The 143785-nt window shown below is 47.6% G+C and overlaps 2 protein-coding genes across 6 annotated transcripts; both read right to left on the bottom strand.

Moving 5' to 3' along the window:
• Window positions 1-4076: 4076 nt before the first annotated feature.
• On the bottom strand, window positions 4077-34381 carry A4galt (alpha 1,4-galactosyltransferase (P blood group)). 5 transcript variants are annotated; one of them, XM_059247442.1, is made up of 4 exons: window positions 34301-34381; window positions 7950-8079; window positions 5864-5978; window positions 4077-5701 (listed from the first exon to the last, which is right to left on the bottom strand). In XM_059247442.1, exon 4 carries the CDS (start codon window positions 5653-5655, stop codon window positions 4606-4608), a length of 1050 nt encoding a protein of 349 aa, XP_059103425.1. In that variant the 5' UTR covers window positions 5656-5701; window positions 5864-5978; window positions 7950-8079; window positions 34301-34381; the 3' UTR covers window positions 4077-4605. The 5 variants fall into 5 exon arrangements, with proteins under 5 accessions (XP_059103425.1, XP_059103424.1, XP_059103423.1 ...); XM_059247441.1 differs by lacking the exon at window positions 34301-34381 and adding an exon at window positions 14967-15040 and having other exon boundaries at window positions 7692-8079; XM_059247440.1 differs by lacking the exon at window positions 34301-34381 and adding an exon at window positions 14967-15040.
• A 60099-nt stretch (window positions 34382-94480) lies between these two features.
• On the bottom strand, window positions 94481-142882 carry Arfgap3 (ADP ribosylation factor GTPase activating protein 3). The gene is made up of 16 exons (XM_059246962.1): window positions 142672-142882; window positions 135648-135766; window positions 130534-130606; window positions 128336-128467; window positions 126523-126606; window positions 120548-120635; window positions 117514-117573; window positions 113634-113680; window positions 112711-112850; window positions 107057-107185; window positions 106213-106335; window positions 102440-102571; window positions 101114-101237; window positions 100035-100125; window positions 97278-97399; window positions 94481-95427 (listed from the first exon to the last, which is right to left on the bottom strand). The coding sequence occupies exons 1-16, from the start codon at window positions 142738-142740 to the stop codon at window positions 95410-95412; spliced, it is 1551 nt and encodes a 516-aa protein (XP_059102945.1). The 5' UTR covers window positions 142741-142882; the 3' UTR covers window positions 94481-95409.
• Between the last annotated feature and the right edge of the window lie 903 nt (window positions 142883-143785).

The following is a 143785-nucleotide window of genomic DNA, read 5'->3' as shown; positions in this document are numbered from 1 at the left end:
GAGTCTGGTGGCAGCTCCACCTCAGCTCCTGGCACCCATATACCCAAAGAGTCTGGAATGTTCTGGTGGAAGTTTCATCTCAACTCCCCTCCCTCATCTCTCTCTCCCTAAACCCACCCCCTCAAGGCCCACCAAAAGTCAGCCCCTTCCCTGGGGCTGCTCAAGACCATGCCTACAGGTTACTTAAGGCCTGGTAGCCATATTTGCCATGTGACTCTTCCTCTGCCTTTCCAAGGGTCACCCAGGATTGCTTTGCTCTGTTCATTAAACCTGGGCTTATTAATTCAGTTTGGTTGGCTTATTACATTGGTGGCAGCGGATATCCAGCAACTGGGGATTTAAAACTTATCAGTAGGAAGGCCCAACAATATGGATAGTGCTACCCCTGGGCAGGTGGTCCTGGTTCTGTAAGAAAGCAGGCTGAGCAAGCCATGGAGAACAAGCCAGTAAGCAGCACTTGTCCAAGGCCTCTGCCTCAGCTCCTGCCTCCATGTTCCTGTCCTGTCTGAGTTCCTGTCCTGACTTCCCTGGATTCTGGACTAGAAGCTGAAAGATGAACTAAATCCTTTCCTTCCCAGGTTGCTTTTGGCTGTGGTGTTTATCACAGCAATAGAAACCCTAACGAGGACAGGCTTGCCCCGCCCCCCAGCATAGATCACATTTGAATCTTTGCCAAATCCAGTCCTCCAGCCCCACAGCAGCATTCCCAGCAGGCCTAGCGCCCAGCTGGCGCTAAGCAGAGGTCTGTAAGAAGCACAGCAGGAAAGCAGACTTCCAGGAACAGGGCCCACAGTGCTCACCCATCCTTGGCCTCTGCTCAGGCACTCAGATGGAAGGCGGTCCAATTTAATATTTAAACAAGAGGCTGAATGTTGATACAGCAGCCGGGGAGAAATTAGTCCCTTAGGCCTGGGCTGCTGGGAAAGACTACCCTGCTGGCCAGTGCTTGGCTGCCTAGCCTGGAAGATTCATTAGGTAATTGACAGAGAGCTTGCCTCCGGCCCCTATGGGTTCTCTCTTCCTGAGCCCTGGACAAAGGCATCTGTAAATAGACTAGTTAGTGAGAAACCATGGGGGCTTGAGGATCTGATTTCATGTCCCCAGGACATGTTCCACCCAAGGTACCCCTCCCTTTTCCTTTTTCAGAATCCAGCTGCACAGAGAATCTTCTGACTTCTCCATAAAGAGGCAGCCCAAGGTTGCCAGGGTATCCGCCCACTGTGGGGTTGGCCCAGGGCAGGGGAAATGCTTGCAGGGTATCTGGAATTAGGCCCAGGCAGAGGGTAAGGGACCCTGCAGGGAGTTGTGTGGGGTGGTGGTGGTGGTGGTGGTGGTGGGGTCCGGGGCTCTGTCCAGGTGCAATGAAGTGATGAGGATGTTCAGCTCCGGACCACACAAGCCCTGCCAGCCTGCCTCCATCTACCGCTCTCTAAATGCAGAAAGGGTCTAGACTGAACCTCCGCTCCCCAGTGTGGAAGGTGGGGTGTGATAATAAAGGGTTTGGGGGCACACAGTGTGTATGTGCCAGGTACCAACTAACTCCTTTGACAGCCCCATCCATGCTGGGAGGTGGCATCACTCAGCTCCTCTTTGCAAAAAAGGAACAAGCCACACCTGGCCACAACTCAGAGCTGGCAAAGGGGCTCTTTAGCCGGACATTAGGGAGCCTTTTTCCAGCCCAGGAAGTGCATGAACAAGGCATGTGATGGTGGATTGCTGGGATCCCCTCACTGGGTCTCAAAGCCTCTCAGTCTAGGAATGAGTCAGCTCTTGTTGGCCAGGCAGGCCCTGCCTCCCTATTCTCTGTCTATTCTCCAGGGTATGATGTTATTTCTGGTGTGCTGTATCTTGACTGGCAGTTTATGGCAACTGGATTAAAAGGCCCAGAGTGGAGTGGTTGGGCGAGACACAGGCTGTTGAATGAAGGTAGGTAGAGAATGCAGAGGAACCTCGGCTCAGTGCTACCCATTCTTAGAGCATCTTTCATCTCCCTGCTCTTGGATGCAGCCCAGCTAAGCATGACTCAAGGAAGATCTGGGGCCAAGGCTGCCGCCTGGATCCATCTGGAAAGCCAGCCCACAGGCCTTCAGAGAGGGCTGCGGCTGTGTGTCAAGGAGTCATGTGGCCATGTCTCAGATTGATGATGTGCACCAGGGAATGGTAGACCACGGCAGGCCCCTTCTGGACCCTTAGCTCTGCAGGGGATACAAACATTTTGAGACCCTCACCTGATTACACGGGATTCTGAGTCCAAGCCTGGGAATGACCCTGAGATGCATTTGGCAAGTTCTCACTCTCAAGACCTCTGCTAAGACACTAACCTAGGATGACCCCCAGGTGCTGCATGGCAGGGCGAGGCCCAGGCCCAGAAGGCTTCCTAAAAGGCAGTGTGCGTGCGTTGTGGGCAGCAATGAGAGCTGGTGATGGAGATGGCTGGAGAGGCTGCCGGCAGCAGGCCAGGAGCACCGTGCCTGTCAAGATTCGGCTGTGAGAGTGAGAAGGGGCCAAGCATAGGAGATTAGTGTGGGTGAAGGAGGAGGTGGGCCAAGCTATAGAGGGCCTTGAATGCTGGGCCTAAGTGTTAGGCTTTGTTTTGTAGGCAACAGGGTGCTATGGATGAGCTTACGGGGAGGGAGTGATGTATTTCGTTTGTGTGTTAGCATGTTAGGATCTCACCATAGGACGATCATGAGGTTAAATAAGGCCAACCTGAGAGAGCCTTTCACTTGTTCCAATATGTAGTCACATATAGTGTTTGTGTTGTTAAAGCCCGTAATTCAAAAACAGAAGAAATTTAAAAAGATTGGTGGAGCTGGGCACAGTGGCTCACGCCTAGAATCCTACCTCTCGGGAGACTGAACGGGAGAATTGCTATAAATTCCACACCAGCTGGCTGTGATTGTAGAGATTGTTGTTGTTGTTGTTGTTAACGTGCATGTGTGTATGTGCTCCTGTGAGTACAGGAGCTATTGGCGATTCCTTGGAGCTGGAGTTACAGGGGCTTGTGAACTGCTGCTCACCAGGGTGCTTGGTCTTCTGGAAGGGGAGCAAGTGCCTCTCATGCCTTATACTCCTAACAGATGAGCCGTCTCTCCAGCCCCTACAGCTGAACTGTCTTCAAGTGACATTCTGATTGACTGGAGAAAGACCTGGCTTACAGTTCACTGTCTTCACTGAAAACCTCATCCGCTCTTGAATACCTTTGGAGGCAGGGCAGCTCAGCCCCTTTCTGAGCTGTCCAAGCCTGTGTGCAGGCAGAGCCCGGAGGCTGATATGTCTCCTGGCTTGGCTGCTAGAGAGCAGCCCAGGGATCCTGGCAGCCCTCCTGCCCTCCCACCGCCCACAGGAATGGCCAGCCATCAGAGGAAAGAGTCAGCTGTGACCGCATAGATGCTCCTGTGGCCCAGCCCTGGGACTACATAGCAGGTCACTTCCAGGAGTTCCCAGAAGCTTGGCCGGGCTTCCAGGTGAGGCCAGAGTCCCCTCCCATGGCTGTGACTAGCCCCGAGTCCCCTCCCATGGCTGTGACTAGCCCCTAGCCTCACACTTTGCTGTTCACATTGAGCCCCATGTAGGCTAAAATAGATCTAGGCTTATTGAGAGGTAGGGGCTCCACTTCTGTGATTTGTGTGCCTTGAGAAGTGAGATAACACCACAGGCTCCTCTCATGCCATATTGGCCGGCCACCCAGTTCTAAGCCCAGCCTCTCCAAGTGAGTTTTGTGACCCATGAAATGGCCACCCTCCAGCTCCTTTCCTGTCTGTAGAACGGCGTGTGCTTGCCGAAATCCACGTTCACAAATGTGCTATGTGAGTATGAGGTACTAGACGTTGGTCAGTCACTTTTATTATAGCCTCCAGTGTCTACAACAGGAAGGGGATGTAAAACACTTTTCCCAGACAGGCAGTGGTGGTGCACTCCTTTAATCCCAGCACTCAGGAGGCAGAAGCAGGCAGACCTCTGTGAGTTCGAGGCCAGCCTGGTCTAGAATGAATTCCAAGACATCCAGAGCTACACAGAGAAACCCTGCCTTGAAAAACCAATAACCAAACCAAAACAAAAAGCAAACCAAACCAAACCAAACCAAAGAACACTTTTCCCAAGCCAAAACAATTTCCACATCCCCTGCACACTGAAATGGACTGTGGCAGCTCTTCAGAGCAGTGCCCCAAGGGAGGAAAGATGGAGTTCCCAGTGAGCTCTGCCCTGCCCCTTGGGCTCAGGAAGCTGGGAGAGCCCCACCCTTCTTGGCACTTCTACCCAGGCTTCTCTGAGCTCTGCCCCTGGCCCCATTTGACTTCCAGCTACCTTAGGATGCTTTCCCATGTTCCAGGCTTGCTGATGTAGCTCATTAAGGTCCCAGATGCTACTAAGTCTAGAATCACTTGCCAGGCCAGAACACTGGGCAAACTGTATCCACCAGTCTCACCCTGGCCTTCAGGGGCAGGTGCATAGAGGTGGCACATGCTCCCCGTGCCAGCTTTGATCTCCTCTGAAGTTGGCAGCAGCAGCTCGGGGCCATCTTTCCTGCCGGCTCGCTCATCTCGCCTCCCTGGGAAAGGCAGTCACAGTGCTGATATAACATGAAGGCAGCCCAGAGGGCCCTCACAAGTACGTCTTCATGGCTTCATGTGTCATGGGGCAGTAGCGGGCGTGTAGCTGGGCCAGCAGAGCCTTGGACGTGGAATCTAGGTGTGTACCCTGACTCTTCTTGTTCCACACGTGAACGGCGTAGGTGGCATTGAGCAGCCGGGCCAGCTCCTCAGGGCTGATGTCTTCAAAGTATTTCTTCCAGTCCTGCCAGGGGATGGGGTAGAAGGCCTCAGGGGGCAGGGCAGTGACCCCACGACAAGTGTGGCTCTCCTCCAGGCTGCGGGTGGAACACCACTTCTTGAAGACCCGGGTGAGCAGTTGGGGGCCCTGGTGGCCCCAAACCAAACCATTGTAGTGGTCCACAAAGTCACGCATGCACAGGGCCAAGAAGTCATGGTGTCGTTCGAAGGCTAGGAAGGCTCCATTGAGGACGTATCGGGATTGAAGGCCCAGCGTGTTGGTCAGGTTCCTCAGGTTCTTGAGGACGATGAAGTCTGTGTCCAGGTATATGCCACCGGCCTTCCAGAGGAGTGCGATCCTAGAGGCGTCAGACAGTACTGGCAGCCAGTAGGGTTCCCAGCTACGCTTCGTCTCCAAGTACCAGGCTGCTAATGGCGTGTCCCGAAACAGCTCCTTCAGGTCCAGAGGTTTTATCTGGACATTGGGGAAGCATCTCATAAGAGAGATGCCAAAATTCTGAGGCAGGTCTGCCTTGGTTCCGCGCAGTCCTTTCATAAGCACCACCACTTGGGACTCTGGGTGTGCCCTGGCAGCTGACTCCACAGAACACATAAACAGGAAGCTAGGGTTGGTCCTGTCTGAGGTCTCTAGGAAGAAGATGTTACCTGGGGCAAGGATGCTAGGAAAGACCAGCTGGGGGCAGGAGATGTCCACTGGCAGGCTATTCTGTTGTCCTTGGTCCTTGGGTGCACCCACAGTGTGCCAGTAGATCATGATGGAGACAATGAGTGTGATCTTGAAACAGATAATGAAGAGGGTGAAGACTCGTTGTCTGGGGGTGCCCCTGAGCATCCTCAGCAGGCAGTCGGGGGACTTGAACATGGTCTCCCCAGATCACAGCAGGAGATGCCCACGAGGATTGACTGGCCTGTAAGAAATGAGGACCAGCATTCAGGTTGGCTGGCTGCAGGGATCCCTGACTCTCAAGAAACGTGTTTCCTGCCAACATCAGGGAACTATTAGCTTCCAAAGCCTGGGATCTCTGGGACCCAAAAGGCATGAACTGCACCGTGGCCAGCTGGCTGCTCACCTGTAAAACAGGAGTTGTGGACTGGAGCCTGGGCAAGGTCCTTTTTGTCTGGTGTAGTAAACTTGTGAATGTCTGGGGACCAGAACCAGTGTCTTTCACAGTGTGCAGCCAGAGTCTAGCAGATACAAGGACAGTTAGAAGCAACAACTTTGCCTCATGGCACCCTAACCCTGACAAAATCTGCCTCTCTTGGCCTACTGGGGTGGTAGTGTGTCCTTTGACCCCACCCCAGCCCACCCCCGGCTCCATGAACAGGTCTTGGCTCACTCAAAGACAGGCTGCTCAATGTCTCAAACACATTGGCGTAAAGACCTGGGCTCAGGATTGCAGAGATACCCCAGAAGGTAAAACACACAAGCAGGAGGACCTGAGTTTGGATCCTGAGAACCCATGGAAGACAGGAACAACAGCACATGTATGTGACCCCAATGCTGGGGAGGTAGAGACAGTAATACTCAGAGCAAGTGGTCTTTCATCTAAGGATTTATTTATTGTATATTATTTATTTCATGTGCATGCGTGTTCTTCCTGTGTATATGTTTGTGTGCCCACATGCACAAAGTGCCCGCAGATACCAGAGGAGGCACTGGATTTCCTGGGGCTAGAAACAGGAGGTTGAGAGCTGGTATCATGTGGGTGTTTGGAATCAAACCTGGGTCTTCTGGAAGAGTCGGTGCTCATAACCACTGAGACAGCTCTCTAGCCTCAATTTATTTCATTTTTAATTAGTGTGTGTGTGTGTGTGTGTGTGTGTGTGTGTGTGTGTGTGTGGCACATTGTGTATAAGTGCAGATGTCTGCAGAGATCAAAAGAGGGTGTTGGATCACCTGGAGCTAGAGTTACAGGTGGTGGTGAGCCATCCAACATGGGTGCTGGGGACCAAACTCCGGTCCTCTATAAGAGCAGCAAGTGTTCTTAACTGTTGGGCCATCTTTCCATCCTCCTCAGACTTTTTTTTGGGGGGGTGGTCCTTGAGACAGGGTTTCTCTGTGTATCCCTGGCTGTCCTGGAACTCACTCTGTAGACCAGGCAGGCTGGCCTCGAACTCACAGAGATCCTCCTGCCTCTGCCTCCTGAGTGCTGGGATTAAAGGCAAGTCTGTTTATTTATTATTTATTTAAAGAGAGGGTCTCATTGTGTAGCCCTGGCTGTCTTAGAACTCACAGAGATCCTCCTGTCTCTGCCTCCCAGGCACTGGGAATAAAGGCGAGTTTGTTTGTTTATTTTTATTTATTTAAAGAGAGGGTCTCACTGTGTAGCCCTGGCTGTCTTAGAACTCACAGAGATCTGCCTGCCTCTGCCTCCCAGGCACTGGGATTAAAAGGGTGAAGGACTACTATACCTAGCAGACGTTTTAAGTTGGAAAGGGGGACCTTGAATTCACAACGTAAACAAGACTGGTTTTTCACTCGTGATCCTCCTGCCTCAGCCTTCCAAGTACTGGATTGTAGCTCTGCACCACCATGCCCTACTGCTTCATACGTTTGCTCCTTCAATAAATATTAACCATCTAACCAACAGAGCAGCATTTCATACATACAAACGCATCAAACCCTTACAAGCACCTGAAAGGGTTAATCCTCACCTTGGCCTTAAGGATAGGGAAGTGCACAGTCTATCTCCCTCATGCTGTCCCCAGGCAGAAAGTGGCAGGATGTGTATGGCGGGAGTGGGTAGGGTGGGGGTACAGGCCTGGGCTGTTACCACATTACTTCTTCTTGGGGAGAGAGTTGGTCTGGGAAGGGAGTGTCCAAAAGGGTGCCTGGTTCACTGGAGGAACTCAGTCTTATGCCCAGAAGATTAACAGCAACCCTGGGTCACACCATACCTGTTCTATGTTCCAGGTTGCATTCACACCCCTCAGGCCCTTAGCCACTCCAGAGGACAGTTGCATAATTCTGACATTAGGAAGTAGGAATAGAACCACTGAATGGAAAGAGGCCAAAGGACTAGGCACAGGCGGGTAGGTGCAACGGGAACCCGAGAGTTGAGTCCCTTCCGGGACTCTTCCAATGGCCATCCCACAGGGAAGAGCTGGAGTTGGAGCCACATGGACGGACACTCTCCAGGTTAAAGGGCTACTGACCAGCCTGGGCAGCCCATGGTGAGGTGGAGTCCTAGCCACCTGCAGGCATCCTGGGTACGCACACTGGGTTAGGAACCCATCTTCTATGCCAACATGGCCTGTCTTCTCGTGCTTAATGGTGCCAGCCCACCTGCAAAAGATGAAAGGCAGACAGCGAGAGAGAGCTGTAGGCCATGGGCAGCTCATTACTCCGGCTTTCAGAGCGCAGCCCTGTTGCCAAACTGAGCACATTAGCCCGTGCTCAGCCCCGTGGGAGCACTATCTGGAGGCAGGGGGACAATGCAATCGACTAGAACTCGATTCTAGGTTCAAGTGGCACTGGCTGAAATGGTACTTGGGCTGGGCTCCAGGGAGAGGAAGGAAGGGTCGGTCAAATGGAGGAGGTGTTGGCCAGTGGGAACCCTGGACCTTCCTCAGCACTACAGCCTGGAAGGGACTGTGGGATGCACTAGGGAACCTCGACCAGCTCCCTCTCAGCAAATGAGAGTCGAAGGCTGAATCCCAGCACCGGACAGGCAGAGGCAGGAGGGTCACTACAAGTTGCAGGCTAGCCTGAGCTACATAGTGAGACCTTGTCTCAAAAGCCAAGAACAATAACAATTATAAACTCAGAGCTAGACACAATGACTGGGTTGCAGGATTAGGGGGAGCGCTTGAATCCATTCACAAGTTTAGGACCAGTTTGAGCAACATAGCCAGATGCTATTTAAACACAATAAACAGTGGGGAGGGCGGTGGTGGCCCTCGCCTTTAATCCCAGTGCTCAGGAGGCAGAGGCAGGCCCATCTCTGAGCTGGAAGCCAGCCTGGTCTACAAAGTGATGAGTTGCAAGACAGCTAGGGATACACAGAGAAACCATGTCTTGAAAAACCAAACCAAACAACCAAAACCAAATAAACAAAAAAAATTTTCATCATTAGGGAGATGAGGCAAGAGGCTCAAGGGTATCCTTGACTACCTACCTATCTACCTATCTATCTACCTATCTATCTATCTATCTATCTATCTATCTATCTATCTATCTATCTATCTATAATATCTCCTTGGTTCAAAGCCAGCTTGAGCTACATGAGACCCTATCTATAACAACAGCAATAATAACAAAAACCCAAGCCAGATCACATCATAGTTTTGCACAGACCCTAAGTAATGTGAGAGACTCAGGTCTCCAAGGCCCTGTATCTGCCTTACACCCTTGACTTCACACCATTTTCCCCCTGGTTCCTGATCTAAACCGTATCTGCCTGACTCAGAACTCAAGACATTGCCTCAGGACCTGGACACCTGCCACTGTTTGTGTGGACAGCTCTTTCTCCATTCATAATTCACCCTCATGACTCAAACCTGTAGTAGAATATTATTTTCAGGTGTGTTCCTTTTGTTTATGTTGCATTTGTTTAACTCTGTGAAGCTGTGGTACTGTGCCTGTGTAAAACACCTGATGGTTTAATAAAGAACTGGTCAATAGCAAGGCAGGAGAAAGGATAGGCAGGGCAGACAGGCAGAGAGCATACATAGAAGGGGAAATCTGGGAAGAGGGATTGGCGAGCTAAGATCTAGCAGCCAGAGGGGGACGACGACGACTCCAGGGGCCAGCCCCCCAACACAGCAAGCCAGAGAAAAAGACTTACAGAAGTTAGAGAAAAGGAAAAGCCCAGAAGCAAAAGACAGGATAATTTAAGATAAGAAAAGCTGGCTAGAAACTAAGCCAAGCTAAGACCGGGCATTCATAAGTAATGATAAGCCTCCATGTGTGATTTATTTGGGAGCTGGGTGGAGGGCCTCTCAAAAAGAGAGTAAGAAAACACCACCACCACCACAACTCCCCAAGACTCCAGCGTTCCCTGCCTTCTACTCGTCTGTGTTCTCCCCAGCACTTATCCCAACATAGTGGGCTTTCTTCTCTAGGGAATTTATTTAGAAATAGCCCAGCAAGGACAGACGGTGTTTTATTGAGTGACACATGTAGAACAGGCTAGTCTCCAGCTTACTGTATAGCCCAAAGATGACCCTGAGCTTCCGATCCTCCTGCCTCCTTCCTCACAGTGCTGGGATTCTAGGTGAGTACTGCACCAGTTTATCCCTTGCAGGGGTGGAGCCCAGGGCTTCATGTAAGCAGGGCAAACACTACCAACTGAGCTACACCACAGCCTTGTGTTTCATTTTGTTTCTGAGCCAGGGTCTTAAGTAGCCCAGGCTAGCCTTGAACTCATGGTCCTGCTCCCAACCTCCCCTCTTGCTGGGATTAGAAGTGTGTGACACACATACACACACACACACACACACACACACACACACACACACACACACACAATTTGTTTTTTTGAGACAGGGTTTCTCTTTGTAGCCCCAGCTGTCCTGGAACTCACTCTGTAGACCAGGCTGGCTTCGAATTCACAGAGATTTTGCCTGCCTCTGCCTCCCGAGTGCTGGGATTAAAAGCACCCGCTCCCACCGCCTGGCTGGAAAAGTATATTTTGGGTTTGTATTTGTTCAGCATCTGGAACCCTGTCCAGCTCCTGATAGATGTAGTAAACAAATGAGCAGGTGAGGGAATTCAGTGAGCCAGCAGATCAGCGACTGAGCAGAGGGGCAGCTGCTGAATGACCCAGAGCATCTGTGAGTGAGCAAAGCTGGAGCCAAGGCCAGTGAGCTGCTTGGGACCCCAGCCAGGGCCATGCATGTGAGGGAGCTGAGACAGACCCCAAAATAGCACCAGCTCTGTCCTCCTATGGGGAGTGAGGCTATTTTGGTCATAAGCACTTTTTTGTTTTGTTTTGTTTTGTTTTGTTTTTTCGAAACAGAGTTTCTCTGTGTAGCCCTGGCTGTCCTGCAACTCGCTCTGTAGACCAGGCTGGCATTGAATTCAGAGATCCACCTGCCTCTGCCTCTCAGGTGCTAGGATTAAGGGTACCACCACCACCCTTCGGTCATAAGCATTTTTAACCCAGTGGGAGACAGACAGACATCCACCTGAATGTGGATCATCAGACATCAGTAGAGTGCACCTCTGAGTACTTGGGGGACCCCAAGTACTGGGATGCCCTGACTGTGCCATGGTATAGGGTAGAGCCCAGGCCCGAGGTGGGATAGAGTGTGCCTGACCACATTGAAAGTACTAGACTCAAGCCATACCATATTTGGTGTCAAAGCTGGAGACCCAAGAATAGAAGTTATATCCCAGGCCAAGTTGGCCACAGCTCAATACCCATGTGACCTCAGACCCAAAGCATGCTCCCAGCCCCCCCTGGGTGGGCCTTGTGGCTGCACCCTAAGCCCTGGCCCTTGTCAGAAGAGCTTGTCATGTCCCTGTTACCTGCCCCCCCCCCATCCCCAGGCTTCCTTCCCTAGGGCAGGAAGCTATTTCCAGGTAGTGTGTTAACTGGCCACTCTGCTGCTCCCATGGCTCCCTAGTATCAGGACCTTCCAGGATTCACGGCAGGCAAATGAGGCTGAGCAGAAATACCAGCTGGCAGAGAGGTGGAGCTTGGCACCAGTTCCAAGCACTGTTTTCCAACCTGAGTGCTGCACCCTTAATGGCTGTCCCTCCATCTGTTTCCCTGGCTGACCATGAGCCAGGACAGTGTCATGGGGATGGTCAGATGCAGCCCACGCTAAACTCCATCGATCCTACACCTGGGCTCAGTGCCAACAGAACGGCTCACAGAAAACCAGTGCTGAGCCAGCCGAGGGTCAGCTGTTCTGATGGTGACTCAGGCAAGGTCCCCACCCAGGCTTGCTACGTGTGGTCCCTCCCCAGGCCTCTGCAGACAGAACTTGCACCCTCTCCAGGGATCCTCATAAGATGCAAGGAATCACAAAAGATTCCATCGACAACCAAGTGGGGTCTCTTAGTGACATACCTAGGAGAACCAGGGACATACATGGAGCTTGAGGAGCTGAGTTGAGGCTGTGCAGTGGGAGACCTCATCAGCATCCAGGAACTAGTCTGCTGGGGTTTCCAGGCCACCAGACAAGTCAGGCTGGGATGGGGTGAAATCCCCCAACCTATGACGGTGTGTGGCCCCAGGAGTGGCAAGACAAAGCCCCAGGTTAGGTGAAGGCTTTAAGCCTTGCGGAACCTTCACGTCTCACTCTCTTTGTTTTGTTTTGCTTTATCGAGACAGAGTTTCTCTGTGGAGCTTTGCTGTTCTGGAACTTGCTCTGTAGACCAGGCTTAAAACAAAGCCCATCCGGCCTTGGAGAGCATGACGTATGTCTAGGGCCCTGCCTGAGAGTCAGGCCTCCACAGGCCACAGTGACAGGTGTGCTTTGTCAGGCATCTGGGAAGGGCCTGGGAAAGAAGGGACATTGGCATTAGGTCCCTAAGGCTGAGGTGCCTCGTTAACATTATCAAAGTGGACCTGGCTGCCAGGTTCTCCCAGCATCCCTCAGTTTCTACCTGGTACAGGGCCCTCCTGGCTGGTATACCTCAGCCCTACCCTCAACTTCTCCAGCCCAGGGTCTGGGTTACCTTTCCCCCACCCGCCCTTCTCTATATAATCCAGCCATTTTGGTAACCTGACTCTTTTTGGTCTACCCTTTACTCTCTTGGCCAGTCTTTTAGCCCAGGCTGCCCCTCTTGGTCAGCGGTTCCTCTCCCCTCCCACCTCTCCTCACATGGCCCAGTTTAGTCTGTCCATATCCACTCTGGACTCTCACAGAGGTCCCTGCCTCTGGCTACATTCTCCCTCATAGCTACAGTAAACCTTCTCCTCCCCCATACCTAGGAGCAGGCATGTCTGTCCTTGCTTATTTCTTCTTTTCATTTAATAAGGACAGTCTCTAAGGCCATGGAGGACACTGTGGCCCTCTCCCTCTCATCTCTAAGTTCAGCATTATGGCTGCATGTGGCCAGGAAGCAGCCTTTGACCAGGACTGGCCCTCTTTCTTATTATTGACCCACGGCTCTCAAGAGCGAACTGTCAGAGCACACAATCCTCATTCCGTGATCACACTTGCTTCTGGTACAGTCAACTCAGGTTCCTTTACCATCAGACAGTCAGGTATCCCAGAGTCCCCCAACCCACTCCAATGCCCCTTCCTAGCAGGGCTGGATACAGGACACATGCTACAGGACAAGTCACCTCCCTGAGCCTTGGGTCCCTTGTAGCACCCAGGCTCCGGGGGACCGTAGGTCTAGGGCAGAGGCTCACCCAGGGCAAAGGAAAGAAGACTCCACTGTGCTTCCTGGGCCATCAGGGACACTGGAGAGAGGGTAGGAAGTCCCACACAGGGGGCTGGGCTGTAGAAGTAGTTCAGTTGCCAGAGTGCTGGCTTAGCATCCACGAAATTCAGGATTTCATCCCTGGCACCACACAAACCAGGCATGGTGGCACATGCCCATAATTCTAGCACTTGGGAGTTAGTGGCAGGAAGATAAGAAATTCAGTGTCAACTTTGGCTGCTCTGGGATATGAGACCCTGTCTTTAAAAAAAAGAAAGAAAGAGAAAAGAAGGGAGGGAAGAAAGGAATGTGTCAGGCCCAAAGGATACTCCATTTCCTCCCCAAAGGGCCGGCCCTTTCAGATTGACTTGGTCTAAAATTGAGTCTAGGCTCAGCTCAAACTGGACTATAGAAAGTGGCTCTCAACCTATGGGTTTCGACCCCTTTGGGAGTCAAATGACTCACAGGGGTTGCCTAAGGGGTTGACCATCCTGCAAATCAGATATGTACATTACGATTCATAACAGTAGCAAAATTACACTTATAAAGTAGCAGTGAAAATAACTTTATGGCTGGGGGTTATTACACCGTGAAGAACTGTATTCAAGGGTGGCAGCATTAGGAAGGCTGAGAACCACTGATCTACAAGGATTTCTCACAGTTAGAAAAAGCCAGCATTCCTTAGGAACTTGTCCACCAAAAGACACCATTTCCCTTGCCTCTGGCAGAAGGGACATATGGCTCTCTATTGACACAGGCCTAGGCTGGCCCCTATTTACATGTACTTGCTAAATATCCCAAAGCTGGCGAGCATCCTGGCTCTTCTCACCTCCCTCAGCCTCCTCCACGATGCTAGCGCCTAGGCTGTCGCAGGTACCATTCTCGCAGGCCCGCCTTCACTCTCTCTATAATGACAAGGTTTTCCCCGCCCACTGCCCTTCTTGCTCTTCTCTCCCCTACTATTCTTGTTATTTTCTCTCTTGCTATTCTCTCTGCTATCCTTGCTTCTCTCACAGATAGTCCTGGCCATGTCCAGTCTCTCTGCTCCGGACTCTTCCAGATACCTCTGGATGTTCACTCTCTCTCTTTTATCTACAATGAAAGCCTCCCTGCTAATCATGGAGCATCCATTTCAGTGGTTTCTTCCTTTCTTCCTTTCTTTTTCTTCCTTTCTCTCTCTCTCTCTCTCTCTCTCTCTCTCTCTCTCTCTCTCTCTCTCTCTCTTTCTCTCTCTCCCTCCTTCCCTCCCTCCCTGCCTTCCTTCCTTTCTTTTCTTTTTTTCAAGACAGAGTTTCTCTGTGTAACAGTTCTGGCTGTCCTAGAACTCGCTTTGTAGACCAGGCTGGCCTTGAACTCACAGAGATCTGCCTGCCTCTGCCTCCCTGGGGCTGGTGTGCTGTGGGATGTATGGCAAATGTGTTGCTAATTAATCAATAAAACACTGATTGGCCGTTGGCTAGGCAGGAAGTATAGGCGGGGCAAGGAGGAGAATAAAGCTGGGAAGTGGAAGGCTGAGTCAGAGAGACACTGCCAGCCGCCATGATGAGAAACAGCTTGTGAAGATGCCGGTAAGCCACGAGCCATGTGGCAAGGTATAGATTAAAGGAAATGGATTAATTTAAGCTATAAGAACAGTTAGCAAGAAGCCTGCCACGGCCATACAGTTTGAAAGCAACATAAGTCTCTGTGTTTACTTGGTCGGGTCTGAGAGGCTGTGGGACTGGCAGGTGAAAGAGATATATCCTTACTGTGGGCCAGGCAGGAAAACTCCAGCTACACTGGTGTTAAAGGTGTGCGCCACCACCACCACCCATTGGTGTTTTTTTTTTTTTAACTGTACCCTCACTTACAGGAAAGCAGAGTTGAGGGGAGAAAGCTCCAGCCAATGGGAAGAAAAGGATGGCTTAGTCCTGACCCTTCTCCTGTGGAATCAAACACAGCACAGAAAAATAAGTTACAACTTTAGAGAATCTGGGGTAGGGAGAAAACTCAAACTTGCTCCCATATGTAAGTGTGGCCCAAAGCACCTGTAATTGGCACACACAGCAGTGAACTGGGGGACGGGGTGCAAAGATCTCAGAAAACCCCAGTGATTATGTTGGCCCCAAACCTCACTTCTAAGAGGAAATGGGAGAAAGTGGGAGCTGTGGCCTAAATGGACATGACATGGCTGCTCCACGATATGGTTAAGGGGAAGGTTTGGTTTTGGTTTTTTGAGACAGGGTTTCTCTGTGTAGCCCTGGATGTCCTGGAACTCACTCTGTAGACCAGGCTGGCCTCGAACTCACAGAGATCCACCTGCCTCTACCTCCCGAGTGCTGGGATTAAAGGTGTGCACCACCACCGCCAGGCCTAGAGGAAGGTTTCTGTGGTAGCTATGAGGGAGAGAACAGCCAGATGCATCTGGAAGAGTCTAGAGCAGAGAGAGAAAGTAGTAGACTGGACCTGGCCAGGCGAGAAGCAGGAGCAGAGCGATGGGGAAAAAGAGAGAGAAGGGGAGCGTGAGAAATGAAGACAGAGAGAAAGAGTATGATCAAGAAAGAGCAAAAGAGAGAACACAGCGGAAATAGCAGGGTTATAAGGAGAATGAGTAGCTCGGAGAGGGAAGCCCACAAGCTGGAGCGGTTTGGGGAAGGGTAGGAGAGTGGAGAAGTGTGCCAAGATGTCAGCAGGGACTTTGACATGTGTAATAGGTACCTGTGATGCTGAGGGAACCTGGAGGCCAGCTAACAGACACCACAAGTAGCCACATATTCCTCTTGCCAGCAATAAGGGAAATGGCTCCTTTTGGTAGAGGGGAACTGGACTTTCAAGTTCTGAGGAATGCTTTTGTCTAACAGCCGGAATTTGGAATAATGGAGTTTCCTTTGAACTTGACAAAGGGCTCCTGGCTAGAGGCAGCTCATTAGACTCCCCCATTTTTACTTTCATTGCTGATTTTAATGAGTTAAATAATTTACTTCATCGGCTATAAGATCACATCGCTCCAGTCCTCCCATTATTCAGCTCCCAGGCCTGTTCCCAGGACCTTGCTGTTTTATACGTGGTTTTCTTAGGTGAAAGAAGAGTCATGTTCCTGTTGAGTAGACTGTTTTTCAAACCAACAGACCACAAAGACCTTCGGAAAAACCAAGTTGACTTGACTTGGAAAAGAGGCTTTCTGAAGTTGGCCAATCACAGCAAGGTCAAAAGCTTTGACAATGTGTTTGTGCTAAATGCTAACAGCAAAAAAGTTCTGCTCTTGCTTAAGCTTGCTTACAAAGGTCATACAGGACCTGTAAAAGATGCAGCAGCTGAGTGTGGCTTACACTCTACTCCTGAGGAGGGGAACTCTAAATTTGCCCCGGCTGTGAATGAAGTTTACCTTGTAGTATCTCCGTTTTAGCTCCTGGTTTTCGACACCATAACACAGCTTGCCCACCCCAAACCAGGGTTCCCTCTGAAAGGGGGAACACAGCAACCATAGCAACAGAGGAGGAGGCAGCCCAGGCCTCTAATCCAATGTCAGGGCAGGCATGGTGGTGCGCACCTTTAATTTGGAAGCAGAGACAAGCAGATCTTTATGAGTTCAAAGCCAGCCTCGTCTACCCAGCAAGTTCCAGTCTGGGCAAGGCTTTATAGCAAGACCGTTTCTAAAAGAAACAAACAAACAAACAAACAAACCTGTTAAACCAGGAAAATTTTACTAAATTGAATATGGGGGTAAATTAGAAAATTAAAGGTTAAGGAAAAGCTCTCCTCTGCTTTGGAAGACATGAAGAAAATTCCGGGCAGTCGTACTAGCTGAGTAGTCATGAGGTTTGACTGGGTCAATCTGCTTTTCTGTGTCTTGGAACGATGGAACTACTTCTCTCTCTCTCTCAGGGGCTGGCCAGAAACTAAGTATGTTCTTTTTGGTACTCTGGGTAGCTGCTAAGATTTACACCTTGCTTGTCCTAGGTGTTTTTCTTTTAAACTCTAATAAAATTGTCCCCTCAAACTTAAAAAACTAAAAGGACTGACTAAAGGCCTGAGAGATGATTCAGGTAAAGGTGCTTACGACCAAGCCTGATGACCCGAACTCAGTCCCTAGAACCCACGTGGTGGAAGGAAAGACGGGAAGTTTGCCCTCTGACTTCCAGTAAATTAAGAAAAAAGAAAATTATCATGAAAATACAGCGATCCAGTTGTTAGGTCCTAGTCCCTCAGCTCAGGCTAAATTCTGAAGGGTTGCTGGCAGATAGAAGTCAGCATTCCTCGGGAGTCTGTGAAAGGAGTCACTTCCATTATTTTCCCTTGCCTCTGGCTCTCTACCAGCATATACCTGTGGTTCCACAGCAAAGCCCAGGATCCCAGAAACTCAGGAAGTAGGTGGATTTCTGAGTTCCAACTTAGTCAGGGCTACCTCATGAGACCCTATCTCAAACCACAATGAAACCAGCAGGGAGGGTCAGATGCCACTTACTGGTAAGAGCACTTGACTAGAGCATTTAAGGTGTAAGATTCAAACCCCAGTAAAGCCAAAACCAAACCAAACCAAACCACCCTGAAAACCTGGCAAGAGAGCCAGGAAGAGAGCAGAGAGTGGACCCCTTACATTGGCTGCACCGTCTTCCCCTGCAAGGGGAAAAAGCTAAGAACCAAACAGCGAGAGTTCAGCATGTTTATAAATTACAAAGATAACTGCAATGAAGCGTGATTCGGCTCTATTTTTATTGACATTGATCTAATATGCCCCGTTCAAAAGGTGTACAATTAATACCATGAGCCACCAAGAAATAAAACAGTACCAATTACAGCAGGCCACTTTGTTTTGTCATACAGAATGTTTGTCTTGAAAGAAGTGTCCCCTCCCTTTCTCTCTTTTTCTTCAGTGCTGGGTGCTGTGGAATAATCCTTCTGTATACTGTGAATATATATTACTCTCATTGGTTAATAAAGAACTGACTGGCTAGTAGCTAGGCAGGACAGCCAAAATGAGAATGTTGGAAGAAGGCAGAGTCAGTGGAGTCTCCAAGAGACAGAGGGAACAAGACATGCTGGAGGACAGGTAAAGGCACGAGCCACATGGCAATATATAGATTAATAAAAATGGGTTGATTTAAGTTGTAAGAGCGAGTTAGTAATAAGCCTGAGCTATCGGCCAAGCATTTGTAATTAATATTGGGTCTTCGAGTTGGTTATCTGGGAATTGGTGGGTGGGACAGAAATTTCTGCCTACTGCTGGGGACTGACCCTAGGTCTGGCTCCTGCTAAGCATAGGCTGTGCCACTCACTCATTCACAGCTGTCCAGCCTGACTCCTCAGTGTTTTGGCCCCTGTGTTCTCTACTATGGGAGGGGGCATGGCTTCACCATGGCCCCTAGAATTCTTCAAGCCACTGACACCTCTCCTGGTTTCCAAGTCATTGAAACAAGGTTATATATTCAGTAGCTTTGGTTAGGACTCTGGGGTGGCCAATTGGGGAAAGCTCTTTCTCTGGTCTGGAGATGGGGTGGGGGTAGCATTTCCAAGCTACCCAAAACATGAAAGAGTTAATCTGGTTGGACAGGCTAATCACCTGGCTAAAGGGTCACCTCTCAGGAAGGCAGGACCACCCCTACCAAAGTAGATCTATTCACCCTAAACCCCACTAAAGGGATAGGAGGAATAATTACCCCTTTATTGAGATACTGTACTCTTCCTTCCCAGAATTCCTGCCCCTAAGTATAGTCCTCCCCACCCACCATGAGGTTCTGTTGGGTCACTGGAAATTTTGGAGTCCTGACTCAGAATGGCTAACTTTCTCAGCACTGGTCAGAGCCTAAGCATGCTTTGCAGGCACTCTGGGCTTCTTACTCTGTCTCTAAAGCCTCTCTCCCCGACCCCATTGCCATGTGGCTGCTTAGATGGCTCAAGGCTGAGCTCCATTCCTAACTCAGAAGGAATGGCTCCCTCCCTCCCTCTTAAAATTCACCCTCTGTGGTCCATCAGTTTTATTCTTCAAGTTCCCCAAGACAAGAACTCAGAAGCTACTGGCTTGGGCCAGATCTGACAGTAATCAAGTTGCCAGGACCCTAGTTCCCTGGGAACTGAGCCCATGGTTCTCAAAGGTACACCAATATTCCCATATGGCTAGGAAGCTGCTTTTACCAAAAGCATAGGCTCCTTGCTTGGGATCATTGGGTTAGCTAACAAGCAAGATGAATGTCTAGCATCTCTGCCTTCATCTGGTGCCCATCTCCTTTACTGTGGTTGACGGCACAAAGACAGAAGTCAGGCTCTAACCCTGCCCAGAGTCAACTCGAAACTGCCCCTCTCCCGACCCCAAGAGCAGAGCAAGCCAGATAAGAGCTATTTCCAGTCATCTTACAGAACCAGAAGTGAAAACACCAGCCAGACCACACCTTGATCAGGACTGCCCCGACTCACCCGCCATTTAAAACTAAAGTACATGTCAGCACCTCATTTAAAACTAAAGTACATGTCAGCACCTCAGAGACGGACTTGGGGTGTCACTAAACCCCTTGCTTTGTTTTGCTCCCCTGTGTGGCTACACTGAGCCAGCCTCACCTCTGTAATTCACCGCCACTACCCTTAAATAGCAAGCTGGGATGGGTGTCCAGGCTTTTCACCCTAAATATACCAGGTGAAAGCCACCTTCCGGGGTCAGCCACTCAGAGCAGGCTAGCCCCGGAAAGAGAGGAAAGATCGGATGGTCCACAAAGCGGCTGGGATCTCTTTATTGCAGGAATTTTCTCCCTGTCTCTCACCTTGGCCTGTCTGCTGCTCCTACCACTAGCCAGAGCGGCAGAGGTGAGTGTTTGGATTCTGTGGGTCCTGAGCTCTGACACTAGGGGAGCATTTCCCTACCAGGTGCACATCAGGCCCTCCATTTTCCTTGTCAGTTTCCAGGCTGTTTGGAGCCAATCTGGAGCTCTACTGAATTAAGTGTTTCCCATCTGTCTTTGGGGTTCTTTCAAGCAGACGTATTTGAGCATGTGCTAGTGTGACAGGGGAGCTTGAATTCTCTAATTTTGTGACTTAACCCACACAGAAACAAGAGTGTTGGGGGACAGACATTTCTATTGTAACATATGGAACTATGGGAGATGCTAAGTCTGTGAGATCTTCATGGTCTTGTGGCGAATTCTAGGAAACTAGGAAGCCTTTTATAAGCTTATAGTTTATCTAGGCACATCCTCTGGTTTAATTGTGTGCACGTGTATGCATGCATGTGTACATGAATAATCCACAATATGTTGTATGGAGGTGAGAGGCAACATGTGAGAATTGATGGGGGAGAGGGTAGTTGCCTTTTTTTTTTTTTTTTTTTTTTGTATCAGGGTCTCTTGCAGCCCCATCTAGCTTTGAGCTCTATATATCTGAGGATGGCTTTGAACTCCTGATCCTTCTGCTTCCGCCTCTATACTTCTAAGTTATTATAGCACTGGGATTACAGCCACACGGCACCATGCCTGGTGTCTACGGTGCTGTGGATAGAACCCTGGGTTTCGTGTATGTGTGTGTGTGTGTGTGTGTGTGTGTGTGTGTGCGTGCGCACGCGCGAGACAAACAATGCACAACTGAGCTGCACCCTTGCCTGACTATGACCCTTAAGCAAAGAGAATTAGACCCGACCCCACACTGCACTCTGAGCAGTGCCTCTCTATAATAACTTAGAAATCAACCTTAGTCACTGTATTACTTTTAATTAGTCACCAAATACCTCATAAAAAGCAGCTCCTGGGCTTGTTTTGGTGTATGCTGTGAGAAAGTGGTGTCCATCATGGCAGGGAAGGCATGGTGGGGTTCTTGATGGCTCTTGTGGGCAGTGAATCCGAGAGAAGCCAGCCCACCACGGTTTTCTCCTGTCTTCCCTTTTTACTTAGGCTACTCTGCTGCTGCTCTTCTCCTCCCCCAGCCTAGGGGAATACTGCCTACCTCAGTGTTGATCTCCAGAAACCCCCTCAGAGACATGCCCAAGGTGTCTCAGCAATGCCCTAGTCTAGATGTTTCTCAACCCAGACAAGTTAAACCAAAATAAAAATGTACATGCATTTCTAAAAATACTATTAATGGGAGTTGGAGAGATGACTCCACGGTTAAGGGTGCTTGTTGTAGTTCCCGGGGACCCAAGGGTTCAGTCAGAACCTCCAGAACTTTCTGGCTTGTTCCGGAAAGTGCCATTCCTCCCTCTCTACATCCCACCCTCTCAGAGAATATCTAACAAAGAGAAGCCACCGAAAAACCCAGTTCCACATTCTTATTGGCTACTGCAGCTCCTCCCCTGAAGTTTCCAGCTACTGTGGGATAGCTTTCTGTATGCTGTGAATATATGTTGCTCTGATTGGTTGATAAACAAAGCTTCATTGGCCCATGGCAAGGCAGCTTAGAGGCAGGTGGGAAATCCAAGCAGATATACGGAGAGAGGAAAGGAGAGGAGGGGGAGATGCCTAGCCGCCGCCCAAGGAAAACAAGATGCCAGCAGAACGGTAACGCCATGACCACATGGCAAAACATAGATGAATAGAAATTGGTTAATTTAAGATGAAAGAGCTAGCTAGCAAAAAGCCTGCCATAGGTCATACAGTTTGTAAATAACACTAAGTTTCTGAATGATTATTTTATAAGCAGCTGAGGGACTGAGGGCCAGGTGGGACCAGAGAAACTTTCAACTACAGCCAGCAGCCCAAGTCCCTGCCCAAGCATTACAGATTTTGACCATACTTGGGCATAAACCCAGCTTGTGGCAGACACATCAGCAGCCCCTGCCTACAACCTATATAAGCTCCCTGCTTTAGTTCAGGTGTGTGACTTCTCCTGCCTCAATCTCTGGGGCTGGAGAATTCACCTGGGAGTTGCTTTGCTCAAATAAACCTGGTCTTTAACTTGTTTAATTCGGTTTGATCTGGCTTACTGCGTTGGCAGAGAAACCTATTATTGGGGTACAGAAAACCTATTACCAAGTTCAGTTCCCAGCACCCATGCGGGGCAGATCATAACTACCTGAAACTCCAGATTCAGGGGATCCAGCTCCCCCTTCTGGCCCTCACAAATGTGTCTTACATACATACACACACACACATACACACACACACACATACACACACACACACATACACACACACACACATACACACACACACACACACACAAACAAATAAGAAATAAAACTTCACCTGGTATGGTGCATACACCTTTAATCCCAGCACTCAGGAGGCAGACGGATCCCTGTGAGTTCAAGGCCAGCCTGGTCTACAGGGCAAGCTCCAGGACACCCAGGGCTACACAGAGAAACCCTGTCTCGGGGGGGAAAAAAAACCCAAAAAAACATCCAAACAAACAAAGAAGCAGGAAAAGAAAGGAAGGAAGGAAGGAAGGACGAAAGGAAGGAAGGACGGAAGTGGCCGTGGTCATAGTGACACATGTTTAAAGTCACAACACATGGGAAGCTGAAGCAGGACGGGTTGAGACCCTGTACACACACACACACACACACACACACACACACACACACACACACACACACGTACACATATACACATACACATACACATACACACACACACCCTACCTAGAGACCAATGTCCAGATGACAGCAATTAACTATGAAAAGGCGACTAGACCCTGGGGCAGAGGAGATCTTGGAGGAACAGCACTGATCCTCTCAAGTAACGACAGCAATGATTTCTGACCACACTGCTTAAACCGGAATATGGTCAATGACCAGCCAGACCACACCTTGACTAGGACTGTTTCACTAGGCATGCCCCTTGCCCCCTGTCCTAATTCTTCTACCATTTAAACCTGAAGTCCATGTCAGTAAGTGACCCAGGCCAGCACTGGGAGTTACCTCTTCATTCCTTTTTCCACGTGGTCACGTCAAGTAAACCTGGCTTTCACGGCTCTTCCTTTCAACGGTGTGCTGGCACGGGCGGCCTTGCCGAGTTTAATGGGACTGCTGTGACCAGAGCCTTGGCTTTTGCCCTAGAAACTATAGTTCCTGAGCCGAGAAGATGGCTCAGCAGATGCAAAGTGACTACTGGACAATCTGATGACCTGAGTTCGAACCCCAGAACCCACAGTGGAAGGAGTGGTGTCCTCTGATCTTCACAAGTGTGCTATGTGCGTCCACTGTCCTGAAAGATGGCAACACTTTGACAAGTCTCCCTAGAACTGCTCACAGTGCCAGCTAAACCGGGGCAGAGCTATGAGGAGCGTGAAGAGGGCAGACAAGTGACATCTGTCCTTGTCGGAAGGCAAGAAATGATAGCTGCTACTCGAAGAGGGGGCTAGAGTGTCTTAGATTTATATCCACACGTAAATCAGCCAGGGTTGGCTACATGCACCTGTGATCCCAGGACTTTGGAGATGGAGCAGGGGGATCTGGAGTTCAAGGTCAACCTGAGCTACAGGGAAAGACCCTATATAAAAATCAAACACAGGGCCTGGAGAGGTGGTTCAGTTTAGTTAAGAGCACTTGGCTGCTCTTGCAGAGGACCCGGGTTTGACTCCCAGCACCCACACAGTGGCTCAGAACCATCTAGAAACCCAGTCCTAGGATAACTGACGCCTACTTCTGATCTCCTCAGGAACAGGCATGCATGTGGTTGGTCCACGTATGTACTTCAGAGAAAATACATAATTTTTTAAAATTAAAAAAAATCAGATTAGACAAGAGAAAGAGAGAAGAACCACTAAGACAAAGAAGAAAAAAAAATCCTTCCTCAATATCAGGACCGTGAAACTTTAGTTATTTGTGCTGGCTAGTTGTATGTCAACTTGATACAAGCTAAAGTCATCTGAGAGGAGGGGGCCTCAATTAAGAAAATGCTTCTGTAAGAACAGGCTATAGGCAGCCCTATAGGGCATTTTCTTAACTAGTGATTGATGGGGGAGTGTCCAGCCCATTGTGGGTGGGGCCATCCCTGGGCAGGTGGTCCTCATTCTACAAGAAAGCGGGCTGTGCAAGCCTTTGGTACAAGGCAGTAAGCAACTCCTCTATGGCCTCTGCATCAGCTCCTGCCTCCAGGTTCCTGCCCTGACTTCCCTGGATGATGAACTACAAGCTCAAAGATGAAATAAACCCTCTCCTCCCAAGATGCTTTTGGTCATGGTGTTTCCCACAGCAGTAGAAACCCTTAATGAAGACGTTTGTTTTCATGTTGTGTGTGTGAGATGGAGTGAAGTGAGCATGCCTGTGTGGAGATCAGAGGACAACTTCACTTGGGTTTGGGGACCCTGAACTCAGGTTGTCAGTGAAGCTTGTGAAGGGTCCAGGAATAGGAGTATAAAAATATAAAAATAAAATGCTAAAGAAATAAGAGCCTGACAGTCTTCAGCTCTGTCAACAACTAAAGGTTAACTGCTAACAATGGTTCTCTGCTTCACGGCCAGCTCCTCTGTCAACAGCCAGGGTTAACTTTTATCGATAACCCTCTTGCCCCTTATAGCCAATACCCTGCTGTGGTCCAAAGTTAATTTTTTTTTCTTTTTGTTTTTGGTTTTTCAAGATAGGGTTTCTCTGTGTAGTTTTGGTGCCTGTCCTAGAACTCTCTCTGTAGACCAGGCTGGCCTCGAACTCTCAAAGATCCGCCTGGCTCTGCCTCCCAAGTGCTGGGATTAAAGGTGTGCGCCACGCCATCACCGCCCGGCTCCAAAGTTAAATTTTAATAGTTGTTTCTACGTGACTCCTAGTATGCACCCCATGCCTGATGCTTAATTTTTACTATAAAAAGGGGCTCAAAACCGACCCCATTGCCGCAGAAACAGAAGCCCGAACTCTGACTGTGGTCCCAGTCAACTGGAAGCTTCTTTTGGCCCCGTGGATTTTTTTTTTTTGTGTGTGTGTGTGTGTGTGTTTGTTTTTTTGGGTTTTTTTGGAATAAAGTTTGCTTCTGGTTTAATAGACTCTGTTGTGGTCTGTACCTTATTATTTGTGCTCCCTGCCACAACCCAAAAACTTGCATGTCAGGTACCTCTACCCACTAAGGCAGTGGTTCTCAACCTTCCTAATGCTGCAGCACTTTAGTACAGTTCCTCATGTTGGGGTGACCCCCAACCATAAAATTAATGTTACTACTTCAATATCTGATATGCTACTCCACATGGGGGTCATGACCCACAGCTTGAGAATCACTGCTCTAAGGCATCTTATGGCTCAGACCAGTTTGGTTTGGTTTGATTTTGTTCTTTTGAGTCAGGGTCTCACTAGGTATCTCCGGATAACTGGTGCTCACTGTGTAGACTAGGCTGGCCTGGAACTAAAAAGAGATCTGCCTGTTCCTACCTCCCTAGTGCGTATCACTAGGCTTGACAAGACCACAGCTTTGATATGTTTTTTAGATTTATTAATTTATTTTTTTTAATTTGTATTTTTTAAAATTTCTATTTCATGTGCATGAGTGTTTTGCCTGCATTTATGTCTGTGAAGGTGCTGGATCCTCTGGAACTGGAGTTAGAGACAGACAGAGCTGTATGTGAGCTGCCATGTGGGTGCTGGGAATTGAACCTGAGTCCTCTGGAAGAGCAACCAGTGCTCTTAACTGCTGAGCCACCTCTCTGGCCCCAGGTTTATTTTTATTGTATGTGTCCGAGTGTTTTGTCTGTATGTATGTATTTGCACCGTGTGTATGGCTCATGTCTGAAGAGGGCACCAGATCCCCGGGAACCGGAGTGACAGAGGTGCTAGGACCTGAACCCAATCCTCTGCAAGAGCAGCCAGTGCTCTTAATTGCTGAGCCATCTCTCCAGCCTCCAGGACCACAGTTTTTAAAAAGCAAAATCCCTCCTAGGATGGTTAAAGAATTTTTCCCACCCCATCACGTGGCAGGGAAGATTGGAGACATCTGTCTCATGAGTAAACAGGATGAACTTGCTTAGCTCTCATTTTTAAAACAGTTTGGCCCCAAATTCGTATTTGAACTCACATATCTTTAAGAAGGAAAGGATTTTAATTTAAAGTTACATTATTTCTTTACTTGTTTTAGTGTGTGTGTGTGTGTGTGTGTGTGTGTGTGATGGGGGCGGGGAATGTGTGCCATGGCGAGCATGTGGAGGTCATAGGACAACTCGTGGGAGTCAGTTTTCTCCTCTACCATGTGGGTCCCTGGGATTGAACTCAGGTCATCAGGCTTTGTGGCAAGTACCTTTACCCACTGAGTCATTTGACCTGCCTAGAAAAAGATTTTTTAGGTTATATCCCAGCAAACCCCAACCCTATCTTGTAGTCAAAAGACAAGCTGGCACACATCTGTTAATCCAGCACTAGGGAGGCAGAGGCAGGCAGATCTCTGAGTTAGCCAGGGCTACAAGGAGGAGGAAAAAGAGGAGGAAGAAGAGGAGGAGAGGAGGAAGAAGAAAGGGAATTCCAAGGACATCTATGATGATAAACACTTTATGGTCATAAAGCAATAATAAGTAGAAATTAATTTAGTAATTGAGAAGTTAGGGGCTGGAGAGATGACTCTGAGGTTAAGAGCCACAGTTGCTCCTGCAGAGGACCTGGGTTCAATCCCCAGCACCCACATGGAAACTCACAAACATCTGTAACTCCAGTTTGAGGGGATCTCTCTTCTGACCTCTGAAGGCACCAGGCACACACGTAACACATAACACACTAACATGCATGCAGGCAAAACACCTATACACGTTAAGATAAAAACAATCCATTTTAATTGAGAAATTAAATATAAAAAGAAACCCCAATCAGGTGTGGTGAGGCACACTTTCAATTCCAGTACTCAGGAGGCAAAGGCAGGAGGATCTCTGTAAATTCCAGGCTAGCCTGGTCTACATGATAAGTTCCAGGCTAGCCAGAGCTACACAGTGAGACTGTCTTTAAAAAGAAAAAGAAAAAAAAAAAAAAGACAAAATACCATGTGACCAAAACTACAGGATACAGTTACAAGAAAGACCAGAAGATCATCACTACTGGTAACAAAAAGTATAAGATCAAATAATTTAAGTGGTTGTAAAGAAAGTGTCAGAAAAAGTACAAAGAAAGCAGGCTGCGGGTGGTAGGTAGCTCAGACCTGTGATCCCAGCACTTGGGAGGCGGCAGCAGGAGGAGCGGGAAGTCAAGATCATCTGGAAGAATGGGGGTGCAGAGAGAGAGAGAGAACTCAAGAACAGATTAAAAGGATAAAATGGCCAATCTAAATGGAATTCGTTTGTGATTTGATATTAGGAACACATTAATATAATTAACCATATTAATAAATCCAAGGGTCCACAGTGATATTAAGAAACATTTAGGAAAAAACAACCCACATTTATTTTTAGTAAGGGAGAAATCAAGGGATATTTCCTTGAGTTTCATAGACTAACACAAAAGCCAGATTCATACCCAGGGGGATGTGGGATCTCGGGTCCATCCCCTGGGGCTGGGGCTTAACACATGCATTCAGCTGCCAGCCTGGCCGCTCACTATTGTACATACTGCACTCCTGAACACAGGGTGATAGGAGGAAGAAATTAGAGGAACAACACCAGAAAAGAGGTCTGGAGAGATGCTCGGCAGTTAGGAGACCTGTTGCTCCTGCAGAGAACCTGAGTTCAGTTCCCAGCGCGCAAGTCAGGAGGCTCACAATCATCTGTAACTCAGCTCCAGTGGCTTCAATGCCTCAGGCTGAGGAAGACCTTGAACTCCATACCCCCCCTCCTCCTGGGTGCTGAGAGCACCCGTGTTCACTACCACACCCAGGGCTTCAGGTACACCAGGTCAGCAATCAGCCAACTGGGCCAAATCCTCAGCCCCCAAGGCGACTTTTCTTTTCTTTCTTTCTTTTTTTTTTTTTTTTTAAGATTTATTTATTTACTATGTATACAGCATGTATGACTGCAGGCCAGAAGAGGGCACCAGATCTCATTACAGATGGTTGTGAGCCACCATGTGGTTGCTGGGAATTGAACTCAGGACCTCCGGAAGAGCAGTCAGTGCTCTTAACCTCTGAGCCATCTCTCCAGCCCCGCAAGGCGACTTTTCAATGGAGGAGAAAAGCAAATTGAAACATGCAGATAACATCTCACCTAATCAGACTAGCAAAACCCCAAACACTGGCTTGCAGAAAGGCTGTAGGCGAAGTAGACATTTTATATGGTACGCATCCCAAACAGTGCTTCTCAGCAGCAGACAGCATTCAGACAGGTATCAAAACTCCTAGATGACGGCTGGACTAAGAGCCCTGGCTGCTCTTCCAGAGGACCGGGGTTCAATTCCCAGCACCCACATGGCAGCCCACAACTGTCTGCAACTCCAGTTCCAGGGGATCTGGCACCCTCACACAGACATACATGCAAGCAAAACACCAATGCACATAAAGTAAAAATAAATCAATTAATTAGGAAAAAAAAAAAAAAAACACAACAACCAACCACCTCCAAGGCATGGGCTGGGGAGAAGGTTCAGGCAGTAAGTGCTTGCCCACGCACCAGGACCTGAGTTTGATCCTCAGAACCCACAGAAAAGGAGCTGAGTGTGGTAGAGTGTGCTTGTAATCCCAGAGCTGCGGAGACAGAGCCGAGGGAGGATCCCCGGGCTCCCTTGCCAACTAGTCTGGCCTCCCTGGTGCCTCCAGGTTGTGCTTGTCTCAACAACAAAAAACAAGGGGGATAACTCCTGAGGAGACACCGGAGGGTGACCTCTGTCACATACACAAATACACACAAATCTCTGTCGAGGCTAACCTGCTCCGGGGATTTGTCCTACAGAAAGGTGACATCTGTGCAAGGTCTTAGGTCACGGATTTGTTTACAATCAGAAAAGATTAGAAAAAGCCAAGGTCCTTCTTAAGGGGACCGACTCTAGACGGTCACTCCCTAAGGCAGCCCAGGACCACCGCAGGAAGCGTGTGTGCCTGTACAGACTCTGAATAATGAGTGAATTACTTGTCGTCTTTTCTTCAGGATCCAATGCAGTAACTAACTCCGGGGAGTGCTGCTTGTAAATTATTGACCCCCATCCAAAGACAAAAACCACACCTGCTCAAAACTCTTTTTGAGACAAGGTCTCACTGCACGTAGCCTTGGCTGGCCTGGAACTCACAGAGATCCCCCTACCTCTGCCTCCCCAGTGCTGGGATTTAAGGATTAAGTCACACCTGTAACTGCCATAATCCACCTCACCACCTGAGGGTGCAAATAAAGACACATATTTTGGACTTCCTAAGAACACCTTCCCTGTTCCTCCCAGGGTCATTCCTGTCCTGTCCTGGAATTGCAGTTGGCTTCCTTGGGAGAGGGTGAGGTCACTCTCTGATGTCCTGTGAAAGGCACAGTAAAGCCCCATGAACCTGGGGCTCCTGGACCTTCACAGAGCCCCACCCATCCAGGGTGGCTGTGTGTGTGTGTGTGTGTGTGTGTGTGTGTGTGTGTGTGTGTAACAAGAATTGCTAAACAGTCTTAATAAAAAACCCAGAGCCAGATATTGGGGCGAAAGCTGAAAGATCAGAGAAACAGAACAAGCCAGCCACATTCTTTTTTTTTTTTTTTTTGGTTTTTCGAGACAGGGTTTCTCTGTGTAGCTTTGCGCCTTTCCTGGAACTCACTTGGTAGTCCAGGCTGGCCTCGAACTCACAGAGATCCGCCTGGCTCTGCCTCCCGAGTGCTGGGATTAAAGGCGTGCGCCACCACCGCCTGGCCAGCCAGCCACATTCTTACCTGTACAAAATCCTTAGCCTCAAGAACAAGACTCCCTGTTTCCTCACGCCTTATATACCTTTCTGTGCACAGACATCACTTCCTGGGATTAAAGGTGTATGTGCTTCTCAAGCAAAGGCATGAGATCTCAAGTGCTGGGATTAAAGGCATGTGCCACCATCCCTGGCTCTGTTCCCAGTGTGGTCTTGAACTCACAGAGATCTGGATGGAGATGGCTCTCTTCTTCCTGAATGCTAGGATTAAAGGTGCGTGCCACCACTGCCTGACCTCTATGTTTAATATAGTAGCTGGCTTTGTCCTCTGATCCCCAGGCAAGCTTTATTGGGGTACACAATCTATCACCGTGTGTGTGTGTGTGTGTGTGTGTGTGTGTGTGTGTGTGTGTGTGTAAGGGTGGGTTATCTCGGTTGCAGAGTACATCCTTAGCACCCATGACTGAAAATGAGGACGTGACCGATCCTAGGTATGGTTGAGAAGGTTTTTATTGCAGATATGAGAAAGTAGAGCCAGAGGCATCTGGAAGAGTCGAGACAGAACCGGGCCATGAGAGAAGGGAGGCAAAGGAGAGGGGGGTGGGTAGAGAGGCCAAGGACCAAGAGAAGAACCAAGAGAAGGCATGGCCGGAATGGCAGGTTTATATAGGACCGAGGAGCTGGGCTAGAAGGTTTAGGGTAGCTGGTGGGGTGGGTCGAGATGTTTCAGCCTAAATTAGTAAAAGCACTGGTTTTGGTCCATTTGAAAGTTTCCACACTGGCTGGGCATGGTGGCCCAAGCTTCCTGTCTGCCAGCTTCCACCGGCAGGCGTAGCCTCAGAGGCTGTACAGTCAGAGCTCAGGGGAGAACCTGGGCCCAGGGGAGAGGTGCAGGCTCCAGGGTGTGCAGACTCTGGAACAGAAAGAAAGGCCATTCTCCCAGCTCTGCAGGTAGAGCTCTCTACCCAGATGGAAATGAAGGTCCCCAGGAAGAAAGCAGGGGACACTCACATTGGAGCTGCTGGGCTCCACTTGAAATCTACCAGACACAAAGCCCCATAAGGGAAACAGCCACCTGCGAGGATTTCTCCATCTCTGGAGTGTGTCAGTGGGGGACGTCAACAGCTGCTATCTCACATGAGGACTCTAGAGGTCCCAGACTCAAACAGCCAGTCCAACCCTAGGGAGCCCCAGATACCCTTCATCTGGGGTGCAGAAGGCTTACCCTCCCTGAGGAGTCTCATCTCCGCCCCCCCAAGGTTCTCAAAGCCAGTTCAAAGAGGGCTCTCCCAGCCCCTTTCTCCCAATTCTTGCCCTTACCTCCCTCCAGAGTAGGCTGCCTTCCTACTTCCTGGGTCCCCTGGGGCCTCAGTCTTCACCCCAGGCCTCTGCAGAGCTCTTTTCTAGCTATGTCCAATCAGTTTCTAAATGTAGCCAAGTCTCTCAGTGTGCGCGGGAATGAGCACACACACACAGACACACACACACACACACACAGCAAAATTGAAATTAAAAACCTGTTCCTCAGCCGGGCGGTGGTGGCGCACGCCTTTAATCCCAGCACTCGGGAGGCAGAGCCAGGAGGATCTCTGTGAGTTTGAGGCCAGCCTGGGCTACCAAGTGAGTCCCAGGAAAGGCACAAAGCTACACAGAGAAACCCTGTCTGGAAAAACCAAAAAAAAAACAAAAAACAAAAAACAAAACAAAACAAAAAAACCTGTTCCTCATGGGAGGAGGGGTGGAGCCCAGTTGCTAGACTGCTAAGTTTCATGAAGCCCTAGGTTTGATCTCCAACACCCCATAAAACTGGGCACCATGATCTATAGTCCCAACATTCGGGGAAGCAGGGGAATTGGAAGTTTAAGGGCAGCCTTAACCCTACATAGCATGTTAGGACCTGTATGTGCCACTTGAAATTCTACTCAAACCAAAAATCTAAACAAACAAAAACATAAAACTCAGCTCCTGGGACTGGGGTAGCTCAGCAGTTAAGAGGACTTGTTGCTCTTTCAGAGGACCCAGGTTTGATTCCCAGGAACCACATGGTAATGACTCTCTCAACTCCAGTTCCAGGGGGATCAGACACTCTTTTTGACCTCCAAAGACACCAGGTACCAGTGGGGTACATATACATACAAGCAAAATGCTCATACACAGAAAGTAAAATAAACAAATCTAAAACCAAAGCACCACCACCACCACAAACAAAAACCCACCCTAGCTCTTCAAACATTTACATATAGCAGCAGGAGGAGAGAGCTAAACTACAATAGAGGAGAAACTTTTGCGGAAGACAAGGAGCAAACAAACTCCTCACTGAAGAGCTCACACCCGCTGATAAACAGCGCACAGACTCTTAGCTGTTCCGTTTCTCCTGTTCGGCTCAGTGGTTTATTTCTAGGGAAAATGAGATACACCCACAGCCTAAGGAAGCATGCCGAGGCTCAGAGCTTCAGCAGAGCCTGCTGTGGCACATTCTCACACACTGACCAGTTAATTCTTTTCCAGGAAAATTCAGCAATGTCTACATGTATGTATTTATTAAAATGTATCAGTATCTGCCGGGCGGTGGTGGCGCACGCCTTTAATCCCAGCACTCAGGAGGCAGAGCCAGGCGGATCTCTGTGAGTTCGAGGCCAGCTTGGGCTACCAAGTGAGTTCCAGGAAAGGCGCAAAGCTAAACAGAGAAACCCTGTCTCGAAAAACCAAAAAAAAAAAAAAAAAAAAAAAAAAAAAAGTATCAGTATCTAAGTGGGAGGGGGTGGGGGTGGCAGAGGCCTTTAATTTCAGCACTTCCAAGACAGAGGCAGGCAGATCTCTGAGTTGGAGGTCATCCTGGTCTCCACAGAGTTCTGCAGCAGCCAGGCTACACAGTGAGACCCTGTCGTAAAACAAAACAAAAAGTAACAGTGGCTAAAAGAACCAAATGCATTACAAAACAAAAACACTTGAGGTGGCTCAGTCAATAACGGTGCTACTTTGGGTCGTTGACATCTGGACTGCCCGCTCTTCCACCAGGACCAAGACCAGGCTGATCTGGCCTGATGTGGTAAGGCACAGTCACCTCTAGAGTTTCAACCAACCCTGCCCACACCCTGGGACATTCATCACTCCTCCTCCCTGGGCACAATCTCATACTGGGACTAATTCCTTCAAACTAGCCAGCTGCAGGGCCCTCATTGATGGAAGAAAACGAAGCAAACTCTTTGCAGAATCTCCAAGTAGGTCCCCTCATACTGAGCGGTCCAGGCAGGGACCAGCATCTGAGGGTTGGAGAACCGTTTTCAAAAACAAACAAACAAACAAACAAACAAACAACACAAAACCAGGAGACCAGGACTCCCTCTCCTCCTCCCAGTTCCTGTAGATTTTGGTCTTTGATTTGAGGACTTTCCTTTGTGGGCTTTCCGTTTAAGTAGCGCATGATAAGTGGGTTTAGGGACCCGCGGGAGGTCAGAAGCTGGGGTGATTGTGGGTGCAGTTGTTGGCAGGGGGGCAGCCCTGCTCTATCAGATTCTTCATTCTTTGGGAGGAAAGAGCAGAAAGGTCAGAGCCGTGTTGAGGGAGAGGATGGGGGCCGGCACTTAGGAGGCGGGAGGGAGCCGGGAGGGAGCCGGGAGGGAGCCGGGAGGGAGCCGGGAGGGAGCCGGGAGGGAGCCGGGAGGGAGCCGGGAGGGAGCCGGGAGGGAGCCGGGAGGGAGCCGGGAGGGGTTGCAGCAGCTGGATGGCTGTGCTTCTGAGAGAGTAGAGGGTCCACAGAGGAGATTCTTATTAATCTCCAGCGGGCGAGAGGCTCAGTGGAAGCTGTCAAGGAGATGAGACCTTCTAGCCCCAGATGACATGCGAGGAAACTGAGGCAAGGGTGCTCGCCCTAACAGGGAAGAGGCGTGCACAGGATAAATCTCCCAGCCGCAGCCTCTTCCAAGCCCATCAGGCTTCCAATCCCACCTCAATTGTTCTCATCTGGAGAAGAGGAGAGGCGGGAGCGTGCTGATCCTGAGACCGAGCGCTGGGACCAGCGGCTCCACGCCGGCTTTCCTTGCTCTCCAGCTCTTTCCCAGGCTACCCCTCCCACCTGAAGACCCTTCCCCCTGCGGCGGGTCCGAAGCTGGAGCACCGGAAAGGCCAGCGCCAGCTCCCGGCCCGCAATCCTCCCAGCAGGGCACGGTGATCCAGTCCTCTCCTGGACGCGCCCCGCCGCGGCCTCCCAGGTCTCCTGCGCACCCAAGGTCGCCGAGCAGCGCTTTGGCATCTGGGCTTCGGATCCCCAGTTGTCCCCCTCCCCCGTGAACCTCACCCACCAAGGGCCATCGGGGCTGCGAGATGAACCTCGGAACCCTAGCCAGCCCAGACTAGCCCGCACGGCGCTTAACTTCGGGGGTGGGGGGGGCAGCTCGGGTACCGGCGGCGATCGAGAGACCACAGCGCGGAACTGGTGCGCGGACAATTGTCACCTGTGGAACAGGTGGCCAGGTGGGGACCCGGGCTTCTAGGGTCTCGAAGCTCACCCTCCCCCGCCAGGCCTAGACCAGGGGAGTCCTAGTTCCCAACGAGGACCCCCGCCCGCTGCCTTGCCCCCAAACCCCAAGTACCTCCGGCTCCCGCGGCGGCGGGCAGCTACTGCTGCCCTGGAGGGTGTCGGCGTGAGCCCAGCGGACAGGAGCGCCGCCCCTCCACCCTGGGCGGGGTCAGCCCGCCCTGCCCCGCGGGCCCCTCTCGGCCTGCGGGGTGTCCGCCCAACCCTTTGGCCTACCGGGAGCCGGGGAGGGAGGGAGGGAAGGAGGGAAGGGGAGACACAGACCACAACCAGAGTCATCGCTAGCCGGTAACCAACAGGTGTGAACCGCCTTCTCAGCCTCCGGGCCACCCACACTACGCGGGTTCTCTCTCCAGCTCACGCCGCCCCCGAACTTATAGCAATCCTTCTGCCTCATCCTTCCAAGCTCTGGGAAGACAGGAGTGAGTCCCCAACCAGTGGCTCCGTTTTCTTATTTTAACAGATGAAAAAAAAAAAAAAAAGGAAGGAAGGAAAGGACAGAGAGAGAGAGAGAGAGAGAGAGAGAAGAAAGAAAGAAAGAAAGAAAGAAAGAAAGAAAGAAAGAAAGAAAGAAAGAAAGAAAGAAAGAAAGACTTAGGCTCAAAGCGGTTTGGTTAGTTACTTGAATGTTCTGCAGTTGAGAAGGGTAGAGTCTGAACTTGAGTCAGCCAGACGCCACTCCCCTGGACCCCCACAGCCCTGCTATGATTCAGGAAGGGCCAGGCCCACGGGATGCAATTCCTTAGTGGCAGTTTCCCAGCCAGCTCCTTTCCAGCTGGAAGTCGATGCGGCCTCGCTTGCCCGCCCCTCTTCGTCACTCTCACCACACAAATCCGTGTCCAGGACGCTGAGATGGAAACACCCTACCCCAACCCTCAGAACACTCTGGATGAAGAGGTTTCAAATAAGCACTCTCGGCTATGCCCAGCCCTTCTTTTCCAGGAGATCAGCCTCCAGCTGACAGCCATCTGGCAAGCCTGCTGCCTCTCATTCCGGTTAGTGCTCATGACTCCCCGGTTTTATTTTGTTTTGGGTTTCTCAGACTAGGTCTCACTTTAACCCACGGCTTTCTTGGTAGTGGGTATATATGTATATGTAAACCATAGTGGCCTCAAACTTGTGACAAGCCTCTTGCCTCTGCCTCCCAAATGCTGGGATGGCAGGCTTCTCCCATCTGAAAACACAAATGACGTTGCACTGCACACTTTTTGTTTTTTTGAGACAGGGTTTCTCTGTGTAGCTTTGTGCCTTTCCTGGAACTCGCTTTGGAGACCAGGCTGGCCTCGAACTCACAGAAATCCTCCTGGCTCTGCCTCCCGAGTGCTGGGATTAAAGGCGTGCGCCACCACCGCCCGGCCAAAGTTGCACTGCACACTTTTAATCCCAGCACTTGGGAGGCAGAGACAGGCAGGTCTCGGTGAGTTTAAGGCTAGCCTGATCTACAGAGTGAGTTCCAAGACAGCCAGAGCTACATACTGAGACCCTTATCTCATAAACAACTACACACACAAACAACCCTCAGACAAGGGTCTGGAAAGATGGCTAGCCCCCTCTCAGCCTGCTAGGTGTCAGTGGAACCCTTTGGCCTACAGGTAGCCGGGGAGGGGGAGAGGAGGAGACACAGACCACGACCAGAGTCATCGCTAGCTGGTAACCAACAGGTGTGAACCACCTTCTCAGACAATCGTGAGATTGAGTGTGAGTCCTTCCATCCATGGAAAAAAAAAAAAAAGCCAATCCCAGCAGGGTGCATCTATAGTATCAGCATTTGGGAAGATCTTGGAACTTGCTGGCTAGTCATCTAACTCAGTGACATCTAACTCTATAAGTTCAGTGACATTCTGTCTCAAAAATTAACGTGGACAGCCCGTTATTTTAATCCCAGAACTCAGGAGGCAGGCAGAGGCAGAGGCAGACAGATGTCTGTGAGTTCGAGGCTAGCCTGGTCTACAGAGGGAGTTCCAGGACAGGCACCAAAACTGCACAGAGAAACCCTGTCTCGAAGAACCAAAGGGGAAAAATAACTATAATTATGAAGTGATGGTTGGGGGGGTCACCACAACATGAGGAACTGTATTAAAGGTTTGCAGCATTAGGAAGGTAGAGAACAGTTAAGCGTGAGTACTGGGGGGGAGGGCTGAAGAGATAGCTCAGTGGTTAAGATCACTGATTGCCCTTCCAGAGGACCTGGGTTCAATTCCCTACTCCCACATGGTGTCTCACAACTGTCTGTAACTCCAGTTCCAGAGGATCTGATACCCTTACATAGACATGCAGGTAAAAACACCAATGCACATAAAATAAATTATTTAAAAGGAATGAGCACTGCTCTTGCAGTCCAGAGTTTGGTTCTCTATTCCCAGCACATTCGCAACTCACAGCTTCTTGTAACTCCAGCTCTAGAGAATACTGTGCCCTCCACTGGCCTCCATGGGCACCTGCATCCATATGCACAGACACACATACATCAATTAAGAAGAAATTTTAATTTTTATTATTTTAAAGAGACGCAGTTATCCATGGCCCCTGCCCCAATCCATCTTCAGGCTCCTGAAGTGAAGTTGAGGTTTCAGTAAAAGCCAGAGTCACACCCATCTCAGCAGTTGTCGATCAAGGTGTGGTCCCACCTAGTACTGACTGACCATCCTTGTCTCTTCTGTGTGGTGAGTCATCATGCTAACAAGTGGTGACTTTTTCTGGGAGAAAAGTCTCCCCTATGGCTGACCCTGGTTTGAGACGTTCTCCTCTCCCAGCACAAGTTTTCCTGGAAGGAATTAGTTTCTTGGGGTTCACTGTTTCAATAGTCTGATTGCCAAAGTGTCCCTTTAGGAAGACTTCCTCCCTGCCACGCCTATTATAATGCCAGGAGTCACCAGGCAGGAAGGCACTAGATAAAGCCAGCTTATAATTCAAGATTGTCTTGGGCCTGGACTGAATGTGGGGAAGGGTTGGGAAGTAGACTGGGAGGCCAGAGTAGACTGACTTATCAATTCTCTCCTCCACCAGAGAGCTTCAGGAGGTGGGGGTGGGGTGGGGAGGGTGCACAGGTGGCGGAAGGGTCTGTAACCCAACACCCACAGGGTGCATGGTTAAAGTTTGCCAGAGCCCCTGCAGTGAGCGGCTTTGGGAGCCCTGGGAAGGCCCGGATGGAGATGATACTATCTCAGTAAGCCTGGAAGCATGCGGGGCTGAGGGCAGGTGTTGCCTCTACCTGGAGTAAATCACCCACCTGCCCAAGTTTCTGCAGGGTGAACAAGAGGACCAGAATGGACCATTTCTGAGGGACACTGGGGACTGAGAGGAGCCAGAAAAGAACGGGTGTAGAGGTGCTGGAACCTTGGTTGTGGAAACAGTCTAGAGTTCCTTTTGTACTCACGTGGGGGCCGGGGAAGGTTTCCCAAGGCAGAGAAAAAAGTGATCTAGTTTTGAAAAGATCCAGGGGCTGGGGGCGGAGCTTCCTGGTGGAGCTTGTCTAGCAGGAGCAAAGGTAAGGCCCTGAGTTCCAGTCCCAGCACTGCAAAAGAGAAAAGGAAGTCAGATAGGATCCCTAGCTCTTGGGGGCCTACATTCTCAGGAGTAAGATCCACAAGACCAAACGTTTCTCACCAAGAAGGAAGTGCTCCTGAGTATGAGGCGGAGGGAGGGAAAACAAGCCATTTGGAAACACTTCAAAAATGTTTTATCCTGCAATATCTCCAGCCCCATATGAAACAGGTATGGTGGTACACACCTTTTTTTCCCCCCAGCGACAGGGTTTCTCTGTGTAACAGCACTGGCCACTGGCTGTCCTGGAACTCACTTTGTAGACCAGGTTGGCCAACTCACAGAGACTCAACCTGCCTCTCCCTCCTGAGTGCTGGGATTAAAGGTGTGTACCATCACCGTCCAGCAGTGGTGCACACCTTTAAACTCAGCACTTGGGGAATGGAGGCAGGAGAATCAGAAGTTAAAGGTCATCCTAGGCTATGCAGTGGGTTCCAGTGCAGCCAGGGATATATAAGACCCGATCTCAGAAAACAGAGCTGGGGAGATGGCTGACCGGCTAAGAGCAATGGCTGCTCATTGCAAGCGAGGGGGTAGATATGTGTAGTTGGTACAACAAAAGTGATATTTTATTATGCCAAGGGTCATCACACAAGGTTCACACTCTAAATTCCTAACTAGGGTCCTAAGCCTATCTCTCCAAGGCTGCTCGCCTGTGCGACGTATCTTAGCTGAAGGTCAGGTCCAGTCTCTAACAGGAGTCTCTGATTTGGGAGTCAGGATCTTGAGGGAGACTCTCTAGCTGCAGGGCAGATCAAGATGGTGTCTTTCCAGATGTGCGGAGCAGAGCATTGCTCTTGGTCTCTACTTATGTATATTGTCCTGTGGGTGTCATGGGTTTCTAGTGCTGTGTCTGGTTATCTTGAGTGAGTGATGTCATCGGGTTCTGGTCATCAGGTGCAGCCTTGGGTGTACTGGGGACCCTAACTAAACTATTTTTACATGTCTAAAAGGCATTTTTTACTATGTTCATTATGGTCCTTGTGGCATACACAGTGCCAATGAGGACCACACATAAGAATTCTTTTTTGGGGAATTTCAAGACAGAGTTTCTCTGTGTAGCCCTGGCTGTCCTGGAACTCTGAAGACCAGACTGGCCTCGAACTCAGAAATTTGCCTGCATCTGCCTGTCAAGCAATGGGATTGAAGGTGTGTGCCACCACTGCCCGGCAAGAATTGTTAACATTGTAGTTGCACAGGAAATTGCTAATTTTGGCTGAGGAAAAGGAGGAGGCATACAGCGAACATCCTAATCATCAAGAGACAAATAAATGTAAGGAGATAACTCTCAGGCAATGAAACATGTGACTGTTGAGCAAAATGGTCAGAACACGGTGAAGCAAGTGTCTAGTGGCACATCCCAGGCCATTGCAGTGATCCCTATGGCATATGCGCATTTCCCCAAATTTGTACTTCCCCCAGGTTTGGTGTGTGCAAGCTGAAAAACACACTCAGAAGTAAAAGGAATGCAATCACTTTCAAAGAAAAATGTTGTGGAATAAAACGGGTGAATAGCAGGGTAGGAGTATAGGGCTCTGAGATGAGCTAATCCTAGTACAACATCATCCTAACTTGATCAGGGTCAAGCAGGAGCATGTGGGTCATGGCTGTGGGCCAGGTATTTCTTCTTTTATTAATGAAAAGAGCAACTAGGAGTCCAGTGAGCTTCATAACTAGCTTCCAGTGTAGTTTCTCAGTTTTTTTGTATGCCAGTATTACGGAAAAGCAAGTGGTGGGTATAGAGTACCAGAAGAGTGGTGAGTCTCCAGAGGCATCTATCTTGGGTCTAAGACCATTGTATGCAGACCGCCTCTTCTGGAAACAAATGGCATTTATTTGGTGGGGTAAAACCAAGAATCCGGAGTACAGCATTCCTGGTGTCACCATGGAGACGAAACATCTGCTGAAGAAGTTTCTCCAGTCACAGTTTGTACAGATGTATCTGCCGGAATCATACATACCTGGTTTGTTCCTTCTGGTGCGATAGTCTCTGGAGCTCGTTGTCATAGTTCTTCCTGAAATGAAGTTTATTAAACAAGCCCAAAATAATCATAAGGAATTTACATGACCAAAGGGCCAACACGATGTATACAAAAAGCCCAAAGCTCTCGTTTATCCAGCAGAATAAGTTCCACATGGGAAAGTAAGGAGAGTCACAGCGAGGCATCCTACCAGTCACATCGCATCAAATAAAGAGCGTTTCTTGAGCCTGCTAATTTTACAGGCATAGGTGATACTGTTGTGTGTAGCCCTGAAGCCTTTCTCAGTCCTGCCCAGCCTGCAGTTCCACAGCCGCTTATAAAGTAATCACTCAGAGGCTTAATATTAATTACAAACTGTTTGGTCTATGGCTCAAGCTTATTGCTAGCTAGCTCTTATATCTTAAATTAACCCATTTCTATTAATCTATGTTTTGCCACATAGCTGTGGTGTTACTGGTCTGCTGGCATCTTGTTCCTTGGGTAGCTGGATGGTGTCTGCCCTGATCTCCCTGTATCTCTTTTGGATTTCCCACCTGGCTCTTATCCTGCCTCATCATAGGCCAAAACAGCTTCTTTATTAACCAATAGTAGCAACACATATTTACAACATACAGAAAGACATCCCACAGCAGTTGTGTGATATTTTGATTGTGTTCTGACAAATAAAACTTGTTTGGAGTCAGAAGGCAGAGCTAGCCACTAGATGACCATAGAGGTTTGGAGGACTGTAGAGAGGGGAGACAGGAAGTGGTAATGTGGGGCTGAGAGAGAATCTTGGACCTTTTAGATGGAGGAATGGAAGAAGTAGGAAGCAACTGGCAGCTACTCCTGGTTGTCTGATCTTTCAGGTTCTTACCCCAATATTTGACTCCCTATTTTTTATTGATTAAGATTAATTAGATTAACAGTTCACAATCGTGTCTGCTTTGAGTGCAGCTGGTAATTGTTGGACTCTGTCTCTCTGTCCTCCCAGGGTCTCACTATCTCTAGTAATCTCAACTGACTGTAACTGTGGCATGTTAAAGATGAGAACAGTGGAAATGTCATTAAAGGCTTTCCTGGTCTTTCCTATCCAGTCACCTTTGTATTCATTGATATATATATATATATATATATATATATATATATATATATATATATATATATATATAGTTATATTGTTATATAGTTGTATTGTTATATAGTTGTATTGTTATATAGTTGTATTGTTATATAGTTATATTGTTATATAGAATACCTGAGTCAAAACCATGTCTCATTCAAAGATTAGGGTATATATCCTGGACATGTTTACCTGTCCCGAAAAATGTACTATAACTCTAATAGCTTTGTATATAGCCCTACAATCAGGTTCTACAGAATAAAAGTAGAGTCCAAGGTGTCCATGGTGATGTTACAGATGTCAACTGTGAGGCTGAAGGCTTTCATGGAGCATGTGGTGAGGACTCCATTGCCAAGGTCTCTGAGTTGGTCAGAAGCAGTCAGTTTTGATATTTGGACAGAGGGTGGGTGGTCACAAAGGTACTGGCCCTAAGTGAAATGGTATGTTCCTCTGGGTAGTAGAAATCTTCTGTATTTAGTCTACCTAGTCCATAGGAAAGAATTTGTGAATATAATAATCCATCCCCAAGTTTCCTAGGCAATGGGTGTGTGTGATAACCTGGGACCACATTGTCTGTATAGACTAAGAGTAAACGTATTTTGCAGAATGTGTGCTCACACCAAGAGGTTTGCCTTGGGTGTGGTAGAGTCTTGTAGACTGCCATTTCTGTTCCAAATCCTGTTGAAAACAGCTGAGACAGGTCTCTCTCTTGTCTGTGAAAAGCGAGTCTCACTTGGATACATTCTCCTCTTCGTCTGTTCCTCTGAGTGAGTTGTGGCAGGTAATTTTGAGAGATCGGGTTGGCTACAGCTAGTCTCTTCACATTTTCAGCTGTATGTTTGTTAGTATCTGCCAACGTTGGTTTAATAAATTTAGTTCCAGATGGAGGCCGGTAATCAGTTTGTGAGCAGGAACTAGTCCATCAGAAAAGGCATCAATAGCCAATGTTTGTTGCTCGGTAAGATTTCTGATGTCTGCTCTATCTGCATTGGTGTCCAAAAGAACAGAAGACCATATGCTAGTGCTAGCTCCGTGTAAGGAGCCAACCAACACAGCTCCAGCAACCGCCAACTGTAAGGGTTTTCTCGCAGCAAACCTGTTACCTGAGGAGTAGAAGACTGCTATTCTCCTAAACTCAGGCTCAGAGCAGAGCTCTTCAGGTGGGAGCCATGATTTGAGGTTGAAGGTAAGTGATCTTCTGGATCGCAGGTATATTTATAAGTCTTGCAGACAGGCTAAGGTCAGGCACCATTATGGGCTCACCATTAGTGGAAAGTAGGAGGGTTGACAAATGCTGCCTTGTAGTGGACTGTGAAGCATTTGTTATTCTCACCCAGTTCTCCCCTATCAATGATGCGTGATGTTAGGCTGCCTTCTTAGATTCCACGGGATTTCTACATTAGGGGAAGACATCTACCTCATCGAATTGAGGTCCCCTGTGCTGAGTTCCTGCATGTGATGTATTGAGTATGGGCTTATGAGCCACAAAAAAAATTTCCAATGCCTTATTCCTTGAGCTGTGGTAGTGGAAGAACCATGTAGAAATAATAGGGAAGTCCTGGGTGTGTGTGTCTCTGGAGTTCCAGTTTGGAAAGATCCATACCTGCAGTTTTCCACCAATGTAAATTTCTGTGGTCTGCCTTTTTTACGTGATACCTTGGCAGAAAGGAGTCATAGGATCTAGGGCCTCCTCTGGTTGCAAATTGTATCATATCCACTCTTGGGTTGATATAATCATATACATTTTCATTTTCAATCTCAGTAGTTTTATTGTATCGGTAGCCAAATGGGGTTCATCTGCCGTACATATGGGGCAAAGAATGCTGAGAGGAATTTGGGGTTAGCAGCTTTTTCACAGTCAAACATGGAGCCTTCCATCTCTGGCGTCTCTTGTCTTTTTCTCCCCTTGTTCTTCACAAGGGTGGAAGGATGACCTAAGAGGTATTTCTCTCCAGTTGAAACTGTAGATGACTGATGCTGCTGTGATATTTCTCTAAATCTGTGTTTCAATTTCAAAGGGTCTCTTTCCTAAAAACTGGTGTTTTCTGCTTCCTCTTGGCCGTTGCTGACTATGGCTCTCAAAACTGGTACACAGTGGGCGTTAGTCTTCCTCCACTCATCACAAGCTATACAAACTCTTGTATAATATTAGCAGGACCAGCCTTAATATTATACATCCCAGGGGCTCAGGAGAGAGAACTGTGAACGGCGAGGACTGTTTTCAGGAAATAGAATCTCAGCACCCCGAGCTCTATAGTCCACTTGCTTTAATTCCTCTGGTATAACATCCTATTTACACAGCTTCAGTTCTGTTCTCGTGCCTAGCTCCTTTCTTGGCTGATTTCTCTCTATATTTATCTACTGCTTCCTCTAAGTTCTATCTTAATTCTCTCGTCTTAATTCTGCCTCATCTAGGTCCTTTTCATCTCATTCTTACCCAGCTAGTACTTCCCCATCTAACTCTTCCTCATCTTCCATCTCGTCCACACGTACTCTCTGGTCAAAATCCTCCTTATGCCTCTCTGTTGTCCCTCTCTAAGTTCTCCACATTCCTCTTAAATCTCCCGGGAATCCAGTTATGAACCCAAGCAATAGCAATCCCCTGGTTGAGCAAGGTCACCAGGCTTGAATTCTTTGGGGTCGGAAAGGTAGTTAAGAGTTTTCCTCAGGCAGTGACCACCAGGCTTCCAGGGTCAAATGGAGGGGTGATAAGAATCACATAGAAGGGCAATAATTGTTAATTATCACTTGCAACCCAAAAGGGAAGTGACTAATGGATTAACTAAAGGTTAAATTTGGGTAATATCTAAGAAGAGGGATCTTATGTGCTCAACTATAACCTTAAATGTGATTGGTAGAAAATGTTAAGAGTCTATAAGTTGCTAGGTCAATGGCAGAAAATAAAACTGCCTTCTTTTTTTCCTGTGGCTCCTATCTGTCCAAGCTATCTGCCATTTTTCTGCAGGGTGGGGGAAAGTGTGCTTAGTCGCTAGGCAACCTGTGTACAGCTAGATGCCTCTGGTGATAGTTAGAAGGAGATCTGGAACCAGAGGTAAGATTTGGGAAAGGAGGAAGTTAAGCTTAATTGGCACATCTGCCACGCCTTCTCAAATGGGTAGTCTGGGCCCTTAAGTCTGTTCTTAAGAGAGTACAGAGGTACCTCTGTTAAGGTACTTTCCTCCATCTGGGAATGGACATGGCTGGATGCTGCCAATGTCGATAATTATAGGGAGGCTTGAACTGGTGGGGTTCTGGCTGTGCACAGCTGTCAGCACAGAAGGTTATCTAAATATTCCTTTAATAGAGGGGAAATGGTGCCCAATAAATGATGGAAAAGCTACAATACCACACAAGAAACCCATAGCAGGAAACGGCTGATAATCAAAAGCCAAATATCACCAAGGCTCCTTGAGCATCAACTTGACCTCTGGAAGACCCTTGGCTTCTTCCAGGTATTAGCTTTGTCATAATCAGCTGAAATCCTACTTTGTATATTTTTGCGGCTTGCAGCACCAAACCATATTTCCAATAGCTTCACAATGAGCATATTGAAGCATAGAATGCATTTCTGGTGTGTGTGAGGTTTAGGCTGAAGCATTCGTGATCCCAGTATGCCGGTAGGAATCCACCTAAGGTGTAGTAGGGTAAGTCACCAATATCATACTTGATTCTTGGTTTCCGTGTTTTTGTAGCTGTTGGTATGGTGGTCACCTCCACTGTAGCTTCATTTATTGTCCTTATTGCTGTAGATGTGGTTGCTGATGATGTCTCTGATTCTGACAAGCTCGCTCAGTGGTATTGGTGTTGGTGACGGTGAAGTGGACAATGGTGTTGTCCAAGAACCTGAGCTTGACTTGTTGGGTAAGGTTAAACTTACAGAATTCAACAGGAGGAGTCCCACGAGCAATGTCCTGGGTACCATGGCCCAGCATATCAATGCTATGGTGTTGCTCCATCGTGTGTTCTCTTCTATTTCCTATTAAAGTTTCTATGAGACACTTTCTATGAGGGTGTAATTTGTTATGGCCCTGCCTTGCTGTGTGCTATTCCCCTCTCTGTCCAGGCAGAAGGGATAACGCCCAGTTAGCACTAGTGTTGAGTAAATTAATCCTAAGACTATTACTGTCCTTGTGAAAGTGCAAGTCCAATGTACTCGGGTAGGTCCTAGGCACACTATGCGTGTATATCATCTAGTTCCCTAAGGTTCCGATTTCCCTTCTTGTCTGTGGTTCAGATTGCATTGCCTGTTCTGGGTGCCAGGACTTCTGTCTCCTTTAAGACTTGAGTATTTCTGTTCCTGTAAACACTTTTTTTAAAAAATTTCATTCACATTTTTTTTTTAAGATTTATTTATTATGTATACAGTGTTCTGCCCGGCAGGCCAGAAGAAGTCACCAGATCGAATTACAGATGGTTGTGAGTCACCATGTGGTTGCTAGGAATTGAACTCAGGACCTCTGGAAGGGCAGCCAGTGCTCTTAACCTCTGAGCCATCTCTCTAGCCCTCCTGTAAACACTTTTACAGGGAATTATTCTGTGTGGTCTAGAAATATCTGGTGGTTGTTCTAACTCTAAGTCTGATTTAATAGCTTCTTCTAATCATATATGATTAGAAATATCAGAGGCTCAATTAAATCTTTGTCTAGTATTTAACTCATAGCATGCAATTTCAGTAGCCTTCCATAATGGGTATACTTGAGTTGTAATAACTTGCTTTTGAGCAATCTATCCCATTATTCTCTATTGCCAGCTGCAGTTGGGTTATATGCTAGATGGAAGTCCCATTGTATGTCCAGAGTCTGGGACCACTTCTGGACTTCAGATCCAGTAAGGTTTGTTCCTTGATCTGATTCAATAATTATTGGGCAACTGTGTCGGGCTATCCCACACCAGAGGGTATATAATGTTGCCACCGGGTCTGGTCTATGACTGTCTTTGGCTAGTTCAAACCCTGTGCTTACATCTACAAGGGTGCAGTCATATAGGCCCCTGTGAGTATTCAAGAGTCCAATGAAGTCCATCTGTAGTTTATAATGAAATTGTTTAGGACACCATGTGACAGCTGGCACCCGATGTCTGGATCTGGTTTTTCAGTATTGGGCAATGGTGGCAATCTCTAATGGCCTGTTTCCAGGTCTGCCAGGATACACTGGGGCTCTTTTTTATCAAACCGTTGGAACAGAGTGTATGTGCCTGTATGTCCCAATGTCTTAATCCTAGGATTTCTTCCTCACTGGTTATGATAATGTTCTCAGGTTTCTTAGTTTCGCAGTCTGAGTTCCCTTTAGCAATTATTCTCACAGGGTTACCCTGATTGAATTGGATCTTCCATTTCCTCTTAGTTTTTCGTGTTAAACTTTCAAGTTAGTCAATTGTGTGATTTATCTTTCTTGCTGGCTTGTCCTGAGTATGTTTCCTAGCAAGTTGTAATATTCTAGTCTTACTTGAATATGATGGCAGTTTGTCCACCATTCCCTTACGTTTAGACGTCTTGTCTGTCTTGCTGGTAGGGGGACCTACACGGGCTACATAAATTTTGATGTCTTTGCTAAGTTTTGCCATTTTCATCCATGCCTTCCTTGACCAGACATCTTTGCCATTTATCTGCCAGTTATCATCATCATCATCATCATCATCATCATCATCATCATTATTTTGTTTTTTTTTGAGACAGGGTTTCTCTATGTAACAGCCCTGCTGTCCTGGAACTGACTCTGTAGACCAGGCTGGCCTCGAACTTCACAGAGATCCTTCTGCCTCTGCCTCCCAAGTGTTGGGATTAAAGGCGTGCGCCACCACTGCTGGCAGTGGTTTTCCATTTGAATGACCATATATAGCTATACCATTGCACACACACTGGGAATTGGAGAAGACATAGATTTGCCTTTTTTTTGCCTTCCTTAGATGTTTGTTTAACAGTCAGTGGTGATGCTATTACTTCAGTGTGTTGAGCTGTTTTTGTGGTTCCTTCCTCAGTAACAGCCATTCCACCCTCAATCCCCCCACCCCCTCACCCTCCACCCCACCCCCCACCCCTCCAGTCTACAGGCTGCCACCTTCCATTTAATTTGGTTCCATCATTTGTTGATGAGCCATCAGTGGACCATGCAGTAGCCACATGTTGTGACCATTCCATTGGTCCCCACAGTCCAATAGGTATCTCTTGTGGGAATTATTAGAGATAAGTTATAGACTAATAATTCTATGTATTCTGTTATTGCTTTGAATGGTTTTCCTGCTACTTCTTCAATAATTACCTAATTGTAGTGGTTTGGCAGGGGTGGGTTAGTTTTCACCTTACTCCTCACAGCTTTCAGACAGTTTATCTGTTGGACCATTTCCCGATCTTTGCTGAGATCTGTATGAAGGGTCTGGGGTCCTTCCTTGATTTTGGGGTTGTTGATTCTATACACTCTTTGGTCTGCCTAGGAATCTGTTTCTGAATCCTCCTTGGGGCTGTCTTATTGGTATCTGATCTCATCTTCCAAATGGTCTTATATCCCTGATTTTCTGAAAGAAGGGAGGGTTGGGTCTGGGCGGTCGGTGGTCTTACCTAGCCTCTGCCTGAAAAAGGGCACCTTTGAGGTGAGTTTTTCCACGGTGCTGGTTTGGTTCGATTCTGTACATTAGACTGGAAGGACACTATTCTATCTGTCTCCAGTTTTCCAGTCTGTTGGAAGAGGTTGATGGCTTCTCCAGTGGTTTGGCAATTGGCCAGTGATAGGGGTTTTTTTTGGCACCCTGTTGGTAGTTTCTCCGCCAACACAGTAAGCCAAATCAAGCTGGATTAGAAAGACCAGGTTTATTGGGCCAAGTGCTCTCGGGTGGCACTTCAGCCTCCTCCCCAGAGGTGAGATTAAACACTCTGCAGGTGTAGTCTTAAGCTTCAGGGGAGGAGCCTGGATTTTTGGCTCTTTCTGAGAGGGGTGGGGTTTGGAATGGGGAGAAATAGGGCAGAGGCAGAGGGTCCAGCCAGATAGCCTGACCTTCTTGGATATATGGACATTAGCTCAAGTCTGGCTACTTCCTGATGACGTGGGGAGGGGGAATCAGGAGTCAGTGGGCCCACACTCAGCGGGAGGTATGGGTGAAGAAGCATTTGGTTAACTCAACGACCTTAGGAATCTGTTTCTTGAGTAAGTGGAGAAGGCAAATTGCTAGGAGAGAAAATAGATTATTACCACCAGCCCTATGAACAGGGCTGGCCATGGGAATAATGGAGACCACCAGAAAGAATGGAATGGAGGTGTTTCCTGGTTGGATAGAAGAGGTAAGGGTGACAAAGGTGAATGAACAGGACAGAGGAACAGATTGGCCCTTCATTGGGACATTTTGAAAAACCGAGCTGGGCGGTGGTGGAGCTTGCCTTTAATTCCAGCACTCGGGAGGCAGAGGCAGGCAGATCTCTGTGAGTTCGAGGCCAGCCTGGGCTACAGAGTGAATTCCAGGAAAGGCTCCAAAGCTGCATAGAGAAACCCTATCTTGAAAAACAAAAAACAAACAAACAAACAAACAAACAAAAAGGAAGGAAGGGAGAGAGAGAGAGAGAGAGAGAGAGAGAGAGAGAGAGAGAGAGAGAAAACCGAAGGGTAGAAGGTCTCAGTTGCTGGACAGACCGTTCATCCTGGATAGGTGCCGGCTTGAGCCTAGAGAGGTGGTACCAGCACTGGTGTCCCAGGAGCTTAGGGAGATATGGAGTTTCTAAGAGTGAGTGCTTCAGACAGGAGCTCAATAACCCTGGAAGTGAAGGCTGGTCTACTGTCTGTTTGGATGGTCTGTGGCACGTCAAATCGAGGGATGCTGTGTTCCAGGAGTACCTGAGCCACCACATCTGCTATTTCCCTGGAGGTGGGGAGGGTTTCTATCCATCCTGTAAATGTGTCAACAGGAGTTAGAAGACAACTGAGCTTTTTATGAGTGGGCATGCGGGTGAAGTCAACCTGTCAGTCTTCGCCTGGTTGGTGTCCTTGGAGCTGGTGCATGGGCTGGCATATGTGGAGGGCCCCTGTGAGTTGGCCTTGGTGCATGTCTGGCAGGAGGAGTGGACCTGTAAAATATGGGCTCAAAGATGGGTGGGATCAGAGGGGGGCTCTAGAGACTGATCCTAGTTTCCACCAGGAACATGCAGGTGTCTGTAAAACAGCTGGAACAGATTTTAGACCTTGGTGTCACAGCAGAGGCTATGGCTTTGGGTTAAAAGGCATGAACATCTTTCCTGGGAAGGCATGATCATTTTTCCTAGGGCCTGGTATAAGTCCATATAAAACACACCTTCAAGTCTGTGCTTAGAAGACAACCAGAGGAAATTTACTGAACAAAAAAGGTTGAGCGAGGGAAGGATGAGGAGGGAGGGAGGCTGAGGAGCAAAGGAAGCAGAACAGAGTTGAACAGGCCTGCAGACTTCCAGACTACCTTCAATGCTAACCCGTTTGGGGGGGGGGGTGTCAGCGGGGATGAGCAGCCTCGGATTGTTGAACTGTTACCACACCGTGCTTTTCAGCAACACTTCAGCGGAGTTTTGCCATACGTGGCTGGAGACAATACAGTAACCCTGAAAAAGCCTCTGTGCAGTCCCGTTAGTGTCATAAAGAACCTAAAAACGGTGACCAGCAAAATCCATAGAAATTGAAGAACTCTTGAAAACTGTTTGTGGTCAGGGCTCTATCAGTTTATCGAAACTGCGTTTATCAGTGTTAAAACTCTGAAGCCTGGCCGGGCAGTGGTGGCACATGCCCTTAATCCCAGCACACAGGAGACAGAGGTGGGCGGATCTTTGTGAGTTCGAGGCCAGCCTGGTCTACAGAGTGAGATCCAGGAAAGGCGCAAAGCTACACAGAGAAACCCTGTCTCGAAAAAACAAAAAAAGAAACAAACAAAACTCTGAAGCCTGTTTATCCTTTACTATGAGGCCTGTGAACAAGGCAAACCTGTCTGTATTTTTAACAAGAAACTTAACTAATGAACTAATAAGCTACCAAGGTGGTTGTAGTCTTGGGGGTCAGGGTGAGGGAACTGTTAAACTGGTAAATATGTCAGGACCCTAGTTATCAAATACCATCAGATCTGAGAAGGATAAATTTTATCTGAGTAAGCAGAAGTGACAGGAGCTTACTGACTACTTAGGCAGTTACCCCAGGTTCCTCCATGGCCATTCAGGATAGGGGTCACAGGGAAGTATCAGCCTTCAGTTGGCAGGCCCAGAAGATCTGGCAGACTTTGCTATGGAGTAGGAATTTGGGGAGACTGGCTACCTTGTCTTGGCAAAGTGGGACAGTCAATTCCCCAATGCCCTGCTTGGCCACAGTCTGGACAGAGTCTCAGCAGCAGTTAAGGTGCAAGGCAGTTTTTCTACTCCATGGCTGGCTTTGCTACATTTAAAGCAAACTCCTGGTGGAAGTTCTTCTGTGGCCATCCATCCTCCTTGGAGGACATAGAGGGTGCTGCCAGGAGCTGGCATGTTTCTGTTATGGAAAGCTTTTTTTTTAAATGCCATATTCTCAGATCTCTGAAGCGTTTGAGGATTAGGGGATCATTATCTGTTAGGCACAAACAGTTTAGTATCTCTAGAAGGCAAAACCCAGTTTTAATAGTGCAAACAATTTAGTGTTTCTAAAATCAAGGGGATTACTCTTATGTGACAAAATCTGACTGCCAGAAAGATACATCCCTGTACACGAATGCATGGAAGTGCAGCTTTAATACTTCAGTAAACCAGCATTGTTTCAAACCCAGTTTTTATAAACTTAGTTTTCAGGACAGGACAGGAATTATCATATAGATATCCATCCTAACCCAAAATATCCTGGACCCCTGTTGTCTCCTTGGTGGGTCCACTCCATGTGGTTACCTTCATTAAAGATGGTGGTGGCTGGGTGGTGATGGTGCATGCCTTTAATCCCAGCACTCAGGAGGCAGAGGCATGTGGATCTCTGTGAGTTCAAGGCCAGCCTGGTCTACAGAGTTCCAGGACCGCCAGAGATACACAGAGAGACCCTGTCTTGAAAAAACAAACAAACAAACAAACAAAAAGATGGCGATGAAGATCTGACCTCCCTCTTCTCCAACCTTAGTCAAAATGGTGGCTGCCCACAAGGCTGTACTTAATTAAGATGGTGGCAGACCACATGTTGTTTTCCAGAGCAGTTCCAATTTGGAGGTACAAGGAAGTGATGTGGCTGGGCTTAGAGCCAATGAGAAGGCAGAACAGGAAGGCAATAAAGGCACAGGTTTAGACAGGAAGAAGTTCTCTTGGGAAGCTACAGCGAGGTGATAAGCTAAGGTTAGTTGGTGGCTATTCGCTATTTCTCTGATCTCTTTGGCTTTTTTTCTCTGATCTCTTCAACTTTTTTTTTTCTTTTTTTCTCCAGAGCTGAGGACTGAAACCCAGGGCCTTGTGCTTGCTAGGCAAGCGCTCTACCATTGAGCTAAATCCCCACCCCCACCCCCTTTTTTTTTGTTTTTTTCAAGACAGGGTTTCTCTGTGTAGCTTTAAACCTTTCTGGAACTCACTCTGTAGCCCAGGCTGGCCTTGAACTCATAGAGACCCTCCTGCCTCTGCCTCCAAGTGCTGGGATCAAAGGCGTGCGCCACCACTGCCCAGCTGGGAAATATCTTTATAATGGAAAGAAATTGAATCATTCACAAAAGTTGTACAAGGGCCCAAAAGAATCCTTCATGAATTTCTTACAAAGGCTGTTTTCAGCAGTAAATAGAATGATACCAGATTCAGAAGCTAGACAGATAATAATTGAATCTTTGGTTTTTGAGAACATGAATGCAGCATGCAAAAGAATAATCAGGTTATTAAAGGCAAGATCTGCACCCTTGGAGGATTGGATCAGGGACACAATTAATGTTGAGTCTTATGACCATGATGATATGTGGATAGGAGAAACAATTTCAAAAGGTTTGAAGAATGTCAGATGTTTTAGATGTGGAAAGCAAGGACGTTTGAAAAGGGAGTGTAAACAGGGTGTTCCTAGAAAGAATGTTTATTCCAGGAACAACAGGCAACAGAATGCCCCTTCCTTCTGGAGTATGCAGAAGGTGTGGTAAGGGTAAACATTGGACCAACAATGTAGATCAACAAGGGACAGACAAGGTAATCCTTTGCCTCTGTCCTCGGGAAACTCCCAGAGGGGCCTCACACAGGCCCCCACAGCAAATCCAGTTCAGACCTTTCCTGCCATCACAGAAGAAACCCCTACTCAGAGCAATTAAATAACCAAATACCTATTGGAATGAACGAGGCTGCTTGGGGTGATAGAACAGCTGAGACAGAGAGAACAGGAAATTCAGGAGAAGCCATAAAGTAAATTTTTGGCAAACTTCTATAAATGGACATTGACCAAAATTAAAAATACGAATAAATGACATTTTCTTGGATGGTTTTAGTAGACACAGGTGCAGACCTGACAATAATTGCACCAGAATTTTGGCATCCAAATTGGCCTCTTTAGGAGGTAAACATTCAGCTGTTAGGAATTATAACATTATCTCAAGTGAAACAGTGCAAGATGGCTCAAATGTATAGGTCCAGAAGGACAGAGGAAAATTAAAGCCATATGTGGCTAATATAGCTATGAACTTTTGGGGCAATGATCTATTACAACAATGGAATACTCAGATTAACATTCCTCCAACCTCAGAAACAAATCATAAACTCACACATGTTTCTGAGAGAAATATTAGAAGGTATTATTCTAACAAGTGGTCACCAGCCATCCAGATTGTACAAGAACAGGGCACAACAACTGATAATCTTCCAAAGACACCAACAGCTCTACCTTTAAAATGGTTAACAGACAAGCTTGTATGGGTTCAGCAATGGCCTTTAACAACAGAGAAACTCCAGGCTTTAGAAAAGCTGGTAGAAGAACAGTTAAATGCTCAGCATATTGAAGAATCAACCAGCCCTTGGAATTCTCCTGTATTTGTTATTAAAAAGAAATCTGGTAAATGGAGAATGGTAACAGACCTAAGAGCAATTAACAAAGTAATTCAGCGAATGGGCACTCTACAATCTGGAATCACTTTGCCTACTCTGTTACCTAAAGGATGGCCTCTTATAGTTATCAATTTAAAAGACTGTTTCTTTTCAATACTCTTACAAGAAGAAGACAGAGAAAGATTTGCCTTCACAGTACCTACTTACAATAATTCTCAACTGGTTAAGAGATATCAATGGAGAGTTCTCCTACAGGGAATGTTGAATAGTCCAACCCTGTGCCAATATTTTGTACAACAGCCATTTGAAGTGATACATAAAAAAATTCCTAAATCTATAATTTGTCATTATATGAATGATATTTTACTAGCTGACTCAAATGCAGATACATTAGAAAGAATGTTTGAAGAAGTAAAGAAAATTTTGCCTTGCTGGGGATTACAAATTGCTCCTGAAAAGATACAAAGAGGAGATTCTATTAATTATTTAGGATATAAAATAGGTCTACAAAAAATTAGACCCCACAAGGTGCAAATTAGGAGAGATTGATTATGGACTCTTAATGACTTTCAAAGATTATTCAGAGACATTTCCCATCTACGAACTATTGCTGGGGTAAAAAAAGATGAACTGAGTAATTTGTTCAAAACCTTAGAAGGTGACAAGGACTTAAATAGTCCAAGAGAATTATCACCTGAAGCTGAGAAAGAATTGGCCTTGGTAGAAAAGAAAGTACAAGAAGGACATGTGGATCATGTGGATTCAAAGCTTGATTGCATTTTGGTTATTTTACCCTGTAGGCATTCTTCTACAGGAATTTTAATGCAGAGGGAAGATATTATATTGGAATGGATATTTCTACCAAATAAACAGAGTAAAAAATTAAAAACTTATGTGGAAAAGATCTCTGACTTGATTTTAAAAGGAAAATTGAGACTTTGTCAATTAGCAGGAATAGACCCAGCAGAAATTGTCATACCTTTAACTAAGGAGGACATTAAAAAATTATGGGCAGAAAGTGAACCTTGGCAAAGAGCTTGCAGTAATTTTTTGGGAGAAATTAACAGCAAATATTCCAAAAGCAATAGATTTGAACTTATAAAGAGAGCTGATTGGATTTTGGCTCGAATTGTATGGGAAAAACCCATATCTGGAGCTCATATATTTTATACAGATGCAAACAAACAAGGAAAGGCAGGTTACAAATCAGAAAATTTAAGTAAAGTGGTTCAAAGTCCTTATAATTCAGTTCAAAAATCGGAATTGTATGCTATTCTGTTGGTATTAATGGATTTTTCAGAACCTCTCAACATAGTTACTGATTCTCAGTATGCTGAAAGAGTGGTATTACATATTGAGACTGCAGAATTTATCCCTGATGAGTCAGAATTAACTTCACTATTTATTCAGTTACAAGATATATTCAGGAAGAGGAAGCATCCCTTATATATAACTCACATCCAATCATATATGGGTCTGCCAGGCCCTCTAGCACAAAGTAATCATGAGAGTGATAAAATAGGAAGTGTGCTGGAGGCCTCAGAATTTCATAAAAAACATGTCAATAGTAAAGGTTTAAAAAAGTATTTTTCCATAACCTGGCAACAAGCCAAGGAAATTGTAAGGAAATGTCCTACTTGTTCTTTTTACAATCAGATTCCATGACCAGCAGGATGTAACCCAAAGGGTACTCAGAGGAATGAAATCTGGCAGATGGATGTGTTTCACTTTGCAGAAATTGGAAAACTGAAATATGCACACCATACCATTGATATTTATTCAGGATTTCAATGGGCAACTGCTTTGAGTTCTGAAAAAGCTGATTCTATAATTATGCATTTGCTAGAATTTATAGCCATCATGGGTATACCTGCACAAATTAAAACTGACAATGCTCCATCATATGTCTGTTAAGATGAAACAATTTTTTGCTTATTACAATATAAAGCATATTACAGGCATACCATATAATCCTATGGCCAAGCAGTTATAGAAAGATCAAATAGAACTCTAAAGGATATGCTAAATAAACAGAAAGGGGTAACAAAAAACCCAGAAATAGATTACATAATGCTCTATTAATTTTGAATTTTTTCACTGCTAATGAGAAAGGAACTACAGCTCCAGAGAGACATTGGATAATAGAAAAAAATTACAGAATTAAATCAGCCTATATACTTTAAGGATGTGCTGACCTCAGAATGGAAACCAGGATGAGGTTTTGCTTTTGTTTCTACAGGAGGAGATAAGCTGTGGATACCATCAAAATTGATAAAGGTTCCATTTGAACAAGAGAGACCTCTTAATTAGAAGAGGTGATAGTTCATCAACCAGCATGACCATCCAATTTAAATTAACTTATACCACTAACAAATGCTTTTCATTTAATCAGATATAACTTGCCAAAAGGGAACCTCCCCAAAGTTAGTCTTGGGGAAAGGTTTTTTTTTTTTTTTTGTCTTTCAGGAGAATGAAGGCTAAGGAATCTGAAGAACACTGAACAAATGAGACATCTGAAAGAAAAAGGACAAATCATCTAGAAAAAATGTCTCAAGAAAAAGAGTAAATTGTCATATTGGTATATCACCTATAAAATTTCATAAGTCTTCCTAAATGTTTGTTTCTGCTCTTCTCTACAGACACTTAACATAAATGGTCTTCTTGTAGTCCCAGTTCAATTAAAAATTAAAGCTGGCTTTGGAGTTGGAGAATGGCTCTCTCCTTCTTTAAACAAAAGAATGTTGTTAAAAGGAAAACGCAAAATCTCTGCAGAAGAAAGAGCCATCTTCTGATATGGAACAGAAGAAAACAAAAAAAAAAATTAAGGGACTATTCTACTGCTACTAATCTCAATTCTTTGATTCTATTTTGATTCTTTAAACTTTTCTTAAGGTAAGAATTTTATATCAAAATTTATAAGATTAATATATATATTAAGCTTTTGTTATGATATTAATGGTCATAGAGAGTACTAACTATTCTAGAAAAAAGGCTTCAATTAGCTGCCTATACATGTTTTTGTGTTTGAGTCTCTATCAGTTTTCTTCAGGGAATCACGACCAAGCCTAACATTGAATTTGAAGTCTCCAGAAAGATGATGAGGCCCCACAACGATGATTCCACGTGGACAATAATGATACCACTAAGCTGACAAACATCACCCACAGATCAGCTTTGGACTATAAACTGCTCAGAACAATTTCAAGATGGCTAGCTGAGATGATCTAGTTTCACAGACTACTTGAACAATGACTTGAGATAAGCCCTGAACTTTGGCATTATGTAGAGACTGGACAACAAATGATATAGCTACCTTTCCTAGAACTTGACAATTAACCCCAAATTTTTCTTCTCAGAATCCCCTAAAGATGCCTTCACCCACAACCAGCAGGAAGCAATTTTAAGAACACTACACTCACATTCCCAAAGAGGTGGGGTGGGGTGGGTGGTTTTTGGTCTTTCAATGGGTTTTGGGTTCAGGATAATTTTAATGGTTTAGGAAAGTTGGTTACAAGTTGTTGTTAATGGTTAGGAAAAGGGCTAAACAAAGGAGATTAGGTTTAAGACTCTTGTTTGGAAAAAAAAAAGATAAATAGAAATGATATAGATTAAAAAGGTAGATTATTGAATCTACTCTGAAAAGAAAAGAGAGCATATATGATATAGATTAAAAGGTAGATTATTGAATCTACTTTTAAAAGACAATTACTAGTTTTAAATACTTTACATTAGATTGGATTTTTATATATTGTATACAAATTATATATATTGAGATCAATATTGTTAGAAAATACTGTACATATATTTCTAATCTTGTTCAAGATATTGTACTTATATAGTTCTGTAGATGTAACCAACCATCTTATTAAATAAGAAACACAGAAACAATGCAAAGAAGAAAGCCAAGAGGTCAGAGCTAAGAGCTAAAACCTTACCCTTCCTCCTGCGGTGGTCCTACCTCTCCGAAAAAAAAACTAGTTCCTGTGTTAAAGTCTTTATAAAGACTTTAGGTTCTGCCTTCTCATTGGTTGTAAACCCAACCACATGACCGCCTCGTCACTGCCTGTCTGTACAGACCTCCAGGTCTTCTATGGTTAATACTGAGATTAAAGGCCTGTGTCTCCAATGCTGGCTGTATCCCTGAACACACAGAGATCTGCCTAGCTCTGCCTACCAAGTACTGGGATTAATGGCGTGCGCCACCACCGCCCAGCTTTCCTATGGCTTGCTAATAGCTCTGACCCCCGGGCAACTTTATTTATTAACATACAAATAACATTTTAGTACAAAATAAAATATCACCATATTTCCCCTTTTCTATTTTAATAAAAAGAAAAAGGAAAAAGCTTATAACTAACATAAGAAAAACTATATACAAAAGTACAATAACTATATACAATATATACAAGTAATAAATACCTAAACAATGTCTAGTCCATTTGACAAATTCAGAGAAAATAATTCCATTATCTATCCTATTTTGGTAAGTCCAAAATGTATCTAACTCACTTTCTATCCTAATTAATCTTCAACTATAACTAACTAATCTTCAACTCCTTCAGAGACCCAAGAAGGAAATAATATTAGCTAACAAAAAATAAAAACAAGAAGTACATGCAAGCAACTTCCAAAAAATTGTGAGTTGACAGAAGCGGCCAGCTGCCTGGACAGTCACCCGAGGTTTCTCCGTAGTGTTGGGGCATCATCTTCAACCTATAGGCTTAGCGTATCTGACAGACTCATTTGTGAAGTAGGATGTACACAAGGTCAACAGTTCAAACTCACATTGGGTGAGAGCAGTCCATGTACCAGAAACACCTGAATTCCACTAGTGTCATGTCATGATTCAGGATTTTAAATTCTGGAAATTGTTGATTTTTTTTTTTTAATTCAGCTGTCCATTCTTCTTGGCTATGTGTGTATGTGGCTTCATCTCAGCATCCTGTTCTTCTCCACATCTCTCTATCAAATGCCAGTCTACTATTGAGAGGCGTGAGCTTAGTTACTCTTCAAGAATAACTGTTTCAGCTGCTGTTCCATTGCACATCAGAAGCCATCGGCCCACTGCCTGTTCAGCTGCCTTTGAAGAAAAGGGCATTGTACCTTTTCCGAATTGCAAAGGCCACTTCAGGGATGGTGCCATATTGTCCTGGCCTCAGAAGATGCCTTTTGATAAAGCCATAACCACACTTGTTTTGGCAAGAATCAGTAGTCCTTTGTTTCGTGTCCTGTCTGTCCTGTTTGTCAGCAATTGATTTGAGGATACTTTGTTGTCCATTGGCTAACTTTTGCCACAATGAAAGTTAACTCCAACTGCAGTTTTTTCAATGTCCATACTTTCTCTGAAGTAGATTGGTACTGCCAGGAGCCAACATGTCTCATAGTCATAACAAAAAAGAAAAATTTTCTAAGTTATTAAAACATTTTAAATACCATATTCTGTCAATCACTGAAGGATTTGAAGATGACCTGTCTAAAATATATCTGCTCAATCTTGAAAACATACCTAATATGACTACAAGTTCTATTATAATGTCTAACTACTAACTTTTATTTCTTTATATCCTAATAGTTGGTAATAATAACATTCAAGGATCAGAAAATTGCATTACATTGTTAAATGAACAGTGTAAGTACAATTAGAAATATACATATAGCATTTTCTAACAATATCAATTTCAATATATATAATTTGTATACAATATAAAACAATCCAATCCAATGTAAAGTATTTACATTTTTTTAAACAAGAACTTTAAATCTAATCTCCTTTGCTTAGCCCTTTTCCTAACCCTTGATAACAACTTGTAACCAACCCCCCTAATCAATGAAAATTATCCCAGACCCAAAACCCATTAAAAGACCAAAAAAACCCCACCCACCCCGCACCACCTCTTTGGGAATGTGAGCGTCATATTCTTAAAATTGCTTCCTGCTGGGTATGGGCGAAGGTATCTTTATCCTGAAAAGAAAAATTTTAGGTTAATTGTCAAATTCTAGGAAAGATAACTATATCCTTTGTTATCCAGTCTGTGTATAATGCCAAAGTTCAGCGTTTATCTCAAATCCTTATTCAAGTAGTCTTTGAGACTGGATCATCTCAGCTAGCTCTCTCAAAATTGCTCTGAGCACTTTGTAGTTCAAAGCTGATCTGTAGATGATGTTTGTCAGCTTAGTGATGTTATTATTGTCCATGTGGAATTATTGTTGTTGTGGGGCCCCATCTTCTTCCTGGAGACTTGAGTTGATGTTAGGCCTGGCCCTGAATTCCTGCAGAAAACTGATAAGAGACTCGGACACAAAGACATATATATGCAGATAATTGAAGCCTTTTTTCTTTCTAGAATTAGTTAGTACTCTATATGACCATTCATATCTTAACAAAGTTTAAAATGTATATATATCTATATATATATATATTAATCTTGTAAATTTTGATATAAAATTTATACTTTAAGAAAAGTTTAAAGAATCAGAATAGAATCAAAGAGTTGAGATTAGTAATAGAATAGTCCCTTAATTAATTTGGCTTTTCTCCTGTCCCATAGCAGAAGATGGCTCTTTTCTTCTGGCATGATAGAGGGAGTTTGCATTTTCCTTTTAACAACATGCTTGAGTTTAAAGAAGGAGAGCGCCATTCTCCAACTCCAAAGTCAGCTTTAAATTTTTATTGAACTGGGACTATTGGAAGACCAATAGTGTTAAATCTTTAGAGAAAAGTAGAAACAATCATTTAGGAAGACAAAATTTTTTAGATAATGTACCCATACGCCATTTCACTCTGTTTCCTGGGATAGATGATTTGTCCCTTTTCTTCAGTTGTCTCATTTGTCCAGTGTTCTTCAGATTCCTTAACCTTCATTCTCCTAAAAGACAAAAACAAAAACCTTTCCCCAAGGTTTTTTTGGGGATGTTCCTTTTTGGCAAGTTATTATTTGATTAAATGAAAAGGCATGTGTTACTGGTATAAGTTAGTTTAAATTGGATGTTCATGCTACTTGATGAACTATCACCTCCTCAAATAGAAACTTTATCAATTTTGATGGTACCCACAGCTTATCTTCTCCTGTAGAAACAAAAGCAAAACCTCATCCCCAATGTAACACATATCCTGGTTTCCATTCTGAGGTCAGCACATCCTTAAAGTATATAGGCTGATTTAATTCTGTAGTTTTTTCTATTATCCAATGTCTCTCTGCAGCTGTTGTTCCTTTCTCATTGTCATTGAGAAAATTCAAAGTTAATAGAGCATTATGTAGTCTATTTCTGGGTTTTTTTGTTACCTCTTTCTGTTTATTTAGCATATCCTTTAGAGTTCTGTTTGACCTGTAGGATTATGTGGTATACCTGTAATATGCTTTATATTGTAATAAGCAAAAAACTGTTTCATTTTAACAGAAACATATGATGGAGCATTGTCAGTTTTGATTTGTGCAGGTATACCCATGATGGCCATAAATTCTAGCAAATGCATAATTATAGAATCAGCTTTTTCAGAACTCAAAGCAGCTGCCCATTGAAATCCTGAATAAGTATCGATGGTGTGGTGTGCATATTTCGATTTTCCAAATTTTGCAAAGTGAAACATATCCATCTGCCAGATTTCATTCCTCTGAGTACCCTTTGGGTTACATCCTGCTGGTAATGGCGTTTGATTGTAGAAGGAACAAGTAGAACATTTCTTTGGCTTGTTGCCAGGTTATGGAAAAATCCTTTTTTAAACCTTTACTATTGACATGATGTTTTTTATGAAATTCTGAGGCCTCCAGCACATTTCCTATCAATAATTTATCAATCTCATCATTGCCTTGTGCTAGAGGGCCTGGCAGACCAGTATGGGATCGGATGTGAATTATATATAAAGGATTTCCTGATTGTATCTTGTAATTGAATAAATAGTGAAGTTAATTCTGACTCATCAGGGATAAATTCTGCAGTCTCAATATGTAATACCACTCTTTCAGCATACTGAGAGTCAGTTACTATATTGAGAGGTTCTGAAAAATCCATTAATACCAACAGAATAGCATACAATTCTGATTTTTGAACCGAATTATAAGGACTTTGAACCACTTTACTTAAATTTTTGGATTTGTAACCTGCCTTTCCTTGTTTGTTGGCATCTGTATAAAAAGTACGAACTCCAGATATGGTTTTTCCCGTACAATTCGAGACAAGATCCAATCAGCTCTCTTTATAAGATTAATTCTATCGTTTTTGGGATATTTGCTGTTAATTTCTCCCAAAAAATTACTGCAAGCTCTTTGCCAAGGTTCACTTTCTGTCCATAATTTTTCAATGTCCTCCTTAGTTAAAGGTATGACAATTTCTGCTGGGTCTATTCCTGCTAATTGATGAAGTCTCAATTTTCCTTTCCAAACCAAGTCAGAGATTTTTTCCACATAAGTTTTTAATTTTTTTCAGCCGTCTTGCACTTTATTGCTTTCCATCACGCCTTGACCGCGTACTTGCGCAGCGGCTACAGCCTCTCCTTGTGCTGCTGCTTCTTGGTCTTCAGCTTCTCTTCACCATATAGTTCATTTAACAATGTAATGCAGTTTGCTAATCCTTTAATGTTGTTATTACCAACTATTAGGATATAAAGAAATGAAAGTTAGTAGTTAGACATTACAATCGAACTTGTAGTCATATTAGGTATGTTTTCAAGGCTAAGCAGAGATATGTTTTACATGGACAGGTCATCTTCAAACCCTTCAGAGATCTACAGAATATGGCATTTAAAATGTTTTAATAACTTAGAATTTTTTCTTTTTTCTTTTTTTCTTTTTTTTTTCTTTTTTTATGACTATGAGACATGTCGGCTCCTGACAGCACCAATCTACTTCAGAGAAGATATGGGCATTGAAGAAAACCGCATATGGAGTTAACTTTCATTGTGGCAAAAGTTAGCTATTGGGCAACGAAGTGACCTCATATTGACTGCTGATAGTATGCTATCCAAAATGGACAACAGGACATGAAACAAAGGACTACTGATTCTTGCCAAGACTAGTGTGGTTGTGGCTTTAGCAACAGGCATCCTCTGAGGCCAGGACAATATGGCACCATTGCTGAAGTGACCTTTGCAATCTGGAAAAGGTACAGTGCTCTTTTCTTCAAAGGTAACTGAACAGGCAATGGACTGATGGTTTCTGGTGTGCAGTGGAACAGTAGCTGAAACAGTTGTTCTTGAAAGAGTAACTAAGCTGACGGAGTCTAAGCTCTCAGTGGTAGACTGGCATTTAATAAAAGAGATGAAGCCACCCACAGGCCAAGAAAAATGGACAGCTGAATTCCGAAAACATCAACAATTTCCAGAATTTGAAATCCTGAATCATGACAGGACACTAGTGGAATTCAGATTTATCTGGTACATGGACTACTCGAACCGAATGTGAGGTCAAACTATAGGCCTTGTGTACGTCCTACTTCATAAACGAGTCTGTCAGATACACTAAGCCTATAGGCTGAAGATGATGCCCCAACACTGCGGAGAAACCTCGGGTGACTGTCCAGGCAGCTGGCTGTTTCTGTCAACTCACATTTTTTTGGAAGCCACTTGTTTGCACTTCCTGTTTTACTAGGTAATATTATTTCCTCCTTTGGTCTCTGAGGGAGTTGAAGATTAGATAGTTATAGTTAGTTGAAGATTAGATAGTTACAGTTATAGTTTTCCTTGTTAAGAATTTCAGAAAAGAAACACTAAAGAGGTGTAAAGTGTATAAATTTGAAAAACATTATAAGATAGTTCTCTGTTAGTAATATAAGTTAGGGTAGAAAGTGATTAAGGTACATTTTGGACTTACCAAAATAGGATAGATAATGGAATATTTTCTCTGAGTTTGTCAAATGCAAATGGACTAGACATTGTTGAGGTATTTATTGCTTGTATGTATTGTATATAGTTATTGTACTTATTGTATATAGTTTTTCTTATATTAGTTATAATTTTTTATTTTTTTTATTTTTATTAGAAAAAAAGGGGAAATGTGGTGATATTTTATTTGTGCTGAAATGTGGTATTTTATTTGTATGTTAATAAATAAAGTTTTCCTAGAGATCAGAGGTCATAGCAAGCCATAAACAGAAGTCAGGCTGTCGTGGCACACACCCTTAATCTGATCACATGGCAGGTAGAGTCTCTGTGTGTTCAAGGACACAGCCAAGCATGGTGACACATGCCTTTAATCCCAGTACCAATCATAGAGACCCAGAGGTCTGTATAGACAGGCAGTGATGAGGGAGTGATGTGGTTGGGCTTAGAGCCAATGAGAAGGCAGAACAGGAAGGTAATAAAGGTGCAGGTTAGACAGGAAGAAGTTCTCTTGGGAAGCTACAGCGAGGTAGTAAGCTAAGGTTAGTTGGTGGCTATTCGCTATTTCTCTGATCTCTTCGGCTATTACCCCTGTATTTGGCTCTGTGTTTCTAATTTAATAAGACTGTTTAGAAATTTGTCTACACATACATACAAAATAGACAGGACTTTTATACCAGTAAGATAAAAGTTTCCGCAGGAAACAGACTTTGTTACAAATTATATAGATTTTAAACCATGTAGCAACATGTAAGAAACCATAGGAATAAAAGATGCTTTCCTGGCCATGGTGGTGGTGGCAGCCGGGCTGAAAGTAGCTTCTATCAGGCCAGCCCCCCACAGGTGACTAGGCACTGCCACTCATGGTGCCCTCTCATGCAGCAGGGTCCGAGGCGGGTGGCGCAGGGCAGGCTCACAAGCAGCAGCGCCGCCACAGGCACCCCAGCCGGAGCAGAAGGCCATTGTGGAGGAAACTGAAAAACAGAATAGCAGCTCATTCTGCTTGAGATCCAAAGAAAGCCCTGTTGAGCACGCTGGAGCAGCAAGTGGTGGGTTTTTTTTTTTTTTTAGGAGTCAGGAATTAGCAGAGTGTACACAGTGTAGGGTAGGTAGGAGAGCAGAGGAGGAACAGGCAAAAAGAACAGATCTGTTGTGGGAAGAATCCCAGCGTGGCCAGACCAAATACAAGGCAAGCCTGGTGAGTAAAGGCAAAGTGGGTGCCCTTTGTTGGGCCCTGCCAAGGTGTGCCACTAAGAGAACACGTCAGGAACAGCAGAGTTAGTGTAAGAGAAGTTGATCAGGAAAGCAGGAGAGTGGAAGAGCAGAAGGTCATCTTGGAGTGAAGACATGGGAGGCAGGTAGACAGACAGAGCAGAGCAGGGATGGGGGGAGAAGGGGAGTGCAGACAAACAGTGAACAGGGAAGGGGCAGGAATGCAATGCTCAAAACCCTGGATGAGGGAGCTCAAACCTTTGTAAGATGAGAGACAGCCCCAATTTGAATACATTTTGTAACTGACTCCCCAGGGGTGAGTGAGGATCGGGCTTGGACCTGCAAGTACCCATTCATAAGCCTTTTACCTGAGACTGAAGGGTATAGAACTGCATCCAGGGCTATAGCCTATGGCCTAGAGCAGTGTGGGGACTGTCTCTGTGCCTGCATTCATTCTTACACAGACCTTCATGGGCACACATCCCAGTACTTAGGAGGCAGAGCCAGGAGGATTGCTGTGAGTTTGGGGCTAGCTTGCTCTACGCTGTGAGTTCCAGGCCAGGCAGAGCTACATAGTAGTGAGAGTTCCTCCCAATAAACAAACAAACAAATAAATAATAAACAAACAAATAAATAATAAAACTTAAGTACTCAAAATTATTTTTAAAAAAGGAAGAAGAATTCAAAGATGGAAGTCTTAGGGAAGGAGAAAACCTAGCCCCACTGTGGTTCGGGAAAGAAAGGTGTATTCTGTTTCCAGAGATCCAGAAACCTGTGGTCTCTACGGCCAGCCTGGTCTACAGAGCGAGTTCCAGGACAGCCAGGACTACACAGAGAAACCCTGTTTTGAAAACAAAGCAACAACAAAAAAAGTTCTGAAGGCTGAATCTGAGTGTGGAGGCTCATGCTTGTAATCCCAGCACTCAGGAAGCTGAGACAGGAGGACTGCCTTTAGTTAGAGACTAACCTGGATGAGAGAGCTGTGAACTCACAAGTACTGGACTGGCTTTGGGATTAGTCTCACCCCCCTGGCTTGTTCTCCCTCCCCCCCTCCCCCATCCATGCTGCCGCACACAGGTTCCCTGCTGAGACCGTTATCACAGGGAGGTCAGGAAAACCGATCTGCTTCCTGCTGCTCCGTTCCAAAGCCCCTGATTTACTACTCTACATCCTATCTAGAACCTTTGAAAGCTAGAAAGTAGTGGGCAGGGGCCCTCGGACATTTTCCTCAATTGCTGGCAAGCCTTATCTCTGCAGTCTGTGAAGACTCCCTCTAAAGTCCGTGAAAGGAAGGAAATTCCTTCAGGGTGAGCATTGCTGTTGGATCTACAGTCCAGTTCTCCTCTGTGGGTGGCCTGGGTAACTAAAGGGTATTTCACCTGAAATCCAGTCTCAGTGTTTGTCTATTGAACCTGAAAAGAATGTTCATTATTTAAAACAAGTGTGACTATCTCGAAACAGAAAAGCAAAAGTTCCAGGTCAGCTAAGACCACACAATCACATGGAGTTCCTTTCTCAATGAGGGAAAAAAATTCATGAATGACTGAGTGAATGGGTTTTCAAAAACAGCTCACAGATCCTTCCCCACTTGTAAGCAGTTTCCACTTCTATCTGGTTTCTAAGAGAAATGATGCTTGTCTAACTTTATCTGGGCTTCAGTTGGAAGTGACTGGATGAGATTGGTATGGGATGGTGTGTCCTGCTTAGGTGGGCCTAGTGTTAATCCCAAAGATGGGATCATCATGGCCAAATTAATTAAAGCAAGCAATTAATTAAAGCAACCTTCTTTTTTATTCGTGTACACCGGCTGCCTCCCCCTAAGGTGGGGTTCGAGAGGTCAGGATTGCATGTGAGGAATACATATTTTATAGCTCAGGGGTAGGGGGTTTCCAAATGGGGGGTTTAGCAAACAAAATAGGCAGGGTTACAGGAACAGGACCAACAAGTTTAGTCCTAATGACCTCCAGAAACAAAGACATGGTTGCAAGGTGGGCATAACAAAGTAGTCATAAAGGTAGGGTTGCAAGATGGTTATACACTTTTTGAAAGGAAGACATGGTTGCCGTTCCTGGGATAGGAACCATGGATACAGAACCAATTGTAGCTAAGGTCACAGGTGCGTCATAGGCCAGTCCTTGAGAAACGGATTTAATTGTAAACAACAATGAGCCTAGTTTGTCTTTTCAGCCTAAAATGGAGGCAGGCTGGTTCTGCACCTGGCTTCCTGCAGCAGCCCTCCTGCCTCGGCTTCTCCAGTTTGCATGACAGACCTTGCTAAGTTGGGCTGCTGCTGACCATGCTAACTGCTGGTTCACCACAGAGGAGTCTCCAGGCAGGAAAGGCAGATGGTTCTGCATGGCTTCTGGGTGGAAAGGAGCAACTGGAAGAGGAAGCTGCACCTCCTCAGATACAGCTCTCTAAGAGTACCCAGAGCCTCTCTGTCACTTACCAGGCACGAGAACAGACCACCAGACACAACAAAACCCACTTTAAGAGTTTTACTAAGGGGGGATCGGAAAGATGGGCAAGTGAGCAGGCCTGCCAGAGAGAAATGTGCGGAAGGGAAGGGGGAACAGGTGGAGTCTGATTTTAAGGATCACCTCGAGAATGCGTACAGGGGCTTAAGATGCCCCGCCACGCATGCATGTAGATTACGTGGCCATGCTGCACATGGTTTACATAGGATGTAAGGCCCTGGTATGACTAAGCAATGCTGACAGCACATGCCCGGCCATGGGACTCTGGAAGCAGCTAGGGTGTCGGGAATGATAACACTCTCTGTATAGCCCTGGCTGTCCTGGAACTCTACATGTAGACCAGATTGGCCTTGAACTCATGGAGACCCACCTGCTTCTGCTTCCTGAGTGCTGGGATCAAAGTCGTGCACCACCACGACCAGCTCTCTGTCTTTCTATCCTGCCTCCACTTGAGAGGCTGAGGCAGAAGGATCACAAATTCAAGACTATCCTAGGTTACACAGTGGGACCCTCTCTCAAAACACCTATTAGGGCTTCAGAGATGGCTCAGCGATTAAGAGCTCTCACTGCGGCCGGGCGGTGGTGGCGCACGCCTTTAATCCCAGCACTCGGGAGGCAGAGCCAGGTGGATCTCTGTGAGTTCGAGGCCAGCCTGGGCTACCAAGTGAGTTCCAGGAAAGGCGCAAAAGCTACACAGAGAAACCCTGTCTCAAAAAACCAAAAAAAAAAAAAAAAAAAAAAGAGCTCTCACTGCTATAGCAAAGGTTCCCAGACCGTATACTGTGCCTCACCTGTGACTCCAGTTCCAGGGTATCCGATGCTTTCTGCTGACCTCTGAGGGCACAGCATGCTCATATATACATGCAGACCAAACATTCATATACATAAAATAAAAGCAAGTAAATCTAAGAGGCAAAAGGGACGGATACTGTCTGTGAAAGGAACTCCACAGGTAGTATAGGAAAAACAGAACTGCTCTTTTTTTTTTTTTATTAGAACTGTGTGGTGATGTTTTATTTGTGCTGAAATGTGAGATTTTATTTGTATGTTAATAAAGTTTGCCTGGAGATCAGAGGTCATAGCGAGCCATAAACAGAAGTCAGGCGGTGGTGGTGGCACACGCCCTTAATCCGATCACAGGGCAGGCAGAGTCTCTGTGTGTTCAAGGACCACAACCAAGAGTGGTGACACACGCCTTTAACCCCAGTACCAACCATAGAGACCTGGAGGTCTGTATAGACAGGCAGTGATGAGGAAGTGATGTGGCTGGGCTTAGAGCCAATGAAAAGGCAGAACAGGAAGGCAATAAAGGTGCAGGTTAGACAGGAAAAGGCTCTCTTGGGAAGCTATGGCGAGGTGGTGAGCTAAGGTTAGTTGGCGGCTATTGCCCTGATCTCTACGGCTTGCACCTCTGTATTTGGCTCTGTGTTTCTTATTTAATAAGACTGTTTAGATATTTGTCTACAGAACTGCTCTTAAAAGGAGGTGGGAGGCACAAGAAAGAGCAGCAAGCAGATAAATTAATAGATATGTAATAAACTGGGTGTGGTGGTGCACACCTTTAAACCCAGCACTTGGGAGGCGGAGGTAGGCAGATCCTTGAGTTCGAAGTTAGCCTGGTCAACAGAGCAAGTTCCAGGACAGCCAGGGCTACACAGAGAAACCTTGTCTTGAAAAACTAAAATAAATAAATAAATAAATAAATAAATAAATAAATAAATAAATAAATAAATAAATATGTAATAGAAGCCATCACCATCTTGTTAAAACAATTTAAAAAAATGTTCAGTGTGTATGCCCGAGAGGAACTGGGAAGTGGTTCAGGGGTAGAGCATTTGCTTAGCATGCACAAGGAACTGAGAAGTGGTTCAGGGGTAGAGCATTTGCCTAGCACTCACAAGGTCCTGAGTCCCATCCCCGGCTCAGCCCTGGGAAGGAAAGAGGGAGGCGGGAGGAAGGAGAGAGAACACCCTGTGCTCATCCTTAGCACTGCAAACATAAGTCCATCAGTCTATCAAGAAGGGAAGAGAACAAAGGAGCTGGAGAGATGGCCCAGCAATTAAGAGCATGCACTGCTCTTGCATAGGACCTGAGTTCCATTCCTTGCATCCACATCCGGCAGCTCATAGCAGTCTGTAACTCCAATTCCTGGGCATCAGACAGCTTCTCCTGGATTCCCCAGGCCTTCACTTACATGTGCATTGTTAATCCCAAAGATGTGAGGAGAAAGACCACGGACCAAAATTAATAGGTTTTCTGTATCCTGATCAAGCCAGATCAAGCTGAATTAAAAAAGTAAAAGACCAGATCGATTTTAGGCAAAACAACTCCCAGGTGAGTCCTCCAGCCTCCAGAGATCGAGGAGGGAGAAGAGGCAGGAGAAATCACATGGCTGATCTTAGGCAGGGTACTTATGTACCCTGTAGGTGAGGGGTGATGACGCGTCCTCCGTAAACTGGATTTGTGCCTTTAGGTGGGGTCTTAGGCTGCGGGCAGCTTCAGGGGAGGTGCCTCCACAGTCGCTAAGAATTCAGAACTGGGCTTTTCGGTGGCTCTTCTCCACTGGAGGTTCTCTGAGAGGGCAGGGTTTGGAGAGAGAGAAATGGGATTTTTGAAGGAGCTAGCTGGAGGTTCCAGTCGTATATAAATCATCATGGCCAAATTAATTAAAGCAAGCAAGCTGTTTTATTCATGTACACAGGCAGTCTCCCCCTAAGGTGGGGTTTGAGAGGTCAGCATTGGAGGTGAAGAGGACAAGGTTGTATAGCTCAGGGGTAGAGGGTTTCCAAATGGGGGATTTGAGGGGCAAAATAGGTGGAGTTACAGGAGCAGAAAAACATAAGGAGTTAACTCATAGCTGGGCAGTGGTGCACGCCTTTAAGCCCAGCACTCAGGAGGCAGAGGCAGGTGGATCTGAGCGTTTGAGATCAGCCTGGTTTACATAGTGAGCTCCAGGACAGCCAGGGCTACACAGAGAAATCCTGTCTTGAAAAAAACGAAAACAAAAAGAAGTTAGTCATAACAAGGTCCTGAAACGAAGACATGGTTGCAAGGTGGTCATAACAAGATAGTTACAACAACGGGCAATCCTAACGAAGTAGTCAGAGGTGGTCAAGATAACCTTCTACAAGAAAGGTAGGGTCGCAAGATGGTTATTACACTTTCTGAAACAAAGACAGGGTTGCTGTGTCCTGGAACAGGCAGTACAGAAGCGTTTGTAGTTAAGGTTACAGGTGGGGCATAGCCCAGTCCTTAAAAAACAAGTTTAATCATAAAGAGGAACCTATTTAGTCTTTACGTTAAGATGACTTTTAAGCCCAAGATGGAGGCAGGCTGGTTCATCAGCACATGCATACACACACACACACACACACACACACACACACACACACACTTAAAAATAAAATTAAACAGATGAAAAGCTGGCTCAGCAGTTAAGAGGTTCTTTCCAGAGACCCAAGTTCAATTCCCAGCACCCATGTGGTGGCTCACAACCGTCTGTCCCAGGTGATCTGACGGATTCTTCTGGTTTCCACAGGCACTAGGTACACACACACACACACACACACATACACACACACACACACACACACACACACACACACACACACGGTACACAGACATCCACTCGGGCAAAACACCCATGCACATACAGTAAAATAACTTGAAAATGTTGAAATTAAACTAACAGAAGAGAACTAAGAACTAAGATTCTAGACAGAGAACATGAACACCGAAGGTGTGTCAGGGGAACTTCAGAGCTCAGTAAAACGTTCTAGATAACCACTAATAATAAATTATCCCAGCTAGTTGTGGAGGTGCACACCTTTAATACCAGCACTTCAGAGGCAAGGCAGGTGGATCTCTGAGTTCCTGGCCAGCCAGGGCTATATAACTCAACAATAATAATAAATTATTATTATTATTATTATTCCCTCAACCTATAGGCATTTTGTGGGGATCTTTTTAGGAACCCTGCGGGTTTCAAATCCCACGGGTGCTCAAATCTCTTACATAAGGTATAATGTCTGCCAGTGTGCTGTTATACTGTAATCCCAGCAGCACTTGAGAGGTCAAGACAGAAGGATCACAAGTTCAAGGCCAGCCTTGGCTATATGCAGGTTTATAATCAGCCTGGGCTATATGAGACCCTGTCTTTCTCAAAATGAAAAAAAAAAAAAAATGTAGCCGGGCGGTGGTGGCGCACGCCTTTAATGCCAGCACTCGGGAGGCAGAGCCAGGGGGATCTCTGTGAGTTCGAGGCCAGCCTGGGTTACCAAGTGAGTTCCAGGAAAGGCACAAAGCTACACAGAGAAACCCTGTCTCGAAAAAACCAAAAAAAAAAAAAAAATGTAACTCAGATTAGCCTCAAACTCTTGATCCTCCTGTCTCAGCCTCCCCAGAGCTTGGACTACAGGCCTGTATCATCACGCCCGGCTACCCACACACACACTTTCCATCATTTCTGGATTACTCATTACACCTGAAACAAGGCAAACAGATGTGACACTGTGTTGCCCAGGAGAATGCCCCAGGGGATGCTGTGGCTTGTTCAGAACAAGAGGAAGGAAGCCTTTTCTTCAAACACTGCCATTCCCCTGTTGTCTGGGTGCTTATGTTCAGACCATTCTGATTCTCGAGCTGACGACATAGCTTTCAAAGATGTGTACCCACAGAGGGAATTAGCTCACTGCTCACCCTCCTGCCTGCGTTAGGGCAGCTGCAGGGTGTGGCCCTGAAGATTCAGATTTCAATTTGTGAGCTTTCCCTTGGGGCTTGAAAGCCTCCTTCCTGCCCTGCTATGAGTGAGTAGGGCAGGGGATGAGGGACGTGGCCGAGGTCTCCTTCCCTTTTGCAGGCCTAGTCTCCAGTCGAGTGTGTGGGTTCCATCATGAGGAGGGGAGATGTGTCACCTGTTCCCTGACGTCTATAGTAGGCACCTGATAGTGCCATGCCTGACATGCTGAAGACATCCCTGGTATGAAAAACAAAGTGTTACTGTCCCTTTTCAGTTCGAGGTACACTTAGGGTTCCTCAGAGTTACAGGTGAGCAGGCGGCATCAGGTCCCTCTCCTCTAGCTGGAAGCTGGGACCTGTTTGTCTTAAAACCCCGAGACTTGAAAGTGACAGGTAATCTGTTATGTGACCTGAAGCCATGACCAGAATCGTCTCAGAACGGTCCTTAGCTAAGGCCTAAACGATAGAGTGGAGGATCTTCGAAGAGGGCTGTGGTAGACTGGGCATCCCTGAAGTCCTGCCCTATTGGAAAAGGAGGCTAGGGATTTCTCAGGGTTGGGGATTTAAAAGCCACTGCCTGGCACCGAATCAGCACGACAGCTGTTTTCACTGTCACCCCTTTCTGTAGAATGGCATATTGAACTCAGCTTTGTCTTCCCTAAGACTCTTGACTTCATCATTATAGAGTGAGGATTTTACTTATTTGTTTGTTTATTTCTTTATGTTTAAGACAAGGACTCACTATGGAGCCCTGGCTGTCCTGGAACTCACTCTGTAGACCAGGCTGACCTCGAACTCACAGAGACAGATCCACTTGCCTCTGCCTCCCGAGTGCTGGGATTGAAGGTGTGCGCCATCATGCTCGGCTGGAGGATCTCATTTCCCACACTGACAGCAGAAGGGTTCCCTGGGCATTCCCCACACTTGTCATTTCTGATGGTCCCATGTGGGAGGTGGCATCTACATGATGACAGCGACTCTCCTGTCTACGCAATCGATACTCCAGCTGTGTCTTCAGTGTCAATACTCCAGGGTCTCTTCAGCTGGATCTGTGGGAGGACAGTGAGTCTTGCTGGCTGACGCTGTAGGAATGAACCTGAGTCCAGGGAAAACCACTAAGATGTTCGGGTTCTCTAGTTCCATAACAAAGATTTGGACGGAGGCCGCATGGCTGGTGATTGAAACGGACGGTTTCCTCGTGGAGAAGGAACTCCTGAGAACAGGAGTGAGCTGGAGAGCTGGACCTGAGCCCGCACATGCCACTTACATATTCATGAGGCACCTGCCTCTCTCTCATTTGGAGAGCAAGGGTCTGTTTCTCATGCATGCTGTTTTGTGACATGTAGCTAGCAGTGTGTGTGTGTGTGTGTGTGTGTGTGTGTGTGTGTGTGTGTCTGTCTGTCTGTCTGTCTGTCTGTTGTCTGTCTGCTGTGTCCAGTCTTCCTTTATTATTGGCTTATTTTCTTTTAAAATCTTTTTATTTGGCCAGGCATGGTAGCTCATGCCTTTAATCCCAGCATTCAGGAGGCAGGTTCAGGCTGATCTCTGTGAGTTTGAGGCCAGCTTGATTTACAGGGTGAGATCCAGGACTGCCAGGGCTGTTATGCAGAGAAACCCTGTCTCAAACAACCACATACACACACACACACACACACACACACACACACACACACACACACACACATACAAAGCAAAACAAACAACAACAACAAAATTATTTATTATTATTATGGGGCAGGCGGTACATGTGGAGACCAGAGGATTTTTTTCATTGTTGTTTTGTGTTTCGAGACAGGGTTTCTCCTTGACCTAAAGCAAGTCCCCAGAAAGTGACCTGGCCAGATGTTTTCTAAGGAGGCCTACAAAGGAATCAAAGTGTATCCCTGGATGGGCAGGGGTGAGGGTATGCTTCCAGGTGCTGAAAGGGACCTGTGGGAAAGGGATTGGTCAGGGGCAGCCAGGACCATTCAATGGCAGTGCTAGTCAGGTTCACTTACCTCTAGGAGGCAGGAAATTGGGGATACCTGCACACCCAGTGTCTTAGCAGCTCACTCTCTATGGGACAAGGGACCATCCAGACTTCAGTGTTTGTTTGTTTTTGTTTTTATCTGCTAACTAGGAAGAATGAACAGCCTTCCCTCACATTTGGGGTAGCACGCTGTTAGCAGGAGCCTGGGTAGAGCCCCTTCAGTGACAAGCTGTCTTCTGGGAGCCAGTGAATTCTCTAATGGACATGGGTCAGGCTGTCCGTGTCTGCTCAGCTTCAGCCCTAACTGGATTATCTGGGCATCTGGCTCCAGTTCTGACAGGTTCCCTTGCTGCTGCCCTGCTCTCCAAATGGGCAAGGCCAGCTGATGGATGCTGATTATGTCCTCATGACGCATGGCTGGGTTTTCCTGGTCTGACACAGAATTTTTCTAAGGGAACCAAGCCGTGAGAGGCCAGCCCTGCCAGGGCCAATGTGCCTTTCTGCTCTCTACCACCCCGCCCCAGACCTGCAGAGGGCTGCAACTTCACTGCCTGGGAAGATGGAATGGCTCTCCTCTCCTATGGTAGGTTATGTCTTCCCTTTGAGGCTCTGGGCTTTTGTCCTCTGCCCCAGGGCCGTGAGAACCATAGGGTGGAAGTCACCAGCTTACTCTCTGAACCGGGTTGCTCAAGAGAATTGCAGAGCACACCAGAAGGCAGAGTTGGCGCCGCCGCCGCCGCCGCCGCCGCCGCCGCCACCCTCGTCACATCCTCACTACCATCCCCACTATCGGCCCGTCATCACTAGCCTCACCATCATCACCATTATCCTCGTTACCACTACTACCACCATTATCACCAACATCATCAGCACCACCATCATAATCCCTATCATCATCTGCCCTTGACCATCCTGTCTCAGCCTCCCGGGTGCTGGGATTACAGTTGTGTGAGGTCACACCTGGCCTTATTGATATTGCTGAGAGCCAGTGAGTCTGTGACGTGCTGTCATAGCACTGGGACAGGCTGGAGAGGGTCCTTCTGGGGATGCAGGCCATGTCTAGGCTCAGAAGCCTGTGACATTTTTTCAGCAGAAGTTGTGTGGTATGACCCTCAGTGTCATATCGATAGTACATGGTACTTGTGTCCCTGTGTCTGGGGATGTTTCTGGCAAGCCGAAGCTTCCATGTCTATGGTGGCATTGGCATCTGGCTTTGCTTCAAAAGGTTTTGGTGAATTCTGTCATGGCAGTCATTTTTTTTTTTCCCAGACAGGGTCTTTCTTTGTGGCCCTAGCTGTCCTAGAACTCTCTATATAGGCTGGCCTTGAACTCACAGAGATCCCCTGCCTCTGCCTCCCAAGCGCTGGGATTAAAGATGTGCGTCACTTAATCCCAGCACTCGGGAGGCAGAGGCAGGCTGATCTCTGTGAGTTTGAGGCCAGCCTGGTCTACAGAGCGAGATCCAGGACAGCCAGGGCTACACAGAGAAACCCTGTCTCGAAAAACAAAACAAAACAAAACAAACAAACAACAACAAAAAATATATGTGTACCACTACTTCTGGCTCATACATTTTTAATATATTTTGATCATATTCATCCACTGTTTCTCCTCTTCCTCCTCTCATTCCCACAAGTGTAGACCTGCCCCTGCCAGTGAGGCTACGTGTCCAAAAATAGAGGGATATGTCAGAAGATCTGCGCGGGGTAACCAAGGTACTCCAAGTGTTTGGGCTCAAGAGTAGGGCAAACAAAGCAATTCTCATTTTTATTATTAAAACACGAGGTGACGTTTACAGTTAGCTTAAGTAAATACAAGCACAGCGAGGTTATACCCCTGGTGTTATGTCTTATCATCTTTGATCATGTGAAAAGAGCCATGACTATTCCTCCCAGGCCTTTGTCTTTCCCACAGAGATAATGTAGACAAGCCAGGGAATTCCTTTTATGTCTTTGCTTTCATGTACATTTATTTTATTTTATTTGGTTTTTCGAGACAGGCTTTCTCTGTGTAGCCCTGGCTGTCCTGGAACTCGCTCTGTAGACCAGGCTGGCCTCGAACTCAGAGGTCCACCTGCTTCTGCCTTCCGAGTGCAAGTTCACAGCTTTCTTACACAGGCTCCCACATACAAGTATCTTATTTTGATTATAATTATCTGGTGTCAGCTGGGCCTGGTGGCACAGGTCTGTCACCCAGTTGGGAGCAGAGGCAAGGAGATTACAGTTTCTAGACCTGGGCCACAGGTTTGAGTTCAAGGCTAACCTGAGTAACCTAGAGGCTCTGCACTGGAAATTGCAAAGGGGTCCAGGGATGTGGCTCAGTGCTGAGGTCCTTGACTATCATTTGTGAGGCCCCTGGTTCAGTCCCCAGTGCCATGGACAGAGAAAGTGTGGGGGAGGGAAACCCCCAGCATGTGGACCATGTCCATAGGTGGCCTTCACATGGACTGTGCATTTGGATATAAAATGAGGTCATCTAAATAAAACCCTGCCTGTGGTTTGAATAATGTTTATCGACTCTAAAATTTCCTGTTTGAAAGCTCACCCTACCATCAGCTAGGCATTCACGCTCTTACCCCTTGCCCTGTGGTTCCATTTGGACCCGAGGCAGGTTGGAGAATGCCACTCACCATGGTCGTGAGTCCTGTGTGTGTGTGTGTGTGTGTGTGTGTGTGTGTGTGTGTGTGTCACACGTTTATCTTCTCTTCTCAGTTCATCTCTTCCAAAACACCCTCAGAAGCTCACCTGGAAATAGTGTTTTACCAGCAACTGGGCAACTCTTTTGTTTATTTTTTGCCATAAGGTCTCTCTACATAGCACTGGCTGGCCTGGAACTCAGAGAGATCCACCTGCCTCTGCCTCCCAAGTGCTGGGGTTAAAGGCGTGTGTCACCACACTGAGCATCTGGGTAGCTCTTAAGAAAATGAGCCACTGGAGCTAGAAGGTAGTTGAAGAGCAGAGGACCTCAGTTTGGTTCCCAGCATCTGCTGAATGGCCCACAACCATCCATTAACTCCAATTCCAAGGGATCCAATGCCATTCTGACCTCTGTGGGCACATATGGTGCACATATATACATTTAAGTAAAACACTTATAAAATAACAAGTCTAACACACACACACACACACACACAGAGAGAGAGAGAGAGAGAGAGAGAGAGAGAGAGAGAGAGAGAGAGAGAGAGAGAGAGAAGAAACTAAGGTGCCACACAGTATGAAAGCCATGGGCTGTTTTACCACATGGGCTGAAAGGATATGTCCTTCACCACAATGTAGCCAAGGTTGCTGCCTTTACGCTTTTTAAACCCCCAAGTCTAGGTGAGGGCTGTGTTACTGCCCGGGGGTCTCTGTGAAGGACAAAAAGAGAAAGGACCCCCTGCCACACATGGCCTCCAGCCACATGGAAGCTGGGCATATAGTTGTTCCCTCCAAGCTAAGGTGAGAAAAGAAAGTAGTGTCTTCCCGAGCTGGAGAGCATTTGCTGTTCTTGCAGATGGCCTGAGTCTGGATCCCAGCACGAAGTGTTGGGTGTTTCACCACTGACTGTAACTCCAGCCCCAGGGAATCCAATGCCCTCTCCTCTAACCTCAGCAGGTATTCGGACATACACACAGACGCATAAAAAGTAATACATTTTTTAAGTGTGTTTTTCTCTCTGCCTCCATAAAACACAACCAGACAGTTGAAGAACACAGCCAGAACCTGGACACATGCACTCTCCTGTCTCCTGAGTGAGTGTTCTCTGGGACAAACAGACGTCATCCGACTTCTAAACTGCAAGAATGAAACAAAGGCATGTGTGTGGATCCTTGGGAGTTGGGTTCAGACAGCTCTGAGCTGGTGTCCAAAGAAGGCAGCGAGTGCAGCTGAGACAGCCGGGCTGTGCCCAGCAATAACAGTCATTCCCATGGAACTCTGACAACTCTGAAAAAGAACAGGGCCACGTGACAGGGCCACGTGACAGGGCCACGTGATGACTGAAAGTGTCAGCATGAGTGAAACACATCAGGAGTTCCAGCGCTCCGGAGGTGGGGGCAGCAAGACCAGGACTTCACAGCCATGTTTGCCTACACGGACTTTGAGCCATCCTGGGCTGCACGAGACCCTGAATCAACAAACAAAGTAACAATAAAAGAAAAAAACAAATCAAAGGATGGGATGTCAGCTCAGTTACAAAGAACTTGTTACACAAGCATTAAGACCTGAGTTCGGTGGCGCACACCTTTAAACCCAGAACTGGAGAGGCAGAGGCAGGCGGATCTCTGTGAGTTTGAGGCCAGCCTGGGCTACAGAGTGAGTTCCAGGACAGCCAGGGCTACATAGTGAGACCCTGCTCAAAAAAAAAAAAAATACCTGAGTTCAGGGACTAGAGAGATGGCTTAGGGGGTTAAAAGCACCAGCTGCTCTTGCAGAGAACCTGGGTTCGGTTCCCAGCACCCACATGGTTGAACCAGTTAATAGGATCCAATTCCCTCTTCTGGTGTCTGTGGACACTAAGCACTCACGTAGTGCCCAGGCATACACGCAGGCAAAACACTCATATACATAAATAAAATATGAAACAAAATAAAGACCTGAGTTGGTGTCCCCAGCACTCAGGTAGAAAGCTGGGTGTGGCAACACTCCCTTGTAGTCCCAGGAGGTGGGGACAGGAGGATTGCTGGCTAGGCAGTCTAGGGGAATACAAAAGCTTCAGCTTTGGTGGGAGACCTAGTCTGGTAGTTTCCTGTTGAAGGACTACATTTCCCAGCTTCCCTTGCAGACTATGGAAGTTATTTCCCCTCCTATTAGGGGCCTGCATCCCATTTTCTTCTGCAGGCACTTTGGCCAATGGGTGATAAAATGCTCCTCCTGCCATGAATAAACACAATCCTGCCTAAGGTCAGATCAAGCCTCTTTCTGGCTACGGTATCTCATCGGCTGCATTTTAGTAATCTAACATTGCCAAACAACTTAAGTAAAGTGTAATCAGGGAAGACACCTGCTCCGGCACACACGCGTGTCCACACACGAAAGTAATAAACAAAAAACTAGGAACTGCTCTAAAGGCAATAATGAAACTGTGAGTCCAATGTGAGTGACACTGGCTCAGGAACGCAGCCAGCCTACTCTGGATGCCCTGTCCTACCATGGGAGAGGGTACATGAGCATGTATAGTCACAGAACAGTGGACCGTCAGTACATTTACCAGTTACGTTGGTGGGAGCATCAGGTAGGCAGCTCAGAGCCAAGTGGGACGTTTCTGGAGGCTCAGGATGTGGCAGTGGATGTCCTTAGAGCAAAGGCTGGTGGAAGCTGAAGGTCAGCTACACTGAGGGACACATTCTGTGATGCATATCAGCTAGTCAGGAGACAGACAGGTCAGGCACAAAGTTTAGCTAGATGACTACAGATAACTGACTTGGGACTGTGAGCGATCCTTCCCCCCCAGCCAAGACCAGGCAGTCTGCAGGGCTTTTAATCTGGATAGACACAGCTACTTCAGAGAATTGCAGCTCACAGAAGCTCTGACAGGAGTGTGACCTTGGTAAAGATGCCCCAGAGCCAGAGCCCCACAGTCTTTGAATCCACACCTGGAGAGCAGCAGTTTGGGGGACAGTGGGGAACATTTTCCTCACTGACTCCTTACTCCATTGACAGCAGCCCCCAACCCCATTACAGCGTTTCTCTGTGTGGCCCTGGCTGTCCTGTATATCAGGCTGACCTCAAACGCAGTGATCTGCCTGTGCCTGCCTCCCTGAGAACTGGGATTAAAGGTGTGTACCACCACTGCCTGGCATCTTATTATTTCTATCTTGGCAGTGCTGGGATTCAATCCAGAGCCTTACTTACACATGCCAGGCCAATGCTCTACCACTCTTTAAAAAAAATTAATAATTTAATTTTATGTGCATTGGTGTAAGGGTATCAGATCTCCTAGAAATGGAGTTATAAACAGTTGTGAGCTGCCATGTGGGTGCTGGGGATTGAACTTGGGTCCTCTGGAAGAGCAGCCAATGCTCTTAACTGCTGAGCCATCTCTGGAGCCACCCCGCCCCTGAAGTTTTTTTGTTGTTGTTTTTTTTTTTTTTTTTGGTATATTGAGACAGGGTTTTACTAAATTACAGGGGCTGGCCCTTCACTCAGTCTGTAGCCCGGGGAAACCTTGGACTTTTGACTGTCCTGCCCCAGCTTCCCTGGTTGCTGGGAAGGCCTGGCTATCAGGCCCAGCTCAGCTTAGACTTCTGATGAAGGGATTTTGCTGATGGCACATTTGCTGTGGGACGTTCTGTATGGCAAATGTGTTGCTAATTAGTCAATAAATAAAACACTGATTGGCCATTGGCTAGGCAGGAAGTGTAGGCGGGACAAGGAGGAGAATAAAGCTGGGAAGTGGAAGGCTGAGTCAGAGAGACACTGCCAGCCGCCAAGATGACAAACAGCATGTGAAGATGCCGGTAAGCCACGAGCCACGTGGCAAGGTATAGATTTATAGAAATCGATTAATTTAAGCTGTAAGAACAGTTAGCAAGAAGCCTGCCATGGCCATACAGTTTGTAAGCAATATAAGTCTCTGTGTTTACTTGGTCGGGTCTGAGTGGCTGTGGGACTGGCAGGTGATAGAGATTTGTCCTGACTGTGGGCCAGGCAGGAAAACTCTAGCTACACACATTGTATGTTCTGAACATAAAAATCTGATATTAACTCTGGGCCATTTTTGTCCAGCCCGTTGTGACACCCAAGCCTGAGCTCTCAAGTAAACGGAGGTTTTCTCACAGCTGTGGAGGTCAAAAGTCCAAGTTGAAAAGATCAACAAACAGGGTGGTGTCTTCTTGGCTTGTAGACATTGGCTTCTGGTGTGTCTTCATGTTGTCCATCCCGTGTGCCCCAGGGTCATAATCTTCTTTTCTGAGATCGCCTCTTGTCACATAGTCCAGTGCTGTGCAGGGCTATCCTCTGGTCCCGACATCTTCATCCGATCAGCTGTGCCTGCTTACTTGATCATCACAGCTAGGGGTTGCAGAATAGTTGTTTATACTGTAAAGATATGTCTCTAGGGGTTGGGGATTTAGCTCAGCGGTAGAGCGCTTGCCTAGCAAGTGCAAGGCCCTGGGTTTGGTCCTCAGCTCCAGGGGGGGGGGGGAAAATATGTCTCTGCCTAAGGCACCTTCTGATTGGTTTAATAAAGCATTAAATGGCCAATAGCTAAGCAGGAGAGATAGGTGGGACTTCCAGGCAGAGAGAGGAAACTCCAGTTGAATCTAGGTGCATGAGAGATGCCCGCCAGATGAGTCAGACACACAGAATGAGATAGAGGTTAAAAGCCACGTGGTAGAATATAGATTAATATGGGTTAATTAATTAATTAATTAATTATTTTTGTTTTTTCTTTATTAAGAAATTTTCTACTCCACATTCCATCCACAAATCCCCCCTCCTCCTTCCTCCCACCCCCAGCCCTCTTTCTCAAGCCACCCCGCATCCCCACATCCCCCAAATTGAGGTCTCCCATGGGGAGTCAGCAGAGCCCAGCACACTGAGCCTAGGCAGGTCCAAGCCCCTTCCCACTGCACCAAGGCTGTGCAAGGTGTCACACCACAGGCACGGGATTCCCAGAAGCCTGCCCATGGACCAGGGACAGATTCTGATCCCCCTGCCTGGGTGCCCCCCAAACAGTTCGAGCCAAACACCCGTCTTCCATATCCAGAGGGCCTGGTCCAGTCCCATGGGGGCTCCACAGCCACCAGTCCACAGTTCATGGGCTTCCACTAGTGTGGCCAGTCATCTCTGCACATCCTCCCATCATGATCTCGACGTCCCTCGCCTGCAGAATCTCTCCTCTCTCTCATCAATTGGATTCAATATGGGTTAATTTAAATTTTAAGAGATAGCTGAAAACAAGCCTCAGCTAAAGGCCAAGCTTTCATAATTAATAAGAAGTCTCTGTGTCAGGACGGGCAGTGGTGGAGCACGCCTTTAATCCCAGCACTTGGGAGACAGAGCCAGGCGGATCTCTGTGAGTTCAAGGCCAGCTCGGGCTATAGAGTGATTTCCAGGACAGGCATCAAAACTACACAGAGAAAGTCCCAGAAAACCAAAAAAAAAAAAAAAAAAAGTCTCTGTGTCATTATTTGGGAGCTGGCTGGCAGGTCAGAGAAAGACTTGTTACAGATGGGCTTGTTGAATGTCGGCTTTCCCTCACAGAAGGGGTGTGGAGAGGGTCATGGGACCCTTGCCTGAGTATCTCCCAATCAGCTGTAAGCAATTCTGCCCTAATTGTATGTGGCCTTGGGGAGGGGCTTGAGAATATAGGGGATATTGAGGATATGTCTTAGTTATTTTTTGTTGCTGTGATAAGACACCATGAATAAAGCATCTTCTAGAAGGAAGAGTTTATTTGGGTTTATGGTCCTGTAGAGTGTAGTCCATCCTGGTGGGGAGGCTTGGCAGCAGGCATTCAAGCATGGAGGTGGGAGCAGGAAGCCGGGGCTGACATCTCCAAATGCAAGAAGCAGAGAGAGAAAACAGGAGGAAAGGTCTGGTAGTGTGAGTGTAACTGGCCCCCATAAGCTCACAGGGAGTGGTACTATTAGGAGGTGTGGCTTTGTTGGAGTAGGTGTGGTCTTGCTGGAGGAAGTGTGTCACTGTGGAAGTGGGCTTTGAGGTCTCATATATGCTCAAGCCATGCCCAGTGTCTCAGCTCACTTCCTGTAGCCTTCAGATCATGATGTAGAATTCTCAGCTCCTTCACCCAGCACCATGTCTGCCTGTGTGCCACCATGTCCTGCTATGATGATAATGGACTGAACCTCTGAACTGTAACCCACCTCAATTAAATGGTTTTCTTCATAAGAGTTGCCGTGGTCATGGTGTCTCTTCATAGCAATGGAAACCTGGACTAAGACAAAGGGCAAAGTCCACCCCTACTGTACTTCCTCCAGCAAGGGCTTGCCTCCTCATAACCTTCCTCAAAGCACAGCCAACAGGGGACCATGTGCTCAAACGCCCGAGCCCAGGGCATGTGTTTACCGTTCAAACCACCAGAGTGGGGGGAAGACCAGGGGAACAGAGGCTCTATCTGCATGGCCAGGGAAAGGCCATCATCCATGCTGGCTGTGCAGACCTTCCAGGGTGAATGCTCTCAGGTCCTGTCTGCTCCTGTGCGGGACCCCTCACCTCTGTAAGTAATCCTAATAAACTCACAGGCCTCAGAGTGAACTTTGGTGGATTCTCACTCTGGTTTGTTTCTGGGACCTTAGGAGGAGGGATAGCCATTGGTTACATCTCCTCCGGGGAAGGAATTTTAGCAATACCAGTCTGGCCTTGAATTCTTGATCCTCCTGCCTCAGCCTTCCAAGTAGTGGAGCTCACAGGCTAATCCCTTATTGTAAGGACACCATTCACACCAGGCTGGGCTCAGCCACAGGACCTGATTTCCTTCAGCTGCTTCCTTATCCTGACCCAAATACAGCTGTATGCCTGAGGTACCTGGAGTCAGGACTTTGGGAAGAAAATAGTCCAGGCTGTAGGAAAACAGGCTTTTCTGCTTCTGTCGTGTGGCAAGACCTTCCCTGCCACAGTGTGGCTGCCACACTTCTGTTCTGGAGAGATGGGGCAGGGAATGGTGATATCTTTACAGTTTATCAGTGTTTTGTACCTGAAAGAATTACTGTTGTTATTGTTATTTGCTTGGTTGTTTTGAAGGGGAGGGGAAACTTGTATAGATTTTCTTGGTATCTCAGTCTGTTTCTGTTACTGTAATTTAGTATCGAAGATGGGGTGATTTATAAAAAGAAATGTACTTGGCTAGCAGTTCTGGAGGCTGGAAGTCCAGGGCCATGGTGCTGGCACTCATATGATCCTTTGTCAGGGGCCTCTCCATAGATTGGACATGGGGGGACATCATGTGGCAAGACAGTGTGTCCAACAAAGCTCATCTGTACTAGGAAGTCACTGCCTTGATAACCAAGTCCACTGCTCTGTGAGAAGAGTTATCGTCATCATATAACATTGATAAAAATATCAAATAATAACAATCATCAGCCACCTATCTCCAGACCCCAGAACAGAGGAACCTGGAGTTATGGGAAATGTGTACAATACATTAGATCCCGGAAAAGAGAGTTCCTCACCACACCCACACCTACAGACCACACGGAGCCAGGGTCACACTGCACTGGGAGCCAGGCCTGGGTTGACCCTGCAAGGTCAGTGTGGCCCTCACATCACACCCGCTTGGCTCCTCACTGGGTTGACTGGTCTGAACTCCTAGTTTGCCTTGAATTTGCATCGTCCTGCCTGTATTTGTGTTCACGGCATCGTTCAGAGCTGTGGAATTCACGTGACTCATCTGCAGCTGCCTGGGTGGCTCTGAGGCAGCTGTGCTCAAGCCAGGCTTGGGGCCATCATACAATACCAAAATAACAAGGAGCACGCAAATGCGACATGGGAACACGGACCATATGAAAATGCGTCCGCTGAGACTGTCGTTCCTTCTGGACTTCGGAAGTCACACAGGTCAGAAAGAGACGGGCGTCGGGCTGGGAGATGAGACTCAGTTGGTAGAAGGTTTGTTTAGTATGCAGGAGGCCTTGGTCTGATCTCTAGCATGGCTTAAACCAAGTGTGGTGGCACATCCTGGCAACAGAAGTCGGAAAGTGGAGGCAGGAGGATCAGGAGTTCAAAGTCATCCTCAGCTGCATGTGGAGCTTTAAGGCAGCCTGGGATATACAACATCGTGATTTAAAACAGAAGTGGAGAGAGACAGGCGTGGACCACTACCTGTAACCCCAGTTGCTCAGGAAGCTGAGGCAGGAGGATCTCAAATTCAAAGCCAGAATGAGCAATATAGCCTAACCTCAACTAGAAATGTATGTGAATCGTTGCTGGCTGGCTTATACTGAGGTGGTTGTTTTGTGAAAGGATCTCATTATGCAGCCCTGGCTAGCCTGAATTTCACGCTGTAGACCAGGTTGGCCTCAGACTCCCAGAGCTCCGTTTGCCTTTGCCTCCTGAGAGCTACATTGAATGTTTATGGAAATTTAGGTAACAGATGTGTTTTATTTTTAATTTCTTTAGATTTATTTATTTTTATTTTGTGTATTTGTGAGTACCTCAGGTATGTGCCTGGTTCTCTTGAAGGCCAGGCAAAGCTGTCAGGTCCTCTGGAACTTGAATTACAGACAGTTGTGAGCCACCATGTAGGTGGTAAAAGTTCTGGGAACAAAACCGGGCTGTGTGGTATGGCATAGTGGTTAGTTTTCTGTCAGCTTGACATAGCTAGAGACGCCTTTAATTGATAAACGCTTCCATGAGATTGGCCTGTAGGGAAGGAAGCCTGTAGGAGTATTTTTGTTTTGTTTTGTTTTGTTTTTATTTTTTGAGACAGGGTTTCTCTGTGTAACAGTCCTGGCTGTCCTGGAACTCGCTCTCATTTTGTAGACCAGGCTGGCCTCGAACTCACTGAGATTCACCTGCCTCTGCCTCCCAAGTGCTGGGATTAAAGGCGTGCACCACCGTGGCCCGGCAGGAGTATTTTTTTTTTTTTTTCTGATTAGTGATTGATGTGTCTCCCTAAGACACAAATGCCAGGCAGTACCCACGTTCCCTCCTCCTCAACAGAAACCACTTGATTTCTGCAGCAGGTACCTGGGACTCAACCCCCTGGACACCCAATCCTGGTGTAAGTCGGGGTGCCAGGTACAGTCGCATCGCAGTGTCTTTGGTGACCTTTTCATCTGCAGTCCAGCTGTGGCCACCAGAGTGAAGGTCATAGGTGGCCTGGTTGGGGAGGTTGTAGCTGGAGGTACCACCCTGACACTAGGTCTGAGAGACCCTTCAAGGACTGGGACCTTTGTTTCTACGGGGTTAACACAGTCGGGTCAGCCCTGCCCACTGTCTTTAGTCCCATGTATGGCTGCTTAATTCTGTCTCTGGTTCCTGAGAAGCCAAGGCTGGCTTCTCCTCCAAGGCTCTTGTTTCCCCATGGGGTGAAGTTGTCTAGGGTGACTCTGCCCTTCATCAGGAGTGGCGTAGGCACGTGTGTGCTTTTCTTAGCTTCTGGGGCCCATCTGTTCCTGTATTTGTCTCCCAAAGCCAGGGCCTGTGGAGACTCAGCAATTATCTACAGGTGATACCTGGTGACTGGATCGTACTCCTGGGACCAGGCACAGCTGTCTCAAACACTGGCCGTATTGCCTGAGCTGGCTAGGCTATCTGAGAGGTGGGGACAGTCTCTGGGCCTGAGTCAGCCTGCTACAGAGCCATTTGGAGTTCCTATCAGTCACACCGTGAAATGCACCTTTGTTCTGGAGGACGTCTTTGCTTCCTTTCTTCCTTCCCACTTCCCTTTCTTCCTTTCCACTTCCCTTTCTTCCTTTGCACTTCCTTTTCTTCCTTCCTCCCTCCTCCTCCTCTTCATCCTTCTCCTTCTCCTCCTCCTCCTCCTCCTCCTCCTCCTCCTCCTCCTCCTCCTCCTCCTCCTCCTTCTTCTTCTTCTTCTTCTTCTTCTTCTTCTTTCTTTTTTTTTTTTTGAGACAGGGTTTCTCTGTGTAGTCCTGGCTGTCCTGGATCTCACTCTGTAGACCAGGCTGGCCTCAGACTCAGAAATCTGCCTGCCTCTGCCCCCCATGTGCTGTCATTAAAGGTGTGCACCATCACCACCCAGCTCGCTTCCTTTTCTTAAACGTGTTTAATCTGCAAGAAGAGTTTTTCCCCAGGTGCCTCTGTCTGAACTGGCCCCATTTCCTACTCAGCTGGTTCCAGGCTCCATCCCCATCTTAGTTACTGTCCTATTGCTGTGAAGAGACACCACGGGCAAGACAACTCACAGAAGAAAGAGTTTACTGGAGCTTATCGTTCCAGAAGGTTAGAGTCTATGGTCATCTTGTCAGTGAGTATGGCAGCAGGCCGGCAGGACACTGCAGCAGGGCTGAGAGCTTACCACTTTATCTGCAAGCAGAAGATAGATAGATAGATAGATAGATAGATAGATAGATAGATAGAGAGATAGATAGAGAGATAGATGATAGATAAATAAAGATAAATGATAGATATAGATAGGTGACAGATAAATATAGATAAATAGATGATTGATAGATATAGATGATAGAATAGATAGATGATTGATGATAGGTAGATAGATGATAGATATAGATAGATGATAGATATAGATATAGATAGATAGATAGATAGATAGATAGATAGATAGATAGATAGATAGAGGAGATAGATAGATAGAGGAGATAGAGAGAGAGGAGACAGAGACAGACAGACACTGGGAATGGCATGGGCTTTTGAAACCTCAAAGCCAACCCCCAGTGACACACATACTTCAACAAGGCCACACCTCCTAATCCTTCCCAAACAGTTTCCTCAACTGGGGACCAAACATATGAGCCTATGGGGGGCCATCCTCACTCAGACCAACACAATCCCCTCCAGCTGTGCAGTGGGTCAGACAGATGTTGCTCCTATCTGAGGGATGTCACAAATCACAGTGACGTTCACATTGCTGTCTCTCTGGAGGGCCATTGGGCTTAGTCCCCACTGAGCGTCCATGTCCTAAGCCTCAGGGCAGCTTTGTCCTCTGTGCACACAGAGATGAGTCCTAAGAGGCAGCTCTGTGTCTACTCTGCCTGCCGTGTGTGTGTGTGTGTGTGTGTGTGTGTGTGTGTGTGTGTGTGTGTGTGTGTGTTCTCTCTCTCTCCCACTCTGCCGCACACCACGGTCTGTATCTGAGGCTTTGCCACAGGCTTAGAGCTCTTCCGCTCATGGTTCAGAATCACACAGGGCAGGCCTGAATCATGGGCCTGAGCACATCTCCTCTGACCTCCCTTCTCTTCAAGTCTAATCAACACTTTCCAGGCATAACCGCTGCCCACAGTTCCACAGGAAGGTTTTAGGACTTCCTGACCAAGTGCCGTGATACCACCACTGAGTGGGGGTGAGGGTAAGCTTGTAAAGTTCTCAGACTTGAATTTTGAAACATCAGAGGCATCAGCACTGTGTGTGTGTGCTCGCATGCACACATGTGGGATACCACACACCAGGCTTTTAAACTGTGCAGTTTGTTTCGATTTCATTTTTAGAATGTATTATTATTTTACATTTTCTTTGTGTGTTGGGGGGATACACATGGATCGCAGCCTGAGTGTGAAGGCCAGAGGACTTCTGGGAGTTGGTTCTTTTCCACCATGTAGGTCTTGGGGATTACATTCAGGCCATCAGGCTTGGGGGCAAGTGCCTTTCCCCCCCTGAATTCAGTGCTCTTGACAGTTCTGTTTGTATCCAATTTTATGGTTAGAGTTCTACTTTTTGTTTTTTCCTACAGTCTCAGAATGCCTTCCTGGGGAATGTCGGTACCAGTATCATCCACACCCAGGGTACTTTTCCCTTTGGGGTCAAGTGGGGTCTGACACCATCTGGAAAAAGTCACAGGAAGCCTTTGCTTTGACTGAACCCAGGTCCAGTGGGATGCTATCCAAAGACTGAAAATTGGCTTAGCCACGAACCCGAGTTAACCAGCCCTGGCAGCCTTGGCCTGGCAGCCCCACCTGGCTACAGACTCACTTCCTAGAACCAACGATGCTGGCTGTCCTTGCTTGCTGTCTGCTGCTGTATAAATGTCAGGACCAAAAGCAATCTGGGGAGGGAAGGGCTTATTTCAGCTTACAGCTTGAAGTCCATCATGAAGGGAAGTCAGGGCAGGAACTGAAGCAGAGGCTACGAAAAATGCTGCTTACTGGCATGATCCTTATGATGTACCCAGCTTGTTCTCTTTTTTCTATTTAAAGTCTTTGCTATCATCATCATTATTCTCTTATGCGTACGGTATTTTGCCTACATGAATGTCGGCATCATATGTGTGCAGTGTCTGTGGAGGCCAGAAAAGGGTGTCGGATCCCCTGGAACTGGAGTTACAGATGGTTGAGAGCTGCCGTGTGGGTGCTGGGAATTGAACCTGGGTCCTCTGGAAGAGCAGCCAGCGCTCTTACCTATTGAGCCATCGCTCCAGCCCTTGGTCAGCTTTCTTACACAACCCAGGACTACCTGTCAATGGCAGGCACTACCCACAATGGGCTGGGTCCTCCCACATCGATCATTAGTCAAGAAAATCCCGCCACAGACTTGCCAACACATTTTCTCACTTGAAGTTCCCTCTTCCCAGATGACTCTAGCTAGTGACATGTGGACAAAAATCTGGCTAGCACAGGGCCCCGGAGCTTACTGCTTGGTCAGGTTCCACTGTGGTCCAGCTGCTTGTCCTTGGGTGGATTGATGAGAAACTGACCCATCGATGCTCTGTAAAGCCGGAGGGGGACTTTCCAGCATGTTCTGCTGACAGCGAGGAAGGTCATTTTAGGAAATATATTTCCTGTTTATTGTAAGTCTAACACATGCATAGAATGTATTCCAATTTTATTCACCCCTTTAACTCCTTCTGCTCTTCCCACACAGCCTTTCCCAACTTCACGTCCTCTTAGGGAGATGGTATTATACGGAAGGCAGCCCCCGGCTCCTTCCGGCTCTCCCAGACCTCAGCACCCAGCTGTCTTTCACTGGCCTCTACCTCTCCATCCAGTCACCTCTCAGAATCCCTCTACCATCTGCCAATTTCTGACCCTTCTACTCCAGGGCCAGGGGGTCTGGGTTTTCGCACCCCCTACTGTGTGAGCTCCAGACCAGCTTACCCAGTCTGGGCTAGGAGAAGCCCAGGAAACAGACTTTGCTCCTGCAAAGCCTGCAGACCTGGCCCATTTGGGGCCGGGCCAAGCCCTTTCTTCTCCAAGGTCTGTTCCGGATCATGAGGTGGGGTAAGGCACAGAGACTGCCCAGTTCCAGGCCAAAAGGAAAGGGCCATCAAAGTTCCTGCAGATCAGAGCCCACCAGACTGGCCTTTGAGGCCCTGGGTACAATGGTTTGTGGCCGGGAGCCAATACATCTTGGCTCAAGTCCAGGAGATGGGGGAGGGGAACCAGGGAGGTCTGCGGCTTCTGGGTCTGTCAAAACTGATCTGGTCAGCTGGGTGACCACAAAGAAGCATCCTAGTAGCTGACTACCTCAGTTTCCTCAACCACAAGACACAGCTGTCTCCACTGTCTCCTCAGAACTGCTGCAGGCAGCGGGACTGCAGGAACCCATTCCTAATACCTGCTTGCCTGGTATGCATGTACATGTGCATGTGCCTGTGTGTGTGTGTGTGTGTGTGTGTGTGTGGGTGTGGTGTATGAAGCGTGTGAGGGGGTGTGTGCCTGTGCATTTGGGTGTGGAGGCCAGAAGGTGACATCAGGTGTCTTTCTCTATTGCTGTCCACCTTTTTTTCTTTTTTTCTTTTTTTTTTTTTTTGAGACAGGGTTTCTCTGTGTAGTTTTGGTACCTGTCCTGGAACTTGCTCTGTAGACCAGGCTGGCCTCGAACTCACAGAGATCTGCCTGGCTCTGCCTCCCGAGCACTGGGATTAAAGGCGTGCACCACCACCGTCCAGCTCCCACCATCTGGGTCCCAGGGACTGAACTTCTCAGGTCTGGTGGAAAAAGCCTTTACTCACTGAGCGATCTTCCTGGGCCCCTATTTATTTAAATTTATTTCTGTGTATGGGTGTTTTGCTTGCACGTGTGTCCATACACCATGTGTGTGCCTGGTGCCCTTGGAGGCCGGAAGAAGGTGTGAGATCCCCTGGAACTGGAGTTGGAGACCGTTGTGAGCCTCCATATGTGTGCTGGGACTCAAACCCAGGTCCTCTGCAAGAGTAGACGCTCTTATCCGCTGAGCCATCTCTCCAGCCACCACCTTATTTTTTTGAGGCTGCCTCTCGTTGAACCTGGAGCTCAGTGATTGGTCTAGACTGGCAGCTAGCGAGCCCCTGGGATCCATCTCGATGCCCTCGGACCTGGGGTTGCAGATGCCACGGCGCTCCCATCCTCCCCTGCGCTTGTCTGCTCTGGGCTGGGAGCTGAACTCAGGTGGTCACGTCTCTCAGTCGCCTGTTCCAGTGGAACTTTGTGTCTGCAGAGGGGCAAGGCAGGCAGCATTTTCTTCCCCCTTAGAAGCTCAAAGTGGCGAGTTGTGGCCACTGAGAGGCAAAGGTGAAGGCAGGACATCTCATACAGACTCTTTTCTCCCTTCTTCCTGCCCACACTTGCAAACTCCATGGCTGAAATTAGGGAAGCCATTTTGAGAGCATGTGAATCAAAGTCACACCATACTATTGGCTGAGATGGCGAGCCTGATTAGGGGCCTGATCAGGGGTCTGATCTCTGATACCATTGTGATATTGAGATGTTTGATATGAAATGGAACCCCAAGCATATCTATATCTTGATGGCTGCTTTGTGCTATTACAGCAATTGAACACAAAATTACTTTTTTTTTTTTTTTTTTTTTTTTTGAGACAGGGTCTCATGTAGCCCATGCCCTCAAATAGACTATGTAGTGGAGGGTGACCCTGATCTTCTGATCCTCCTGCCTCCACCTCCTGAGTGTTCGGATCATAGTATCTCAGGTGTGCACCACCAATGCCCAGTTTATGCTGTGCTGGGGATCAAACCCAGAGTGGTATGTGGGGGAGGAAGCAGCATGGATATGGCGAGCTGAGGGCCCATTTGGAGGGTAGTGTCTCTAACAGGAACATCCCAGTTTGGTGTCAATGGCTGGGTGCCCAAACAGGTAGGGACCCTGCAGATGTGGCTAAGTCTACAGAGGTGCAGGAAATGCCTGTCAGCTTCCAGTGGTGCAGACAAAGGCTGCTGGAGACAGAACCGGAGTCCTGTGGGTGCAGGGGTTCCTCAGCCGAAGTCTGTGTTCAGTGGCTAAGGATGTGGCTCAGTTGGGGGAAGGAAGTCATATTTGGTACAGGGCCAGGAAAGGCTCCAGAGCCCAGGCTCAGCCCCAGGCCTCAGTTCAACTAGGCCAGACCCATCCTTTCTGGACAGTGTCCCTAAGTCACCCCAGCTGCCTCAGTAGGACCAGCACAGATGCCTTGCACAGGGGACCAGAGAAGAGCCATTTGGATGTCCTCAACCATCTGCGCTGGGCCTGCAGCAGGTGTTACAGCCACTGAGTTCCCGCAGTGAGCAGAAATGAAGGACGGGGCAAAACACACGCACCTCATACGAATGGGACAAACTGGGGCGGAAGGGCAGACGGGCACACGGCCTGTGTCTCTATCACTGGACACAGTGTGAACACAGGCCTCAGGGTCCTGCCTGTCCTCAATGAAGGCTGTCACCTCGGCTCCCCAGAGCCTTTGGTCAGGAGTGGGGTTGGGGGGACAGGGAAAGGGTATTAGCACAGGTGAATGTGTGGGGTGAGGACATGGTGGCCTGGGAGCCACAGGAGACTTTTATTATTATTATTATTATTATTATTATTCTATTATCAGCTTGATACGGTACAAATTCTTATCCTAATAGTGAAATGTTTCCCTGAAGCTTGCCCAGTGATTGAGTAAAACCAAAACTTATAAGCCATAGTCATCCTAGGGTCCCCCCTGCTATGAAGCCTCCCTGGTTCTGTGGGTTTCAGTCTGATTGTTCTTTGCTTTAATATCTAGAATCCACTTATGAGTGAGTACATACCATGTTTGTCCTTCTGGGTCTGGGTTACCTCACTCAGGATGATATTTTCTAGTTCCATCCATTTGCCTGCAAATTTCATGCTGTCATTGTTTTTCTCTGCTGAGTAGTACTCCACTGTGTATATGTACCACATTTTCTTAATCCATTCTTCAGTTAACGGGCATCTAGGTTGTTTCCAGGTTCTGGCTATTACAAATAGTGCTGCTATGAACATAGTTGAGCATGTGTCCCTGTGGTATGATGGAGCAATTTCTGAGAAACCGCCAAAATGCTGCAGTTTGTGGTTGTACAAGTTTGCACTCCCACCAACAGTGGAGGAGTGTTCCCTTTGCTCTGCATCCTCTCCAACACTGACTGTTATTAGTGTTTTGATCATAGCCATTCTGACAGGTGTAAGGTGGTATCTCAGAGTCGTTTTGATTTACATTCCTCTGATGATTAAGGATGTTGAGCATTTCTTTAAATGTCTTTCAGCCATTTGTGATTCTTCTTTTGAGAATTCTGTTTAGCTCTTTAGCCTATTTTTTAATTGGATTGTTCAGTATTTTGATATCTAGTTTCTTGAGTTCTTTATATACTCTGGAGATCAATCCTCTGTCAGATATGGGGTTGGTGAAGGTCTTTTCCCATTCTGTAGGCTGTCTTTTTGTCTTATTGACCGTGTCTTGTTGCCCTACAAAAGCTTCTGTTTCAAGAGGTCCCATTTATTAACTGTTATTCTCAGTGTCTGTGCTACTGGTGTTATATTTAGGAAGTGATCACACAGGAGACTTTCTAACAGAGATGGTGGGAAGGGACACATCTGACTGCAGGTCGGCAGCCTGAGTATCTAGAAAAGTAGGTGTGCAGGGTGCTCCTATGGCCCAAGGGAGGGGCCTCAGATTCCCTGGAACTGGAGGTCTAGTCCCCTAGAGTTGCATCATGATTTCCCTCCTTCTGGGCCTTTTGTGTCTTGGTGGAGTCAAAGTTCACAGTGAGATCTCTTCCTGGCTCGCACTGACCTTTTGTGTTGTTTTGAGATAGGGTCTCGCTATGTGGCCCTGGCTGTCCTGGAACTCATGTAGACCAGGATGGCCTCGAACTCACAGAGACCCACCTGCTTTTGCCTCTGCCCTGTTGGAATTAAAGGCTTGTGCCACCACACCGAGCATACCCACCTTTATTTGTATCCATTTATACTCACACTCTCAGCAGAGTCCTGTGGGTTTATTCTTATTAGTGTGTGTGTGTGTCACATGCATGAGGGTGCCTGAGGTGGCCAGAAGGGGGCATTAGATGCTTTGGAGCTGGAGTTGCAGATGGTTGGGAGCCAATGGATGTGGGTGTTGGGAACAGAACTCAGATCCTCTCCAAGAGCAGTGAGCGCCCACACTGGCTGAATTGTCTCTCAGTCCTCCAGGGTTTACTTTAAAATGCTGCATTTTAACCCTGAATGGGTCTGGAGAAGGTGTTGCTCAGCAAAGGCCCTGTCCCCGGGCTTTATCTACCAGCTCCCTCTGCACAAAGGCTCCAAGCGGAGTCCCCAGACTTTCCTGGCTTCACACTCAGAAACACCTCCCACAGCCCCAGGCCCTACCTGTGTGCTCTGGCAGCTCCTGCCATGGGTTTCCTCTGTCTTTTCTAGGCTTTGTGTATCCCAGGCGAGTGCTCTGCTGCTGGGCTACACTCCCATTCTATTTTATTTTAACACCTTTGGGTGTTTTGCCTGGGTGTATGTCTGTGTACCACGTGCGTGCAATGCCCGAAGAAGACAGAAGAGGGTGTTGGATCCCTTGGAACTGCAGCTACCAGGTGGGTACTAGGAACTGAACCCAAGTCTTCTGAGTGCTCTTAACCCTTGAGCTATCTCTCCAGCCGCTCTGCCCCCTTTAAAAAGAAAAGACCCAAAATGTGTTTCATTCAGCCAACATGAACAGGTAGCTTTTGGTACTGGTGATGAGATCTAAGGGGGCATACCCCACAGCCACACCCTCTCATCCTCTCCCTCTTCCCCTTCCCACAGCAGAGACCTCAGACAGGGACTCTGGACAGGCAGTGCTGGCCACCAGCCGAGTGGACTGGTCCTGCACACATAGCACTCAGTTCTGTGTCCTCACTGAAATATCTGGAAACACTGACTAGGAGGTTCCAGAAGACACCAAGCAAGCCTGTTGCCCAGTAAGGAGGCCCTGTGGTCAGACAACAGATGAAAAGAGCAAGTTGGGACAGGGGTCCAGTTGCCTGGGGATAAAACAGGCACAGAACTCATGTGGCACATGGGGATGAGCACAGGGCTCACTGTGGGCTGGGGTGAGGACGGAGCTGTCCCCATGACTGAACTCCTTGTGGGCTGTTAGTTTGATGTTCCACATTAATGTTCAGAAGGTGACAGCTACAGTATTCCTCATGGACGGCTGGTCCTCAGACATTCCTGTCAAATGATGGACTGAGTTCTCAGTACTCAGTGTATTCAAGGCCCTGGTTCCCACCCCAAGACCAAAACAATCAATAGAAAAGAGGGTGACACACCATCAGCACCCCTTCCCTGCACGTCAGTAATCAAGGCCTCTGGGAAAACCCACCCTGAGGGTACCCCGATCCTGTCATTCACCCTACAGTACGATCCGTGTGCTGCAGCTGCAGGTGTGTGCTGTCACGCCACGCTCCCGTGTGTGGAAGCCCGTTCCCCTCCCAGAGGCACCCACCGGCCACTGTGCTGTGACACTGACATCCGTCAGCCCCAGCCATAACAGGGGCATGGCGGGTGCTGGAGTCATCCGATGCCCAGTTTACAATGAGTCATTGGAGCTCTGGTGAGGAGAGAGCACAGAACAGTCTGCTGTGCCGTCCGTTACATTTAGAAGTCTACAAATTGGATCTTTTAAGAAAGATTCACAAAATAGTCATCTGAATCACATTTTTGGTTCATCAAATTTCAAATATATTTTACTGTGCTGAACAATATATTCTGGTGCTGTCTAAAACACAGCCAAACAACTTTATCGATTTACATCTATCCTATGACTTTTGGAACATCAAGGTCAAGATAAAAAATATTAACAAAACCACCCAATTATAATCGCCATTTCCCCGAATCTGAGTTTCATCCAGAAGCCACATGGCCGCCCCACTCAGCTGGAGCTCCTGCACTCTGCTGATTTCTAGGTGCACTTGGGAGCCCTCAGCTGGCCCTGCAACACCTGTCACCAAATCGAAATGAACTCCCTTGGCACCATGGAAGCTCAGGTTTGTTAAAAGAACTGACTGGGGAACATTTTTAAGTGTAGAGAATGTACAAATTAATTTACAAAGTGACAGATGGCTTGAAGTGTTGTTTGAAATCTCCTCATTGTGTGGGGGCACCCAGGAAGCAATCTGTCAGGGAGAGGCCGGGCACTTCTGATCTTGTTTTGGTTGTTTGCTCCTTTGCAGAGAGAAGTGTGTGCTGTGGCTTTATTTCCCTGGCCCATCCAGCACCAGCTCGTTCTGGCAGCCCTGAGCCCACAGTCCATGGAGACTCTCCTGGCCGCAGGTGAAGGCTCCCAGGCCAGGGAGAGGTGGGAGGAGCTGGCAGCTCAGGTTTCCAGCTCTCAGAACTAAAGATTCCACAAAGATAAAGCAAGGGCATGCTGACTGACACAGGGCACTAATCAGAAACGAAAGCAAAGCTCCGCTACATAGAAATGGGAGGCCTCGAAGGAAATGTGAAGAATCAGAAGGGTGCAGGGGCCTTGCCAACTAGTAGAACCTGCCTGCACATCAGCCAAGGCTCCAGTGCAGCTGGATGTGGTCCCAGGTCCATCTGAAGTGGAGTTGTACCAGGTCGGACATAGCCCGGCACCAGGATTAAGAGCCATAGCGATCCTAGAGAGAAGCAGACCAACGTTTACTCCAATACACTCCATCTATCTCCTCCTGTGCCCATGCCGCGGTCGCTGGTGACGAGCATCCAGCTCTGGGCACGGGCTGCGTCTCTGCATGAGCAGATGGGCGCTGCCAGCACTGCTGCTGGGTCTCTGCTGCCAGGAGGGGACCGGGGTTTGGAGACCTGCCTGGGATTACACCTTATGTGAGGTGCGCAAGGCCTAGAGCTCCCAGGCTGTACTAAGAATTGCAAGGCAGGGGCCAGGGCCGTGTCCTGAGCTGTCCAGGGAGCGTGTGGGAAGCACTGAGGGATTGTCTGAAGTCGGAAACCTAGATTTTGGTCCCTGCTCATCTTACAGAGGCTTAGTCTCTGCCTCTGCTTCTTCACTTATAAGATGAGAGTATTCTAAAAACAAGAGGGCCACCCACAAAACAGGGATACTACCTGTCAGGAGGACCCGATGAAGGGCCCGTCTGAGGGAGGAGAGCCCCAAGCCTCTGCAGCCTTAGGCTTCCTTCATGGGGGGGGGCTTTACCACATTTCCATTGAGGCCACAGCAAGGTCTGTCTGCAGACTAAGAGCCTCCACGGATCCATACGGGGTAATGCCAACTTAGTCTACTCCTCAGGGCCTCATTTCACCCAATAAGATCCTTCTAAAATGACTTCACATAAGCGAGAAGATTCCAGAAGCAAGCCATTCCCATACTCTGGGAAGGCCTCACTGTCATAACAAACAGGTTCCACCTCTGCCTTAGTAAGTGAATTAAGTCCAACACAGAAAGACAAATATTTCTATAGATACAGAAAAGCATGTATGTGCACACAGTGTAAAGCCGAAGTAAAACTGTCTAGGGCCCATGAGGACCAACTTGAGGGGCAGGAGCGAAGGGTAGAGGTGTGGAGGAAATACGCATCCGGTCAATCCTATACATCATGAAAATGTTCTTCGGTAACCCAGAGCCAGAGCACACACTAATGAAAATAAGACTCAGAAAGAGATCAAAGTGCAGTGCAATCCCAGTGTGCGGAACAGGCAAATTAGATATGCGTGTTTTCACCCCGCAGAAGATGGCTTCTAGAGAATTCGTAGTTCCTCAGAATCCATGTAGCCGCTCAGAACATGTTACTGAGAGAAGGAGATACAGGCACACAGCAATAGGGTTCCCTATCATTCAAAAACATACACAGCCACCGGCGTGGCTGAGCATGCCTTTAATCCCAGTGCTCGGGAGGCAGAGGCAGGTGGATCTCTGAGTTCGAGGCCAGCCTGGTCTACATAGTCAGTGCCAGGATAGCCAGGACTACATAGTCTAGAACTAAAACAAAACACAGCAGAACGCTACAGGGGTTATCTCAGAACAGGGAGATGGTGGATAGTTTTCATCTTAAGAATTCTCTCTTCTGTGGGGCTGGGAGATGCTCAGCAGTTTATAGCACTTGTTGCTCATGCAGGAGACCTGGGTTCAATTTCCAGCACCCACATGGCAGCTCATAACCATCTGTAGGGCCAGGCATGCATACACATGTACAGACATGCAGGCAAAACATTCATACCTAAAAAATAAAATGATCTAAATAAAAAAAAAAGAGAATTCTCCATTCTTCTTACTGGGAATTATAAGACTCCCCAGTAAGAACTTAGAAAATGTTGTCTTGAGGCGGGGTCTCAGCCCAGGCAGGCCTTGAACCTTTCTGCCTCAGGCCCCAGTGGCTGAGATTACAGGCAATATTACAATACACTTCACAGCTCCAGGCTTTCATGATGTCTGGGCTATTCTGCGGCACAGCTCCCAGCTCCCAGCTCCAGCCCAGTAGTCCCCTGGGAGCTCTAGCAGAGCTTCACTCACCTGAATGGACGTCATGACCCCATTGGCAAAGACAGAGAGTTTTCCAGCAACGGATCGCACGCCTTGCTTGAACTGTGCCATGTCCGGGGCATTGGGCAGCACGTTCGAGAGGTTGTAGTTTCCTGCACACAGAGAGATGCCAGCTCGTCCATCTACCAAGGCCATGTGTAGCTCTGTGAACCCACTCCGCCTCTCCTGCCTCCTCCCATGCAACAGCTGTGTCCAGAGAGAGGATCACGCAGTGGGGCAGGGCTTGGTGGGATGTACTGGTCCCACCGCACAGTTCCTTCAGCCACCACAGCAAGGGGACATAGCACTCTGTACAATGGCTCTCAAGGCTCAAACTGGAATCAGAGGGTACTGGAGGCACTGGGAAAGGCTGTGGGTCCTGTGCCGGGCGGCAGGCAGGCTTGGAGGGTACCTTGTTCATTCATTCAACAAACCTTCGACAAGGGCTTTGTCGAGGGCCAGGGGCACAGAAAGAGAAGACAGGGCCTGCTGCGGTCAGCTCATCAGGTACCTCATTCCTGAGGTGGTTGACGCACAAGCATGTGAGGCCTGAGGTGTCCCCACAGGCCTAGGGCAGCTGGAGGGAGGGAGGGCTGGGGAGGCCGCAGGAGCTAGGCTGAAAGTCGGTGACCAGGCACGTAGCACATGAGCCTCAGGGCAAGGGCTCCAGGGCGTGTGCTGAGGCTGCTCCGGCAGAGAAGAGAGGGCACGGGGCAGCCGGACGAGGGGTGGACAGAACGCATGTAGACAGAAAGGCCTGCACCATGGACCTCCGCAGACAGAGGAACCTGGGGGTCACCCGGAACTCAGGGCTCTATCCCTCCCACCCTCCAGGGGAGCCATGGATCTTCTTTAATGAGATACTATGGACCAAATTCTCAGACACGGAGACAAATCGAGAGAAAAGTCCAGGATTTTCAGAACATCGAATCTAACAACTACGTCTCTGAGGCAGACACTGTAGCCACCGTGTTGACACCAGAGGCCACTAAGTGGAACCGGAATTCGGGTCTCAGGGTGGTGGGGTCCAGATGGGCAGCGACAACAGCCCCAACTACTTGGGCTCAGTAGCAGGGGCAAGCTCTGCTCACAGCAGACCACCAGCTCTAGTCAGGGGGTGGCTGACACCCTAGGGAGCGTCTCACAAAGGCCCCGAATTGCTATGGCCCCAGAATCAGAGTTCAATGGACCTTCATTTTGTGGTGGGGCAGGAGGCAAGCTGGAGCCAGTCAGAGCTCTATAAATGCGAAGGGCGTGTTCGCTTCAAAGAGCTTTCTTTTTTTTTTCTTTCTTTGTGTGTGTGTGTGTGTTTAACAAACAATAATGTTTCAGAGTAAATGTTCCAGGAAATTGAATTTAAAAGCATGCGGATATTTCAACAACCTGGGTCTTGGGACTGAGCTGCCCAATAGTCTTGGGACTGGCTCCAGCATGTCCAACATGCTGAGCCTGCACCCACCGCTGGGGAAGAAGCCCTGCTTGGAGACCTCAGGGGAGGCCGAGGGCCTTTGTGCCAGGGGTGTGGTACATCACAACAGGAAGCCAGCCTGACAGAAGGCCAGGGCATGAAGATCAGATGGGGAAAAGCAGCAGACTGCCTTGCTGGGCAGTGACTGACCACTAACAACAGCCTCTGTATCTGTGGGCAGGAAGGATGGGCACAGGAGCCATGGCCCTGCCCAGCCCTGTCAGGCCCCAGACGCGTCTCTCTGAACACGGCTGTCTACCCGACAGCCCTGTGCCAGCACATGCCAGCCTAGAACGGCTCTCCCCACTTAAGCCAGCAAGCTGGCAATGCCACTGTATCTCAGGGCCATAATGACCACATATGCCCGAATGCACCTCCACACAGAATGTTCCAGACAGCTGAGACTACCCTACACCTTCTCTGTTGGAGCTGCATCCACTCCATATGTCTACAAGGCAGTGTGGCCGCCAGGGTGGTCACCCCTCAGAAATGCTCAGGCCTTCTGTAGGCCAAAGCCAGTCCGGCTGTGAAGGAAACGCTGCAAACCGGTACAGAGCGCTCAGCCTGCACCACTGGCTCCTGAGACCTCTCTCTCCCCTTGGTTCTTTTCCTGAAATGACCTCTGCATTTGAGCTGCATTTCACACTCAACTGTGGCCTGCTGGAGGCCTGTGGGGTGCTCACACAGGCCTTCTGGGACAGGGAGCGCACAGGTAAAGGTACAGGCATAGTTCTGTGTGGGCAATGAAGGGCCTGCTCTGGGGCTTGTGTAGACTGCAGCCCTGGGATGAGCAGCCACTGTGTGTAGGGATGTACAAGGGGCAGCCGAGATGGACCCCTGACCATTTCCAAGCTGCACTGGATCTTCCCTAAAGAGTCACTCACTCCTTAGTGCCTCTGTGTGTCCTGAGGGCTGAGGGGTCTGGGAGGTGACTCCTGGGTGCAGGAACCTGACTGGTTGGTACCTTACACAATATCTCAGGTCCAGCTACTCCACAGGCAGGAGATGGAGGCTAACCATGCCATGACCCCAGCTAGTGAGTGGCTGGCACCTCCCAGGAGCCTCCTGCCTCCTGTGGGAACCATGTTCTGGATACTAAACTGCCAGGTGACGGGGCATACTCTTCATGACGTGGTGTCCTCTCACGGGACACCCGGGATGGCAGCTTCAGTCCTCACTGCTCACACAGGGACAGGGGTGTAGGGTGATGGGGCATGGGATCCTGGGAAGGGAAAGGTCCAGTGGAGACGCATGTGCTGGGGAGCCCCATGAGCCCTCACCTGCTGCCTGCTTCCTCTGCTCATCGAAAAGGTCTGCGGAGCTTATGGAGGAGCTGGTGGACAGCCTCTCTAACCGTGCCCGGGTCTCAAACTAGACAGAAAAAGGCAGAGTTAGACTCCAAGAACTGCTGAAGAGAGACTGGGATGGGTTTGCTCCCCTTGGCTCTCTACCTCCCATGTCGCCCCCAGCCAGGCCCTGGAGATGGAATAAAGGGCGTGTTCTGCAATGCTGTAGGTCACGGGTGGGAAGGGCAGTGTCCCACATCCCTGTCAGTGTGGTCAGTAGGAGGGGCAGCCAGAGCTCATGCACTGCCCTCAGCCGCTCTAGGAAAACCCCTCGGTGCTTGGCACACCACCTAGTCCATCAGCTTGAAGGCTTCAAATTTCTGTGTGTGTGCGTGTGTGTGTGTGTGTGTGTGTGTGTGTGTGTGTGTGTGTGTGTATGTGTGTGTGTGCGTGTGGCACTGGAAATAGAACCTAGGGCCTCCAGTATGCCAGGCAAGTGCTCTTCCAAGAGCTGCACTGCAGCCCATCATCAAATTTAAAGTAAAACCAAGTTGAAGGGCTGGGGCCCCTCTGGCAATGAGGCCTCAGCTATGAGACAAATCAGCACCCCGGGAACGACTCCTCGGATCTATCCCCACCAGCCCTCTGCACTGGAGCACTAGAGAGAAGTGAGCTCAGCCCCGGCTTAGCCCCTCCTGGACGAATGTGCTCATTTGTGAGGCAGGAGACCGCTGGCTAATAAAGCATCCGCCCACGCACATTTCCAGGCTTCATTTAACCATGTTAAACTGATCAAAGGCAATCGCTGCTACATACAAACCTGAATTTGCTCAAAAGCTACTGACTGATGGCCTCTCCCCAGAGGGGTGGGAGAGCAATGAGACTGGGTCCCTGACTCCACAGCTGCCCAGGGCGCTCAGGCAGGCCTGGGCTCTGGTCCCGCCTCCAGCGTTATTGTCTGGGCGCCTCTGGCCAGGTCCCTCCTCCCTCAGCAGCCCATCCTCTCACGGTCCCCACAGCTAAGCTTCCTTCCTGGTTCTCAGGGCTCCTGTAGGAGCCCTCGGCACCCTTACATCTGCCTGGGCTTGTCTTCCAAAGTACATGTCTGAAGAAATGGCCTTGACGTTGCCAAACTTCTTCTGGGCTTCATCCGTATTGTCAACGGGCTCATAATCCGGCTTCCGGCGAGCACTGGGTCTACAGGGAAAACCAGCCAGAGTTGGTCACACCACGGGTGGTGAAGCAGACTGGTTCACACCTCCACTTGTGTGGAGTCCCCCATCTCAGCCGGGTTAGACAACACCGCCCACACTGTCTGTCACACAGTGGATAAATTGCATGGGGTACAGGACATCCCAGTTACCGGGGCAACCTCGGGTTACACGTGAAAAGTTCCTTGGTGTGGACAAGAAATATGAGCTCCTCTTCCAACTGTAGAGGAAGTGCTTCAACAGGAGAGCTGTGGAGCGGAGACCACCTCAGCCTGAACCGCTATAGTCAGGCGACCATGGAGCTCAGAGTTCAGAGGCAAGGCCGGTTACAGGACGACCAGCCCACGCGGTACCTTCCCACAGGGGAAGATTAAAACAAAACAAAACAAAAAAAAACAGGATAGCAGGGGCCGGGGGCTGAGGACAGAGCAAGGGACTTGGGAGCAACAGAATGTCCCGAGCTTGTTCTTAGTGGTCATGACATGACTGTGTGTTAATCAAAATGTTGAGAACTGTACCAGGTGTGGTGGCATGAGCTGAAATCTGAGACAGAGGCAGGAGAATCTCGAGTCTGAGGCTAGCCTGGGTAACACAGTAAAACACTGCCTCAAAATAAAACAATAAAATTAAATCCAAAAGGGCATATGTGTAGTTCAGTGTAGTGTGCTTGCCAAACATGCTTCAGGTGCTGGGTTTAATCCCCAGCACCACACTCCCCACCCTATAGACAGCACCCACACACTCATACACATGTGCACACTCTCCCACATATCCCTAGCACCACACATACGTACACATGGATACACACCCACATACAGACAGCACTCCCCCATATACACATATACATAAACCCAGAAACATATCTTAGCATCACACGCGCACACACACACACACACACACACACAAATGAGACCAAATTGCAGAACTGTTTCCTAGGAAACAGGGACTCTTACAGTTGGCAAATAGTCTTCAAATGGGGGAAGGTGACTCATTCATGAGCCAGGTCACCCGACCCGTTGACTGAGAATCCCCAGGGAATCGCCGCACACCTGCTTTCTATCAGCCACAGATTTCTGGCATGCACCCCCCATGCACAGCCACTTCCTAAAGCAGCAGGACACTGGTGACCCAGCTCTCAGCCACTGGTCCTCTGACAGAGGACCTGGCTCCCCAGGCTGCAGCTCCCACCTGTCTGAAGAGCCTGTGCTTCTCATGGCAGGCTCAGGGTCTCTGCTGCTGTCCTTCTTCCAGTAGGAATCCGTACTGTCGTCCCAGCTAGAAAAGGAACTACCTCTTAACTCCATGGGGTCGTCAAAGTACCTGTTGGAACAGGAGGAAACGGTGACCAGGGAGTACTTACGACACTCACTCCTTTTGGGGTCTTTTGCTTCTGGGTATGGGGGACCTGACCTCCCTTCCCAGTCATATGTTCTGAGATGAGGGGCAGGCATGACACCAGCTGTGGCCAATGAACATGAGCTGACGTGAGGGTCTTCCCAGCAACTGTGTTCCAGCTGACCTTGCTCTCTGAGGGCTTTAGGGGAAGAGGTGGGCCCTTTCCTCTCTTGCCGCCTCAGCCTGCTGAGACTGCTACCCCCTTGGACAGCTGCGAGGTCATAGGGCAAAGCCCAGAGGCTGGTCGGCCCCTCAGAAGTACATGGGGGTGTGTGTCAGTACTAGATGGGGAGGGGCCGGGATTTTCAGGTTCTTCTCAATAATGGCGCTCAGTGTTCTGGAGATCACACTCATTGGACTCACACAGACATTCTTATCTGGCCTGGAGAGGCATTGGGGTGCCTTTAAATTGTAAAAGTAGATGCCACCTGCATAGGCGCCCTGAGCAGTCCACACGTGGAGTCTTCCCAATTCTTTACTCACTCACAAGAGCCTCTCTGTGCTCTGGCACCCTGTAGGGGATACCTAGTCACTCACAGGCAATACTATGCCAGCTAGCCTGCAGAGTCCCATGCCAGGACTCAGTAGCTCTCCTCATCACTGACCTTCACCTAGCGTGGGCTTTGATTTCTGGGTCCTATTTCTCCATGAGCTTTCCTTCATGCTGGCCCTCACACTGCACCATCCTCACCTCTGAACACATCCCTGCAGGTCCCTGGGGAAAGCCTTTAATAGCACACTGTCCTGTCGTCAGTCACACCCCCCACCGAAGGCCGTTTGGACTCCATGGGGCTCAGCAAACAGTCCAGTTTCATTATTCTGAATGCATTATTATAATAATGCATCATTTATAATTTGGAAATAATGGAATTCACTATAAAAAGCCATGCAAGGATATGTCCCCCTTGCTTAATAGAAACAACACTCTTCCATAATTCATAATATGCAAGTCCTAATGGCTGATGAATAATTTGGAAGCAGTAAAAGCACTCTGTGGCACTGACATGCTGGCTTCCAGAGTGTGTTCACTCACCTCTGGTGCCAAAGCACCTACCCTAATCCTGCTCTGTCACTGTGGTCATCAAGTGAACTAGAGGGATGTTTCTGTCCCCAGATAACCTGCGGGTCACCATCTACATGGCACCCAAACCTCACTGCTCTACATCTAAACACCACTTACCCCCAGGTTTCAAACTGAAATTGGTCCCCGCCACAGTGGCATTTGGGACCCAACCTTCTGATTCAGAGAGGTTCCTGGAGGCTCCAAGGCACATATAAAGGTTGATCCTGACCGTAGACAGTACCAGGCTATGAGGCCCTGTACAGGAAGTCAGCCCGGTGCCTATCCACTCCAGGTCACCATCCACATGGCATCAAAGTTTTCTCTGCTCTATGTCTAAACGCCATTTGCCCCCAGGTTTCAGACTAAGTGACTGGTCCCTGGCATAGAAGCCTTTGAGCCTTCAGAACTGACCTTCTGACTGAGCCAAGAAGAGCTGTTTCTGAAGTCTCTAAGGCACCCGTAAGCCCCACCTGAGTTCCTCCATGACCTGAGGCTGTGGGGATGGGAAGGGTCCTACTTAGCAGGCGACCTTACCCAGAAAGAACCCTTTCTCTCGCCAATACTGCTATCCAAGCACAAAACTGGTGCTCCATGAAAATAATTCTGCCGTTTCCTAAACCACCCTCCATGGGCATCACTAAGGAGCAGGGAAGTCCACAGCGGGTGGGGAGAATGCAAGGGTCCTCAGACCCTAGCCCAGCCCTCATCAAAATTGTATGTGAAATGACCTGAGGTGTGCTTTCCAGGGTCAGGCACAAACTTGAATTTCTCCTGTGTAACAAGTATTTTGGTTTTCTCAAATGGCACAGTATGGACAGACCCAAGTATGCTGCGGAAGCCTATGGAGGCTGGAGGGGGCAGGCAGGAAGGCAGGCAGTCTCTGCCTATGCCAGCAAGGAGCCATGAAGCAGCCAGCTCTTTCCAAAATACTGGGACTCAAGTAACTCAGAGCTGTGCTTAAAAATAAGGAAAGAGCTGTTTGCACAATTGCTTACCTAGGAGCTTGGATAGGAAAGTCAACAACTTCACAGTTGACTCTAGATAACATAACCTACGCCTGTTCTACCTATGACAGCCATGTCTTTGGCCACATGACACCAGGAAGCCTGTGTGACTGTGGCAGCACTGTCATTGACGGAAGTGTCCCATCCTCACCAACTCCAGATGTGAAAGGGTCTTTGGTGTGGTTAATGCAGCTGCCCAACTGGCCACTCGCTGAGCACATGTCTCTGGAGGAGTTCCTCGGCTACAGCAGAAACTAGTCACAGTAGAGCCATGCACTCTGTTGGTAGTGCCTCGGCTTTTCCTATGGACCCTGCAGGGCAGGCACCACCAGGATCCTTCCCTGACAAATGAGGAGGCTGCAGCATGGAGCATTTTAATAACCTGGCCATTTCTATGCAGTTCTTATGTGGCACAGCCAGCACTCAACCCAGGCTACTGGGTCTCTGAACTTACATGTTATGTCAAAGCCATGCCAAGTTCCTGTGAAGTCAGCTTCTGGGCAGCCCTATTCAAGATGACACTTGTCCTCACCACACTCAGCCTTATGACAGTTATATGTTTTACCCCAGCAGACAGCAGACACAAAAGAACAGAACCAGGCTGTCCTAGTACCATGGGATCCCTTCAGAGAACAGTCATGGCCTTCATGAATAAATACACACACAAATGCGATTTCACACTGGATTCTTCTGGCAGCTCTCAGAAGCCAGTGTTCCAACACAGAAGCTGCTCAAGGTCCGGGCATGCTCCAGTCTTTGCCTTCAAGACAGGACTCCGCCTCTCTCCACTCCTCAGCACAGAAACATCTCGCCTACCTCTGACTTTAATCCTTAGCTGCTGACTGTATCAACAAACACTTTCCTAGTCGTAAACACTGCCCCTTACACTGTTTCCCAGCCTTTGGTCCTACACATAGACTTGCATCAGCCAAAGCTTTCAAACAGTGCCAGGCACTGATCTGTACTGGCTCTTAAGTGTTGTAGAATATTATTTTAAGGTGTGTTACTTTTGTTTATGTTGCATTTGTTTAACTCTGTGAAGCTGTGTTACTGTGCCTGTCTAAAACACCTGATGGTCTAATAAAAAGCTGAATGGTCAATAGCAAGGCAGGAGAAAGGATAAGGTGGGGTTGGCAGACATAAATAATTGATAGAAGGAGCTATCTGGGAGGAGAGGAAGAAGTAGCCAGAGAAGGAGGAGGACATCAGGGACCAGCCATCCAGCTACACAGCTAGCCATGGAGTAAGATCACAGAAGAAAAGGAAAAAGCCCAGAGGCAAAAGGTAGAAGAGTAATTTAAAGTTAAGAAAAGCTGGCTAGAAACAAGCCAAACTAAGGCCTGGCATTTATAATTAAGAATAAGCCTCTGTGTGTGATTTATCTGGGAGATGGGTGGCGGACCCCCAAAAAGGAAAGGAAAACAAAACAAAACAAAACAACCAACAACTTTTAAGGCCAGCCCCTAATGCACTCATAGACACAGCTAGGCTCAGACCACCTGGAGCTGGAGGTGAAGTATGACTCCTCTGGGTCCTCTTGGTACTTCCTCCTTGGCTTTGCCAGTGTAGGTGACTCCTGCTCGATGGTCTGCATGTCTGAAGTCACAGAATGGGAGATGCCACTTGGGGACAGAACAAAAGAGGAAATATTACATCATTGGCCTCCTAAAGGCTTTTGTCTTATCAAACAAAAGAATGCTTTAAGCCGATCTGGAGGGCTGGGAAACCCAATGTGAACTAGAAGTCATTCTGAGGGTAGGACCAGGAAGAAGACAGCCACAATCATGGGGTGTGTCGGGGGTATCCACTCCAGTGCATACTTCATGGAAACTCAGACCCATTTCCTTCTCTCCAAGAACCATGTGCGCCATCACACACACACACACACACACACACACACATGCGCGTGCACGCACATGTCTCATTGTAGCCTAGGCTAGTCTTAAACTAGCTATATAGCCCGGGCTGGCCTTGATGTTGCTGCTCTTTCTGTCTTTAACTCCTGAGTGCTAGGATTAGAGGCACGCGCCACTGTACTCAGCTTTACCCCCAACTATTTTGTATTTGTTGTTTGTTTTGAGACAGACAGGGACTCTTGTAGCTCAGAATGACCTTGGGTGAACCCCCAATCTTGGTTTCTATGGTGCTGGGGATCCAACCCAGGGCTCTATGCACATCTACCCATGAAGCTCCAGCCCCAGCCATAATATACCAAATACCAAAGCAAAGCCAAACAACTAGGAGGGAAAGGCACCAAAGAAACGCCTCTGAGATTGAAAGGAGCCCCTGGACCCCTTCACTGTGAGCAAAGTGCGCCAGGCTGAACCGGCCAAGTGGACCTACCTCCGGCAGCTTCCAAAGCCCATGCCCAGCCTCTCGGCTTCCACCTTCTTCTGGCCACTCAGGTTCAGTTTTTCGTCTTTCTTCATGTGAATGTCAAGATCCTTGTAGGCCAATCGTAATGACGAGACACTGCTGGGAAAAGCACACGCTCACTAGTTCAGCTTTAAAAACCCACTCCTACATTAAAACCATAGGCAGGGAGGGTGGAGACATGAAATTCCTCCTCCAGCTTCAGGCGTCACTCTGTCCTCCTCTAGGCAGCACACTTGACAAATACAAGTTCAGTCTGCTCTTCTGATTGTCTGGTACCACACCGAGTGCCTCGGTTACTTCCCACCCAGGATCCTTCCTTTGACTGACATCTGATGACACGTCCCTGAGACATAACAGTGTGAGGTTAGTAAACTTGTCTACTGCACCACTTAAGATGAAAATATTGTCACTCCAGGCGATCTGTCGCTCTCTTCTGACCTCTACAGGCACCTATGCAAACATGCAAACTCTCACATTCAGAAAGACAGCACACATGCAATTAATTTTTTTAATTTAAAAAGATAAATATATATCTAAAATTGATTTCATAAATACATAAATCATTAGCTGCAGTTCAAATAATTTCCTGTACTGTCTCTATTTATCAGGCTATTGAGAACATTTGAAATGGACGGTCATTACCCACCCAGCCACTGTCTCTAGCTTTAAAACCATTTTATTGTTGTGTGTGGGATAGGGCACATGTATATGGCGTGTATGTGTGTGGAGGTCAGAGGACAACTTATGGAGTCAGTTCTCTTCTCCCACCAAGGGTTCCGGAGATTGAACTCAGGTCATTCCATGAGTCCTAGCCATACCCCGATTTCTATTAAAGACGGTACCACTGGGCCTGGAAGTTGTGAGCACATTGCCCTTGCTCCCAGGCTTCCACGAGCGCAAGCTGTACCTAAGCTCATATAGAAAGCTATGCCCCAGCAGCAGGACACTCGGTGCCGTGAGAAGTGACATGCCTACCACCTGCCTCCCAAGGCCCTGGACAGCGCCAGGGACCTGTCACCAGGGAGCCATCAGAACCCCGTGCGGAGGTGACTCCTGTGACAAGGGAGGCAGGAGACACACCAGGGAAACTCTACTCCTGTTTTTGCTCTTTCCTTCTTGTAACGAGACGTAGGGGTTTCTCGGGTCAGCTCTGATCTGGCAGGTGTCTCACTATCATCTTCCTTAGCAAACCAACAGGGGAACACCAGCTTTCTTTCAAGTCACAATCTCATAAACTGCAGCAGCAGCAGGGCCTGGAGATGAACGGAAGGACTAGAAGACCCCGGGAGGGGTTCTCTGAGGACTCCTGACAAGGGGCTCCCCTCGCTCCCGGGAGGGTCTCTCTGAGGACTCCTGACAAGGGGCTCTCCTCACTCACAAGCATGGGCTCTCGCTCTGCGAAGGCTGGGCTGTAGGATGCTCACAAGCAACCAGCGTAGCCAGCCAGGACGAGGTCAAAGGGCCTTAGCTTCACAGTGTGACTGTGCAGGACATGCTGACTCTCCACTGATTCTTGAACTGTAACTACTCACAATCACTGGAAACATCAGCTTCCAGGCTTCACCCTCTTTTCCCTGGTGAACACAGAGCTGGGACAGGGTGAGACAGGTCTGCACAGCAGTGACAGGCGGTCAGTCACATGATGTCCTGGAGAAGGGCAGCAAAGCTGCCAAACTGGGTCCCGAGTCAATCATTCTTCCCTCCCCACCATGCACCTCTGCGCAGAGGCTCTCTGCATGTCTGGCCAAGGCTCTACCCCTGTTGTGGGATAGCTGTACACTGTGTGAAGACGTGTTGCTGTGATTGGTGGAATAAAAAGCTGAATGGCCAATAGCTAGGCAGGAGGTATAGGCAGGACTTCTGGGCAGAGAGAGAACTCTGGGAAGAAGAAAAGGCAGATTCACCAGTGAGACACAGAGGAAGCAGGATGTGCAGTATGGAGATGAGGTAACGAGCCACGTGGAAGATCATAGATTAAAAACATATATATGGGTTAACTTAAGTTATAAGTGCTAGTTGGTAACAAGCCTAAGCTAAGGCTGAGCCTTCATAATTAACAGTAAGTCTCTGTGTTGTTATTGCAGGCTGGCAGGCCAACAAGAAAGTACTACTACACCCACAAGCTGCAAGCCAAGCCCTCATTAATGTGTTTTCAATGAATCCTAAGGACAGACACATGGAAGGTGGGTGTGGCCAGCATCCCATGCTAATCTCCCTGTGTCCTGCTTCTCCAGCCTCCTGAGCACACAAAGGAGGGTGTGGGTGTACCCCACAGCTCTTATCTCACCAGGCTTTTGAGTTTACTTCAAGCCCCAGCAGCACAAGCAGAGTCACTTCCAAACAGCTGAGCTAACCTGTTTCTGCCCTGGTCAGAAAGCAATGAAAAGAGAAATTCAAGTCTGACACTCCATACCTGTCACAGAGAAAGTCTGTCTACACAGGTCAGTGCTGTCCCTGGCGTTCTGAGAGCTCAACAGGGAAATAACAATCTCAAACCATCTGGGCTTAGCTGAGTTTCACTCAGCTAACCAACACCAGCACCAACAGGAACAAGTCGCGCTGGCCAAGCACCTACTGTGTGCCAGTTGACTGAATGAACGCCTCCTGTGCTCCAGGTACTGTGGTCAGGATTTCAATCAATGTCATCTGTCATCTAAAGTGTACCCTGAAAGAACCTCACAAAACAGGGTCATTTATTTTGCTCATTATACAATGGACGGCAATTCCAGCTAAACAGATAAAAAACACAGGAAGACAAGAGACCCCACAGAAGACAGTCCACATAGAAATAAGACTCCATGGAAGACAGTCCATACAGAAACAAGACTCCACAGGAGGTAGTCAACACAGAAACAGGACACCACAGAAGACAGTCCACACAGAAATAAAACACCACAGGAGACAGTCCACACAGAAACAAGCACCACAGAAGACAGTCCACACAGAAATAGGACATCACAGAAGATGGTCTACACAGAAATAAAACAGAACAGGAGACAGTCCACACAGAAACAAGCACCACAGAAGACAGTCCACACAGAAATAAAACACCACAGAAGACAGTCCACACAGTAATAAAACACCACAGAAGACAGTCCACACAGAAATAGGACATCACAGAAGATGGTCTACACAGAAATAAAACAGAACAGGAAACAGTCTACACAGAAACAAGCACCACAGAAGACTGCTCACTCAGAAACAGAACACCACAGGAAATGGTCCACACAAAACCAGGATATCTCAGGAGACAGTCCAAACAGAAGCAAGCACCACAGAAGAGAGTCCACACAGAAAAAAGATTCCACAGAAGACAGTCCACACAGAAAGAAGACTCCACAGAATACATTCCACACAGAAACAATCACCACAGAAGACAGTCCACATAAAACCAGGACATCATATGAGACAGTCCACACAGAATCAATAACCACAGAAGACAGTCCACACAGAAAAGAGACTCCACAGAAGATACCACACACAGAAACAAGACTTCAGAGAATATATTCCACACAGAAACAATCACCACAAAAGACAGCCCACTCAGAAACAGAACACCACAGGAAATGGTCCACACAAAACCAGGATATCACAGGAGACAGTCCACACAGAAACAAGCACCACAGAAGAGAGTCCACACAGAAAAAAGATTCCACAGAAGACAGTCCACACAGAAAGAAGACTCCAGAGAATATATTCCACACAGAAAAAGTCACCACAGAAGACAGTCCACACAAAACCAGGACATCAAAGAAGATGGTCCCCACAGAAACAATCACTGCAGAAGACAGTCCACACAAAACCAAGACTCCACAGAAGACAGTCCACACAGAAAAGAGACTCCACAGAAGACACTCCACACAGAAACAAGACTTCAGAGAATATATTCCACACAGAAACAAGACATCACAGGAAACAGTCCACACAGAAACAAGATTCCACAGAAGACACTTCACACAGAGACAAAACATCACAGCAGACAGTCCACACAGAAACAAAACATCACAGGAGACAGTCCATAAAGAAACAACCACCAAAGAAGACAATACACACAAAAACAGGATATCACAAGAGACAGTCTACACAGAAACAAGTACCACAGAAGACATTCCACACAGAAACAAGATTCCACAGAACAGAGTCCAATCAAAAACAAGACTCCACAGAAGACACTCCACACAGAACAAATCACCACAGAAGACAGTCCACACAGAAACAAGCACCAAAGAAGACAGTCCATACAAAAACAGGATATCACAGGAGACAGTCTACACAGAAACAAGTACCACAGAAGACAGTCCACACAGAAACAAGACTCCACAGAAGACACTTCACACAGAGACAAAACATCACAGGACACAGTCCACACAAAAACAAGACATCACAGAAGACAGTCCACACAGAAACAAGACTCTTCAGAAGACAGTCTACAAATAAATGAGACTCCACAGGAGACAGTCCACACAGAAACCAGCATCACAGAAGATGGTCCACATAGCTCCCCAGCCAGTGGGGGAAGGGATTGCCTGGTGTGACAGCCTGAGTTGATCCCTGAACCCCACATGGTAGAACTAGAGAACCTACTCCTGCCATGTTGTCCTCTGACCTCCACACATGTAGTGACTCTGTATGTGTGCATACACACATAGATAGATACATTAAAAGAAACAAAACAAACGAACATAAAACCCAGGGCCCTGCTGCCTTTCCCTCTGCCCTGGTAGCATGTGCTCTCCCTCCGCGACCTCTACCTGTGATCTGCTTGTTGGACATCTCCTATGGGGAGAATCACACTCTGTGTAGTTTTGCGTGTGTCTTCTTTTTTTGCTTAAACTTTCAATGTACATCCGTGTATTCATTCTTTTCACAGCTCAATCAAATCGCACTGTGAGAACACACCACATCCCTTATTCACAGGAGACACATTCAGGTTCCTTCTACTCTGCTATGAGGACGCATCATGCCATGTGAATGCTCTCATGTACTGTAGGCAAGTGCTCCACAACTGAGCTACAGCCCAAGCCTCAGCTGCTTTCCCATTGCTACCAACAACACGACAACTGCTGGTGTCCTACCCACATTCCTGACAGTCCTTCTATGCTAGGCAAAGACTGCAGACCCTCATGCATGCCAAGTGGGTCCTGTGCCACTGGCCCGGTGGTTATCAACCTTCCTAACACTGCAGCCTTTTAATATGGTTCCTCATGTTGTGGTGACCCCCAACCATAAAATTATTTTCATTGCTACATCATAACTGTAATCTTCCTACCATTATGGATTATAAAGTAAATAGCTGTGTTTTCCGATGGTCTTAGGCAACTCCTGTGAAAGGGAGAACCTCTGCTCTAGCCTGTCTTTTCTGTTGCCTTCCTGGATAAGAAGTGGCATCTCCCGACACTCTGCCACACCTGCCCTTCCTGCCCATGGCTCTCCAGGGCCCACTGCTGCTCCCCAGAGCCACCAGTCCTGTCCCTTCTGACTCACATGCCCGTGTGACACAAACTCAGGAAACTACACCCTGCGTGGCACGCTCACCCAAAATACAAGGTGTTTGGAAAACACCCCAAGTCAACCACAGACAACTCCCTCCCTACAGAGTCAAGGGAGCAAAGAAGGCTCACAGGGACTCCTCCTTGGGTGCGGCCCTGGCCAGGCCTTCCTGCTCCTTCCTCTTGTCCACAGCCTGGGCTTGCTTTTCGATCTCAGTGAAGGACGCGTTCGTCAGCTTCTGGGCTCCCAAGCTTCCTTTTTTGGCTCCAAGCTGGAACATATGTAAGATTTTATTCTACCCAGAGTTAAAACCTGTAACTGCAGCTGTATACTCGGAGATCCCTGGCCTGCTGGGCCTGTGACAAGCATTGCCTTAGTTCCCTCTGTGAGGCCGGCAGTCTGAAGGAAGTGCATAGAATTCATGGGATTCAAGGCAGTAGCCAGGACTGCCTAGTGAGGGGAGCAGGGGAGGTGGGGGTGCTCCCACCCCAACCCCTGCCTGCAGGGGTGACACTGTGGCATTGGTGGAATGGAGAATTCTTCATAAAACCACCCTCTGGTCCTCACAGGACAGAGATGTCCCTCAGAATCACCAGCAGGAGAGAACTCTCAGGGCATCTCAGCTGCAAGTTTTTCCATTTGGTCACAGGCAGAAAACAAGGTTTTCTCAAAATACCAAGTATAATACTCATTGAACAGAAAAGCCACATTTATTATATTATGGCTCAAAATAAGTAAGAATACTCTCTGATTAGGGTGAGATAGGATCCCAACATAGCTTTTTTATTTTTCTTTCTTTTTTTCTTTTTTAAGACATAGTCTCACTATGTAGCCCTGGCTGTCCTGGAACACACTCTGTAAACCAAGCTGGACTCCAACTCACAGAGATCCACCTGCCTCTGTCTCCTGAGTGCTGGGATTAAAGACATGTACCACCATACTGGTTTATGAAAGCCAGTACCATGTGCAATGAGTATATTCCAGTTAAAAACAGAGCACAGGATCTCTAGTTTTAGAGCCCGCTCCTGTATTTTTTACATAATATAATACTCACTCCTTTTTTTGCTTGATTTGGTTTCTTTTTTATAATAGATGAAACTTCTGTCAAAAATAAATAAATAATAAAGAGTCAGAAGGTAGAAATCATACATCATTTTCCTAGTCTAGTGTGTCTTATAAATAAGATGCCTTGTCTACGGTCTAGAAAACTCGGGTCTCGGCATGTTCTCAGGTTACCAGCACTTCATCAGTATGGAGTCAGGGTACAACTGTACACCACCCCAACTCAGAGCTCTGAGTTCCACACTAGAGAAACAGAGTCGGAGCTTGTCCCAGGACCTACTTTTCCACAAGCATTTAAAAACACTCTTCTGGGGCTGGAGAGATGGCTCAGTGGTTAAGAGCACTGCCTGCTCTTCAGGAGGTCCTGAGTTCAACTCCCAGCAACCACATGGTGGCTCACCACCATCTCTAGTGGGATCTGATGCCCTCTTCTGGTATAAAGTTGTACATGCAGATAAAGCACTCATATACATAAATAAATAATAAAACCTTAAAAAAAAAGAAAAAAAAAGAATTAAAAAACACTCTTCTGTGAGATGGTTCAGTGAGTAAAGGTGTTTGCTGCTAAGTTTGATGACCTGAGTTCGAATCCAGGACCCATATGGTGGACTCCTGCAAGTTGTCCTCTGATCTCCATACACATGCCATAACATGTACCCCACTCCGCAGATAAATAAAATGTAATAAAAATAATTTTAAAAGGAAAAAACTCTCCTATTGAATTATATGCATCAAGAACTCTAAAGCACAGCTGTCACCCAGGTGAGAAGAGGCCTGGGCTTGGGGTCCTTTCTCTGTGTGACATAGCTTGATGTCAACCCTTCAACACTTACTGTCCTGCTCCCCCATATCTGCAAGGTCCCTGGACCCCTTTCTTGGGGGAACCATTTTTATCACACTTCCTTATCAGACCTAAAGCGCTGTGACACTCAAAGACTACATGGTTATGTTATGTTCCAAAGCACCTGAGAATCCAAAAGTCCCTCTCTTAAACAGGTGAGAACATGTGACCTCTCGATGTCTGACATAGAAATCCAACACCCTTAAGTAAACAGTCTGCACAGATACAGATTGTACGTGCCTATTTTGTTTTGTTTTGTTTTCAGAGTCCCTCTCCAGGAGGGTCCACTGCCCCCGCCTGACCGCAGCAGGACAGTGCTGTACATTTCAAGCTGACACTGACCAAGGTGCCTTTGCTCTGAGGCTCTCCCCAGGGCCACCACCCTGCCTTCTCATTTACTCACTCTCCGGGAGGCAGCTGAGCGTTCCTTTATCTTTCTCAGCCGAGAAGCCAGCCTGCTCCTGTGGTTCCTTTTTCCATTTCATGTGTGGGTGTGGCCTGCATGTATACCTGTGTACCATCTGTGTGCCTGGTGCTCACAGGGGCCAGAAGAAGGCATCCGATCGTCCGAGATTAGGGTGACAGACTGGAACTGAACCCAGGTCTTCTGCAAGAGTAGCCAGTGATCTCACCACTGGGTCACCTCTCCCGCCCCTGTTCCCTGCATGCCTTCTCGGCCTCCTGACGCCTGTTGCTACCTTGGGCCTTGTTTGCTATCTGTGGCCCCTGGAAGCGCTGCCCCACCCTGTGCCATCTAAGCTCTGTCCAGCCTTGGGCTTCAGCGACATTCTGTGATGGGTTTTGGCCACCTCTGTCATTTGCTCCCAGGTGACGCTGCCAGGGATGGCAGTGAGAGCCTGGCATCCCTCCAACTTCAACCTTCAGATCACTCCTATGTGATTAAAAACCATGGCTCTCTGGCCCCAGCTCCGGCAGACTTTGTTCTTTCTGTGGAGCCTCATCCGATTAAGGAGAGGACTGCATTGTCTGGGGTAGGGGAGCCCCAGAGCTGGGCTAGTGTGCCAGGTCATGACCTCAGGCAATGAGCTCCCACTCCCGTCAAGATCCTTTCCTCTACTCCAGTGCCCCGACAACCAGGCAGTGACTGTGCCCGTCTTTGGTTTTCTTTTCTTTTTTTCTAAAGTTTGGTGCTGGGGAGTGAACCAGGGCTGCGGCAGTACTAAGCAAGCACCCTACTCCTGAGCACATCCCTGCTCCTTTCTCTGTGTGTTATTTATTATTAGTCCATTTATGGTTTTGTTACTAGAGTTAGAACACAAGGCCTTATCTATGCTAGGTAAGTGCCCTGTCACCAAGTTATAAAAACACATTCTTGCCAGGCAGGGGTGGCACACATCTTTAATCCCAGCACTTGGGAGGCAGAGGCAGGCGGATCTCTGTGAGTTCGAGGCCAGTGTGGTCTACAGAGAGAGTTCTAGGATGGCCAGAACTACACAGAGAATCTCTGTTTTGAAAAACAAAAAACAAAATGAAACAAAAACCCAAAACATATTCTTACTATCATCTTCATTACCACCATCACCACCATCACCACCATCACCACCACCATCACCACTGCTTGGTGCTGCTGGCAATCACTCCTAGGGCTTCGACAGCAGGCAAGTGCTCTACCACTGAGATAGCATCAGCTTCTTAAAAACAGGAAAGTGGGGCTGGAGAGATGGCTCAGTGGTTAATAGCACTAGCTGCTCTTGCAGAGGACCTGGGTTTGAATCCCTGCACCTACATAGCGGCTCACACTCATCTGTAACTCTAGTTCCAGAGGATCTGACCCTTCTTCTGGCCTCTGTAGGCTTCTGCGTGCACACAGTGCACAGACACACATGCAGGCCAAATACCCAGACACATAAAATTAAATACATAGATACTAAAACAAAATAAAGTCAAAACCAGGAAATGGCCCAGCTCTGTGCTGTAACTAAAGCCTGGGCTGGGCTTTTCCTACTGACTTATACACAGATCTTATCATCCAGCCACTGAGACACAAGAAGTATCCTGTGATTTATAAATTTCACAAAAATACATGCTTTATAGTGTTTCTTTAAAATACTACTTCTGAGGTTTTGTTTTTGTTGTTGTTTTGTTTTGTTTTGTTTTTTTTGGGGGGGGACATGGTTTCTCTGTGTAGACCTGGCTACCCTGGAACTCACTCTGTAGACCAGGCTAGCTTTGAACTCACAGGGATCCACCTGCCTCTGCCTCCCGAGTGCTGAGATTAAACGTGTGCACCACCATTGCCCGGCTTTTCTGAGTCATTTTCAATACACAGTTATATATTCTGGTTTTAGAATTATGTTTTGGTGACCCAGGGAGAATAAAGCCTTGGGCTCGGGGTACAGCTTGGTGGTAAGAGCCCTTGCCTAGTATACATGAAGCCCTGGTTCCACTCCAACACACACACACACACACACACACACACACACACACACACACACACACACGCACACGCACGCACGGCACACTTCTATGGTGGGAATAAAAAAGCATGCAAATCCCCTAGTGCAGCAGACTGCAATCTTCGGCCCTAAGAAGAGAAGAGTGATAGACATGTAGTGTGAAAGGATACCCGCGCGGGGAACTCTCTTCTTCCATTGCTCTGCTTTAAACTCCTACTGCACCTGTCTTAGAACCTGTTCCTGCCTCTGAGGAGTTTGAGAGATAATGAAAAGGTCCAGAAGGTTTAGTTATTTTCCATCAGTGTGGCTACTTTCCAATACATAAAAATGCAATACACATCAATATCAGATTATAATCCCTTAAAAATGAGACACTGCTTTGAAGTTCAGAACACCGAGAAAACGCTGAGTGTCTGATGGAGGATGGTGCCCGGGCTCTGAGCTCGGCTAGCGTGGGCATGTTTGTGAACCAGCCTTTGCAAGGTGCACAGCCACAAGGGCTACATGAAATTGCAGCAGCTTTGCCTGGTAAAACTCAGTTTTGGGTTCAGTCACAATGTTACAACTGAGGCTGGCAGAATTCAAAGATGGATCCCGGGCCCTCAGCATATTACCTACAGCAGCCTTCCCTGGGGCGTTCAGACCTTCCACACTTGGCCCTTGTTCTGGTCCACCTGAAAATGGAAAACACCGACGTTAAAGCAGAAAACACACCTGGCAAATTTGCCTTTGAGTGTGAGATATTCCACGTTGCTCAGTCCTGGGTTTCTCACCTGGGGATGGCAATCACCTTGCTTTTTAGCTCAATGATCTAGTTCGTCATTCCATTTTTACTGTGCTCATGGCCAAGCTCTACCACTGAGCTACATCCCCACCCCTTTCATTTTCATTTAAAGACAGGGTTTCACTATGTAAATCAGACTGGCCTCGAACTCACAGAGACCCGTCTGCCTCTGCCTCCAGAGTGCTGAGATTAAAGATGTGTGCCACCTTGTGGATCTTCATTTTTTTAAATATATTTTTTTTCTTTCCAGTTGACATATAATAATATTTATGAGACACACTGTGACATTTCAACAATGTGTACAGTGTGTAGTGGTCATGTGTCATATCAAACACTACCACCTCTCTGTGTTAGACACATGTGAAACCTCTCTACTATAGGACAATGTGAACAGCTGTAGTTAAGATGCTGTAAAGCAGGACAGTCATTCCCCTATCCAACTAGACCCCTGGATCCATTACCAGTCTCCCTACAACCCGCTCCCTGCCACAAGCAATTCGATTGAAACCTGCTGTTCCAGCCGGGCATGTTGGTGTCCTCCAGCACACAGGAGGTGGAGGCAGAACAACCAGAAGTACAAAGTCATCCTCAGCTACACAGCAAATGTGAGGTAACCTGGGCTACTCAGGTAGGTCCCTGTCTTAAAAAAAAAAAAAGAAAAGAAAAGAAAAGAAAAGAAAAAGACATTGGGCGGTGGTGGCACACACCTTTAATCCCAGCACTCGGGAGGCAGAGCCAGGCGAATCTCTGTGAGTTCGAGGTCAGCCTGGTCTACAGAGTGAGTTCTAGGACAGGTACCAAAACTACACAGAGAAACCATGTCTCAAAAAAAATAAATAAATAAATAAAATAAAATAAATAAATAAAAGACAAGAAAAGTCCATTAAAATGCAAATGCCAGCACTCGGGAGGCAGAGGCAGGCGGATCTTTGTGAGTTCGAGGCCAGCCTGGTCTACAAAGCGAGTTCCAGGAAAGGCGCAAAACTACACAGAGAAACCCTGTCTCGAAAAACCAAAAAAAAAAAAAAAAAAAAAAAAAATGCAAATGCATGTTTAAAACAATGGTTTTTGTTTTGGTTTGTTTTGGTTTGGTTTTTTGAGACAGGGTTTCTCTGTGTAGCTTTGAGCCTTTCCTGGATCTCGCTCTGTAGACCAGGATGGCCTCGAAATCACAGGGATCCACCTGCCTCTGCCTCCCGAGTGATGGGATTAAAGGCGTGTGCCACCACTGCCTGGTAAAACAATGTTTTTTTAAAATGAAAATTAATGGTCTTTTCAACTGCTACCATTTAGAATTCTACTTTGTAATTTTTTTTGGACAGGGTTTCATATAGCTCAGGTTGGCCTTGAACTCCCTAAGTAGTCAAGGATGACATTGAATCCTGACCTTCCTGACTTTGCCTCTCAGTGTGTGTAAGGTACTGAGTTACCTATACTGCACATGGCAGGCACATGTACTATACAGCTCTCTCCCACTGGACACATGTCACATGCAACCCAACGGGACACAGCAATCTCTAAAACAGGGTGTACCTGCTAACAGGGAGACAAAGTACAGAAGGCAGTGTGTTGGGCGTGGCCAATGGCTGCACCCGGAGCTGCACCCCCAGGAGAGAAGGGAGGGCAGGAATGGGGGAGGATGCCAAGCTGGACTCCGTCTTTCTCCAAGGCTTCTCAACCACAGGACACAAAAAAGCAGTCCACATAGCCGAGCAGTGGTTGAGCACATCTTTAATCCCAGAACTTGGGAGGCAAAGGCAGGTGGATCTCTGTGAGTTCAAGGCTGGCCTGGTCTACAGGGTGAGTGAGTTCCAGGATAGCCAGGGCTGTTACACAGAGAAACCTTGTCTCAAAATACCAAAAAGGAAAAAGAAAAGAAAAGAAAAGAAAAAGGAATCCACTGGTTGTAAACCATAGACAGATGAAAAGCAGCCATGCTGGGGTTACCTTAGAGCCATGACCCACGGCTTCTGGAGTTGCTCTCTCCTACCACCCTTCCCATGACAGACAGTGCCATCCATTTTCAAAATTGCCTTATTGCACCCCAACCCAAAGGCTGGTGCTGAGCCTCCACAAGCCAGCACGTCTTTCCTGGGTCCCACATCCCAAGTTCTCTGCTTGACTGTCAGAGGTACATTTTATTGTTAATTTACTGCAACATTCAGGCCGATGAAAGATGCTCAGTTTTAGAACAGAGGTGCGGCACCTAGGTCATTTCTAATGCATAAGTGATTGATATCATACTTACAATAAGTACACAGCGGGTATGGTGGAGCACACCTGTGATCCCAGCACTCGGGAAATAGAGGCAGGAGGATCAGAAGTTCAGTGAATTTTCGGACAGCCTAGGCTACATGAGACTACCTCAAAAAACCATCAAATAAATAAAGTTCTACAATATAATCACCAAGGGTGTGTGACTTATTAACTGTGAAATACTTATTTAACAGTTTTAAAACTGAAATCTTAGCCAGGCACTGTGGCACATACTTTTAATCACAGTACTCCAGAGGCGGAGACAGATGGATATCTGAGAATTTGAGGCCAGCCTGGTCTACACAGAGAGTTCCAGGACAGCCAGGACTACAAAGTGAGACCTTGCCTTAAAATTTCTTTAAACTAAATTTAAAAAAGAACCCTGAAATCTTGTTTTCTACTTTAAAAGTCCACATTTCAATACTGTATCCAAGCAGAAACTAATGATCCAGTTATCCTATTCTCTAGTTAACATCTTGATGGGAACCTTTTAGAATGTCTTTTGAGTCCATCGGCTAACACAAAAGGGTTTCCATTTTAACTTTAGTAGTTTCATCCTGGCCACTAGACCACAGAACAGCATTCTCTGTTGACTTCATGAACCCCACCTTCATCTTTTTCGGGAGTCGTTTCCATGGCCCACGGTGTTACAGCAGCTGGTTCTGGTTGTGCCGACGGCTGCATGGTCCCAGGGACCTGCACGGGGTGAGAGAGGTCTTTAGCAGGAAAGCAAGGACTCATCACTAACAGCAAACCGGCCTGGGGGGCGGCAGCGCAGGAGCCCCTTCTGAGCATGGGCTTGTGGCGAGACTCAGCCACGCCTCAATGTTCAAATGTCTCACTTTACCCACCATTTTTTTTGGAGACAGAGTCTCATGAGTTCCAGACTGACCTAGAACTTGGTACTGTGGCAGAAGATGATCCTAAACTTCTGATGTTTCTCCTTTCACCTTCCAGTGCTGGGATTACAGATGTGCAAGACAGCATCTAGATTATGAGGTCGGGATAGAACCCAGGGCTTTGTGTATGCTCTAGCAAACACTCTACCAACTGAGCTACATTCCTAGCCTCTTCCCTAGGGTGTAAATTTTGGAATTTTTGTTTTTGTGAGACAGGGTCTCATTATGTAGCCCAGGCTGGCCTCAAACTCAAGGAGATCTGTCTGCCTTTGCTTCTTGAGTGCTGGGATCAAAGGCGTGAGCCACCACACCCAGCTGGAATGATTTCAGATTTATGCAAAACTGATCCAGATCATACAGAACACTCTATGTACCCAGGCTCCTCTGCACACCTGTCAAAGTAGGAAATGATCAGACAGGACAGGCTCTTTAGGGGCACTGCATCCATGACAATTTCCTCCTCCCCTGGGGCCGCTCAGGGACCCAACAATGGGCTCTCAAGCCTCTGCAGCTTGTGATCGTTTCTGCTGGCCTGGAAGCTTTGGAAGGATGCTGTCTAGTGCTTCGTAGCTGCTTGGTTTTCCCCTTGCTTGTGTCAACACGACTCAACACTGGAGACAGCCCCCTGAGTTGGTAAGGTGATGGGGGCCGGTTTCCTTCCATCTGCACTTGAGGAAAGGCCAGCAGAGCTCCATGTCCTGGAGACTCCACACACAGCTTAGAATCCCAGAGGAAGACCTGGCCCTCCCCCACCCATGCTGTACTCCCTGAAGTCACATGGACTCCTGATGACAGACACTCTTAGGGTGGTAACCAAACACTGACTTCGTGGTTCCGACTGCTGCACCGGGGGCTCTTTCAGCCTGCCTATGAGTCCTTCAGACAAAGCCCCATCCGTTCTCCCCAGCGCACCTCACTTTCTAGCTCTAGCTCTACAAGATGGTCTGCACATCTGGCTCAGAAAACCTCAGTGGCCATTTTCTACAGGTAGTCCTGGCTCCTCTGCTGGAAGATGAAATCAGAAAGCAGGATCTGAGGGGCTGGAGAGACGACTCAGTGGTTAACAGCACTGACTGCTCCTGTAGAGACTCAGGTTCAGTTCCCAGCACACACATCAGGCTGCTTACAACTATCCGGAATTCCAGCTCCAAGGGATGGGATGTTCTCTTCTGACTTCTGCAGGCACCAGGCTCACACATGCTGCACACTATACATGCAGACACTCACACATACACATAAATAAGTCTTTAGAAACCGAGGTCAGATGCTGAGGGTGTTTGCTGAGCTAGGTTGTCACTGTCTAGACATTCTTTGTGTGGGGGGGAAGCTAGGCGACATGTGTGCACATCTATCCAGAGTCTCCATCTGCACATCTATCCAGTCTCCATCTGCACATCTATCCAGTCTCCATCTGAACATCTATCCAGAGTCTCCATCTGCACATCTATCCAGAGTCTCCATCTGCACATCTATCCAGAGTCTCCATCTGCACATCTATCCAGTCTCCATCTGAACATCTATCCAGTCTCCATCTGCACATCTATCCAGAGTCTCCATCTGCACATCTATCCAGTCTCCATCTGCACATGCACAGACACACGCTACAGAGATGACACAGATACAGGAGTTCATCTTAGACTATCCAACCCGGGACACACCGCACTGCTCTTGGCTCTCTCTTCCCAGCCTATCTTTTTACTGATTCCATCTCTCAGCTACTAGGCATAGATATTCAGAGTCTACTCTGTATCTAGTGTTATGTTAAACAACAGCAACATTCACCACCCAGGCTGGCCTCAACTCACTCTGTAGCTCCTGTTGGCCTCAAACTTTCGATCTTCCCCCTAGCCTCCTGCATGCTGGATTACATATCTGTGTCACCCATCCCCAGCTTCTGGTAACTACTTATTATGTTGTCAATGACAACATATACATACAAATTATGATAGCAAAAAAGAAAAAAAATCAAGATTTATCGTGTGTGTGTAGTATAGTGTGCATACATGTTTGCAGGTGTGTGAGTGCAGGTGTGTGCAGAGTTTGGATGTCTTCCTTGATCCCTCTCCCTTTATTTACTGGGACAGTGTTTCTTGCTGAGCCTGGAGCTTGCTGACTCAGCTAGTCTAGACAGGCAGCTTGCTTCAGGGATCCCACCTCTGCTGTGGGATGTATGGCAAATGTGTTGCTAATTAATCAATAAAACACTGATTGGCCGTTGGCTAGGCAGGAAGTATAGGCGGGGCAAGGAGGAGAATAAAGCTGGGAAGTGGAAGGCTGAGTCAGAGAGACACTGCCAGCCACCACGATGAGAAACAGCTTGTGAAGATGCCGGTAAGCCACGAGCCATGTGGCAAGGTATAGATTAAAGGAAATGGATTAATTTAAGCTATAAGAACAGTTAGCAAGAAGCCTGCCACGGCCATACAGTTTGAAAGCAACATAAGTCTCTGTGTTTACTTGGTCAGGTCTGAGAGGCTGTGGGACTGGCAGGTGAAAGAGATATATCCTGACTGTGGGCCAGGCAGGAAAACTCGAGCAACAAATGGCGTCCAACGTGGTGGCAAGAGTTTCCACCTAAAACCTGAAAAAAGATTCTAAAACGGAGCTAAAAACAGCTTCCTAATTGTCTCTCTCAAATGAGCGGCAGCTGCTGGTTTGAGCTATTGGCGGGTTCCTAGCGCGTGTGCTTGATCTGCAGTAGGGCGGAAATGAGGCCTCTGCAAGTGGCACATTAAGCTGCATGGTGGATTTAGACATTGCTAGTATAAAACAAAGAAGTTTCTGGACTACATGCTGCTTGGATAAAAGCATAGACCCATGATAGCTCCCAGAGCTGGTGGCAAACGTAGCCATGTTGAGAAGCTGTGGGCGGAGCCAGCAGCCACAGCTGCTGCAGCTTAAAGCAATAGATTCACAATAAGACAGATTCAGATGTAATAGTTTACAATGTGTGTAAAAGATACGTAGGCTTGAAAAAGACAAAAAAGGTGATATATACAGTTATAGAAAAAAATACATAGTTTTTAAAAATAAAGTCTTTAAAGAGATAATAAAATTAATATAAAAAATAAGCCACGTGAAGATGAATATTACACAGAGAATCTGGATTGTGTTGTCTTTGGGACTTTTAACTGCAGAAAAACATTTGATTGTGAAAGCTGTTGAGTTATGGCAAAATGTATATTTTAAAGGTACCTTGACTTCAAAATTTGGATATAAGGATATGTTACTTTGGAAAAGAGTCTCTTTTGTTTCCACAGAAAGCCAGAGGCTATGGATTTGTTCAAGATTAAGATACATCAGGTTTGACCAGCCAAGACCCCCTGAAAGGTCTCCGATGACACCATGGCCCAGATGATCCAACATCCAGAATGGTTTGAAGGCATCTGGCTCAGACGATACAGCCTCATGGACTATTTCATAATCCTAAAGTTTTCTTTGAATCCCCATAAGATACAGCGCCCCCCTCCAGCAGGAAGTAGTAAGAGAAGCTACGCCCAAATTCCCAAATTATATGTAATTTTACTTTGTTAAGGTTAAAACCTTCCTTTTTGAGAAAAAAAAAAGGGGGAAGCGCTGTGGGATGTATGGCAAATGTGTTGCTAATTAATCAATAAAACACTGATTGGCCATTGGCTAGGCAGGAAGTATAGGCGGGGCAAGGAGGAGAATAAAGCTGGGAAGTGGAAGGCTGAGTCAGAGAGACACTGCCAGCCGCCACGATGAGAAACAGCTTGTGAAGATGCCGGTAAGCCACGAGCCATGTGGCAAGGTATAGATTAATGGAAATGGATTAATTGAAGCTGTAAGAACAGTTAGCAAGAAGCCTGCCATGGCCATACAGTTTGCAACCAATATAAGTCTCTGTGTTTACTTGGTCGGGTCTGAGGCTGTGGGACTGGCAGGTGATAGAGATTTGTCCTGATTGTGGGTCAGGCAGGAAAACTTTAGCTACACACCTCTGTCTCCTGAGCACTGGGATTACAGGAAGGCTGATACACCGGTCCAGCTTTTACATCATTCCTGTATCTAAACTCCAGTCCTCATGCACAGTAAGTGTTTTATCTACTGAGCCATTTCCCCAGTGGGTTTTTTTTTTTTCTTTTTAAATTTTGGTGTTTTCAAGACTGAGCCTCACACTATGGCCCACTACGGCTGTTCTGGAACTCACTGCACAGCCAAAGCAGACCTCTAACTTGCAGCGGTGGGCCGGCCATCTCAGCCTCGGCAGCGCAGGACCACATACGGACAGTACTTGCACCTTGCTTTGGCTTTTAAATGTCCTCCAAAAGCTTAAGTGTCACTCACTTGGTCTCCAGCCTGCAGCAGGTAGGTTCTAAAGGGGGGGTCTTAGGGCCCTTAAAGGGAAAAAAAGGGACAGGGACCCCAGTTTCTCTGGCCACGAGGTTCCTCTGGCCACGAGGTGAGCAATCTTGCTTCTCTGTATGCTCACCACCAGTGTCCTAATATTGCGCAGGCCCAGGAGCTACAGGACCAGCTACCCCAGACTGTACCCTCCAAACCCACATCACCATAAACCTTTCTTCATCATCATAGGCATGTGTCACCATGACAGGTATGAACATGTAACTTAATTTTAAAACTAAGCAAGTCCCAGCCCCTCCTCAAAGGGATTGGGAAGACCAGGGGAGAATCCAGAACACGGGGCCTCAAGCCAGAGGTCTGCAGGTGTTGCTTCCCAGGACCTGTCAGGGTTTTGGGTTTTGTAGGCTCTACCTTCCTTAGCAAACGGACTTGAGAAGAGTCCAGTGAAGCACTGTGGACAGCTGTTACTGTTGCTGTGGACTATGCACGCCATCTCCTGAGCACGACTGCCCTGGCTTCTAAGTATTTCTACTTGTGTCATTTAATTCTCACGGTAAGCCTGGACATACACAGTATGCGCCCCAAATCAGCGCACTGAGATTTACCCCCGTGACAACTGTCTTTCTTCTTCAGTCACCAAGCCCTGAGCTGGATAAGAGCAAGCACCCGCCGGGCGGTGGTGGCGCACGCCTTTAATCCCAGCACTCGGGAGGCAGAGCCAGGCGGATCTCTGTGAGTTCGAGGCCAGCCTGGGCTACCAAGTGAGCTCCAGGAAAGGCGCAAAGCTACACAGAGAAACCCTGTCTCAAAAAAACCAAAAAAAAAAAAAAAAAAAAAAAAAAAAAGAGCAAGCACCCAGTTCCCCCAGAGCTAGGTACAGAGGTGACCACATTCCAGCCAGCAAGACAGGAGCAGCGATGAGGATGCCACTTCCAGACTCTGAAACAGGACAGGGCCCTGCTCCCCTGACATGCACCCCTCTCCTATGAACTGTGAAGGGGGTACTTCTGGGCCCCAGGTGAGACCCTGAGCCAGAAGCCGTGAATGGAGGACAGCAGAGGAAACTCATCAGGCACCCCGTCTCTTACTGAAACATCTCAAAAGCATTGCTCTGACTTTCAGAATAAGCACATTTTAAAATTATGTGAAGCGTGGCCAGAGAGACTGCTCAGTGGTTAAGAGTTTGCAATGCTCTCAATCCCAGTACCCATTAGGGCATCTCACAACTACCTGTAACTCCAGCTCCAGGAGTTCGATGCCCTCTTCTGGACTCCATGGGCATTGCATTCACATGCACATACTCCCATACATATACACATGATCTAAAATAAACCTTGAGAACAAAGCAGCAATCTTACCTCCTGAGAGACGTGAGCAGCAAAAAAATCCTCCTCCTTTGGGGGAGGGGACACAGGTGGAGCTGCACAGCTGTCGAGCCACAGCTGGGAAGGAAAAACAAAGCAGAGCTTAGTAGGGAGTTTACCTCAGCTCTCCTCTCCCCTCTGGAGTTTGCAGCAAACTCTGTGTCTATCTAGTCCCCCACCCACAACACCAGAGTGTCCATACAGGGCCCTGAGCACACTGTGGAGAAAGCTGTCACTCCAACAAGTTCCACACCCCGAGGAGGTTAAGGACCCCAGCTCCTGAAACTTCGATGTAAGTCCAGGTTCTAAACCACGGTGACCAGGCCCAGCCTGGATTCCACACCCAGAATTTCCATCCTCACTGAAGCTGCTGGCGACCTCAACACTCCTGATGTCTTCAATCCATCTCCAGACACGCAGCAAAGATGAGCTGTGGGAAAAGCATGCTCCTGGCTGACGCTGAGGCAGGCATACTGCCCTGTGCATGAGTCCTTAGACTCACAAGTGAACGGCTCTCCTGTGCTCCCTCAGGGGATGCCTTCCTCACTGCCATGCTTTTTATTCTGCTAATGGTTTCCATGTCAAACATGGCCCCCAGGGTAGGGCTGAGCAGCTCTCTATAGAGGCTGGGATGTGCCTTCCCGAGAAGCCTGATCAGCCCTGAGCTATGGCCCCCGTGTGTGTGGTCAATGCTCACACGTCACCAATATACATCCAACAAAGCTGGCCATTAATTAATTAACTCTTTTGAAGCATGAAGCAGAAGCCCAGGGCCTTTCACATACTAGGCAACAAGCACTCTGTCACTGAGCTTAAGTCCATTAAATGAAGTTATCCTTTTATCTATGATCGACTGATTTTCATTTCCAAGACCCTGACTGGCTAGAACTTACTATGTAGATCAGACAGGCCACATAATTGAAGTGATCCTCCTGCCTCTTCCTTCTGAGTACTAGGATCCTAGGTGTGAGCCACCCTATTGTTTACTTTTGTTTTCTGAGATGGGGGTCTCACAGCCCAGACTGGGCTTGAACTTGGATTCCTCCTGCTTTTGCCTCCTAAGTGCTGAGATTATATGTGTAAACCAGCACACCTAGTATTAAAATGAGGAGTCTTTAACTGGAAACATACATTAAGCGAAGTTATGCATTGATTAGTCAATGGAAACATGACCTGTGTGCCCCAGGCTGGAAGGAACCTAAAGTCTCCAGCAGTGATCCTCGGTGCCCATGTGCGCCCATGTGTGCTGAGAGCTGGGCTGATCTGGAGAAGGCATGTGGCTCCTTGTCTAAGACCTGGATTAACAGCATGGGGCCAGGGGCTTGGAGGAATTGTGACTTTAACCTGAGGATCAACTCTTGTCCCCTAAAGGACTGTGGTTATCAGTCCCAAGGCCGTCATGTGCTCTGTCTGTGACACACTTGAGATACTATGTTCCCTTTGGATTGCTTGATTAGCGTCCTGCTGACTTTGGACCATTACATGCTGGCATCCTGCTGATCCTCTCGCATTTTCCCCTTGCAAACTGTATGTAAGATGCTGGACTTCTTAAGAAACTGGCTTGTATGAGCCTTCAGCTTGGGTAAGACCTCCTGAGCCCAGCTTCCTATACTCTGTAGTCTCTCATCTCCCGGTCCCCCGCTTTGGACCCCGGCACTGAAGAATGACCTGTGGATCGACAGAACAGATTCCTTCTAATAACGAGGGTCCACCATACCCTGGCTCTCCACAGGAGACTTCGGACAGAGTTTTACCGCTTGGGACTGAAGACGCTTTTTACAGAATGAACTCCATCTAAGGGACTCACGTCAGTGCCATGCTTCCGGGTGGCCTGCGTGGCCAGAGACTTGACTTTCTCCCTGTAGAGCTGAGCCGCACGGCTGTTGTACTTGGCGTTGGTGTCATTGGTGGCACACCCGTGTTGGTGGAAGAAGGAAGACTACAGAGGAAAGCAGGCAAATGAACAGAAATATCACAAGACTCTGACCTCATGACCAAAATGCTACTGAATGAGGGACTTAAAAAGTACAAGGGAAAATGAAAATAATTAGACATCGTGAAAGGTCTAAAATAAATTTTCCTTACAAAAGGGAATCCTTTGGGCCAACAAGATGGCTCAGCAGTTAAAAGGCATTTGCTGCAAAGTGTGACAACCTAAGTTCAATCCCCAAGACCATTGTGGTGGGAAAAGATTCATCTCCTGCCACTGTCCGCTGACCTCTACATGTGCACCACGGTATGTGAGCACAAGCATGTGCACACACACACAAAGACACTAAATGTAATAAAAAGTTTAGAAAGAAAATCTCTTCAAATACACTGACAATATTTATTTTTATGGCACGATGTTTTGCCTGTGTGAGGGTGTCGGGTCCCCTGGAACTGGAGTTACAGACAGTTGTGAACTGCCATGTGGGTGCTGGGAATTGGACCTAGGTCCTCTGGAAGAACAGCCAATGGTCTTAACCACTGAGCCATCTCTCCAGTCCCCAATATTTTCATTTTTAACATTTATTGATTGATGGATGGATGGATTGTTGGGGGAGGTACATGTGTGCATGGGAAGGTCATATGACATCTTGGGGGCCACTGTTGACTTCTTCCAGAAAGTGGGTTCCAGGTATGAAGTCAGGTCACCTGGTTTGACAGCAGGCTGAACCATCTCAGGTCCTAATGTTAATATTTTGATAAAAATAGAATGAGTTAATTGGCCTTTGTATCTCCACCAACCACCTGTGACAACTTGAAGGTTACTCTGAGGAGGGTCTCCTTGGTGAGAGGCAGGACCTCACTATGTATCTTTGTGACTTCAGACCAGCCTGGTCTACACAGCAAGTTCCAGGACAGCCAGGGCTGCATAGTCTCAAAAGAAAAACCAGGCGGGACAAGCCCGTCTTAGAGAGTGAACGACAACTCTTCATTACAGGGTCTCACGATAGAGCCCTGGCTGGCCTGAAATTCCCTGTGTAGACCAGGCTGGCCTCAAACTCACAGAGATATGCCTGATGCCTGCCCCTGCCTGCTGGGTGCCAGGGTTACAGACATGGCCACCACATGTGACCACATGGGATTTCTTACTTCTGGCTGAACAGGAGTAAGAAAGTGCTCCAGTCCCCAGTCGGTACCATTTGGAAAGGAAGGGGGTGTCAGTGTCTCAAAAGATCTTTTGGGCTACAATTTCCTCTTTGGCAACCTCATACATGTGTATAATGTGTTGGGGTCATCTTCACCTTCTATTGCACTTTCTCGTCACCACTGCTTACTCCCAACAAGTCCTCCTTCCATCATGCCTGCTGTAGGGCTTGCTTCTTTGTGTGACCCAGAGGTCAGTTAGGGGTGCCTGCACCAGCATGGGTGGAGGCTACTTACTGGAGCCTGTACAACTACCCCATGGCTACGCCACTGAAGAAAATGACCCCCCAACACACACACACTAGCTACTTTGAAAGGGTTTCTGGTCAACCACTTGAGAGACCTGATTCTCTCTAATGAATGTAAAAACACACACTCCAGTGTACGGGGAGATAGATTTATCTATTTATGTATATGAGTGCTGTATTTGCATGTATTCCTGCATGACAGAAGAGGGCATCCGATCCTATTATAGATGGTTGGGAGCTACCATGTGGTTGCTGAGAATTGAACTCAGGACCTCTGGAAGAGCAGCCAGTGCTCTTAACCCTGAGCCATCTTTCCAGGCCCTCCTTTTGTTTTTTAAGCATGCCAGTTCTTCTAAATCCTCATTTGCTTTCAGTTTCCTTAAAACACTTACACTCCAGTATTTTCTTGTTAATTTATTTCTTCAGTTGTGCTCTGACTCTACCACAAGAGGGGCTGGCTTGTTACCAGACACCCAGCATCCAGCCTAACAGGTATTCTGAATAAAAACACCTTGGATGCTTCTGGCCATTGAGCCTGCTTTTTGCCCCGCCCCGCCAGAGCCTCCCAAACACATAGGGATTGAACTTCAGTAAAGAGGAGGAAAGGGCAAGTCTGGGGACTTACAGCATTCGAGTTCCCTCCAACTTGCATGCATCGAAGCTGAAACCAAGACCAGTTCGAATCCAGCTCTGTGGATCTGGGAGGAAACAAGATCCCACAGTGTGAAAACTTTACTTCTCTGGTATCAACTGCTAACTAAGCTTTCAAAAGGCTTCCTACAGCTCCGGGATTTAGGGAATTCTGTGCAGTGGTGTGTGTACCTGCAATCCTCACACCCAGCAGGCAGAGGCAAGAGAATTCTAAGTTGGAGCCTTGCCAAAGTTCCACATGAGCCTGTCTCAAAAACCCCAAAGGGTGGGTGGGACTGGAGCTCGGGGTGAGCACTGTGGCTGCCATGTGTGGGTGCTTTACCTGCATGTGTGTCTGTACACCATGTATGCCTGGTCCTTTGGAGGCCGGAAGAGGGAGTCTGATCCCCTGAAGTCACACACAGTTGTGAGCCTCCACATGGGTGCTAGGGAACCAAACCTGGGTCCTCTAGAGCAGCAACTGAGCCATCTCTCCATCCCCTTTTTTTTTTTCCTTTAAAATTTATTCTATTTATGTACATGTGTGTTGTATGAGTATTTGTCACATATATGCCTATGGATCTCCTGGAGCTGGGGTTACAGGTGCTTGAGAAAACTGACGTGGGTGCTTGGAACTGGACCTGGGTCTCCTGCAAGAGAAGCAAGTACTCTTAACTGCTGGGCCATCTCTCCAGCTCCTTTAAGTATGGATCTTTAACCAGGTTAAAAGAAATTCCCTTGGAACCCTAGACTCCCACAACGAAAGGTTCTGATGGTGGAGGCCTGAGCACAACCTCCGGGAGCTCTGGGCAGCACTCACTCCCATAGGAAGAACTGCCACCCTGCAGAGAGTCCTATGAAAGCTGAGTGCTGAGAAAAAAGTGCTCTTGTTAACCAACGGGTAACAAGAAGGTGGCCTATGAGGTCAGGAGACAGTGGTCTCCCTTGCTTTACTAACGGCTACTGCACCCAGCACTTTTGTAAGCAGAGTATTGGAATGAATGCTAACGCAGACTTCCCACAGTCACCATGGGAAGGAACCCCAGGACGAACGATGCAGACAGTCCTAAGGAGTGCCGTGGTAGGTCATTTGTTTCCAGCGTGCGAGCGTGCGAGCGTGCGAGCGTGCGAGCGTGCTCCCTTCAAGGCCAGGGGTCCCCTTCCATGCTAGTATCAGGCCACGGCTCTTCCTTGAGTCCTTTGAGAGGCACCCAGCTGAGTCTGAGCTGGTCACAAGGTGAGGATGAGGAGCCCTGTGGACAGCACCACCCTGGGTGCTGGGCAGGGCCAGGGCAATTCCAGCCACTGCTAATGCTGGGCCCCAAGTATCATGTCTGGTGTCTACTGTTCATGGTGATCATGTGCCAGAGCTCCGACTGTCTGCGTGTGCCGGTGCTCATCAGTGTGCACACGTGTGGCTGGCTGGGGGAGAGGAAGAAGGAGGGACCCAGAGCAGGAGCTTCTACGCCCCGCTTACATATGTGGGCGCTGCTTGGACTTCTCCCTTTTGAGTTGGGACGTGAGGTTGTGTAGGCTGGTCTTGGACTTGGGAATCAAGTGATGCCCTCTGCCTCCCCAGGGCCAGGGTTCCTTGCATGTACCATCTTGCCAGTCTTGTGGTGATTGTTGGTCTGCTTGTTTGATTTTGAGACAGGGTCTTTTCGTGTAGTCCTGGCTGGCCTGGATTTCACATGTAGACCAGGCTAGCCTTAAACTCAGCAGTGATTGTTCTGGGTAACAAGTGCCCTGGATTTTCTCCTGTTCACAGTGTAGGCAGTAGCCCTTTGGCTCAGTGCTTTTTAGTTGTTATTTTTTGAATCATCCATTTGTATGACTCATACAGTTACATTTATCTGACCTTTAAAAGGCACATGGTTGAACCTGCACAGGCCCAACAGATCCAGCTGTCCAGGTTCCTGGTCCAGGCCAGTCCTCCTCCTACCTGAGTTCCTGGAACTACGTACATGGGCATGTGCCTTAGAGGTGAATAAGGGGACAGGCCAGATGATAAGGAGGGGACCTGGAAAGGAGAAAAGGACAGAACAGCCCCAGGCAGAAGGAGGGGCCTTCCCCTGCTCTGGACAGGGTGTGGTACCACATACGAACAGCTAATGACCGATATGGGAAAAACATTTTTAAAAGTAAATCTGGTGGTGCTGCTGGCTCACGTATGTGCCTCAGGAGGCTGGGGAAGGAAGATCTCCAGTTCAAGGCCAGCCTGGGCAAGGCACAAAGTGAGTCCAAGGCCAGCCCAGGCAAAGTATAAAAGCCTGGCCCAGAATAAAAGTGCAAAGAGGCTGGGGAACAGTTGCCTAGCATTCATTGGTGTGGCACTGTGTACATACAAGGTCCTTGGTTCTGTCCCAAGGGAGCTCACACACGGACACACACACACACACACACTATTATACACTTAGCTATTTCCATAAACAAAAATTAACTCATGCCTTTAATCCCAGCTCTCAGGAGGTAGAGGCAGATGAATCTCTGTGAGTTTGAGGTCAGCCTGGTCTATAGAGCGAGTTCTAGGAAGAGCCAGGGCTAGATAGCAAGACCCTGGCTAAGAAACAAAACCAAAACTCAAAACTGTCAAAGGCAGAAATGTAAGACTTAAAACTATAAAACTATGGGGAAAACAGGATAAAACCTCATTGCAGTGTGTTCGGTGCTCATTCTTTGAGAAGGATCTGAAAGACTCACACTAACCGGACTTCAGGAAAGTTGCCAACAGGTGTATTAAAAAACCGAGTACAGAAACATCCATCCAACGGGAGGAAATAGTTTCAAATTGTTTCTGTTATAGGAGCTCAAAATACAGCAAACAAAGAGAACTCTGAAAACCCAACACAATAAACAAGTCGGTCTAAACCAGGCAAGAACTGCAACAGGAAGTCTTCAAAGAAGACACTCAGGTGGGCCACAGAGCATGAGAAGATGCTCAGCGCTAGTCACAGGGGATTCACCTCATATCCAACGACTGTTAATTTAAAAAGGAGGGAGGGGGAGGGAGGGAGAGGAGATGGGAGGGAGGGAGAGAAGATGGGAGAGAGGGAGTGCTGGCCTAGGGTCGAGCATGCGTGAGGCCCTGGTTTAGTCTCTGGCACCACAGAAAAGAAAAAAGAGCGGGACCAGGAAGAGGAAGAAGATGAAGAGGAGGAGGAGAAAGTGGAGGAGGAAGATGGAAATGAGGAGGAAAAAGAGGAAGAGGGAGAAAAGGAGGCAGTCGAGTGACAAGATGAGCAGAAATTGGAACCCTGGTGCATTGCTGGTGGGAATGTAAGATGGCCAGCCACTCTGTGAAAGGAAGGCCTTCCTCAAATGGGAGGAACATGATCACCACCCGAGCCATCAACCGCACGTGCGGGCCCTGGCCCAAGGGGACTCAGAACAGTTCCCAGTGTGATGCGTGTACACCATGCTCAAGGCAGCCTTACTCAAGAGCTACAATGTGGGAGCAACCCACGTCTACGCATAGCTGGACAGAGAAGCAAGTCAGTGTTCACAGATAACTGGGGTACTGTTCAGCCTCATCGAAGGACGGAATCCTGACTGTGAAAAATGGACGAGCCTTGGTAAGAGTGAACCAAGGGAAATGAGCCAGCAAAAACAGCACCCCAACTCTGCTCACATGAGGTGTGGGGTTTAGTCAGGGTCCCCTCGGGCTCTTGTGTTAAAGTCCTTGGTCCCAGCTGGTGGTGCTGCTGTCTGGGGAGGCTATGAGGTTATATGTAACCCTTAGGAGGTGGAGCTTTGCTGGAGGGTGTCACTCAGACGGGCTTTGAGTTCTTACAACCTCACCCCACTTCCTGGCCTCTCTCTGCTTCCTGATGGTCAGGCTGGCCCGTTTCCTGCTGGGAAATTGTTTTTCACCATTATGGACTCTTTCTGAAACCCCGAGCCAAATTAACTTTCTTCCTTACATTGCTTTTGGAGATGGTAGTTTTTTTTTGTTTTTTTTTTACCAGCCAGCACAGCTGGGCCTTTAATCCCAGCACTCCAGCGGCAGAGGCAGGCAGACCTCCGTGAATTCAAAGCCAGCCTGCTTTATAAAGTGAGTTCCAGGAGCTGGGGAAGAGGGTCCTGGAGAGATAGCTCAGTGGTTAAGATCACTGGTCTTGCAGAGGACTAGGGGACCTGGGTTTGATTCCCAGAATCCACATGGCACCTCACCTTCTGTAACTCCAGTTCCAAGGGAATCTGGTGCCTTCTTCTGGCTTCCATAGGCACCAGACACATACAGGATGAACAGACATATATGCAGGCAAAATATTTATACACATAAAAATAAATAAAAAATTTTAAATGTTAAAGTAGGTGGGTGGAGGGCTGGGGCTGCAGTTCAGTGGTAAAGTATTTCCCTTCTAAGCATGAGACCCTAGGTTCAATGCCCACTAATAAGAAGGCAAAAACAATTAAGATAGGCATGACAGACGCAAGTCAAGACATTTAAGACCCCTGAGCTGTACATGAAGAAACACAAATTACATATTTTACCACAAAGATACACAGATAAACAAACAAACAAATAAATAAATAAATTTGACTGGCCATTAGCTCCCTCAACATTTAAAGAAGAGATAAGGGGCCAAGCATGGTGATCCCTTTGACCCCAGTGCTTGGAAAGCAGAGGCAGACGGATCTCTGTCAGTTGCAAGGCAAGCCTAGTCTACACATAGTGAGACCCTGTTTCAAAAAACAAAAATGAACTAAGTAAATAAAATAAAAAGTAAAAAGAAGGTGGGCGGTGGTGGTGCACACCTTTAGTCCTAGCATTTAGGAGGCAGAGGCAGGTGGATCTCTGAGTTCAAGGCCAGCCTGAGCTACAGAGTGAGTTCCACGACAAGCCAGGACTACACAGAGAAACCCTGTCTCGAGAAACTAGTAATAATAATAATAGTAATAATAACAATAATAAAGTAAAAAGAGACAAGGACACAACAGTACATTCCAAACACTCTGAACCAGAGTCTCAGACAAAAGCAGATGACTAACACTTTCTCCTTTAAATTATTCCTGCCAGGTATTTGTTTCAGCGGGGAGATGAGTACCGTATACATCCATGTAACAGTGCAATTTCCCCAGCCAGTGAGGGAAAGAAAGTTCACTTACCGAATAAAACTCAAGTGAACACCAAGTGACCGGTGTGACCCTGAACAATCGATGCAAAGAAACACCCCGTAGGTTATGCTTGCCCAGCTGGGATTTTTGGCCCCGCAGTCAAAACACACCTGAGAGAAAAAACATTAGATGTGGTTAGCAACTAATTGACATCAGCGGATGAGTCATCCAGGAGGCCAGCGTGCAGGACCGATGGAGGCGGCTCAGCCTTGACACCTTACGCCTTGGCCGTTAGAGGCTGGGGAAACTCAGTCCACGGAGTGCTAGTCTTGCAAGCATCAAGACCTGCAGTCTATCCCCAGAGCCCACGGGGGCGGGGACCAGCTGGCTGTGGTTGCATGTTGCTAGGGAGGCCGAGACACTTGCCTACTCGCCAAGTTGCAAGCCAGTGAGAACCTGCCTCAAGGAAGCAAAGTGGATGGCATCTGAGGCATGACAGCTGAGGTTTTCTTCTGGCCTCCACACACACGTGTACACATGTGCTTATACACCAGCACATGTGTGCCCACACATCCACATGGACATACACACACACAGGAAAAGAAAAGATGTCACCTAGGTTTTCAAAATTCTCACATTTCTTTTATAATGATAATAATAATAATAATAATAGTGATGTATAACTACACTAATTAAATACAGTAAAGAGACTATAGATTCTCAAACACTGCTTATCTTTGAGCTCAGTTGGGACCCTTAGTACATAAAAGCACGCCAGTGAGGAATGTGGCTTTGCTGGGACCATCACCTGGGCAAGCGGATGTATCCCACATAGCAGGCTTCTGGGTGTGATTCTCTCTCTGCCCGAGAAGGAGGGTACACTAGCCAGATGCCTGATCATCCTCCACCTCCTAATACTCATATCCTGTGCAATCTCTGCCTTACTTTACCAAGGTGCCTTGTAGCATGAGGTGGGAGGATGATCTACCACTTCTGAGGCTAGGCTAAGACACTCTGGCCTCCTCGCCACTGGGTCACTGCCTCTGGGAGAAACCAGATACACTTTCTCAAGGACACTCAACCCGGGGGACAGGCTCAAGTGGCAAGGAGCTGGGTGAGGCCCTGGCTGAACAGCTGTGGAGAGTGGAGGCCTGCCCACACCAGCAGAAGGAGCGATTGCTTGGTTGACTTCTGCAGCATCACAGACATGACACACCTGGCCAGCCAAGTCACTCCCATTCCTGACCTCAGAATCCATGGGGGCGAACATGTCTGTGGACGGAAGATGCTAAGTTTGGGAGTTACTCCAATGCGCCTCTCTGAAACACGGCAACCCCCTTATCCAGGTCACTTTGAGAACTATTAGACACACAGGTCACAACGACAGAATGTGTCCTCTGCTCTGTGGGCACTGGGCGTCCCTACAGGGCCGGGCCCTCCCTGTCACCTGCTTTCTCTATTAGCACAGGTGTTTAGTGCTGGCTGAACAGCTCTGAATATTTAGCTCCCACGGACTGTCGTCAAGTAGTCCTTTCTCGTAAGCACTCAGGAAACGTTTGTTAACCGAGTAAGCAGCACATCAACTTACTGCCAGCTCAGAAACTGCCACCAGACCCTTCAACGACGATGAGAGAAAACACTATCTGATAACACGCACACAGAGCTACTTAAAGATACACAGTGCTTGTTGCCAAGCTTGGTGACCTAAGTTCAATTCCCAGATCTTACATGGTGGAAGGAAAGAAATGAATCCCTCAAATTGTCCTCTGATCTACACAAGCAGGCCATGGAATGCATACCATGGTACTCATGTGACCCCCACCACAAAATAAATAATTACACAGTGTCTTCCATGGAATTTAATGTTTATAGTTAATTCAAGTCAGAATAGCAAATACAAATTTTCCACAAACAGGAAATTATCTTTAATTTTTTTTCAGCTCCCCCTCAACACACTTTAGACACATTTTATAAAGTAAAAACTACCCTCAGGAGAAAAGCTGCTTCTGGCCTCAGGAAACAAGAGAAACTACAAGCTGCTGAAGGCTGTGAGCACACTGGACTCAGGCAGCCCAAGGACAGGGTGTGGAGTGACAGCGGACACGGAGGGTGACTCACTGGGCTACGTGTTAGACGCTGTGACAGAAGCCAAGGTACAGAGGAGTAGAGGGCATCATCAATCCACCAGTGCATACCGAGACCTGGTCCCCGCCAGGCCACATGCTGGCCTGGGAGGGGCTTGTTGCATGGGGAGAGATGGACACAGACATTAAACAGCGCCGGAAGTAAAGGGCTTCCCCGAGGGGACACCGAGTGGCCTGGGCCTTGCTCACTCGCCTGACTTTACTGTGCACTTCTTATCCTGTGCTGTCCCCGGCCCCACAGCCCAGTGGGCAGGACAGCTCATTATGTGATCCTATGGCTTTAGGTGATCATGTAAGACAAGGTTTTCTACGCAGGGTCAAAGACAGGACATGGCCCCCTGGGGAGGGGTGGCAGAGAGCTCTGCTGTGCACAGTCCAGGGCAGGCAAGCTGAGACTCATCCCTGGGGGAAAGAAAGGGATCTGGGCTGTGCTTTGATATGTGATCCCAAACAAAAGTAGAGATGTGGTTTTCTAAGGAGAATTTGGTGCATGGTAGGGAGAACAAGAAACACCTTTTGGCTGACGGTGTTTGGCCTGGTGGTGAGAATTTTCTTAGGGAAATAATGACAGCCATGCTAATGCCTTCCCAAAATCTGTTGGAAGGGGGTTCATCGCCTCAGCTGCTCCCCTGCCTATGACTCCTGGGAAGTCTCCTGCCACCTTAGCGGGCTTGTGCCAGGCTGAATGTGTTAAAATTCTTGATGCTTTTCAAACAAGGGCACGACCTCTCTATTTTCTGCATTTTACAAATTAATAGGTGGCCTTTGCCATCATTATAGAGAGAATAAGGAAACAATCAAACATCAGAGCTGAGACACAGGAACCAGAGAAGAAATGGTGGGGCATGCCTGGAAAGTGGAGGCAGGGGGGTCAGAAATTCAAGGTTGTCTTCAGCTACACTGGACCCTAAGTGGTTTGTGCTCTTGGCACCTACACCTAAGCATTTCACCAGTGTCTCCCATATCAGTGAGCACAACACATGAAGTCTTTCACCTACTTTTAAACATTATTTTATGAATGTCATAGATATATATCTGTGCACCATGTGTGCCTGATGTCTGTAGTGGCCACAGAGTGCATTGGATCCCCTGGAACTAGAGTTATGGATGGTTGTGACACCTTGTGGGTGTCAGGAACCAAACCCAGGTCCTCTGTAAGAGCAATAAGTGTTCTTAACCACTGAGCAATTTTTCCAGCCTCCCTCCATCTACTTTTTTTTGAGACAGGGTTTCTCTGTGTAGTTTTGGTGCCTGTCCTGGAACTTGTTCTATAGACCAGGCTGGCCTCGAACTCACAGAGACCCACCTGCCCCTGGCTCCCCAGTGCTGGGACTAAAGGTATACGCCACCACTGCCCGGCCCCCCACCTACTTTTAAAAAGATTTATTTTATTTTTAGTTGTATGTGTGTATATGCATGCTCAGTTGCCCTCGGAGGCCAGAGGCATTGAATGCCCTGGAACTGGCGTCAGAAGCAGGTGTGAGCCAGCTGACATGGGGGCTGGGAACCCACCTCGGGTCCTCTGCTGGAGCGGCACTCACTCTTCACTGCCGATCCATCTCTCCAGCCCCACTTCTGTTCTTCATCCCCTACTGCAGGCCCCTTGAAGGCATGTGCCAGGTCTATACCTTCAGAGTGAATGTCCTCAGTGCCTTACAGGGCAATGAAACACAGTGCTGACCCCGAGAGCAGTCTATGTAACCCCGAGACCATTCACCCAAGCAGACTATCATCCTATCCAAGGGAATTTGGACAGCGAATTCCAAAAAAAGTAAATCTAGCTGCTTCCTTTTGTCTGTTGTGACTTATGTATTTTAGGGCTCCTTTTAAAAAAAAAAATAACCTCTCCCCTTTATAGACAGTCTCCTGGAACTCAGTCTGGATGACACTTGTTCTGTAGCTGTAGATGACTTTGAACTCCTGATCCTCCTGCTTCTCCCTCCAGGTGTCGGAATTAAAAGTATACAGCACCATCAGGCCTACAGCCCTACAAAGCAAAGTTTACTTATAGGGCATGCCCTTACAAGCTCAGATGAATCTTTACATATTGTACTTATTTTTTTTTTAAATTTTCATTTGTGAAAGGACTTTGCTATGTGGTCTAGCCTTGAATTTGCCAACTCCTGCCTCAACCGAAGCATTTTAAAAAATGTTGTTAAACCAGGCATAATGACATACTCTTGTAATTTCATCATTCAGAAGGCTGTGATGGGGGGTGGGGTGCAAAATTCGAGGCCAGCCTGGGGATACATAGTGAGTTTAAAGCTAGCTACACAGAGAGAACCTGTCTCAAAAACAAAAAACCACAACAAAAAAGAGATGGAGCTATATACAGCTCAACAGCAAAGTCCTTGTGTAGAAAACACAAAGCCCTAGGGTCAAACCCCAGTATGATCCCTAAAGGGAGGGGGCTTATTGTTGCCCAGTCCTTCTCGTCATTCAAACTGGTTCTCACCATTGCTCAGATCATGGCTTCAAGCCATTCAATAGTCAACGGCTTCAAGCCAAGATCATAAAGGAGAGCCAAGTGCAATGAGCCATGACCAGAAGCTACTCTGGCATCTTGTTTTAGAAATCATTACAAGTTGGGCAGTGGTGGCGCACGCTTTTGATCCCAGCACTTGGGAGGCAGAGGCAGGTGGATCTCTGTGAGTTCGAGGCCAGCCTGGTCTACAGAGTGAGATCCAGGACAGCCGGGGCTACACAGAGAAACCTTGTCTTGGGGAAAAAAAAAATCATATTACAGAAGATAAAATGTCCACAGGTGTGCTCTTTAGAATAAGGACAATGGCTGCATTCCTGTGGGTTAGTGTCATACCAGGCTTTTCTCCGACCATCTATCTAATCTAATCTTCATAACCACCCTTTCAGTTAGAGCCAGTTCATAAACATTCTCAGACAAGGAAAATAAAGTGCAAAGTGGACAGGGGATGTGCTTCAGGGTGGTAAAGCTAGAACATAGCAGCCCCCACCCCATATACAATGTGTGTGTGCATACATTTGGGGGCAGGTCTCACTTTGTAACACAGACTAACTAGAAATTCACTAAGTAGCAAGCTGTCCTTTAACTATCGGAAATCCAGCTGCCTCAGCCTCCCAAGTATGTACCATCATGCCCAGCTGGACAGTAATTTTCATTTTTTGAGAGATAGTCTCATGTAGCTCAGGCAGGCCAGAACTTGCTATATAGCTGAGGCTGCCCTTGAACTCCTGATCTTCCTGCCTTCACCTCCCAAGTGCTGGGATTACAGTATGTGCCACCATGACCAACTAAATTTTAATATGCAAGCAAGCCCACGTGGGTTCCTTAAAAAGTGTCTCTTAGTATCATAACATTAACTTTTTATTTTAAAAGGGCATCTTCACTTTTGGTTGTTGTTTCTCGCTTTTTATTTTCCCTATTTAGCAGAGTCTTTTTGATGAATTCAAAGAAAATACATATTGGTGTGATTAGGAGAGAGAGCAGTAGCATATGTATTTTTCCACCCCGCCAGCTACAGATCCAAACTTGTGTGTGGTAACAAGCAAGTCCTTGATATACACAGATCAATCTAAATTTGAAAAAAAAAATCAAAGTAGTGAATAGTAAAGCTATTTTGTTGCTAAAATAGTACAGCAGCAAACACTGGACAGTGCCTGGATGCTGTCTCCTCTTTCTTACACCCACCAGACATTATCACCCCCAAATAACCATTTCCTTCACTAGAAGGCTATAAAAATTAGGACTCCCTTCCACCATCAAGACCTAAAATGCCTAAATTTTGTAAAAATGCTAGGACTTTCTACGCCACCAATTCAGGACTCGTGGCTGTGCTCATTAACAGATGTTTCCTTGGAGGTGGAGGTAGAGACCAGACTGAACTCCAAGAGGGGTGGGGACGTCCACAGTGACACGACAGCCCTTTGCACTCTCCAGGTTCCACCCTATTCCGTCATCCTAAGGAAGTGGTCACCTTAACCCTGTGTATCAAAACAACACTGCCAGCCATATGCTAAACGTTATGAGGTACAATGCAGACCGGTGGGGACACTTACGGGGGAAAAAAATTGGAGGGGTGAACCTCAACCTCCAAAGGGATGAAGGTGAACTTTGGTGGACTTCCTTAGGAACACAGAAAGCTGGTAGCCAGGGCAGAGAACCTTAGCTTTACTGGACTGGGAAATGGGATGCCACCAAAAGACAATGGGGACCAGGATCCAACAGGTCCCCAGCCCTGAAGAACACTCAAGACAAGGTCCATGGTGGGGAGAAGTCCTTCCTTCCCAGGGCCCAGCACATTTAGTGTTCTGACCCCTAGACATGCTTCCCCCTGGGTCTAGGTGGCTGTAGGATTCACCCTTAGCTCACGGGAGTCAGAGTGTATGCCTCTCCAGCTTTCTCATAGCCCAACTATCTAACGGTCAGACACACTTCCACTCCCTGCTCCTTCCACCCCACCTTGTCTGTGCTTTGGGGTCAAGGTGCTCTGGTCTCCAGACCTAGGCACCCCCAGATGCCATGAACCGGCTCTCTCTCTGAGCCCCCAGGTACTGGCCTCTGATTCTGGACACCCCTAGAGGCCCATACCCACTCCTCTCTCTGCCCCAGATGCACTGGTCACTTGTCCTAGACATCTCCAGATGTCCATGCCCCAGCCCTCTCTATGTCCCCAGGTGCTCTGCCCTTTGGTTCTATACATCCTCCAGATGTCCATGTCCCATGTCCTCCCTGCGCCCCTAGGGCCTCTGGCCAGGCTCTCACTGGACCCAGTACTCCGTTGCCAAGCCCCTAGTGTGCACCCCCTCTTCCGCCCCTCGCTGGCGAAGGTTGGGGAGCGGCGGCTGCCAGGCCCACAGTGCGACGTGTCACAGGCCGGGCGGCTCCTCCCACGGCCGTGGCCACACCGGGGTCCAGCGAACCGCGGGGTCCCGAGCCCGCCTGCGGCCGTTACCTTGTTAGTGGGCACCGAGCGCAGGCGCTTGAAGATGGCCAGGATGTCCTGCTTGCTGGGGTCCCCCATGGTCACCGAGAACCGAGGTGAGGCAGTCCCCGACAACCGGGAAGAGACAAGGAAAAGCGGTTGCCGCCTCCCGGAGACCGAGGGGCGGGGCTGCGCGTGACGAAGGCCACGCCCTTGCCGCGCCCAGGCTCCGCCCACAAAGCGGGCGCACGCGCTGTTCTCCCTCCCTCTGACGCTCCTGCGGGCCACTCGGAGTTCCAGCCTGGAGGCCCGGTGCGGTAGGCGCATGCGCGAACGCTCGCCCTGGTTCTGATGTCTTTAGCTCTCAGAGCTCGTCAGGGTCCTGCAGTGTGGGGCAGAAATGCTAGGCTTTGCACGGGGAGCACCGCGCTTACCCACCGCACTCGCCAGCATCTCGCTGGCGGCTCCTCCCACGGCCACAGTGTCACATCCTTCCCACAGGGTGGCAGAGCCCGCGGGATCCTGGAGAGAAGCAGTGGAGGAACGTTGTACTTTTTCAGCTGAAGCCAAGCCCTGAATGAAAGTCTGTGCTGGAAACTGCTGTCTCATTTTTTTTTTTCCTCTCTCCAGTGAAGCTAAACTAGTTTAGAACCTACTGTGTAGTCCCCAGGCTGGACTTGAACTGGAGATCTTCCTGCCTCAGCTTCCTGCGTGCTGGGATTACAGGTCTGCACCATGCCATACTGCTTTGGTAATCTTGTAATTATAAGTTGTCTGTTCTGTCAATGGAGAGAGAGAGTGCCCACCTCTAGGCAACAGGTTCTGTCAGGATCAGAACTAAGAAGTCTAGAAAGACCAGAAACATGACTGTTTAGTGCTTGGGGCGCCTTCTAAACCTTGGATAACATTAGTAGCTAGAAGATTTGAGCTTGGAGCAGGTTCCTCTTTTACAAGGGTCAGTGTGGAGCAGCTGGCAAACATGGCCTCAGGTAGGACACAGTAGAAGAAAAACAGGTTTTGGTGTCAAGTGCAGTGTCCCAGCTTCTTCCCGGTTCAGCTGGCTGCTTCTTAACCAGGCGGCTTTAGTCATTTCCCAGCATTCACTTTTATGAAGGAGTTGGAGACCAAACATGTTGACCGGAGG

Source organism: Peromyscus eremicus, chromosome 20 (genome assembly GCF_949786415.1).
Source record: "Peromyscus eremicus chromosome 20, PerEre_H2_v1, whole genome shotgun sequence".
NCBI classification, from domain to species: Eukaryota; Metazoa; Chordata; class Mammalia; order Rodentia; family Cricetidae; genus Peromyscus; species Peromyscus eremicus.
The sequence above is the reverse complement of the archived record's forward strand: the minus strand, read 5'-3'. Positions and strand labels throughout refer to the sequence as shown.

Excerpts from the sequence above, each read along its gene's own strand:
- Arfgap3 (XM_059246962.1), bottom strand. The coding sequence starts at position 142,740 with ATGGGGGACCCCAGCAAGCAGGACATCCTGGCCATCTTCAAGCGCCTG. Across the intron at positions 113,681-117,513 it reads CCCAGGGAAGGCTGCTGTAG|AAGTTTCATCTATTATAAAA; the intron begins GTAATATGCTGA and ends TATTTTTGACAG. Across the intron at positions 112,851-113,633 it reads CAAATCAAGCAAAAAAAGGA|CTTGGAGCCAAAAAAGGAAG; the intron begins GTGAGTATTATA and ends CATATGTTCCAG.
- A4galt (XM_059247442.1), bottom strand. The coding sequence starts at position 5,655 with ATGTTCAAGTCCCCCGACTGCCTGCTGAGGATGCTCAGGGGCACCCCC.